This window comes from Ranitomeya variabilis, chromosome 6 (genome assembly GCF_051348905.1).
Source record: "Ranitomeya variabilis isolate aRanVar5 chromosome 6, aRanVar5.hap1, whole genome shotgun sequence".
Lineage (NCBI taxonomy): Eukaryota > Metazoa > Chordata > Amphibia > Anura > Dendrobatidae > Ranitomeya > Ranitomeya variabilis.
This window is the reverse complement of record NC_135237.1, coordinates 73,973,393-74,095,288: the sequence shown is the minus strand read 5'-3', so window position 1 is coordinate 74,095,288 and position 121,896 is coordinate 73,973,393. Positions and strand designations below refer to the sequence as shown.

The 121,896-nt window shown below is 44.5% G+C and overlaps 1 protein-coding gene across 3 annotated transcripts; it reads right to left on the bottom strand.

The window, feature by feature from the left end:
• Nucleotides 1–914: 914 nt before the first annotated feature.
• On the bottom strand, nucleotides 915–111,150 carry WDR86 (WD repeat domain 86). Of its 3 annotated transcripts, none has more exons than XM_077268667.1 (7): nucleotides 111,115–111,150; nucleotides 42,968–43,285; nucleotides 35,374–35,515; nucleotides 30,325–30,745; nucleotides 6,775–6,910; nucleotides 4,370–4,473; nucleotides 915–4,195 (listed from the first exon to the last, which is right to left on the bottom strand). In XM_077268667.1, the coding sequence occupies exons 2-7, from the start codon at nucleotides 43,194–43,196 to the stop codon at nucleotides 3,986–3,988; spliced, it is 1,242 nt and encodes a 413-aa protein (XP_077124782.1). In that variant the 5' UTR covers nucleotides 43,197–43,285; nucleotides 111,115–111,150; the 3' UTR covers nucleotides 915–3,985. The 3 variants fall into 3 exon arrangements, with proteins under 3 accessions (XP_077124782.1, XP_077124780.1, XP_077124781.1); XM_077268665.1 differs by lacking the exon at nucleotides 111,115–111,150 and adding an exon at nucleotides 47,034–47,310; XM_077268666.1 differs by lacking the exon at nucleotides 111,115–111,150 and adding an exon at nucleotides 45,637–45,726.
• Nucleotides 111,151–121,896: the final 10,746 nt, after the last annotated feature.

Here is a 121,896-nt window from a genome sequence, read left to right as displayed (position 1 = left end):
AGGACTGTAGGCAGAGTCTGATCGTCCTGCTCTAAGCCAGAGAAACCAAGGAAAGACCTATCCACAGGCCGCCCCGAAGGACAAGCATGTTGGTCAGCATAGAGAGAAACAGACTGTGCTTCAGGGCGGCCTGTGGACAGGTCTTTCTTTGGTTTTCCTAGTTTAGAGCAGGAAGATCATGTCTACAGTCCGGCCCCGAAGCACGAGCATCTCATTAACTGAAAATTTCTAACACAGATTACACAAGAACCACTAGATGGATTTTTTCACCCCAGGTATCATTTTAATCAGTTTAATACTGCCAACCTGGTAATGCCTATAGATGACTTAGCAAAATCCTGTTGACAGGTTCACTTTAAGAACTTCCTAGTTATAATATTGTGCGGTATGAAAAGTACGGTGGCTTAGAGGTTAGCACTGCAGCCTTGCAGCGCTGGGGTCCTGCTTTCAAATCCCACCAAGGACCCAGTTACTCCGGTTTCCTCCCACATTCCAAAAAAAAACAAAACATACTGATAGGGAATTTAGATTGTGAGCCCCATTGGGGACAGCGATGATAATGTGTGCAAACTGTAAAGCGCTGCGGAATATGTTAGCTCTGTTTAAAAATAAAGATTATTATTATTATTACATCTGATCTGTAGTCAATTTCTTGCACATTTGGTTAATATTTTCCAGAAATTCAATCCCCTTTAAATAACATACAGTGATAGGTTTAAGGGCCATTATTTTGTGAGTAAGAGCAATTTATTGACTAGTAAATTATTATCAGCAGTCCTATATATTAAACAACCAAAGTATGTAAATTTTTGCTAAGTTATGAGATTCATTTTTATCCGTATTTCAAGTAGAAGTCTGTTCTGATTAGTGATGGTTCCCATATTACTGTACAACTCAAATAGATTTTTTGGGGGGGCTGTAAAATAAATGTCTCCCCTGAAGACGATCTCTCAGTCAGGTTGATGGAATACTTGAAGAGTTGATATGAATTACAGCTGCGGAAAATCCAGGAAAATCAAGCCACACATATGTCGCTATTGTGTCTGGTGTAAAAAAAAAAAACAAAAAAAACACAGCTCCAGTGAAGAAGATCCACTTAATGGCAACACGATGTTAAGGCACTTACTGATATTATTAAGCACTGACCGTTAATATACCATATTATGTCATGGCATTGCTAAGCAGCGTGGTTATATGGCACCTGCCAAGCCTTACTAAGGGTTTTATAAAAAATAAGTGAATTTTTCTGCCTTCTATTACATCTGAAGTTCCAGGTATTGGATGTTAAGATTTGTTCATACAGAACTCTGTGGCTGCAGATAAATTTATTAAGCCACATTCACATGTTCAGTATTTGGTCAGTATTTTACATCAGTATTTGTAACCCAAAACCAGGAGTGGGTGATAAATACAGAAGTGGTGCATATGTTTCTATTTGGCTTTTCCTCTGATTGTTCCACTCCTGGTTTTAACTTACAAATACTGATGTAAAATACTGACCAAATACTGAATGTGTGAATGTGGCCTTAAAGCAAGTCTGTCAGCACAAAATGACTGTTCATACCAAGCACAGGCGCTCTGTGTGCACTAGGCATGGCCAAACAGTTTAATGTCACCTACTTACTTTGCACCTATCTCCATACCCTCTTCTTTGATTGACAGTTTTGCAATTACACGAGGAGAGTGGAGATAGATGGAAAACAAGTAGCTGGGAAGGTGCAGGTGCACTGAACTGCCCGGCCGTACCTAAGGTGTGCCGAGCGCCTACGCTTGGTTTGAACAGTTACAGTGGATACGGAAAGTATTCAGACCCCTTTACATTTTTCACTTTGTTTCATTGTAGCCATTTGGTAAATTCAAAAAAGTTATTTTTTCTCATTAATGTACACTCTGCACCCTATCTTGACTGAAAAAACAAATGTAGACATTTACGCAAATGTAATAAAAAAGAAAAACTGATATATCACATGGTCATAAGTATTCAGACCCTTTGCTCAGACACTCATATTTAAGTCACATGCTGTCCATTTCCTTGTGATCCTCCTTGAGACGATTCTACTCCTTCATTGGAGTCCAGCTGTGTTTAATTAAACTGATAGGACTTGATTTGGAAATGCACACACCTGTCTATATAAGACCTCACAACTCACAGTGCATGTCAGACCAAATGAGAATCATGAGGTCAAAGGAACTGGCCAAGGAGCTCAGAGACAGAATTGTGCCAAGGCACAGATCTGGCCAAGGCTATAACAGAATTTTTGCAGTACTCAAGGTTCCTAAGAGCACAGTGGCCTCCATAATCCTTAAATAAGAGTTTGGGACCACCAGAAATCTTCCTAGATCTGGCCGTCCAACCAAACTGAGCAATCGTGGGAGAAGAGCCTTGGTGAGAGGTAAGGAAGAACCCCAAGATCACTGTGGCTGACACCTATTCATTCTCTTCTCCTGCTGATGTAATTGAAATCCGGCGGAAGCGAGAGCTGCGGCTGCTCCTCACCTCCTCAGTCTTGATATGTCCAAAGGAGCTGAGAGTGAAGCAGCCCCTGATTGGCTGCAGTGATCACGTGACATAATGTTACACGAGCCCCGGGAGAGCAGCGCTGACAGCTCTGGAACAGCGCTGGCACCGGAGGTCAATATGGCGGTTATTATTTTACTGGGGGGGGGGGGCATGGGGATTCAGCAGGGGTTGTTCCGAGTAGCGGTTAACCCGTTAATGGAATAAATTATTTTTTTAAACACTGATAAAACAATCTGCGGTCACACAGGTGCATGTGTGTCTTTTTATACAGTGTATGTAAACTTCTGGTTTGAACTGTACATAGCTGCGATCGCACAGCCAGTGGCTCATACATGTTGCCCACGGTTTGGTCCCCGTTGTCACCGTTTTCTGACAGAGAATGGAATGATTCTTCATTTATTCTTCCGGATAATGGAAACTAACTAATAATTAAAAACTTTTATGGACTGCCATCATTTTGCCTTTGCACATGTCTCTGTTATGGCTCCGATTTGTACAAAACCCTGATAGCGATTCATGACTGCACCTCTGTAAATAAATGGGGGCTTGTAAATAAATGGGGGCGTTTTCTTTCGGATTACTTATTCCATATGGGTCTGCCTCTGTTCAGAGTCCTGCATGAGGCTCTGCTGTATTTACAGGGGATTGCATAGAGTGGATAGATCTGCAGCAAATGTGAAAAATGTAGAAGGAATGTGTCAGAAGATTTTCCTATTTAATCTGAGAGCATCATAATATAGGGGCAGAGACAGTGATTCCTCTTACTAGGCTGCTTGTTATTGATTTAATTATAATCAGTGTTTTGTAAGCAGGAGATTATTACTAAGGGGGCTAATTGTCTCATGTAATGTGGTCCTCTTGCTCTGTTTAACCCCTCCACTGATTGGAGCTTTCTGCCTATGCACAGTGTACACCGAATCGGTGGTGTGGGTGGTGTTATTCAGAGCTCAGCATTCAGAGAACTAGTATGTCTACAGCAGAGAAAACAGTCATTTCATCAAAACTGCAGCAAGCAGCCCGGTAAGTGATATATCTCTGGATCAGTGCCTCTGCCCCTACATCATGCTGCTCTCAGATATGGAAGCAGAGACCTGCTGACAGATTCCCTTTAAGTCCATGCAGGATATACACCTCACTGTGTGAACCAGAATGCTGCCATTCACTGACAGCAATGAAATATCCTGAAACATAAAATATATTACAGAATGGCAGAACTTGTCATTTTACAACAATTAAAGGGGTTGTGCAACCAGGGCATAGACTTAAGTCCCCTGTATGGATCAGAGCAATCTCCACATCTGCCAAGTAACGCTACCTTGTGGCAATCACCAAATACCCTACAATTAGATGCTTTGACTACGATTATGTTTACAACTGTAAAACCAATGTCAGAGCATACTGTACTTTTGCATAGTTTGTTGAATACTAAATATATAAAATACTAAATTTCCAGTTTTCTAAACTTCACATGAGTTCTACGGGATCACAGTCTTCAGTGGCGTCTAGTGTGCAGCCAACTTTGTTGTGAAAGATATGCGGCATGCTCCCCTTCTGAGAGTGCCTGCTTCTAGCCGACGACTTCTTCTGGTGTTTAGTCTGTGAACAGATCCCTTTAATGTCCCAGACTCTGAGAGATCCATCGTGAGAAGCTGTATAGAAAACATCTTTATATATCTGCAAATGACAATCAAACAGAAGTTAGAAATGGGCATAAATGATCATCCACATCGGTGTTATTACTGGAAGAAATTCTAAGTCTTGACACTGATTGAGTAGCGGCCTCCTGGGCCGGGGAATGCAAAGCATGCATGCCATAAAAGGTACACATAGGGGGACTTAATAACACACCTGAATACAGTTAATGATAAAAGTATGTCCTTGGAAGACTTGCTGTAAGGTTCCTGACTTTGTATTAAAGGCCCTGGCACAAGCATCACCGCTTCCTGTAAACACTGAAAGAGAGAACAGAGAAAATACCATGTTCGCCAATTTTTTGGGCCTACAGATCAACAGTATTTCTGAAAGAGTTACACTCTGAAAAGACCACCCTGCCTACAATGAAGCATGGCGGTGGCTCAGTGATGTTCTTTAGCTGCTTCGCTTCCTCTGGCACTTGAAACCTGCAGAGTGTGACGAGCAAAATATATTTAATTAGGAAATCCTATTGTGAGGAATTCCTTCTGTGGAGAAGCTGAAGGTTGGGTGTAATTGGTCCTTTAAACAACTCAATAAACCCAAGCATACCCCAAATCCCTCCAAGAATTGGTTTCAGAAGTCCTGGAACATTCTCGACTGGACATCATAGTCGCCTGTCTTGAACCGCATAGAAAAAGTTTGGTGGGCTTTCAAGAAAGCAATTTCGTCAGGCAAACCCAAGAATGTTAGTGAACCAGGAATGATTCGTCATGTGGAATAGGCTATGATTCCTCAGGAACACTGCCAGAAGATGGTGTTTGGCTATGCATCACATTTGCAGCAGGTCATAACAGCCAGAGAGCGTGTTACTAAGTATAAAAGGTGCTTGTCATGAAGGGATTGAACAGTTGAATAATTCTGAGATTGCATTAGTCAGTGGCATTTTGGGTTGAATTTGGAGAACCACCTGTTGTATACCAGACTCCTCTGCAAATTGCTGATGTATTTGGCTTCATGTGCAACTTTGTGCTCCAGTCCCTACAGCAAATTTTGCAAACTAGTATGCCCAACCCGATAAAAAAACCTCATGGCATGTCCTATTCTGGTCTGTTTCTGCAGATCATAGTCCGCCATTCAACTCTACAGAAACGTAAAAAACAAAACGATTGAAAACATAAGCCACCCATGGCCCATCCGTCATTTACAGATCTGTTTCTTGCATATCCAAAATCGGACACGATCATGTGCCCGTATTATGCTCACGCCAATATGACAGACACCTGAGCCGGCTATTTACAGACAGATTCACCAAGATGAAATTCAACTTCATCTCAAAATATAAACTTCAACTTCTCCAATCTTTGTATGTTTTGCGCCAATTAGACATACAAGCAGTTAGTTTTGGCGCTATCAAAAACGATGGACTGGACAAATGCGAGTGCCAAGAAGGCCGAGCGCTAATATGAAGTCCGTGCTGCCATAGAAAGACCCTTTCTGAAGACCCCATAATACAAAGTCACCATATAAATCAGGATGATGGCTAGCGGGTTGGTTGCCAAAGCAAAACCAGCTCACTGATCAGTGAATCCCAGTCATTTTATAAGATTCATTAACTGCCGTGTAGTTTGGTTATTCATCCATGTACATGACCGCGGCATAGCAACTATGTCACCCACAGGAGGAAGAATTGTGCAGTGATATCAGATGCAGTAACTGGAATTAATGATGGTATGCTCATAATAATATTGGAATAAAAGGTAAATATGATAAGGCTGCACACTAATTATGCAACTGCACCGATTACAATGGCATGATAAAACGTATACCACTATATATATACTTGGCTGAATTTATTAATGCAAATGTATATAAGAAAACTTTGCTTGGAAAATATCCCTGTGGCTTACACTTGGTAAACTATGTCTCTGGGACGTTATCACATATGTTAAGAACATAAATGGAGCCTTAGGTTGTGTACTGAAAATCCACAAGTGTCAATAAATGCTGTGAATTTCATTGCAGAAATTCCACAGATTGCAATGTGAAGGGTGAAATCCCGGCAACATTTGCAGCATCAGTCGGCATGTCTTAAATCAGAAGTGTCTGCAGATTCAGTATGTGAATGAGACTTTGTGAAATGACTGTGCACAATAATGCGCAGCAAATTTTCTGTCCACAAAATCGAGACTGAAAATCCCCTGTGTATGTGTCCTGGTTGCACCGCCACAGTCACTGTTACATAATTGCACTAATATCACTGGTGCTCCTGCAGCCAGACACCACCTCTACAGGAGTGCACCCGGGCGGTCCTATACCATCTCTAGAAGTGCAGTCTCGCACTACTGACAATTGTTGTGGACGACAGGGAAGTGTTTAGGGGTCCAGCCTCCCACTTCAGCTATCGTCACATTACCATCTTCTGATAGTGGAACTACATGTCCCAGCTGCATCACCTGATGCCTCAGCCATCGCTCTCTACAGGAAGGTGCACTTAAACATTTGGCCACACCATGATGCACCGAGCGCCTGCACTTGGTTTGAACAGTCATTTTGTGCTGACAGAGCCCCTTTAAACAATAGAATAGGGCGAACAGAATGCAAACGTGAAGCAGACTTACATATTCCATTATGGTATTTCAAAGTGCTAACGCTGTGTTTATGAGATTTGTATGTTCGGGCGCATTCACCAGTGTCGGACAACCAGCATTTTGCAGTCCGGTCAGCGCTGCCAGAATATAAATGTCGCCCGGCCATCTGTAAGAAGAAGAACACTGTTATGCTATAATGCTAGGGAACTACTACTGACGGCTGGAGGTCAGTGCAACAAAACAAGTGTAGGTCTTTTGCAGAGTAAGAGGTTATCACATATGATTCATGAACTATAATATTCCTAACCAGCGTAGCACTATCCAAAATTACCACTGCACGAATGATCCAATATCGAGCATGTGTGGCCAAAAAACAAATCAACAGGAAAATACTCACACATTGGAGGAAGGATCAAGCCTCACTGAAGATGGAAATAACGGGCCCAAGAGACCCACTATGTGGACTTTGATGTGACCACCCACTAGCGAGGTCAAGGTACATGATAACTAAGTATCTTCGGAACATTTGGTTTAGTTTCACAACATTTTAGACCACTGTGTAGATCAAAACTTAGATAGAAATATGGATATGATTTGTAAAGTTGATATTTCCCCAGGTCATTGCTGTAGTAACATTACCGGAATTGTATTTTTGTGGTTTTGCACGTATCACTCCAACACTTACTTTTGGTATATCTAGGATTTCTACATTTTTCCAACATACAGTGCTATGCAAAAGTTTTAGATATGGATGGAAAAAATGCTGCAAAGAAAGCTTTAAAAAATACAAATATTAATAGTTTGGTTTTATTAATTAAAATGCAAAGTGAATGAATAAAAACAAAATCTAAATCTCATCAATATTTGGTGTAACCAACCTTTGCCTTCAAAATATCAAGTCTTCAAGGCACACTGGCCACAGTTACTGGAGGAAATTAGTAGGAAGCTTGTTCCAAACATCTTGGAGAAATAACCACAGATCTTCCGTAAATGTCACTTGCACAAATATTTATGTCTCTCGTATAATTATAGATAGACTTGATGTTGAGATAAGCGCTCTGTCTGGGCCACATCATCACTTTCAGGACTCCTTGTTCTTCTCTACACCAAGGATAGTTCTTGGTTGTAAGTTTGGGCTCGTTTTTTTGCTGCAAAATACATTTGGAGTCCGATGCCTACCTGATAGTATTGCATGTTCAATAAGTATCTACCTGTATTTCTCAGCATTCAGGACACCAACAAATGGCAACGTTGGGGATCGTAGATGCAGTGGTCGGCCAAGGAAACTTAGTGCATCATGCTTATCTCCGTTCAAGATCAGATGTCAACAGTGCCATCAGCCCAGAACTGACAGTAACCAGTGGGACCCAGCTCCAGGCATCTACTGTGCAGAGAAATCTGGCCAGATGTAGTCTTCATGGATTTTGCAGCCAAAAAACATACCTTTAACATGGAAACAAGGCCAAGCGACTCTACTATGCATTTGTCTGTAATAGAAGGTAATTTATTGTCTGTAGGGATGGAGAGCGGTGCAATAATGAGTTCTACAGGCAGCAATGAAGCATGGTGGAGGGTCCTTGTACGTTTGGGGCTGCATATTAGCAATTGTAGTTGAGGATTTGGTCAAGATTAACGGTGTCCCCAATGTTGAGATATACCGGCAGATACTTATCCATCATGCAGTACCTTCAGGGAGGCGTCTGATTGGTCCAAATTTACTCTACAGCAGGAAAACAACCCCAAAAAATACAGATAACATCATTAAGAATGATCTTCAACGTAAAAAGGAACATGGAGTCCTGGAAGTGAAGATATGGCCCCCCTAGAGCCCTGATCTCAACATCGAGTCTGGGATCACATGAGGAGACAGGACAACTGGCACAAGCCTACATCCACAGGAGATCTGTGGTTAAAGGGAACCTGTCAGCAGGATTGTGCACAGTAACCTACAGACAGTGTCAACCCGGCGCAATTATACTGATTACAATGATACCTTGGTTGATGAAATCTGTCTTGTGGTTGTTGTTTAGCCTTAATTTTCAGTTAATGATATGCCCGTGTCCCTGGGTGGTCTGTGGGGGTCTTCATGTGGTGCTCTGATTAGGTATTCATAATGAAGACTGCAGACAGGTCACTGATCCCTCACTGACCTGCCCCCTAGTTTACATAAAATCCCCTTCTGCAAGCAGGTGTCGGCGGTGGCGCCTGCGCTGCAGCATGATTGCATATATAATGTGTATGTAATCTTTCATGTTATCCATAAATTCCTAAAAAAAAAAAATCAGTTTGAAAATGGCGCCTGTGCAGTAGCAGCTATCGGCAATCCAATAGCTGCCGCTGCGCTGGTGGCGCCATCTTGCTAGAGAAAAAAACATATTGCCTCCTCCAAGATAGTGAGGCCGGTGCCATTTTCAAACTGATTTTTATATAGATACTAAATAAATAAACTAAATAGACTACTAGATAAATCTAATATTACTGATAATAAAGCAATGGCCGCAGTCCTGGAGCTGGCAGAGCTTTCGCAAAGAGGCAGCCGGGGATTTGGTCAGGTCCTCTTATCCCAGAAAAAAAATCCAAGTGAAGAGACTACTAGTGCCGAAAATAAGAGTTTCTTCTCCTGAAGGTGAGGGTCTTGCAGTTTCCCCCACAGTATTGAAGCTTGTGGAAACACTGATTTGGCAATGTCGTCTGAGATGTTGGTGGGAGAAGGGCGGAGGACGGTGTAATCACCGGGAAGGAGGCCCAGCGGGTGAGTCACAGACATTACCAGCCACTAGGTAGAGATCTAGTCCGAGATGTTTGGGAAGGGGAACGGGGTTAGATGGGTCATACTCATAGGAAGATATTAAAATATAGCTGGAATGAACAAGTATTAGTGAATATAACCACAAAACACATTTCACAAGACTTTGCCAAGTGATGAATAGGCCGAGGCGAGGAAGATCTGGTGAAAATAAGGAGATGACACTGATGTAAGCAATGTCCTTCTGGTGCCCTCAATAATGAGCTTTGTTTTGTAGAACGGTAAATTGTAGAAAATTTGAGCATGTCGATGATATAATCCAGCAAACTGGACCAAGAAAAATATGTTCTCATTTCTTCTTTCAACCTTTTGTCAGATTAAGTAGAGTTCAGGTCAGCGTGTGTCAATACTCCAGCCATGGATCTGTCAATATTATCCCGCGTTACATGCTGTCACACACATCACTTGTTTTATTTTCCTTTCCAAGACAAAGATTCTCTCATCCAATAACATCTGAGCTGAAGTGCAAGTGATTTTAGGAGACCGACACGAGAAAACGGCCTCGATGTTCAAAGTGGCGGAATATCCACGGGATGATTGTTTTTATTTTCCTTTTTATTGTTTACAGTAATCTGGTGATAGAATTACAAGTGGTGACGTGCCTAAAGGTGATGCGAGAGGCAATCCCATCCACGTGTTTTCTTTGGCTGCTTATAGTATTGCACATATCAAAGGAAGTTCAACTTCAAACTAAGGTTTCACCATAGTAAAAGTACCTTCACACGAAGCGACGCTGCAGCGATAGCGACAACGGTGCCGATCGCTGCAGCGTCGCTGTTTGATCGCTGGGGAGCTGTCACACAGACCGCTCTCCAGCGACCAACGATGCCGAGGTCCCCGGGTAACCAGGGTAAACATCGGGTTGCTAAGCGCAGGGCCGCGCTTAGTAACCCGATGTTTACCCTGGTTACCAGCGTAAAAGTAAAAAAAACAAACACTACATACTCACCTGCGCGTCCCCCAGCGTCTGCTTCCTGACACTGACTGAGCTCCGGCCCTAACAGCACAGCGGTGACGTCACCGCTGTGCTTTCACTTTAGGGCCGGCGCTCAGTCAGAGCAGGAAGCGGACGCTGGGGGACGCGCAGGTGAGTATGTACTGTTTGTTTTTTTTACTTTTACGCTGGTAACCAGGGTAAACATCGGGTTACTAAGCGCGGCCCTGCGCTTGGTAACCCGATGTTTACCTTGGTTACCAGTGTAAAACATCGCTGGTATCGTTGCTGTTGCTTTCAAACACAACGATACACGGCGATCGGACGACCAAATAAAGTTCTGGACTTTATTCAGCGACCAGCGACATCACAGCAGGATCCTGATCGCTGCTGCGTGTCAAACTAAACGATATCGCTAGCGAGGACGCTGCAACGTCACGGATCGCTAGCGATATCGTTACAAAGTCGTTTCGTGTGAAGGTACCTTAAGACCCAGGACCCCTGACCTGCATCCCTCATGGGGGATTTTTATCATTCACAATGGCTTCACAAACACATTTTAAACAAATTTTAAATTACTAAAATGGAAACCCCCTGCATCAATAATCTGGAAAAGAAAGACCCCGATTCCCCAAATCTTTTATGCCAGCATTCTGGTGCAAAAAACTTTGAAAAGTCCCATAATTTTGGCACAACTCGAGGCAGTGTTAAAATTTGCAACTTTTGGCGTTCACAAGCTATTTTTATTCAACTCTGACATAGTGTGTTACACTGGGGCAAGGACGCTTGTGAAATTCATGACAAGCGCTGGCATTCACTACACCACAACTCTTACTCCAGCAGGGGCTGGAGTAGGATTTGTCACAAGACAAGGTATACATCACTCATCTGATGTCCCTACGGGCATAAATCAGGAGCGTCTGACTCTACTTTGTAAAGAGTGCTGCAACTTGTAGTGATTAAAAATAATGAGTCCCAATAATAAATATATCATGTACCCAAAAATAATTGATTAGTTACAGTGGAACTGGTATATTTCTATGTAATACTTAAAACAAGAAAGAGACACTGACTGAGAGCCAGCTATGCAGTGCAATATATCACTGAGCCGGCTGTCAGTCAGTGTCGCGGTGTGTTTACAGCTGCCGCCCACCATGTACTGAGCAGTGACTGAAGCCGTGCCGGCTGCACCTCAATGACTGAAAGCACAACACTGCTGGGACAAATAAAGTTCATTTCATCCCCGCAGCTGTACTTTCAGTGCTCTGCTTCCTGTCACTTTAATACAATCATTATTTGTTTTCTGCTGTAGATCTAGCAGTGTTCAGAATGCTGAGCCCTGTATAACCCCGCCACACCACTGATTGGCAGCTTTCTGTGTACACTGTGCATAGGGAGAAAGCTGCTAATCAGTGGTGGGGAGGACTTACACATTGCAATCGTTTAGTAAGCATGTGACACCTAGCCCTCTAGTGATAATCTCCTGTTGATAAAACACTGATTTTATTGAAACAGCAACACACAGTCTAATAAGTGTAGCATCCCTGGAATCAGTGTCTCTGCCCCTACATCATGCTGCTCACAGATTGTTTACCAAAAACCTGCTGACAGATTCCCTTTAAGTAAAACGATGAAATTGTAGATCCTCACTCCAGGGTTTGATCACCATGCCCACTAGTTACACACTTCCACGTACAGCAGACCCATCCTTCCTTAACGCTTTACAACTACACAGACTAAACTGTATGCATTCTAGATTTCCCCCTCTTAAAGGGATTGTCCACTATTCGGACCACCCCTTCTCAATCCCTATGTTTCCCCCCAGTAAAATAATAACATCTATATTCACCTTTGGTGCTGGCACCGATCCATCAGTGTTGGAACTGGCTCTCCCGGGGATCACATGACATTGTTATGTCATGCAATCCCTGCAGCCAATCAGCGGTGGCATCACTCTCCCCATCTTCAGACAAATTGCATACATCGGTGGAAAACATCGGTGGAAATGAGAGTTATCATTTTACTGGAGGCAAACATAGGTATTGAGAAGGAGTGGTCCGGGTAGTGGCCAACGCTTTAAACTCATGCTCCACTATGCTTAGAGCTTTCAGGTAACTTGTGTGTAAACTTGATTACACTATAATAAAAAAGATGAAAACAATTGTTTTGAAAATAAAATGTTAGGTTGTGAAAATATTTGATTACAGATTTAAGGTCCTGGTTATCAGAAGATGCCACATGATGGGAAACTGCAGTAAAGCGCTTTATAAATGTAGTCGAAAATGGTTATACCGACATTTCATAGAATGTCATGTTTAGCAAACTGCACCGCAAAACTTCTGCTCTGTGTGCAAAAATGGCTTTATGCACAGACAAAACAGTGCTCTTGTTTCTAGACAATGTTTATTTCTACTACTGGTCTTGTTGACCACTGCTGAAAAGATGTCATTCATTAACCCCCAGGCAAATTTTTCAATGAGTCATAATAGAGCCTAGTATTGTACCCTAGAAGCATTGAATGGGCAGATGTGGTTGGAGATCGCAAGTTGGCAAACGATAAAACCATATTATTTTATTCACGATCACTGTTACACTTCACATTCACAGCTGTTAATCAGCTGCTAAATGGCTACACGTAAGTAGATCGGTGATCACTTTGTAGGGTGTATGGTAAAATATGTTATTGCCTATCTCTCTCGTCCCGATGCCGTATGGTTTTAGTGTTTGTGTATAGGTTAACATATAATGGTATTGCTACACGGTTAAGTGTATTACCACCTCTTATATAACGGTAGTGCTACAAGAACAAGTGCATTACCATGTCTTGTTCACGATATATATATATATATATATATATATATATATATATATATATATATATAATGTTATATTGTTAATCTGCTAAATATATATATTGCTATTTGGTGTGTCTGTTATATAGGGACAGCGTAGTACTGAAGTTTGACCACTAGATAGGGACGTTTTGGTACACCTAGGTTAGCATGGTTGTGGATCTGTGTACATATTACTAGTTAATGTAGGAGGGGTCAGCTGCAGTTAGAGAAGGAGCATTTTCGGAATCAAGGGAGAAGGGCCTGAGCGCCCCGGCAGTCCACACGGGCTTAAGTGCCCAGAACAATAGCAGCTACTATATAACGTTGTTTGACCAAGAGGATAGAGCCCAGCCATCCACAGCATCAGGCCAGAAAAGCGGAGGCCAGCACAACAGTATCAAAGGAGGAAAGAAGACAGTACGCGGGCACAGGTAACTCTAGAATGTGACAGCTTATAGCTTGGTCAGAGGTCCCCAGTACTGGGGCGAAGCGGTGGCTGGGGCAGATCCCAGAAGCAATGAACTTGGAGCAGGACAGTGCTGGGACATCACACAGCACAATACTGAAGGGCAGGTCACTCGCCAGGTGTCAACTAGCTTTGTAAATGGAAACTCTCTTGTCTGAGGCGAAACAGACTAAGGAAGGCTGAGCTGAATTGGGAGGTCACTGAGGACCCGTGCGGCATGGTCCGACCCTGGTATGCGTTATGTAAAAGGAAGGAAGGTGCAGGGAGAGAAGAGGAAATGTGTAACGCTGATCCTGTTGAAATTGCTGTGAAGAGTCTGGATGTGCTGCGTAAAGCTTGAAGTAAAGTTGTTGATTTGAAAGTTGAAAAGGACTGTGTCTCAATCTCTATTACACTAACTGATGGGAACCCGCAGCAAAACAGAGGTCACTCTGATGGCGCAGAGAATGGAGCCACAGGTACACAAAGTAATGGATAATGTTTTCATGTATTGGGAGACCAGGGCACTGATGTACCAGAGTGTTCTGCCATGACTACAGCCGTGGGCCAGACCATTACAACTTAATAGCCTGTTTAAGACAGGTGGACCGCACTGTCATGGGTACTGAACGATTGTTAAGCCTAAGTTCACACTTGCGTTTGGCTGGTCTGTGTATGGCTGCGTACTTCCTCCCTTAAGCTCCAACTATGCTCCACCTACTTCTGCATGTGTCCTGGGTACCATGCAACCACACAGGAACACAACATGTTGCTTTCCCGTGCATTCGGCAGCACGTCAAAACGCCGCATGCGGACGCATCCGCATACAACGCGTGTCCCTGCGTACCCAATGTTAAAGATAGGTATGCAGGACGCATACGGAAGTAAGTGGAGCGTAGGTGGAGCTTAAGGGAGGAAGTACGCGGCCATATGCAGACTAGCCAAGCGCAAGTGTGAACCCAGCCTAACACAATCATTCTGTGCTGTTTTCAGCAGCACATGATCTGTTTACTTAGTATTATGTGCTGCCGAGAATGATGATTTTTAAGCAAGCATAAAAATCCTTTCACCCGACGCACAAGTGTTTTGCTTGGTTGTCGGTGATGACACTTATTCCTGATAATTGTCTGGAGTAAATATACGCTAAGTCACGTAGATGTGATGCCGCTATAGCCATATCGACGTACAGCCATGCAATGCTCAAGTGAATCTTACTATACATAAAGTGATATTGGCCCAGATAAATAGCGCCCTGCTTATTCTACATCACTGCAAGGTATTGTCATCCAACTCCCCAATGGTGTCCAGATAAAAATGCACACATTGTATAAAAAGCGGAATAATGCCCATATACAGTACAGCTCATACCTATACTGGATCATGTAAGGCTACGTTCACATTTGCGTTGTTGGGCGTTGCGTCGGTGACGCAACGCACAACGCATGCAAAAACGCATTGTTTTGTGACGCATGCGTCCATTTTTGTCTTGATTTTGGACGCAAAAAAAATGCAACATGCTGCGTCCTCTGCGCCCTGACGCTTGCGCCAAAAATGACGCATGCGTCACAAAACGCAAGACAACGCATGTCCATGCACCCCCATGGTTAAATATAGGGGCGCATGACGCATGCGTCGCCGAACCTGCGCCCGACGCAACGCAAATGTGAACGTAGCGTAAGCAGCCTGATAATGCAGCACAGTGCTCAGATAAATAACGGTCCAATTACTGTGATCAGACTTTGAGGGTTTTTTTCGGATGTGGAGAGAAAAAAAAAGTTTCTCCACCATCTCCATTATGTTAGTCCGTGAAAATCGAACCGCACTGGGATGCCGTCTGATTTTTTTCACAGACTCGTAGACTTAGATTGTTATTTTTGATCCGACACGACAAAAATTGGACATGTGCACAGCCCCATAGAATATCTTGGGTACGAGTGCTACCCGTGAGCATAAAGTGATCCGGCTAGAGGAGTGACGTCAGCCAGAAGAGGAGCAGAACGGCGCTGGGTACCAGAGAAGGTGGCGGTAGTGGAGTATATTAATACACTCACTCGCTTTATACAAGATGGAACGACCTTCACATTGCAGAAAGTCACATTCAATATTCGCTTGTACATTGGAATCGCATTTTCTTTTAGTCCTGGAAAAGTAAGCACCTTTCTTCTCTGCTTGTTCCCCTGCACATATCAGATTGTATATTGGCTGCAGTACTCTCCGACGATCTGTCAGCATATCCATTTATTTCACTAAGAAGGTAAAACAAACATAGCCGTCTCGATTCTCTCCTCACATAAACTTAGGGCTCATATGATCAGAGTGTGCAGAGACTGTCAATTAATCTCCATCCAAATACACATGTATGTTCACACACCGAAAAAGCAAATCCCTTACAGTAAGTTGTTTGTACAGCTATATATGGGAATTCTGGAAGAGTTGGACGACCCCATATTAAAAACATTGTTGTAATTTACAGGAGCGCTTGGAAGCGTCCATGGATTGTGAGTTCACCTTCCAGTATAGTAGGGAAATGAACAAATAGTGATGTCCTCACTTAACCCCTTACAGACCATAGACGAATCTATTTTAAGGTGGTCACAAAGGTGCCTTCACACAATATGGGGGCCATGTATTATTGCTTTTTCTCCGTTTATTTAGTGAAAAATATGATAATTTGCTGTAGTTTTTGTTAGTGTGTGCCACAATTATTAGAGTTGTGCACCAAATTTCCATGTTTTTCTCCAGTTTCGACAGTTGGGTTTATTTTAGATAAAGTGGGCATGTTTTAGCGCTGTAGATGTATCTAGATAGATTTATGACTTGCGAATGTGCGCAAAACTCATCATCAACTACAAAAACATCTGACTGCTGTGCTTGCCAACAAGGGTTTTGCCACCAAGTATTAAGTCTTGTTTGCCAGAGGAATCAAATACTTATTTTGCACTGCAAAATGCAAATAAATTTATATAATTTATACAATGTGATTATCTGGATTTTATTTTTGATATTCTATCTCTCAATGTTAAAATTAACCTACCCTTAAAATTATAGACTGTTCATGTCTTTGTCAGTGGGCAAACTTACAATATCAGCAAGGGTTCAAATTCTTATTTCCTCCATTGTATATATATATATATATATATATATATATATATATATATATATATATATATATATATACCAACCCATCCAATCCATACAGAGAAATCCAATTTTAGATGTCCATAAATTAAGTTATGTATAATAGTGAAAAATGAAGCGGGGAAAAAGTATTGAACACATGAAGAAAGTGGTGCAAAAAGCTATTGAAATTCATGATGCCAGCTGAAATCTATCGGTAATTAGAAAGCAATCCTGCCACTTAGTGAAAAATAATCAGCTGGTTCAGCAGATGGCCAATGAAAAGGTGTCTCATTACCAAGGTGCCACACAAGAAAAATTTCATAGTGGGTAAAACCAGTGAGCTGTCTCAAGACCTTTGCAACCTTATTGTTGCAGAACATACTGATAAAAAATTGAGACATTTCCAGAGCATAATTATCCAAACAAGGTTACAGATCCATGGAAATCATTGACATCTCACATTGTCTTCCATGAGAAGTCTATGTTAGTACATAATTTACATTGCAATGGGTAGGAGATGATTTTCAATTTACGGTATTTATCTTTTCATATGAGAAACTTACGATGAAAAACTAACATAAATAAATTGACCAAACAATGATGAAACACAGCCTACAATGTCTTCTTTCAGACAGATTCTGCCTGGAAACCACTTGAAAAAACTCTGATAAAAAGGAACAGCAAAGTTAAAGCGACACATGACCAGTTACTCATTTTAACTAATTAATTTTTCGGAAACTGTGAAGAGGTTAAAATAAGTAGAACCTTCATTTTTTGGGACTTTGTTCAGTAGTAATATGGGGATAATATTTGTAATTCAGTAACTATTTGACTGTATTATTTAGATGCATTACTCAGTAAATTTTCTTATTGCATTTTTTGTCACATTTATAAATAGTATTTGTATTTTTTTAGGGGGGAACCAGGTCCAAACAGTGGTCTGGGGCTCATAGGACTCTAGTTACACCACAGGTGAACGCTTTAAAATAGAATAGAAAAACTAGAAAACGTAACCAAAAACTGTTGTTCAACTCGCACCACAGACAAAAACAACTCAGCGCTACGATACACGTCCTGGAAAGCAGAAACGGAAACACATGATTTTAGAGAGTAATAAAGAGTAGGTTACAAAATCTAAAGGATTCTCTCATCTGCTCAAATGTCCCCAATACCGTAAAGTAAGGTTGGTATTTTCTGCACGAGAATCCCGAGACCTCTTTTTGCATTGACTGGTGGCAGAGAACAGGTGGAGCAAGCTTTGTATGGAGAAGATGCAATATGACACCTCATTGCTTATGAATGTTTATACACTGTAATGTGTAATGTAATGTTTGGATACTGTATCTGTCATGTACTGTTATAGGCTTAGGGATAGAATAGGATCTTAGGTAGTATAGGACCATAGTGGGGTAGAATAGAGGGAGGCATTATAGAGTTAAGGACTAGAGATAGAGAGTATTATAGAATCGGTTAGGAGCTAGGCAGCACAGGGGTTAACTAGATGGGAGGGGCAGCACAGAGCAGAGGAGTTTAGTCAGGATACTTTCTGGTTGTGTCAGACACCCAGCAGCTTTCCCAAGGCAGGACGTGTGAGCAAGTAGAGAGAGGGGGGACTATAGGCCATGGGGATAAAGCTGCTGTAGCAGAAAGGGGCCCCAGGCTGAGAATAGTGTCGACGGACACCAGTGGGACAAGATCATCCCTGAGCAATAACCGGGGTCTAAGACCAGGGCGGGAGTAGCTGAGATGGCGTTCCCGGCACCTTTCCCAGATGGAACCAGACAAACGGCTGACAAGGAACTGGTGACAGGAAAGAACAGGAAGGACACGTACTGTCCAAAAGATTCAGCAAGGATTGTCAGGCAGTGGGAGCTGCTAGAAGGAACAGGGTCTGTCCAGATGACAGGGAAAGCGCAGGATGAGAGACTGTGAAATTTGCTGCCTATGAGATGAAGATCCTGTTGCCCAGTAAAGTTATGTTGTTTGAAAAGACTTATGATTCTGGGAGATTTTGTGAAGCTTGAGTAGTGGAACCTGAGAAGAGCCTGGCAGTGACTGTAAGTGTTTTGTCACACACAGCAGTAAGGACTTGTTTCATCTGTAAGGTGCCAGGGTGAGGGAACAGTACAGCCAGTTGCCACGACTACCACCCTGGCTGCCTTACATACACTAGTGTGATCGAGCAATGTATGCCAAGCTCTGTACCAGGAGAGACATAACAAATCCAAGGTGTAGTAACCAGAGGTCAGGAAAGGTGTATGGTCAGTAAATGGGATCAGAACTAGGAAAGACATAGTGGATACCAGATGTTGCACCATGCCTACCAGTCAGGTGCCAGAGATTCTGACTGGTCAGAAAAACATTGCAAGGCTTCCGTCTGGCAGCCACTGATGTGTCTGCTTGATAAAGGTCCTAACAGTCAACTTGCTAATCACTAGTAAGAGCCATATACCACAGAGTGCACCAGAGATCACTAATATCTGACTGTACCTTAAACTCAGGCCGGTTTCACACGACCATTTATTTCCGGTACCGGAGATATCCGTGTCCGTGTGTGTAATACTTGCGGAACACGTGTGGCAACCGTGTGCCGCATAAGTACCACATGGACGGCCAGTAGGGAGGAAGCGCTACAGTAAGCGCTGTTCCCTGGCACCAGGTGCTGAAGACGGCTCTCCTCATTCTCCCCTGATCTGCCGGCGATTGGCACAAGCAGAGGAGAATGATGAGATATTAAATTCAGAACAATGACAGCAGGTGGGGGCTTTTGGGACTATTACTCCCATCAACCTACACCTGCTGCCACTAATAACAGTGACTGCAGGAGCGGATGTTGGGGGTATTCCTCACCCGCCGCCTGCGCTATAACTAAATAAATTAATGAAAAGCCCGGCGTGGGTTCCCCCGTATTTTCTATAAAAAGCCAGGCAAAACTCACAGCTGGGGGCTTCAACCCTCAGCTGTCAGCTTCAGCAAGGCTGGATATCAAGAATAGAGGGGTCCTCACGCTGTTCTTATAAATTATTTAAATAAATTTTAAAATATGGTGTGGGGTCCCCCCATTTTAGACAACCAGCCTTGCTTACGCTGACAGCTGGGGGCTGGTATTCTCAGGCTGGTAAGGGGCCATTGATATAGACCTTAATGTGGAGACAACATTGTTTGCAGCAATCTGAAAATCAGAGATGCTTCTAGGGGCCAATGAACACCTGGATGATTCTGTGAGTGATTGGAAGAACATGCTTTGGCCAGATGAGACAAAAATTGAGGTCTTTGGCATTAACTCAACTCGCCATGTTTGGAGGAAGAGAACTGCTGCCTATGACTCAAAGAACACCGTCCCAATTGTCAGGAATGAAGGTGGAAACATTTTGTTTTGGGGGCGTTTCTCTGCTAAGGGCACAGGACTACTTAACTGCATCAATGGGAGAATGGATGGAGCCACGTACTGTAAAATCCTGAGTGACAACCTCCTTCTCTCCGCCAGGACATTAAAAATGGGTCATGGCTGGGTCTTCCAGCAAGACAATAACCCAAAACATACAGCCATGGCAACAAAGGAGTGACTCAAAAAGAAGCATATTAAGGTCATGGAGTGGCCTAGCCAGTCTCCAGACCTTAATCCCATAGAAAACATGGAGGGAGTTGAAGCTCCGAGTTGCTAAGCGAAAGCCTCAAAATCCTAATGATTTAGAAATGATCTGCAAAGAGAAGTGGACAAAAATTCCTCCTGACATGCAAAAACCTCATCATCAACTACAAAAAATGCTTGACGGCTGTGCTTGCCAACAAGGGTTTTGCCACCAAGTATTAAATCTTGTTTGCCAGAAGAATCAAATACTTATTTCTCACTGCAAAATGCAAATAAATTTATATAATTTATACAATGTGATTTTCTGGATCTCTCAATGTTAAAATTAAACTACTCTTAAAATTATAGACTGTTCATGTCTTTGTCAGTGGGCAAACTTACAAAATCAGCGAGGGATCAAATACTTATTTCCCCCACTGTATAAAGAGGTGGTCTAAAACTAATATCGATTTTCATCCTAAATGTTATCTCTATTTATTTTACAAATATATAACAGTTTTTCAAATATGATTTAATTAAAAAGTCCCTACCATTCCCTCTCTAATCTAATTGCTTTATTCTATTTTTTTCCTATTTCCTATCTGACAGCGATTTGTTTCAGAATCCCCAGGGCATGCTGGGATACTCAAATGGGACGCCATCAGGAGACAGAGGCTATGGTCACTGTTATAGCCTCTGTTTCCATCCTCAAATGAAGCGTCATCAGTGACATCCGTTTCAGGGGCTGGGCTAGTCGTTAGTCCTTGATCTACTTAGCATATGTCAGTTGTCTATTCCATCTTAGCAGAAGAAACACCGTGAAATGTGAAGACTGCAGCCAATCAGCAGCTGATGATTGACTGCAGCAGTCATGTGACACCAGCATGGGAAGAAGGGATAAAAGCTCAGCAGTGATACCGGTCTGGAAGGTAATTATAGATTTTCTTAAAGTTATGTAGCACCATGGAGCCATTAATAATGAACAACCCCTTTAAGTCCCTAAAATTCCTCTTAGGGACTACATTTTTGAATGAAAGAGAATCTATTATCCAGGAAGCACAAATAAAATGTTAAGTTCAACCAACTTTATTTGACATAAACAGAAATAACTAAACAATGTAACATAAGTTTTATATCACTATAATGAAAGCATATTTCAGGAAGAGAAACGTTCAAGATTAAAGCCTTATTTTTTCCTACATGATTTAGCGCTAGAATGCAGACACATTCCCTTTAAGTATCTGAATTAAAATAGCCTCCCCAGAGTACATTGGCCTCACGAGATACAAGGGGAGGTCAAAGTACAGTAAGATGAGAAATGCCACATGGCCGATTTAACCTCTCACATAAAGGCAACTAAACTTCATCCTGTTAGAAAACTGTGCGAAAATAATTATTTCAATATTTTCTGGATGTAAAGATAGCAAATGAAACAAAGCACGCTCTCCCCAAATATATTATAGGACGGAGACATGGTTAGAATTATTGGTCAATGCCAAAGCTCTTTAACTATGCCATTTTAAAACTTTGAAAAAAATCGGAAAATATTCAGTAGCCTATAATATACCATGCAAGGGGTCTGTAAAAATATATTGTGTCTAGTTAGCAAATTTTAAAATGTTTGTAAAGTGTAACTCCATGATTAAAGGGGTATTCTCAAGTTGTCCCTTGAGAAAAGTTCTGTGGGAGGACCGAAACTTTGCCACATTGGCTAATAAAGGCCACCCTTTTTGTTTATTAATGGAGTGCTGCCTCTATATTATATATATATATATATATATATATATATATATATATACAGTATATATATATATACAGTTGTGCTCATTGGTCATCATGAGCCAGTTGAATTGCCACCAAGGTCTCCCGATCTGACCCCCTTAGACTTTTATCTTTGGGGTCATTTGAAGGCAATTGTCTATGCTGTGAAGATATGAGATGTGCAGCATCTGAAATAACAGATACTGGAAGTCTGTGCTAGCATTTCTTCTGCAGTGTTGCTATCAGTGTGTCAAGATGGGAAAAGAGGGTTGCATTGACAATCCAACACAATGGGCAGCGCATATTTTATAAGTGGTCATAAACTTGTAAATAACTCATGAAAGAATAAAGTTACATTAAAACCAAGCACACCATTGTTTTTCTTGGGAAATTCTCAAAAGGTTTGATGTGTCACATGACCCTTTTCCCATTGAAAAAATAAAGTTGGATCCAAAATGGCTGACTTCAAAATGGCCGCCATGGTCACCACTCATCTAGAAAAGTTTTCCCCCTCCCATGTACTAATGTGCCACAAACAGGAAGTTGATATCGCCAACCATTCCCATTTTATTTAGCTATATACACACATATATATACAGTGATGGCCAAAAGTATTCACACCCCTACAATTTTGTCAGATAATTCTCAGTTTCTTCCTGAAAATGATTGCAAACACAAATTCTTTGGAATTATTATCTTCATTTAATTTGTCTTAAATGAAAAAAACACAAAAAGAATTGTCCTAAAGCCAAATTGGATATAATTCCACACCAAACATAAAAAAGAGGGTGGACAAAAGTATTGGCACTGTTCGAAAAATCATGTGATGCTTCTCTAATTTGTGTAATTAACAGCACCTGTAACTTACCTGTGGCACCTAACAGGTGTTGGCAATAACTAAATCACACTTGCAGCCAGTTGACATGGATTAAAGTTGACTCAACCTCTGTCCTGTGTCCTTGTGTGTACCACATTGAGCATGGAGAAAAGAAAGAAGACCAAAGAACTGTCTGAGGACTTGAGAAACCAAATTGTGAGGAAGCAAGAGCAATCTCAAGGCTACAAGTCCATCTCCAAAGACCTGAATGTTCCTGTGTCTACAATGCACAGTGTCATCAAGAAGTGTAAAGCCCATGGCACTGTGGCTAACCTCCCTAGATGTGGACGGAAAAGAAAAATTGACAAGAGATTTCAACGCAAGAATGTGCGGATGTTGGATAAAGAACCTCGACTAGCATCCAAACAAGTTCAAGCTGCCCTGTAGTCCGAGGGTACAACAGTGTCAACCCGTACTATCCGTCGGCGTCTGAATGAAAAGGGACTGTATGGTAGGAGACCCAGGAAGACCCCACTTCTTACCCCGAGACATAAAAAAGCCAGGCTGGAGTTTGCCAAAACTTACCTGAAAAAGCCTAAAATGTTTTGGAAGAATGTTCTCTGGTCAGATGAGACAAAAGTAGAGCTTTTTGGGCAAAGGCATCAACATTGAGTTTACAGGAGAAAAAAAGAGGCATTCAAAGAAAAGAACACGGTCCCTACAGTCAAACATGGCGGAGGTTCCCTGATGTTTTGGGGTTGCTTTGCTGCCTCTGGCACTGGACTGCTTGACCGTGTGCATGGCATTATGAAGTCTGAAGACTACCAAAAATTTTGCAGCATAATGTAGGGCCCAGTGTGAGAAAGTTGTTTCTCCCTCAGAGGTCATGGGTTTTCCAGCAGGACAATGACCCAAAATATGGCAAAGTTTTTGTTCACAGAATCTTCCTCAAGTGTCTGCAGTATGAAAATGATAGAGTTCGGTCCCTGTGCCCCGACAAGCAGGTTTCGCACAACTTCATGCCCCCTGAAGAAGCTGTGCGAAACGTGAGTCTCGGGGCAGAAGGACTGAACTCCAAACACATGTATAAAATACTTATTCATGGACTCAGCATGGTGGCCACATAGAAGCCTTACTCCATACAATGCTTAAGGGGAGTAGTCACATTTATAGATACTGTTATTATTATTATTACTATTATTATAGTTTTGATCTATTTATGTTTTGATCTAAAACACTTTTTGACACCTGATCAATGTGAAATCTAGGATGAATGCATAAAAAAACTTTCTTGCACTAAAGCACTTTATTTACAGTGATTTTGTATTATCCTTTTTTGCACTTTTATTAACTGTTTACATATAATAAAGTTTGCACTGGTAGGCTAACAATATTTAGGAGTTTCAACCACTTATTTCTTATTCTGCACTTTTTTCTGATTTTTTTAATTCTAGTTTTTATTGTTTTTTGAAATCATTAAAAATTTAATTTTTATACTGATACATTAGCATTTCAGTCATTACTAAAGGGTAATTGTGTTAAATATTCTGATATGATTGCTGTGCCTTCTACAGATTTAATAATCAAGGAAAGGACTACGTTTTTGGTAGAATGGTTAATACCTTGTATCACCCCCTTTTACAAGTATCACCCCCTTTTACAAGTATCACAGCTTGTAAACGTATTTGTATCCAAGCAAGAGTTTTTCAATTCTTGTTTGATGGATTTTCATCCATTCTTCCTTGGGAAAATTCTTCCAGTTCTGTGAGATTCCTGGGTCGTCTTGCATGCACTGCTATTTTGAGGTTTAGCTACAGATTTTCACTGATGTTCAGATCAGGTGTCCCATGCATTGTGTGCGGCGGCTCCTGAGGATGGAGGCCTGGTGGCAGCAGAAGCCTGCGGCCTACAAGCAAGTGTGACGCACCCCACACCCTACAGCACACTGAGACTGGGAAACTCCTTGTCTGTAAATTGCCAGAGCGAATCCAGACAGCAGCTCCGTCGCGACTACCGCGCTCGGCCACTTTACACAGGTCAAAGTTTATTTTGCATCGTAAATCAAAATTAATAAAATTAATTATATTTGCTAAAAAGAAACAGGAGGACCTTTCACCAGCCATGGTAGTTGCTTCCATACCTCTTATGAATATAAGGACAGGTACAGTAGCAGGAAACAATTTTCTAAAACTTTTTCTACCACGCAACACGGATAAGTGGGCAAACACATTTAAGATCTGTACAAAAAAGTGCAGCTGATTTTGACCCACCACTACTAGATGTCTAACATAATCTATTTATATACAGTTAGGTCCATATATATTTGGACAGAGACAACATTTTTCTCATTTTGGTTATAGACATTACCACAATGAATTTTAAACAAAACAATTCAGATGCAGTTGAAGTTCAGACTTTCAGCTTTCATTTGAGGGTATCCACATTAAAATTGGATGAAGGGTTTAGCAGTTTCAGCTCCTTAACATGTGCCACCCTGTGTTTAAAGGGACCAAAAGTAATTGGACAGATTCAATAATTTTAAATAAAATGTTCATTTCTAGTACTTGGTTGAAAATCCTTTGTTGGCAATGACTGCCTGAAGTCTTGAACTCATGGACATCACCAGACACTGTGTTTCCTCCTTTTTGATGCTCTGCCAGGCCTTCACTGCGGTGGTTTTCAGTTGCTGTTTGTTTGTGGCCTTTCTGTCTGAAGTTTAGTCTTTAACAAGTGAAATGCATGCTCAATTGGGTTGAGATCAGGTGACTGACTTGGCCATTCAAGAATATTCCACTTCTTTGCTTTAATTAACTCCTGGGTTGCTTTGGCTTCATGTTTTGGGTCATTGTCCATCTGTAGTATGAAACGACGACCAAACAGTTTTGCTGCATTTGGCTGGATCTGAGCACACAGTATGGCTCTGAATACCTCAGAATTCATTCGGCTGCTTCTGTCCTGTGTCACATCATCAATAAACACTAGTGACCCAGTGCCACTGGCAGCCATGCATGCCCAAGCCATCACACTGCCTCCGCTGTGTTTTACAGATGATGTGGTATGCTTTGGATCATGAGCTGTACCAAGCCTTCGCCATACTTTTCTCTTTCCATCATTCTGGTAGAGGTTGATCTTGGTTTCATCTGTCCAAAGAATGTTCTTCCTGAACTGTGCTGGCTTTTTTAGATGTTTTTTAGCAAAGTCCAGTCTAGCCTTTTTATTCTTGACACTTATGAGTGGCTTGCACCGTGCAGTGAACCCTCTGTATTTACTTTCATGCAGTCTTCTCTTTATGATAGATTTGGATATTGATACGCCTACCTCCGGGAGAGTGTTGGTCACTTGGTTGGCTGTTGTGAAGGGGTTTCTCGTCACCATGGAGATTATTCTGCGATCACCCACCACTGTTGTCTTCCGTGGGCGCCCAGGTCTTTTTGCATTGATGAGTTCACCAGTACTTTCTTTCCTTCTCAGGATGTACCAAACTGTACATTTTGCCACTCCTAATATTGTAGCAATTTCTCGGATGGGTTTTTTCTGTTTTCACAGCTTAAGAATGGCTTGTTTCACCTTCATGGAGAGCACTTTTGACCGCATGTTTACTTCATAGGAAAACCTTCCAAATGCAAGCACCACACCTCAAATCAACTCCAGGCCTTTTATCTGCTTAGTTGAGAATGACATAATGAAGGGATTGCCCACACCTGTCCATGAAATAGCCTTGGAGTCAATTGTCCAATTACTTTTGGTCCCTTTAAAAAACAGGGTGGCACAGGTTAAGGAGCTGAAACTCCTAAACTCTTCATCCAATTTTAATATGGATACCCTCAAATGAAAGCTAAAAGTCTGAACTTCAACTGCATCTGAATTGTTTTGTTTAAAATTAAATTGTGGTAATGTCTATAACCAAAATGAGAAAAATGTTGTCTCTGTCCAAATATATATGGACCTAACTGTAATTACCTTAAATTGTCTGTCTTCCACTTCAGTTTGGGTGTCCTCGAATCCCACAATCCACTGCGCCGCACAGGAAGTACGCCGACCGCCATTCTGGAATACCCAAGTGATGGGTATTCTAATATGGCACCCGCTGGTGGTACCAGGCCCTTGCGGAATACCACAAGCGGGTCATTGTCGGCCGCCCCGCTGCTGGGATTCCCCCGCCGCAAGAACCCCACGCCGCAAGGACTCCTCCCCACCGCTGGGATCTAGGACGCCGCTGGAATCCCGACCACCAGGGCACCCTCCCCGCCGGGCAGCCGTAGGAAAATGATTCACTGCGCAGCTGTGACCTTGGAGACAGAAATGCTTCCAGGGGTGAACCCCATGATGTTCCTATGTCTCAATATGTAAAGTGATGGGTGTCTCAATCACTTGAGACGATTGGCACGATAGAGTGCAACCTTTTTTGTATATTTGTGTATGGAGGTAGCTGCTCCTGGTATGCACTTATTCACACTAGTTTGGATGTGCCAGTCGTTTTTCTGTCATTTCTATGTTAGCTGACTGACTGAGCACTCCTCCCGTCACCATGTGGTTTTTAATTACACCTATCACACTTGGTTCCGGCCAACCCATATGTAGGCTTTACTGACAGAGGTGTCCACATTCACCCAGGCATACAGACATTGGCCTTCGGTAAGTGTTCACATTTGGACAGGGAGGTCAGGGACCCATCAGTTTAATGAGACCACCTAGACGATGGTTGATGGGCTCACACTATTTGATTAAATCAAATTCTGTGCAAAGCATCTTTCAAATATTTTCCTAATGTTCAAAAGCCATTTTGCTATTCATATTTCATGTATTTCATATTAGACATGCTTTGGCACGATAGAGTGCAACCTTTTTTGTATATCAATATGGAAACTGCTTCTGGTACCAACCTATTGCACGGTACCACCAGTGGAACACCATCGCACCACACACACACACTGTATATGCCGTACGCACCACACTCGCATTCACACTCTCACACATTCACACACACTCACTCACATACACACTCACACGCACGCTCACATTCACACATTCACGCTCACATTCATACTCACACACTCACATTCACACTCACATTCACTCACGCTCACATTCACATGCATGCTCATATTCACATTCACACTCATACACTCACACATTCACGCTCACATTCACACTCACACACTGAGGCAGCCTCTTGCGCGGTACCACCAGCAGAACAATGTTGCGAACATGCCGCCGCCGGGATCAGCCGAATGATTTACTGATTGCCGCCATCTTTGTACAGGAGAAGTGCATGCGCAGTTTTAATGTGACCGCCACTACCTGTCTGCACTAAGATGGCGGCCTTCTAATTTACTGCACCTGCGCAAATTATGCAAATCATTGGGCTGACCCCGGCGGCAGATGCGCGATGTGTCTACAGGCAGAGGAGGCCAGTCACATTACAGTAAAGAGGTTTTCCCACAACGAAAGTTAATTTTAAAAACTGTCTGTGTCTGACTGTGTACGGAGCATACCACATCTCCTGGGCAGGGGAGGAAGCAAAAGACAATACTGATTTTACAGCAGGGTATCACAGTGGATTCATTTTGTGAGGTAAAATATTTCACTGACTGTTTTTAAAAAATATTTTACCTCACAAAATGTATCCTCTGCGATCTCCTGCTGTAATGTCAGTATTGTCTTTTGCTTCCTCCCCTGCCCAGGAGCTGTGGTATGTTCTGTACATGGTCAGACACAGGGGTGAGTGTGTCTGACCGTGTACGGAGCATACCACATCTCCTGGGCAGGGGAGGAAGCAAAAGACAATACTGATTTTACAGAAGGGTATCACAGTGGATTCATTTTGTGAGGTAAAATATTTCACTGACTGTTTTTAAAAAATATTTTACCTCACAAAATGTATCCTCTGCGATCTCCTGCTGTAATGTCAGTATTGGCTTTTGCTTCCTCCCCTGCCCAGGAGATGTGGTATGCTCCGTACATGGACAGACATAGACAATTTTTAAAATTAACTTTTGTTTGTGGGAAAACCCCTTTAAAAAGCAAATATCGACGCCAACATGGCTCTTCTTAAAAAATACGCCAATGACAATGAAAGGAAAGCAGCAAAGGCACAAATTCGAAGACAACAAATTAGACTCTTGAAGAGCAACAGCATCACTGGGACAAAAACAATGCATAAGTGTAGGCGTCAAGCACCTGAGTCCCCTGATGCAAAAGTCATTAGATTATCACAGAATGCCATTAGGTAACAATAACGCCGCATTCCTGCCCCCATCGTGACATTACCGCCCTCCCGATGCGATAGCATCGGGCCTCCATTTAGTAAATAATAAATGTGGAACAAGTCTCCATTTTTTACCTCTCTACATATTCAACCAAATACTAGCTGAAGTTCTGCAGTATGAATAATACAAATACCAATATAGATTAAAAAAACATGTTGGAATTACGTAGAGATGACAATGCATTATTTTATGGTTTAGCGAGCATTTGTGATATCCTGAGTACTCTGTTATATATTAGTAATCGTACACCAAGCTTTGCAATTACCCAGCCCCCAACACTCACCAGATGTTTTCTAACCTTTTGGGATGACAACCCCTCCATGTTTCCTTTGTGTTTCCTGACTCACAACGCTAATTGGGTTTGATAAAATGTTGTCTCAGACTGACCCTTTATCGAAGCCCTGTGTGATTATTTCCGCTGTCCATCAGGAGTGTATAACAAATATAGGACAGGCCAAAAACAGATAATATTCAATGTATACTGCAAGCATAGACGTTTTTCATCTGTATCATACACCTATTAAATATTTCACTTTCACAAAAACACTTGAAATCCCACTATGGAGACCATTCAATACACAAAGTCACCTCTATTACCAAGAATAGGAGTTACAGAGAAGCAAATTGATTTACAGGACCCAGGTGAGTATTCACATAACCGTACTTAAAAATGATGTTTTACTCCCGAAAGAGTCACTTTCTTTCTGTCTATCTTTGCTTTGAGGGATGGGGCGTTCTAGCACCTATAGTGCTGGCAGTTGAAATGTAGCCACCTGCTGAAAAGAGTAATTGGCAAATCGCAAACCATGCAAAAACGGAACAGTGTCTGGACATATGTGACTAGTATGTCCACAAACAGCAGATTCACCTTTTTCTGGAGATGAGGGCAGATAGACAACACATTTCTACAGAGCTGGTGTGAATGGACAAGTAGACTTTAAGCAACATCTAATTCTACCTACCTGTGTAGGTAAGTTCACCTTTAAAGAATTAACTTTAGTATGAAATCATTGACTCACTTACCTCTAGACATATAACAGATCCTTGATGATCTCTGAATACTTTCAGCTGGTCACCAGTAACCATGTTCCACCTCCGGATGGTGTAGTCCGTACTGCCTGAAAACAGCTCGCTGTTGGGGGTGTCTAGCACTATACACAGTATGGCACCTAAATGTCCCCTCAATGTCTGGTAGCAGCACCCGCTAAACGCTTCCCAGATTTTCACTGTGCAGTCTGTGCTTCCAGTCACCAGGAATTCTTTCACTTCTTTGCCTTCAATGTCCGATTCCTCTAGGATGTCACTGGATGAAAAATGGGTTAAGACCAAGATGCAGTTTCTGTGACCCAGAAACTCCTGAAGAGGTCTCCCAGTGTCAGTGTCCCAACAGCGAGCAGTTCTGTCATAAGATCCACTGAAGAGCAAGTTCCTGACCACAAGAATCCTGTGGGAGATTTACATGAAAAATTCATAAACATTTAACTAATTTTTGAGAGAAACAACAGTACAAATTCTAAATACATATATATAACTGTGGTCATACCTACTTAACAGGTTAGGCTGGTTTCACACTTGCGTTTTGATCTGCAGCGTTTGTAAAAAAAAAACCGCATGTGGTGAAAAAACGCATGTAAACGCGTGCAAACGCTGCGTTTTTTAGACGCATGCGTTTTTGCATGCAGAAAAAAAACCGTGGCGTTTTGACGCGTTTACATGCGTTTTTTCCTGCGTTTGCGTTTTTGAAACGCATGCTGAGAAGTGTGTGACAGCTGCCAATCATCAAAATCAACTAGAAAACCCACTATTAATAGAATTAGCTAGGGTTAGGGTTAGGGTTAGGATCCCTAGGGTTATGTTTAGGGGTAGGGTTAGTGTTAGGGGTAGGGTTTGGATCCCTAGGGTTAGGGTTAGGGGTAGCTTTTTATTAGAAGAATGTCCTGGTCATCAGGTCACTGATAAGCCACCCCCAACCATCAAGGTGATAAAGGGATCCAAAGCCTAACCCTACCCCTAACCCTAGGGATCCAAACCCTAACCCTAACCCTTGGGATCCAAACCCTAACCCTAACCCTAGGGATCCAAACCCTAACCCTACCCCTAACCCTAAACCTAACCCTAACCCTAGGGATCCTAGGGATCCATAGGGATTGGCTATTATGTTGACCTGGAGACCAGGACATTCTTCTAATAAAAAGCTTTGTTCAATGTGGACACCCCAAGATATACGGTATTGCTATAGAGTACTAAAAATATAAACTCGGAGAGTATTCACTGTCATATTGTTAGGGTTAGGGGTAGGGTTAAGGTTAGGGTTAGGGTTTGGATCCCTAGGGTTAGGGTTAGGGTTAGGATCCCTTTATCACCCTGATGGTGGGGGGTGGCTTATCAGGGTGTATTCTTGTTTTTTTCTATAAAAACGCATGCGTTTAAAACGCAAGCAAACGCATGTATGCAAAAACGCATGCGTTTCCATAGACATCAATGTATTTTTAGCCGCAAATCAAACGCAAATGAACACATGCGGTTTTTTGCGGCAAAAAAAGCCTCTGAAAATTACTACATGTTGCATTTCTGCAAAAGAACGCATGCAGCAAAAAACGCATGCGTCGTTAAACGCAGCAAAACGCGTACAAAAAACGCATGCGTTTTTAATGTTAAACATAGGGAAAAAAACGCATGCGTTTTTTTCGGTAAAAACGCTGCAGATCAAAAGGCAAGTGTGAAACCAGCCTAAGTCCTAAGACAGTAAGTCATCACCTGTCAACAGGACAGGGAATATCTTGCTGATCACTATGTGTCCAACTGCTGAGACCCCCAGTGATACCGAGAAAAGGGACCTAGAATCATTTTCCGCAGAACACCTTCTGGAATGTAGCAGTGGTGAGCATGCTCGATCTCGGCTCTATTCTATGTCTATGGGACTATGGGAAATGGCTTACTCCAACAATCCCATAGACAATGAATAGAATGAAGGTCACACCAGCACACCATTCAAGAAAAGGACTCTGCAGAACATGATCCTAGTTGTTAGTATCGTTGGAGGTCCCAGTGGTCAAATCCCCAGTAATCAGTAAGTTATCACCAATTCAATTAACTTAATCCCCATCTTGAGAATAAACCCGTAATATACAGGATCATTTTTGGGACTAGATCTACAAGGAGGAAATAATGAAGTAGTTTTCACAGGACAAACACAAGGAGATCGGTCAGGGTTTTCTGTCATACATACACACTGAGAAACCTGTTCAAAGCTACGCGGGGCGTGTTCTTCTTTCTCCCCAGAGTGGCAGCCTGCTTATGATTGGTCAACGTTATACAGGAGTAATTGTCAGTGAAAACTGTCTGATAACACCCACTTGGACTTAACGAACGTTAACTCATTAGGCACCAAATTCTTTGATTGCTAATGCTAATATCTCCGCAATGGAGAGGTGAAATTTAAAAAAAAAAACTTTATTCATCTCTGCAGCCACTATTACATCATGTGTCCAGTTAAACATGAAAAATTTGGTGATGGGTCTTTTTACGCAAATAAGGCTGAGATGCAAAGTCCTTGCAGAGCTATCAATTTCTGGACATCTGACCACTGGAACCCCCCATTGATCCTAGGATCTGGAGGTACCAAAGTCCCCTGTGATGACCGCTTCTGTGAATTCTCCACCATTACGCCCTTCTATAAAACCCAGTGGACCCCTAGAAATGATACATTTATCACCTATCCTATGGATAAGTGAGAAATGTATTTAGTGAGTGAACCTCTTAAACTGGATATTTCCATGTTGGAATACCTCTTAAACTGGATATTTCCATGTTGGAATTGTACAGTCGGGAAACTGTCAATTCCCAAGTGACTGCAAGATCAGTAGCTACTGTATTGTATATAGACTGTTGATCTATTTCAGTATTGCTACTGCCGTTAAAGGGGCATTCCCATCTCATACACTTACGGCATATCCACAGGACATGCCATAAATGTATAGGATATGTACTATAGATCCCACCAATGGGACCCACATCTATCTTGAGATCAAGGACCTGTTGCGTGCTGCTTCCATTGCAGAGGTGGTTGGAATTCTCATACAAATTAAGAGTATCTCCGCCCACCTGATCAATGACACAGGGGTACGTCCGCGTCTCGTTCTTGACATAGATGCAGGTCCCATTGATGGGATCCACATCTACTAAACATTTATCGTATTTATACTTTATGTGAGAGAAAGTGTTTGCCCCTTCCTGATTTCCTATTTTTTTGCATGTTTGTCACACTTAAATGTTTCAGATCATCAAAAAAAGTAAATATTAGACAAAGATAACACAAGTAAAAACAAAAAGTAGCTTTTAAATTAAGGTCTTTATTATTAAGGGAAAAAGAAATCTTATCCTACAGGGCCTTGTGTGAAAAAGTGATTGCCCACCTTTCCCCCATAAACATAAATTTACTGTGGTTTATCACATCTTTCGGAAACTGAGTTCAAATTCCCTAGCCACATTCAGGCCTTTTTTAACACCACATCTGTTTTCAATCAAGAAATCACTTAAATAGGTCCTGCCTGACAAAGTGAAGTAGACCAAAAGATTCTCATAAGCTAGACATCATGCTGTGATCCAAATAAATTCTGGAGCAAATGAGAAACAAAGTAATTGAGATCCATTAATGTGGAAAAGGTTATAAATAGTGATGCGCGAGTGTGCTCGTTACTAGAGATTTCCAAGCATGCTCGGGTGTTCTCCGAGTATCAGGGGCATGCTCGTGTTTTAGGTTTGTGTTCCCGCAGCTGCATGATTTGCGGCTGCTAGACAGCCTGAATACATGTGGGGATTGCCTGTTTGTTAGGGAATCCCCACATGTAAACAGGCAATCCCCACATATATTCAGGTTGTCTAATAGCCGCAAATCATGCAGCTGCAGGAACACAAACATAAAAGATGAGCATGCTCCAGATACTCGGAGAACACCATAGCATGCTCGGAAATCTCTACTAACGAGCACACTTGCTCATCACTAGTTATAAAGCCAAGATGAAAGCCACTGCTGAGCATTAAGAACATAAAGGCTCATCTCAGTTTTGCCAGAAAATATCTTGATGACCCCAAGACCTTTGGGAGAATACTCTGTGGACTGACGAGACAAAAGTTGAACTTTTTGGAAGGTGTAAGTCCCATTACATCTGGCGTAGAGGTAACAGCATTCCAGTAAAAGAACATCATACCAACAGTAAAATATGGTGGTAGTGTGATGGTCTGGGGCTGTTTTGCTGCTTAAGGACCTGGAAGACTTGCTGTGGTAAATAGAACCATGAATTCTGCTGTCTGCCAAAAATCCTGAAGGAGAATGTCCAGCCATCTGTTGGTGACCTCAAGCTGAAGCACACTTGGGTTATGCAGCACGACAATGATCCAAAATGCACCAGCAAGTCCATCTCTGAATGGCTTAAGAAAAACAAAATTAAGACTTTGGTGTGACCTAGTCAAAGTCCTGACCTTAATCCAATTGTTATGCTTTGGTATGACCTTAAAAAGGCGGTTCATGCTCAGAAACCCTCCAATGAGGCTGAATTACAACAATTCTGCAAAAATGAGTGGGCCAAATTTGCTCCAGAGCATTGTAAAAGACTCAGTGCCAGTTATCGTAAACGCTTGATTGCAGTTGTTGCTGCTAAGGGTGGCCCAACCAGTTATTAGGTTTAGGAAGCAATCACTTTTTCACACAGGGACCTGTAGGTTTGGATTTCTTTTTCCCTTAATAATAAAGACCTTAATTTAAAAACTGCATTTTGTGTTTACTTGTTTTGTCTAATATTTAAATTTGTTTGATCATCTGAAACATTTACGTGTGACAAACATGCAAAAGAATAAGATATCTGGAAGGGGCAAACACTTTTTCACACAATTGTACAATTATTTAATATTTCACGCACAGAATATAAAATTTTCATGGTCTTCTTGGACAAAGTTGATGAGATCTGTCATGAATAAATGTGTGAGAGCAGAACGACGCACATGGAGAATGACAATCAAAACTTCGTCCACAGTATTCATTACAGGAAATTTTCTGAGAAAGTCATTACCCACCTGTTCACAATTGATGTATGTCCAGTGTACACAGTGTGACACTGTCCTGTCGACACCTCCCATTTCCTCACAGTGTGATCGGCGCTGCACGTGAAAGCTGCTTCATTCTCCAGGTGACAAAATGTAATGTAGCTGCTATGTCCTGTGGCCATGGCAAAAGAACAGAAACAAGAGACTCTCAACTCACCATGTACAGTGGTATCTACATAGTATAAGTAGCCAACCTACCGTAAGTAGCCGAAGATTAATAAAGGCACACAGCGGTAAGTGATACCACTTTGAAAAGTAGGCACTTTATCTGAACAGATTTTCTACACAGAAAAAAAAATTAAGCAGAAAAAAAATCACGGTAGAATGACTTCAATCTCATGGATTAAATTTAAGCCTCCAACACCCATAAGGCTACGTTCCCACAATGGGTATTTGGTGAGTTTTTGATGTTGCAGACTTCCTTCACCACTTTTGCACCTATTTCATTATTGCGCTTTTTTTTAATTGCGTTTTTTAGTGCGTTTTATTTACATGCACTTTTATCACGTTTTTGACACCTCAGTTTTTGCTTCTCTTTAGTATATCATGTTTTAAATAAAGCTGTTTTGCTTTCCATGCTTCCTGGTGTTTGGCTTTGACAAAACCTTACGGCTACAGTCAAATGTAAATCACATGAACTTGTAGTGAATTTCTGCAGCAGAACGCAGATGCGTTTTTTAATCTGTGGATTCTCTTCATCTAATGCAATTCTATTGCTGTTAAACAACAGCTTTGTCAGGAGCTTTGCAATCTTAGTGTGATAAAACAGTGGGCATGAGATTTCTATAAATCTCATCTACTTTGCTAGAACAGTAAGGGTATGTGTCCACGTTCAGGTTTGCTTCAGGCTTTGGTCAGGATTTTATGCAGGTAAAATCCTGACCAAAAATGCACCTGAGGTCACTGGCAGGTCACCTGCGGTGTTCCTGCGTGTTTTGCATATTGTAGCAACATGCTGCGTTCCGAAAAAACGCACCGCATGTGCGTTTTTGCGGGAAAAACGCATGTGTTTTTTAATGCACAGTGGAGACGGGGTTTCATGAAATCCCCTCCACTATGCTGTAACATCTGGACGCTGCGTTTTTGACGCTGCGGCTCAACGCTGCGTCAAAAACGCAGCGTTTCCTGAACGTGGACACATACCCTAAGACGCTGCATTTTTAGTGCAGAAAAGCTATTCAAAAACTCATTGAGGGAACTTACCGTAATCTTAATCATGTTTGGTCAACTCTAGACAAACTTCCGCTACAGCAAGCTGCCTATCGTTATCTTAGGCTTCAGCCTTTTCCAAAACCTACTGTGCAAATGGACTCATTTTTGTAGAGGGAAACATGTCCCCTCCTGAAGTATAAAGTCCCATAAAATCCTTGTTTTACTCTCAATCCAAAAAAAGGAGACAAAAATCAGGTTGTATTTTAGGGCACTAATTGCTTCATAATCAGAAGCATCCTATCTTGTTCATTAGAAATGTTACAACAAGATCAGAAAAATGATTAGTAATTTGAATTTGCTGTAAATTAGGCATTAAAGTGTACCTTGTTTCAGGTAACCTTTAAAAGTAAGCTGTCCTATGTGATCATGAGTAATAACACTATTTCTAGCCATATTATACGACTACTATCTTGCGCTTTCACTAGTCCTCTCCTCTGAAGGCTCTTTCTTTATGTTTCAGTTGTCTCACAGCTAGTGGGTGGAGATCAACTGCTATTATAAATCCTATACACAGTTCAAAGAACTAAGGGATTCCTGCTCTTCTTTATCTGTTTAATGTATGTTTAGAAGCAGCTAAGGCATGCAGAACACTAGCATCACCTAGCAGTGTAGCTATGAATCCAGCTCTGTAATGAGGCAAAGCAGTTATTTGAAACTGCAGCGCCATCAATCTGCGTTTGCCTTTTTCTCACTGTGCTGAGTGCTCCTCACTCCTCCCCACTATAGAAAAAATACGAGCTGTAACCTGATACCTCACTGTGCTGACAGTCTGCTTTGCTTCAACCAAGACTGTTTTGAGCTGTTATTTTTCATATTGGATGAAAAGTTCAAGAAGCAGTGGTATAGGAAGAAGAGGCTCATAATTGTAGAAAGAAGCAGATTTCTCTGATAAGACATATCAGGTTTCAGCAGAACATTATACAGCATCACCTAGCTGTGTAGCTATGAATCCAGCTCTGTAATGAGGTAAAACAGTCATTTAAAGCTGCAGCGCCATCTGCTCTGTGTTTCACTGTCCTGAGTACTCCTCATTACTCCCCACTCAATAGAGAAAATAACAGCTGTAACCTGATACCTCACTGTGCAGGCAGTCTGCTTTGCTTTAACAAAGACTGAAATGACAGTGTGTAAATGCATTTTTTATGATAGGGCAGAGTATCTTTGCATTACCCACTTATAGTGTAGCTCTTTTTTGATGTAGCTGGACTTTGGGGGTTTTGGAAATAAAGGTTCCTCACCATCTTTTGCTACACAACTGGTTAATATTCTCAGACAAAGCAGCAATTTATAAATCAGTTTTCTCCTATACGGCAGATATGTATAAGTAAGCTTTGTGCCCTGGATGTAACCTGAAATATAAGTCTCTTTATTCCTTACCGACTATTGCTTCAAGCATCGTTCTGATTCTCAAGAATAGCAGATTACCGTACTTAAGTTATGCTTCTCTTACTGTATAAAAAAACTGTTCCCTCTTCACTGCTGCCAAGTTACATGTTGGCATTTGCCAGCCCCTGCCTGCTCCTTTTTTGAGCCGCTGATCCCTTTACGTCCTCGGATGATTCAAATATCAGAGAAATTACATTGGAGCATAAGCTCATTCATCAATCTGGGCTCTGGAGTCAGTGCTGGAAAACAAAGAGAGTGAGATTTGGCAACAGAACGGGGTGAAACCTTTTTCTTCTATAAAATCTTGTATTTAATGTGCAGTTCGTGGAAGCATTATCAAGAAATTTAATTTCAGGACTAATCCCTTGAGGAAACTGAGACTGTCTGGTGCCCAACATAATGAGAAATCCACAGTGTCCTCTCCTCATACTTCACAATATTACCTATTGTTATATTAGGAATTAGACCACCAGGGCTTCACTGGCACACATGAAGGCTGCCGATATATATACCGTATTTATATTAGGCCAATCAAATCCCACCACTTCTCAATCAGTTCTATAGTTCCTGAAAAATTTCCCACAAGTTTTGTAATGAATTTTTGCTGCTATTGTTTGTGCCATGCACAGTTCTTTTTTAGATGGCTTTACAACTGAAAAAAATGTATGCGATAATCTTACCCCTAGAAGTAATGTAGAAATCCTGTGGTAAATGCCTTCATTTATCATTTTTAGCTCATTTCCAGGATTTAATCAATGTTTTTAAGGAATTATGCACACAGTAAAGTCAGATAGAGCTGCTATGGCCCTATATAGTGGATTTGTAGGCACATCGTGTTGTTCACAATGAATTGATTTAGAATGGAAATTAAGATCTTCAAAATCTACACCAAAAATTCTCAGAATTAACCTACCCTTAGCCCACGTGCACACCTTGGGTATTTGGTGATTTTTTTACCTCAGTGTTTGTAAGACAAAACCAGGAGTGGGTGAAACAAGCAGAAGTGGTGACGTGTTTCTACTCCTGATTTTGAGGTAAAAAATACTGACCAAATACTCAATGTGTGCACATGGCATTAAAATGGATATCCAGAAATGTTTTATACTTTTTCATATGGGCCTAAAAAATAGTGGACAGATAGTTGCTTACTACCCGCCTGTTCTGCCGGGCGCCATCTCAAAGTGATCACAGACCGCTCCTACCGGTATTCATTTGTTCCACATCAACTGAGCAGCTCTTCCTTTTGTAGACTGCTTTGTCCATGGAGTGTTACTTCCAACGTCATGCTGATTGACAGACGGCTCTCCGTAGAGCATCAACAGAGTAGAAGAGAAGCTGCGGCTCTGTCGAAATAACGTCAGCAGAAGCCGCTGAATGGCTGGCAGGACCAGCAAGATCTGTGCAAGGCACAACAGGTAGATAGGTAGCCAAAAAAAATTGTAACACAAAAAAAACTAGTGCTGGGCAACCTCTTTAAATGTGTTTAATTTAATAAGTTATAGAACTTATTAAAATGTACCCATCTGAAATGTGTCCTCTTCCGGTTTGTGCCTTAGGCAGGACAACATTTCCCAAGTCTGTATGTGGCCAAAGTTGTATAAAACTGCCCAGTCCACTAGCTATGCCAGTTCGCTTATCAGATAGACAAGAGGGCTGGCTTAGTTATTAAACATGAGCATTCATCCAGCCTTTATTAAACACAGCTCCACTCATGTGCTGAGATGGGAGACTGGAAGAAACCACGGAGTGAAGACACAATCAGGTACCTAATGAGGGAGTTGGATCAACTCCAAAATCATTGTTTCAATAAGACCTTCCTTCCAACCTGTCTCCGGACACCTCATATCTACTGGCAGTGACTGGATTATTTCTGTGGTTTTTCTTCAGTTCCGGCACTTACGAGTCCAGAAACCAGTGCTCGGAACTGTAGCCGCCGACTGTGGATCCATCTACACCTTTCGGTGTTGTGCCTGCGCTGCATAACTTAACCAGGTGTGCAGTCCACGTTCACTTATTGAACACCCAGATCTATTGATCCACACAACAAGCGCTTTTCTTTTCTCTTTTTCTTACTGTGCTTGGAAGACAACTTGAGGAGCCCGGTACCAGAAAATCTAGCTGCAGATCAGGGCACCTTATAAATGGGAACTATAATATTGCATAACTTACAAAGTTGAGCACATTTAGCAATTTTTTAAGCTGGACAACCTTTTTTATTTGGGTATTAACATCTCATCAAAACACATCAAAAAGATGTAAATTTGTTAAATAAAAGATACAAAATATTTTTGGGTTATATCATCCAGTTAATTAAAAAGGGGAAGTGACAATTGGCAAATGACTGGACAGAAATTATCCCCAAAATAACGAAAAAAGAATGGAGAAGATCCAAAAGAATCGACAGGTGAATTCATACACACAATCTCAACGCCAACATGACAGTTGTATTTTTGTGTAAAATTTTTGCATCTATTGTATGTTCCCACGGCGCTCGCGCTGATGTCAGTTAGGTGAAGTGAGTTCATTGGCTGTGAATTCCCAGGACCTTTCTGAAGGCACCACGAGCGTGAGAACTTTCTCACACTCGCGGTGATGTGAGACAGGTTATTGGAGTTCACTGCGAGACACTGAGCAGTGGTAGCAGACACTGCTCAGTATCTCTGCTGGATGACAGGCTGCATGGTTGCATCATGCAACCATTCAGCCTGCCATCTAGATGTAGCAGAGCTATACCCGTCATGGGACAAATGGATTATCATCTTCTCAGCGGACAGGTGGGGAATATTGTTTAATTGGTTTAATTAAGATTTATTAAAGGAGTTTGTGTCATTCTTTCAATTAAAGGACTTTATTCTGTGTGTGTGTTTTTATACTATATGACTATGGGGTTAGTAATAGGAGCGTCTTATTGACGCCTCTCCATTACTAACCTCTCAGCTTGATGTCACCTGACAATACAAAGCTGACATCAACCCCCTCAACTATTAGCCAACTTGCCACCACATCAGGGAAAGTGGGAAGAGCGAGGCTAAGTGCCAGAATTGGCACATGTTATAGATGCGCCTTTTCTGGGGAGGCTGAGAGCTGATGTTTTTAGCCTGGGGTGGCCAATATCCATGGCCCCTTCCTAGGCTATTAATATCAGCCCACAGCTGTCTGCCTAGCTTTTGCTGGTTATTATTTATAGGGGGACCCTACGTCATTTTGGGGGGATCCCCCATTTTAATAGCCAGTAAAGGCTAAGTATACAGCTGTGTACTGATATTAATAGCCTGGGAAGCTACATGGGCATTACCCCCTTCCCATCCTATAAACATCTGCCCCCAGACGTCGACTTTCCCTCTGCTGGTCAAGAAAATTATGTGGGAGCCCATAACATTTTTTTTCAGAAAAAAAATCTTTTAATAAATAAATACATGTACACTGAGCTGCAAACACACTGTACTAATTGTATATGTCACAGACATCTATATATCTATCTATTCTATGTGTATGCACTGTATGTAATCTATCTATTCTTTCCTGTTGGGTCCCGATGTGATTTTACTGTAAGCAACAGATGAAATGCTTTTCAAAGCTGATCAGTGTGTAAGGGCTCTTTTCCATTAGTGAGAAACACGTCCATGTCTCGCATGTGAAAACCAAGCTCTGGCGCCGGCACTTTGGAGCGGAGTGTGCAGCTCCATGTGTTGTTATGCGGCCGCGCGCTCTGCTCCCAAGTGCCGGCGCCAGAGCTTGGGTTTCACATGCGAGACACGGACGTGATTCTCACAAATAGAAAAGAGCCCTAAAACTCAGATAGCACACGCATGGTCTGAGGGTTGTGCGAGTCTCGTCCGAGATACGCGGCAAATCACAGCATGCTGCTATTTTTTTCTTAGTACGATTTCAGCTGAGAAAAAAAAAATGGCAGATGACATGTAACCCATTGAATAACATTGGTCAGAGTGCACTCCGATTTGTTATCGGACTGCACTTATACGTTTTTCTCGCAAATGAGTATGAGCCCTAACCTATAGATACTGTGTGTGGAGAACTCCCAGATTCCAGACTTCACAAGGAAACACCTTCCTCATAACATGTAAAGGCCACATCTATAAGGCAGATCACAGTAAAGGAATTTTATTTTTTTTCCAAAAGACAATTGTTACTACCTCTTGCCACATAAGATCATGAAGGAATATAAAATCGCATGTGGGGACAATTTTTTACTTAAAGGGGTTGTCTGGCCTTATGGTACAAGTCCACAGTCACTCTATGCGACTGCAGACTTGTGAATCATCACAACGTGCGCATTGACAGATGATGTTGAGGGAGTGAAAAATTGGCAAGCTTGACTTCCAACCCCCAGTAATGTCAGTGCTGAGTCAAGCATTCCTGTCTATGTTGGAGATGGGAGAGAGAACTGTCTAATGTGTATGGGGGCCTTTCTGACTGTTGTTCTCATGGACGTTCTCAAAAACTGGTGTGGTAAACACTATTGCACACCGAGTGGCACAGGTAACATGGCACCTGTGCCACACCTGGACAGTACCATGCACAAGATCAGATAATTGGCCCCAGTGTGCCAGAGCATCCCACCGCGCTACGATACATGGTCAAATCGCCAAGGAAAATAAAAGTATATGTAAGGTTCAAAAGGATCATAGTGCAAAACACAGGACAAGTCCCTCATCAACATATACCTGTGGGCTACTTTATGAGTTTCTTTATAATTCGTTAATCCATTTTTGCTTTTAACTAGAAAGGAGAAGTGACAGGTAACATGAGTCATGGACCTATGAGGATACATTTTTACCACTTTTGTGTAGAAGTTAGAAGGAGAACAGCCTGGTGGCCTACGATGAGCTCTACAGACCCATTTTCTATAATATAATATTAGGCTCCAACGATGTAACTATGTTAGACGTTTGTACAAATAAATAGTTTTCAACTTAACAAATTGTTTTGTGAATAGTACGCTCACCTTGCAGCAACTTGCAGCACTGGTGGTCAGACGTCCTCCATAGGCGAGCAGTGCAATCTTCACTGGCGGTCAACAGGTGGCATCCATCTGGGCTCACACTAAGCCAATTGATTCCTCCTTTGTGATCTGTGCAGATTTTAATCAAAGGATTGGTTGTGCCGCAATTGGAGCTTCCGCTCCCCATTCTCTGGAGCCCAGCATGGGCACTGGCAAAGGGAGGAGGACTCATGGGTTTCACCACTCGGGTGCACAGGTCAACGACAATTTATACACTTGTGTCTTCTACATTGTGAGCGATTCACGGAAGGTACCTAAAGACTGTTCAATAAGACAAAATCAGTGGGAGTGCTTTAAAAAAACACAGCACCATTCTGTTAGGCCAACGAAAATGTTCCTCTTGGTGTTTATTGTTACAAATACACACAGTATATTATTATATCAACCCATCGCAAAGTCACATTCCCTTCTTCATTACTAACCCAACGAGCCCGATCATATAACTCGAGGTTTACATGACACTTGGCATAACATAAACATAACGGAGGACTGATTGCTCGGATATTTGAGAACACGCCTGTAGGAAAAGTATTCTAGTTCTGCTTCACTAACCCACAAGTAGAAGCCATTTGTCCATCGAAGGATGGTGGAAGATGCATCCGTCCAGTACAATACTATTAGAATTTTCGTACTCTAAGTTTGTAAACGTGTTACAGAGTTTTTATTTCTCCTATTCTTGTGTGCACTCATGCAGAATAGGTTGTTCGATACCTATATCTCCTCCTGTAGTGTTTACACGCTGCTCTGATTGTGGGGTCACTGCTTCATTTAGGCAAAAAGTGATTTATTAGATGTCATAACTTTGTAGTAATCCGAAACACTGATGCTTACCGGCTGTCCTTTGGGGCCACGCACCCAATATTATAGCTCCAATTTCTACAGGGTTCCAATATAGGACACACAGAAAAACAATGTTTCATAGAGAAACTATGGAGAAACTGCAGTCTCTGATATAAGCATTATTAAGAATATAGGGCAGCTCAGTAGTCAGCACTATAGCATTGGGGTCCTGGGTTCAAACCCCACCAAGGACAACATCTGCAAGGAGTTTGTCTGTTCTCCCCGTGTTTGCGTGGGTTTCCTCCGGGTTCTCTGGTTTCCTCCCACACTCCAAAGACATACTGATAGGGAATTTAGATTGTGAGCCCCAATGGGGACAGTGATGATAATGTCTGTAAAGTTCTGTGGAATTAATCATCAGTGGGTTGTTTCAGATTTGCATCCATTAATAGTCCATGTGTCTGTTGTTACCATCAGTTTGGAATCAATTATTCAAGAAAGGAAAAGCAAAAATAAAGTCCAAAATTCTTCTACCCATTAAATAGTAAATAATGGACCAGATAGCACTTGGAGGACGCTGATGACGACATTCATGTTCTGTCTGTTTTTTTATGGATGAATTTGAATGCGAGAGTTTGATCCGTGATTTAGATAAAAAACAGGCAAGTCTCTGGTTTTGGGGGCTTTTGTTTGCAGATGCTAACAAAAAACATAGACACGCGAATAGCACCATAGACTATAATGAGTACATGCTCTGTCAATGGAAAACACAGAACAAGTATAGAGAAAAGGAGTGTCGCTTCCGTTCTATTACTGGATATTATTAATTACAAGAATAAGCAATAAAAAATTTATATCATACAGTGATGTTTCCTTCAGTCTCGGGCAAATAGAGAAGTGTAGCTGCCGATTTGGACTCGTGTAAACTACCTTGTTTTCGGTGCAAGTGTGATTCGACAAAACATCAGATTGCACTCGGCCATGCAAGTCAATGGGTCTGACAAAAATATCAGACTGCAGTCGGATGACATCTGAGTGCGGGCCGATATTCATGGACTGACAGAATGGAGGAGATGGGACATTGTTTTCTCATCTGAGAAAACCGGATCACACTATGATGAAACTCAAAGGGTATGTGCACACATTACGGATTCCATTGCGGATTTTTCCGCACGGATTTTGAAAAATCCGCAGGTAAAATGCCCTGCGATTTACCGCGGATTTTGTGCAGATTTCACCTACGTTTTTACACCTGCGGATTCCTATAAAGGAATAGGTGTAAAACTCTGCGGAATCCGTACAAAGAATTGACATGCTGCGGAAAATAAACCGCAGCGGTTCTGCAGCATGTGAACTGCGTATTTGGTTTTCCATAGGTTTACATGGTACTGTACACCACATGGAAAACTGCTGCGAATCCGCAGATCAAATCTGCTGCGAATCCGCAGCATCAAATCCGCTGCGGATCCGCAGCCAAATCTGCAACGTGTGCACATACCCTAATAATTAGCAAAATCAGTCCGATTCTCTCGGATGACAAGACATACGGTCGTGTGGTCCGAGCCCAAGACAATGTACTCAGGACTCGATGAAGGAGCGCCCAGGAGACACTTCAGGAGACATCTGTATAAGAGGCCAGAGTGGAGAACAGTTGATTTTCTAAGGTACACGTTATCAGCGGTGGAAATTATCGGCATGTTCACACGCCTTTCTCTCTTTTAGCTGGAATTGTGGTTTAAAGGGGGGAAAAAATCAATGACAGATTCTAGTGATATTTGTAAGAATTTATAATCACGCTACATTCTATGGTAAAGTCTATTAAAGTGACATACCGCAATGTCAGTCTTTAAGAAGTCCTGATCTGAGAGCCGCAGCGAGCAGGCAGGAGTTTATACAAAGTCCATGGTTATGCTGCAGTCCTGCCCCAGGGAGAGTTTCCAGAACAATGCTATCTATGCAGGGGGCTGGAGGCCAGGACTGCAGCGTCAGCATAGCTCCAATCTCAGCTCTCCAAGAATCATACACCGGAGCCGGCCTGTAGCCACACACAACTAGAATCTATGGATTCTAATATTTTCTCTGCTCCACAGACAGGCAACCCCTGCCAATTCAGTTTACGTCGTATTTTTCTTTATGCTGGGACTTGTGCTTCCACCAGGACAAAAAGGCAGAATTTAATCTGCTCATATAAACAGATGTAGTCATAAGAGTCCGGGTATGGACAGATAATACATAGCAAATCGATCGGTTCTCGTTTACTAACGTTTCCTTGTTGCAATTATTATTGGAGGCCCGTAGAAATGATCCTGTGTGCGATCCGTCATTTTACAGTTTACATCATTGTCAGCAGAACGCGCCGTTCACATGATGGGATGTGCTGCCGAGAAGTGAAGATTTTTATGTCTCCATAAAAAGTGTAATTTTATCATTTATCGACTTATTGTTGGCCAGGTCTAGGGTCGGTCAGATGACCGTATTTTCAATCTGAGTGTGATCCGACAAAACATCAAATCACACTTGGACCAATATTATTTTATGTGGCCGTACATATTTCCAATTTTTGTCCCTGGATCGAGTTTGTTCAAGGAAAAAAAAAAATCACAGCATTGCCCAATTTGCATCCAGAAATGAGATGGTATTTGGCCAGGCAAGTGAATGGGTCCATCAAAAAAATCCAGCCGCACTTGGATGACATCTGAGTGCAGTCTGATTTTTATGTATTGCCAGAATGGAGACGATGGAGACATTTTTTTTTCCATCTCCTCATTAGAAAAAATCAGATCCTGATAGCATAAATGGACCAATTTTCTCAGATGAGAGAAAATACACTGGTGTGACCCGAGCCTTACACTGAGCAATGATCATTAATGAATGTTAATAAGAATGATCCTTCAAGGCAATTACTGCCCAGTTTATAAGATGCCTAAGACAGGTTTGATCAGATAGTCCAATTATCAATAGACCCCAACTTTTCCGACCACTGATCTAGACCCAGAAAATGCAAATAAAAATGTGTGATCAGAACATGCCCCTATCTGACCCTTGCAGTCACTAACACTGACAAAGCCGCATTAGGGCCTATCCTGGAGATCTATGAGCCCAGTAATATACAAACATAGTAATAAATAAGAAGAATAACAGAAAGTGCAACATCCACTCATCAGCGCCATACATTAGCCACAGGGGAATGACATTAACACACATCTGCTAATAGGACCTCACTATTTACCTCCAGATCTCCCAGCAGGACAAGTAGGATGAGCTTTCCCAGTTAGGACTCCTCCTGTCCCATTGCAGGAGCCCCTCTGCCATGTAATGTCTGCCCAGGCTCCCAGCAGTGGCTCCGATGCTGCACCCACAGTGTGATGGGTCACACATGTACAGTACAGGGGGGATACCTCCTTTCAGAATCTGTATCCAATAATCAGCTGCTGAGATGCTTCTCCCTGAGTCTGGAAGCTGTGAGCAGGATGTGTCCCCTCCAGAGTGCGAGCCTGTGCCGGAGCCCTGACACTCACTGACTGCTGTGTGTGAGGAGAGGGGGCTGCACCGCGATCATCCTGGGGGGCGGTGCTGGCACAAGGGACCTAACACCCTCCCCTGGAGATGCCCCTCACATAGCACTGCCACAGCAGCCGGTCACTGCCATCGTTATCCACATGTGCTCGGAATTATTGGTGAATGGTTTTAATCAGAAAATTGAATTTAATGCTATTTCATCTAAATCGTTAAATATATTCACCGTATGTCATATAGGTGAGCTGTGTAACAGTGAGGTATGATACTGGTCCGAAAATTACATTTACTGTATGTAGTCTGTGCTCTATCTACCTATCTATCCCATAGCTATCTATTATCTATCTATCATCTATCTATTATCTGTCATCTATCTATTATCTATCATCTATCTATTATCTATCTATTATCTATCTATCATCTATCTATTATCTGTCATCTATCTATTATCTATCATCTATCTATTATCTATCTATTATCTATCATCTATCTATTATCTGTCATCTATCTATTATCTATCTATTATCTGTCATCTATCTATTATCTATCTATTATCTATCTATCTATCTATTTATTATCTGTCATCTATCTATTATCTATCTATCTATTTATTATCTGTCATCTATCTATTATCTATCATCTATCTATTATCTATCTATCCTCATATCTATCTATGTATCTATCAATCTATTATCTATCTATCTATCTATCTATCCCATATCTATCTATTATCTATCTATTTATTATCTGTCATCTATCTATTATCTATCTATTATCTGTCATCTATCTATTATCTATCTATTATCTGTCATCTATCTATTATCTATCTATCTATCTATCTATCTATTTATTATCTGTCATCTATCTATTATCTATCTATCTATTTATTATCTGTCATCTATCTATTATCTATCATCTATCTATTATCTATCTATCCTCATATCTATCTATGTATCTATCAATCTATTATCTATCTATCTATCTATCCCATATCTATCTATTATCTATCTATTTATTATCTGTCATCTATCTATTATCTATCTATTATCTGTCATCTATCTATTATCTATCTATTATCTGTCATCTATCTATTATCTATCTATTATCTATCTATCTATCTATCTATCTATCTATCTATCTATCTATCTATTTATTATCTGTCATCTATCTATTATCTATCTATCTATTTATTATCTGTCATCTATCTATTATCTATCATCTATCTATTATCTATCTATCTATCCTCATATCTATCTATGTATCTATCAATCTATTATCTATCTATCTATCTATCTATCTATCTATCTATCTATCTATCCCATATCTATCTATTATCTATCTATTTATTATCTGTCATCTATCTATTATCTATCTATTATCTATCATCTATCTATTATCTATCTATCTATCTTTCCCATATCTATCTATTATCTATCTATCTATCTATCTATCTATCTATCTATCCATCTATCTATCTATCTATCCCATATCTATCTATTATCTATCTATTATCTATCTATCTATCCTTCAGCCCAGCGCATGTTTCCAGTGGCGTCGGAAGAAGCGACAGTGAAACGTGCATTGGGGTGAGGGGGAAGTGCCATCCATCTACCTACCTGTGCTCCTGTTTCTGCTAAGATCCGATAGATGTTACTGTGCAGGCTCCGGCGGCGCCATCTTGGAGAAGGCTTTTTTTTCTTTACCATGATGGCACTGCCGTCACCTGCACAGTAGCAGCTATCAGATACCATCAAAAAGAATAATTAAATGCACAATATGGATGCACTCATGGTGCAGCGCAGGTGTCGGCGCCTGCCTGCAGAAGGTGATTTATTTTTTTAAAATAAACTTCTCAAAAAATAAAGGGAACACTTAAACAACAGAATCTAAATCCAAGTAAAGTAAAGTAGCCTTAGGGTACTTTCACATTTGCGGTTAAGTCCGCAGCGTATTGTCCGCAACCGCAAACGCATGCAAAAACGCATGCAAATGTCTGATAACGCAGCGTTTTTTATCCGCATCAGCTTACACATGATGGTAAAAAAACCGCAGCGTTTGCATGGGATTTTACATATGTTTGCGCTTTTTATGCGCGTGCGTTTGATATTTCCAGGAGGGTGTGTCTTTAATGGGCATGTCTAAATCAGTTCCTGGACATGCGCAGTCCGAAGTACGCAAGCGCATCAAACGCATGCGTACGCAAAGACATGTGTACGCATGCGTTCCCATAGACTGTAATGCGTTTTTTTGCCGCATTCCTAGCGCTAACAATCGCATACGTTTCTAGGCGGCAAATTGATGCCTCTAAAATTGCTACATGTAGCGTTTACCGCGCCAAGCCGCAGACGATGAAACGACGCATGCGTCGTCAAACGCTGCAAAACGCAACCAATCGCAGACACATGCGTCCTTAATGTTAAAGATAGGAAAACACAACGCATGCGGAAAATTGCAGCACAAACACTGCGGACACAACCGCAAATGTGAAACCGGCCTAAATCAAACTTCTGTGAAATCAAACTGTCCACTTAGGAAGCACACAAGTGGCTCAGGTAGTGCAGCTCATCCAGGATGGCACATCAATGCGAGCTGTGGCAAGAAGGTTTGCTGTGTCTGTCAGCGTAGTGTCCAGAGGCTGGAGGCGCTACTAGGAGACAGGCCAGTACACCAGGAGACGTGGAGGGGGCCATAGGAGGGCAACAACCCAGCAGCAAGACCGCTACCTCAGCCATTGTGCAAGGAGGAACAGAAGGAGCACTGCCAGAGCCCTGCAAAATGACCTCCAGCAGGCCACAAATGTGCATGTGTCTGCACAGACGGTTAGAAACCAACTCCAGGAGGATGGTTTGAGTGCCCGACGTCAACAGATGGGGGTTGTGCTCACAGCCCAACACCATGCAGGACGCTTGGCATTTGCCACAGAACACCAGGATTGGCAAATTCGCCACTGGCACACTGTGCTCTTCACATATGAAAGCAGGTTCACACTGAGCTCATGTGACAGACGTGACAGAGTCTGGAGACGCCGTGGAGAGCGATCTGCTGCCTGCAACATCCTTCATCATGACCGGTTTGGCAGTGAGTCATTAATGGTGTGGGGTGGCATTTCTTTGGAGGGCCGCACAGCCCTCCATGTGCTCGCCAGAGGTAGCCTGACTGCCATTAGGTACCGAGATGAGATCCTCAAACCCCTTGTGAGACCATATGCTGGTGCGGTTGGCCCTGGGTTCCTTCTAAAGCAGGACAATGCCAGACCTCATGTGGCTGGAGTGTGTCAGCAGTTCCTGCAAGATGAAGGCATTGAAGCTATGGACTGGCCCACCCGTTCCCCAGACCTGAATCTGATTGCACCACAGACTGTCCAGGAGTTGGCGGATGCTTTAGTCCAGGTCTGGGAGGAGATCCCTCAGGAGACCATCCGAACGCCTCATAAGGAGCATGCCCAGGCATTGTGGAGAGGTCATACAGGCACGTGGAGGCCACACACACTACTGGGCATCATTTCCTTGTCTTGAGGCATTTCCACTGAAGTTGGATCAGCCTGTAACTTCATTTTCCACTTTGATTTTAAGCATCATTCCAACTCCAGACCTCCGTGGGATATTAGTTGTGATTTACGTTGATAATTTTTAGGTTTTATTGATCTCAACACATTCCACTATGTAGTGAATACTACATATAATATATAGGATGTGGGATTTTAGTGTTCCCTTTATTTTTTTGAGCAGCGTATATAGAATATTCATTATGTAAAATAGGGGGAAGGTCACTGAGGGATCAGAGACCTGTCAGAAGCCATCAGGCCATGCATACCAGGCTAGATATGAAGGGGTCATTCATACCAGGATAGGCATGAGGGTTGTCACGACCGCGCATACTTACCTGCCTTCTCCCATCCCTCGGCGCGCCCCCGACTCTGTCCCTCGCCGCTCCTTCTCTGTCTTTGCTTGTTCCCGACGGTCGTTCCTTCGCACATGTGCAGTCGCGCCTCCTGCACCGCAGGGCTCTCTGGGAGATCGCGACCTCAATTGTTCCGCCCCAACATGGCGGCGCCCATCGGGTATTTTTTCCCGGCGTCTTCCCAGGTAAAACGCCTGAGCTTCTTAGGTTTTCACTGTACCTTGTTGTCAGCGTTCCTTTTTCCTTTCAGGCTCCTCTGTGTCTCCACAATACCTGCCCTGTGCCTGTACTCCGTGTCTCCGCCTTACCTGCCCTGTGCCTGTGCTCCGTGTCTCCACCATACCTCCCTGTGCCTGTATTCCCTGTCTCTGACTTACCTGCCCTGTGCCTGTGCTCCGTGTATCCGCCATACCTGCTGTAATAATTATAGGGGATAACTCAGGAGACTCTTTGCGTGGAACAAGACAACTACAGGACACAGTTTTATAAGTGGTAAAGTCTATATTATCACACGGTGATTCAAACAGGTGCAGAGAGAAACTCAAGTCCACAACACTTGGTGTAAATATTAAACGCAGCTTAGCAGTCTATAGGAAACTTCAGAGGAAAATGCAATCAAGCAGAAAGTCTATGAAGCACAGTTATTCTTGAGGATACTTGACACGAATAAATCCTTGTCTTAGTCCAAACACAGATAGATACGTTTATAAGGCAGTTCAAATCATATCTTAGCTCAACCAGGGAGGCCTGGTTAATGGTCTCAGGTTTTTGCAGAGCAGAAACAGCTTACATGTCCAGCAAATGAGATGGAAGTAAACACGAGCAGCAGATGAAGGAGGATTACTGGAAACAGGTGTATGCAGCAGGAACTCAGAGCAGAGTAGCAGGATCACCACACAGGTTCACAGGAGCAGGTATATAGCCAGGGAGTCACCAGAGGTCAGGAGCTGGATGCAAGGCAGAATACTCTAGCACAGACTGAAGGCTGGGGTGGAGTTTTATAGCAGGAAGACACAGTGCACATGAGACCAAAGATGCCATCTTGGAAAAGGGCAGTAATGCACAAAAGGTAAAAAAATGTTCAGAGTCCTGACATTACTCCCTCCTTAGAAGTGGCCTCAGGATGATCCTGGACCTGGTTTCTCAGGGAATCTCTGATGAAAACGAGAAATCTTCTGTTGGGCATTGATGTTTTCCACAGGTTCCCAAGAGTCTTCCTCAGGGGGATATCCCTGCCATCTTATCAGAAATTGGAGCCGATTCCTGCGAATCAAAGAATCAATAATTTCCTCCACCAAAAATTATTCTTGCCCATCAATCACCACAGGCTGCGGAGGTGGCACAACACGTCCCTGGAAGGTATTAGGAGATACAGGCTTCAGTAAAGATGCATGAAAAACTGGGTGTACCTTCATAGTCCTAGCCAGCTTCAGCCGGCAGGCCACAGAGCTCACAATACCGTTGATCTTGAAAGGGCCAATGAATTTCTGTCCAAGTTTTTGTGAAGGAACGTTTAACTTCAGATTCTAACAACACCGAATCTCCTACCTTGAACATGGGTGCAGGTTTACGGAATCTATCAGCCGATCTCTTATAACGTTCTTGAGCTGTGGTCAGGGATTCCTTCAGAACCTCCAGATTTTGTCTCATCGCTGTCAGCCTTTCCTCCACTGCCGGAACCGGAGAATTAATTGGAGACCTAGGTAAAATACACGGATGATAACCCAGATTGGCAAAGAAAGGTGTAAATTTAATGGAGGCGCTCTGAGAATTATTATATGAAAATTCGGCTAATGGCAGCAACTCCAACCAATCATCCTGGAGATGGCTGACATAGCATCTTAGATATTGTTCCAGCATCTGGTTGGTATGCTCAGTCTGACCATTTGTCTGGGGATGGTAAGCAGAAGAGAGACAGACATTAATATTGAGTGCAGAGCAAAACCCCTTCCAGAATCTTGAAGTGAACTGTACTCCACGGTCAGAGATGATCTCATCCGGAACCCCATGCAACCGAAAGACATTCTGTATAATCAAGTTCACTGTATCTTTAGCTGAGGGGAGGCCGGTGCATGGAACAAAATGAGCAGCTTTAGTCAGGCAATCAACTACCACCATGATTGTATTCATGCCCCCTGATGTAGGCAGCTCCACAATAAAGTCCATTGATATAGACCCCCAAGGGCGGGACGGAACAGGTAATGGTTTTAGAAGACCCGTAGGTGCCACATGAGTTTTGTAACGGGCCCATACCTCGCAAGAGAGAACATAGTCCTTGGTATCCTTCAGGCAAGTTGGCCACCAGAAGAAACGGCTCAGGAACTCTTGTGTCTTCTGTACCCCCCTGTGACCAGCCAACTTGGAGTCATGTACCAACTTGAGGATCTGCAGACGGACGACCTCAGGGACGTAGATACGTCGATCTCTGAACCACATGCCACCCTTAAAGACAAGATTAATATCCACAGGTGGGTTGGCCAGAAATACATCACCATCATAGGCCTCCCTGCACTCCTTCCACAAGTCCTGATCGTGGATAACTCCGATGAAATTGGCATCAGATAGAATGGTCTTGGACGGGGCTCCAGGTACGGAATCCGCAGCATGGATTCGGGATAAAGCATCAGCCTTCCCATTACGAGAACCTGGACGGTACGAGATAACAAAGTTAAATTGATTTAAAAATAAGTTCCAACGAGCCTAACGAGGAGAAAGACATCTAGCGGATCTAAGGAACTCTAAATTGCGATGGTCAGTTAGCACTATGATCTGTTGTGCAGCTCCTTGCAGATGATGCATCCATTCTTTGAAAGCCGCAATAATAGCCAGCAATTCCTTGTCTCCCACGTCATAATTCTTCTCTGCTGAGGTTAGTCTACGGGAAAAGAAAGCACAAGGATGTAGCAGACCCTTCTCTCCAGTTCTTTGGGAGAAAATAGCCCCCAAAGCATTATCAGAAGCGTCCACCTCCACAATGAATGAAAGTGTTGGATCTGGGTGTATCAACAGCGGTGCTGATGTGAAACAGATATTAAGCTGATCAAAAGCTTCTTGAGCCTGTGATGACCACTTAAAGGGCTTTTCCTTCTTTGTCAAGGAAGTAATGGGACGGACAATATCAGAAAAATTTTGAATGAAGCGTCTGTAGAAATTTGCAAAACCAATAAAACGTTGGATCTCCTTAACGTTCTTGGGTACCGGCCAGTCAAGGATAGCCTGAATCTTACCAGATTCCATGTTCAGCCCCTGGGGAGAGATGATATAACCTAAGAACTGTATCTCAGAACGATGGAACTCGCATTTCTCCGGCTTGATATACAGATGGTTCTCTTTCAGACGTCTTAAAACAGCTTTGACATGTTCTTCATGTTCCTGTAGAGAGTCAGAAAAGATTAGACTATCGTCCAAATAGATCACCACAAACTGGTCCAACAAATCTCTGAAAATGTCATTAGCAAGGTGTTGAAACATTGCAGGGGCATTACAAAGCCCGAAGGGCATCCCGAGATATTCAAAGTGTCCATACCGGCATTGAAATGCTGTCTTCCACTCATCCCCTGGACGAATACGCACCAAATTATAAGCCCCACGAAGATCCAGTTTAGAGAACACCTTAGCATGGCGGACTCTTTCCAGTAATTCGGGAATCAGAGGCAAAGGGTAACGGTTTCGTACGGCTACCTTATTGAGTTCCCGATAGTCAACACAGGGTCTCAGGGTCCCATCCTTCTTTTTTACAAAAAATATAGGTGCCCCTGCTGGTGAGGAAGAAGGACGTATGAAGCCTTTGGCCAGATTTTCATCAATATACTCCTTTAAGGCTTGAAGCTCAGGTGCCGCCAAAGGGTATACGTTACCAAAAGGAATAGCTGCCCCAGGAAGCAGCTCAATGGGACAGTCATAATGCCTGTGTGGATGAAGCTGATCTGCATTCTTCTTGTCACAGATGTCAGAGAACTCTTTATATGCTGGAGGTAAAGAAAATACCTGTACATGTGGTTTCGTAGCCGTGGACTCAGGGACAGCTTCTGTTAACGCTGAGTTGCTCCTTGTTGGAAAGATAATCTCCTTGGTCTCCCAGTTGATAATTGGGTTCTGAGAACGCAACCAAGGAATGCCTAAAATCACAGGAAAATGAGGAGAAGAAATTAGCAAGAAAGAAAGTTGCTCCTGATGATTAGGCTCCAACAAAATTTCAAGGGGTCTCCTGATCCACAGGCCCAGAGATTAAAGGTGACCCATCCACTGTTTCCATGGTAATTGGAGAGGCTCTTTGCTGAATTTCAATACCATGTTCCTTGGCAAATGTGATATCCATGAAATTGCCACCTGCACCTGAGTCAATCATAGCTGCACTGGAAATCCACTGTCCTGAACACAGGATCTTAATAGGGAGAGAACAGTGAGAGTTCTTCTCTTTCAGCTCCTTGAAGGGTGAAGTCATAGAAAGTGAATGGAATACAGCGTTTAAAGGCAGGCTACATTCAGAGATGTCAGATTCATCATCACAGTTGTCATACTCCCCTACTGCTGCTAGCACCTTGTTAGGCCGTCTAGGACACTTAGGACAATTGATCAAGAAGTGGTCAGACTGGCCGCAGTAGAAACATAGACTTTCACGAAGGCGATGCTCCCGGCGCTCATTGATCTCGCGCCTCTGAACGGAATCAATTTGCATGGGCACCTCCTCCACCTCCCGAGAGGTTTTACCTGCAGGCTCTTTGGAAGGAAGGGAAAAGTTAGAAATACGGTTATATGCAGCAAATTTCTCCTGCCTACGCTCAGTAAGGCGAATGTCTATGCGCACACAATGCTGTATAAATGTCTCTAGCTCTTGTGGTGACTCAGAGCGAGCTAGTTCATCTTTTATAATACTAGACAGACCCCTTTTAAAAATAGGCAATTGTGCATAACTGTCCCAATTGGTATCTACCGCCAATCTCCTGAATTCAGTGGCATACTCAATAACAGAACGTTTAGCCTGGCGTAAAGACAACAAAGCAGATTCAGCGGTTGCACGGCGATTAGGGTCATCAAACATTAATGCCATAGCGGCCAAGAAATCATCCAAGTTATTTAACCGTGGGTCACGAGACTCAATCATCGGATTCGCCCAGGCGAGCGCTCGTGAGGTCAGTAGCATTATTACACACAATACTTTGGATCTATCAGTAGGAAAACGGTCAGCATGCACATCAAAATATAGCATACATTGATTCACAAAGCCACGAAATTTGTCGCGATCACCATTAAATCTGAATGGGGGCAACTTAGGTGGGATAGCTGGTGGCGGTTGCCCAGAGGGTAAAGTCACTTGTGCAGCTATTTGCGTGCTTATGTCCTGAAAAGCCCGTCCATACTGGGACTCTATGCCAGCAAGTTTGTTTTCCTGGGCTGCCATGCGGTTGCTTAGGTCCTGCAAAGTTTGTCCAAACACTTGTTGATTGTATTCAAAGCTTCCAAACTTCTTTTGCAGACCTTCCACATCTTTCTGCAGTGATCTAATTATGGAAAACACATGCTCTAATCTGCTCTCTGCAGTCATTGTTCCAGCAGTCTCCTTTTTATTTTATGGCTAGAGTATACTGTAATAATTATAGGGGATAACTCAGGAGACTCTTTGCGTGGAACAAGACAACTACAGGACACAGTTTTATAAGTGGTAAAGTCTATATTATCACACGGTGATTCAAACAGGTGCAGAGAGAAACTCAAGTCCACAACACTTGGTGTAAATATTAAACGCAGCTTAGCAGTCTATAGGAAACTTCAGAGGAAAATGCAATCAAGCAGAAAGTCTATGAAGCACAGTTATTCTTGAGGATACTTGACACGAATAAATCCTTGTCTTAGTCCAAACACAGATAGATAAGCTTATAAGGCAGTTCAAATCATATCTTATAAAACCAATGCCACACCTGCGCTGATAGGAAGGGGATACTGCATGCACTAAGGCGCTGCCTGCTGTGAGGGCAAAGACGGAGCTAATCCCGCTCTGCTTAATGGAAAAGGTCCGGTGTGCATACACTTTACATTCGTACACACGCACTTACTAGAAGTTGTGGAGGTCAGTGGATATCCAAGGTTCCTCTGTCGGTGAGCCGGGCTGGACCGCACACCTTTAGGGAGATCCGGAGCCGATTATGCCCAGATGGAAGATTGAATGCTGGGCGTCTAGCAAGGGTGAGAACCGCTTACTCCTAGCGTGCCCCGGCCGGAAGCAACGCCGGAGCAGATGCGGTGTGAAGGGGGAGGGCGTGGCTAAGGTGGTGACGTCACAAGTGGGGCGGGTGCTTGTCAGGGCAACCAACCAACGCGTTTCGAAGGAGGGACTCCTTCTTCGTCAGGGCTGAAGTTCCCTGAAGGACCCGTCCTTATATAGCCTACGCCCCCTAAGATAGATCTGCCCATATAACTTGGTGTGTCTGGTCATGGGCTCCCATAGGGTGGAATTTGTACCGCTCTCTATACCGCTCACCGACAGAGGAACCTTGGATATCCACTGACCTCCACAACTTCTAGGAGGTGCGTGTGTACGAATGTAAAGTGTATGCACACCGGACCTTTTCCATTAAGCAGAGCGGGATTAGCTCCGTCTTTGCCCTCACAGCAGGCAGCGCCTTAGTGCATGCAGTATCCCCTTCCTATCAGCGCAGGTGTGGCATTGGTTTTATTGGATTATTTATTTATTTTAGACAGGGTTCAGCACAGTCCCTGTCACCTCACCAGCAGCTTCATTTCCCTCTCCCCATACTGACCAGTTAGTGCAGCGCCAGTGTTTACCCCCCTTTTTTAACATCAAATCATATCTTAGCTCAACCAGGGAGGCCTGGTTAATGGTCTCAGGTTTTTGCAGAGCAGAAACAGCTTACATGTCCAGCAAATGAGATGGAAGTAAACACGAGCAGCAGATGAAGGAGGATTACTGGAAACAGGTGTATGCAGCAGGAACTCAGAGCAGAGTAGCAGGATCACCACACGGGTTCACAGGAGCAGGTATATAGCCAGGGAGTAATCAGAGGTCAGGAGCTGGATGCAAGGCAGAATACTCTAGCACAGACTGAAGGCTGGGGTGGAGTTTTATAGCAGGAAGACACAGTGCACATGAGACCAAAGACGCCATCTTGGAAAAGGGCAGTAATGCACAAAAGGTAAAAAATGTTCAGGGTCCTGACACCTGCCCTGTGCCTGTACTCCGTGTCTCCACCATACCTGCCCTGTGCCTGTACTCCGTGTCTCCGCCTTACCTGCCCTGTGCCTGTACTCCGTGTCTCCGCCATACCTGCCCTGTGCCTGTACCCCGTGTCTCCGCCGTATCAGCCCTGTGTCTCCGTCATACCTGCCCTATGCCAGTGCCCCGTGTCTCCGCCGTACCTGCCCTGTGTCCCAATCATACCTGCCCCGTGTCTCCGCCATATTTGTCCCTGAGTCTCTGTCTTTCTTGTTATTTGTCATTACATATACTTGTCCTGCATCTAGTCTTGTCTTCCTGGCTTTATTACTTTTTGTCTCCTTTTTTGCAGCATCGTTTTTGTCCATGTCCGGCTCCTGAAGTTCCATCACACCCAGCTTTCCCAGTTCCAGTCTTTTCCGTTCTGTCTTCAGTCTCCTTTTCTCTAACTTAGTTGCCCCTTTGTCTCTAGCAGTTGTGTCTACATCCCTCTTGGGCCTGCTCCTAACGCTCCCTTTATAGGGGGTTGGTTCCATCTGGTCTGCTCATCCTCGGGGGCTCTAGAGCCACGACCCAGAGGGTCCACTCTCGGGTTCTATTCAGAATCCTCACAGTAACCTCAGGCCATGGATCCCGCTGGAGCTTGTGCCGCACAAAAAGAGCTGGTCTTCTTACGGGAGAATCAGACCCGTATTATGGCCTTCATGAAGACTATGGATACCCGTCTTTCCTCGCTTCAGTCTTTGGATCCCGGGAATGCTTCTCAGTTAGCTGGCCTACAGCAGGAGTTGGTTCAGCAGTGAGACACCCAGGCTCATATTCTTAGCTATATGGCATCGGTGGACAACCGGTTGCTTTCTTTACAATCGGCCGCTCCCACCTCTGCCTCTGACTCTGCTCCCCACCCTCCTCCCCGCTTGGCAAAACCTCCGCGGTACAATGGTGATCCCAAATTATGTCGAGGTTTTTTAAATCAATGACGCCATCCAGTTTCGCACCCTATCTTCCGTTTTAGGCTGGAATAATGAGGCTTTGGTGGGTGCCTTCTGGCGGGGCCTCTCCGGGAGTATAAAGCATGAACTTGCCAGTCAGGACACTCCAACGGTTTTGGAGGATTTGATTTCCCTGGCTACCCGTATTGATCTTCGTTTCCAGGAGCGTGCCCGTGAGAGGAGACTTCTTCGGCCTTCCCCTGCTTCTCGTAGACCATTTAGTCCTCGATCTGGAACATCTTCCATGGCGTCCGCTCCTGAACCGATGCAAGTCAATCGTCTCAGGATGTCTGAACAACGACGTAAGGAGAGACATACTCAAGGGCTATGCTTCTATAGCGCCTCTCATCTGTTGCGGACTTCTCCTGAACGTCCGGAAAACTTCTCCGCCTAGGTCAGGTAAGAGAGGCCTCCCTAGGTGTATGTGATACCTCTCTGCCCCTCACTTTGTCTGTTTTATTGTACATTTGTGGTAAGGGTTTCTCTTTAGACGCTTATGTGGATTCAGGCACTGCTGGGAATTTTATTAGGCTCGAGGAGGTCATTAAATTTTCTGTCCCTGTCGGGACTTTGGAGAACACTCTGATCCTTGCATCCATAGATGGTAAACCTTTACAGGAGACCATTACGCAAGTTACACATGAGGTGGAGCTTCAATTAGGGGCTTTGCATAGGGAGAAAATTGCATTTTATGTTTCTTGGTTGCGGAACCACAAGCCCTCTTTAGATTGGCATAACGGTAATGTTTTGCGCTGGGGAGAGTTCTGTCGGGATCGTTGTCTGCTGCCGGTGCGCCCTGTGGGTTCTTCTTCTTCTCCCTGTGTCTACAGTTCTTTCTCGGATGTTTTTGACAAAAGGGAGGCTGAAAGTCTTCCTCCGCACCGACTCTACGATTGTCCTATTGATCTTGTTCCTGGTGCTACCCCTCCTAGAGATAGGATCTATCCCTTCTCGCCTATAGAGACACAAGCCATGTCGGAATACATTCAAGAGAACCTTGCTAGGGGTTTTATTCGGAAGTCCTCTTCTCCTGCTGGAGCAGGCTTCTTCTTCGTGAAGAAGAAGGATGGCTCTCTTCATCCTTGATTTGATTATAGAGGTCTAAACAACATTACGGTGAAGAACAAATACCCGCTGCCACTTATTCCTGAACTCTTCGATCGCCTTAAAGGAGCGCAGATTTTTACCAAACTTGATCTGCGTGGAGCGTACAATCTGATTCGAATTCGTGCTGGGGATGAGTGGAAGACCGCATTCAACACTCGCGACGGTCACTATAAACACTGTGGTGAAACGCTACCTGAGTGGGTTGGGGAACACTCGCTTAGCACAGGATTTAAGCACTCAGGCACGGTTTCTCCACGTAAACAGTCTCATCTGGTTTATTAAACATCATAAACCACATGACATACAGTATTTCATTACATAGATCAACGGAACACATTTACCATTGACAGTCTGTTCCAATGGCAGATCTGTGTCTGCCTGTAACCCCTTGTTACCTGGAGTTACCTTTCAGGAGCTCCAGCTCCACACACTGACTCCTGCCAGTACTGGTTCACAGGGGAAAGCTGCCTCACTGGGATCACCGTCCTTGTGACCAGGGCACCTCGGATAGTCCAGACCCACAGTAGGACCTGTAGCTTCCCCAACACAGAAGCCGTCACAGGCTCTGTAGATGCAGCCTCTCCATGCGCTTCCAGGAAGTCCAATCACAGGCACTTCCAACACACAGGCCATCAGTCCATGGTCTTACCAGGTGCTTACAGGACTCCAGTCCATCCCTGGACAATCCAACACCCTGAGCGTTCAGGACTCACACTCTCACCAGGTGCAGCAGGACTCCAGTCCATCTCAGGACAATCCAACACCCTGAGCGTTCAGGACCACAGTCTCTCTAGGTGCTTCCAGGACATCTCCACTCACAGGAGACTCCAACACCGACCATCCAGGTCCACGGTCTCTCAGGTGCTTCCAGGTAGACTCCACTCACAGGAGCTTCCAACACCGACCATCCAGGACCTTGCATATGGACCAAACAGATCCATACACTCTGACCCATTTGACCAGACCTCAGTCACATTATATGGTTGTAACCACTCCCATAGGTGGGAGTTGTGTGTGTGTGGCTAGTATGACCTGCCCATTTCTCATAACTAGCTCTATAAGCCCGCCCTTATAAGTAAACACAGCAAACTCTTGTGGAACTATAAGTCCCAGCATAACCATATAATTTTGGGCTTACAGCGCAGAGCACCCCTGCGACACATACCGGCCATTTACAATCCTACCAGACTTTGTCTCATCACCATAATTATGCCTCCAAGCGCATGCTGAAGCACACACACAGCGCCCCCTGGCTGTAACATGGGTCACCGCACCACAATACCTAGTTATGCTGTTTGGCCTCTGCAATGCTCCAGCGGTATTCCAAGAGTTTGTAAACGATGTATTCCGGGATCTCCTCTACTCCAGTGTCGTGGTATATCTTGACGACATTCTCATCTTCTCTCCAAATCTTTCCACCCATAAACTAGACGTTCGTCAGGTTTTGCAACGACTAAGGGAGAAACATCTTTTTGCGAAGATTGAGAAGTGCGTCTTTGAGCAGTCCTCTCTACCCTTTCTTGGTTACATCGTCTCGAAGTCCGGTCTGGAGATGGATCCTGAGAAGGTATCTGCTGTTCTTAATTGGCCTCGTCCTCTTGGAACAAAATCAATCCAACGTTTTCTTGGCTTTGCCAATTACTATAGACAGTTCATCCCTCATTTCTCTTCGATTGTCAAACCTATTTCTGCTCTTGTTCGCAAAGGAGTCAACTCCAGTCTTTGGACCTCTGAAGCTGAAGATGCATTCCAGTCTCTGAAGCAAAAATTCGCTGCGGCTCCTGTGCTTCATTGCCCTGATACAAATAGACCATTTATCATCGAGGTCGACTCATCTTCCGTCAGAGCTGGTGCAGTCCTCTTGCAAAGATCCTCCTCTGGCCACTTAGTTACTTGTGGCTTCTTCTCCAAAGGCTTCTCTTCCCCTGAATGGAATTATTCCATAGGAGATAAGGAACTACTGGCTATTAAGTTAGCTTTAGAGGAGTGGCATTATCTTCTTGAAGGGGCCGTGCTTCCTTTCATCATATACACAGACCACAAGAATTTAGCCTATGTTCAGTCTGCTCAGAGGCTCAATCCACGGCAAGCTAGGTGGTCCTTATTCTTCGGACGGTTTGATTTTGAACTTCATTTCCGACCCGGTAATAAGAACGTCAAGGCGGATGCTCATTCTAGATCCTTTCAGCCAATGGACATAGAGGAATGTCCGGCACATATTATCAATCCTGCGAGAATCATCACTCTAGCCCCTCTGAGGGTGGTCTCTCCACCACCTGGCAAGACGATGGTGTTGGACCATGACAAGGAGAGAGTTTTGCATTGGGGACATTCCTCCAAGTTTGCAGGACATATTGGAGTCAAGAAGACACTTGCTCTTATCTCTCACCACTATTGGTGGTCGTCCCTTCGCCAAGACGTCTCGAAGTTTATTGCTTCTTGTCCTTCCTGTGCCAGAAACAAGGTTCCCAGACAACTTCCGTCCGGACTCCTGCATCCTCTGCCAGTGCCTTCTGTCCCTTGGAGCCATATCGCTATGGACTTCGTTACTGATTTGCCTCGTTCTTCAAATTGTACTGTCATCTTGGTAATTGTAAATCGGTTTTCCAAGATGGCCCACTTTGTTGCTTTGCCAGGTCTGCCTTCCGCCCCTGAGTTGGCAAAAATCTTTTTACATCAAGTCTTCTGTCTTCATGGCTTCCTATAGCATATTGTTTCTGACCGAGGGGTCCAATTTACCTCTCGTTTTTGGTGAGCTCTTTGCGGATTAATGAAGATCAACCTGGATTTCTCTTCCGCTTACCATCCACAATCCAACGGCGAAGTGGAGCAAGTTAATCAAGTTCTAACTACCTACCTTCGGCATTTCTCCAATGCTCACCAGGATGATTGGGTTTCTGTTCTCCCTTGGGCTGAGTTCGCTTATAACAATCTTCCCAGTGAATCTTCTTCCAAGTCTCCTTTCTTTGTAGTTTTCGGTCTACATCCTGGCGTTCCTCTTCCTGTTTCTCTCACCTCAGGTGTACCGGTGGCAGATTTCTTGTCCTTGGAATTCTCTAAAGTCTGGAGGGAGACCAAAGATGCTCTCGAAAGATCTAGTTGCAGAATGAAGAGGTATGTCGATAAGAAGCGTCTGGACGCTTCCCCATATATTCCCGGTGATAAGGTTTGGCTCTCTTCACGTTATATTAAACTTAAGATTCCTTCTCACAAACTAGGTCCCCTTTACATTGGTCCCTTTCCGATCTTAAGTTGCATCAATGACATAGCTTACAAATTGAGACTACCTGCTTCGTTACGAATTCCCAATGCCTTCCATGTGTCTCTTCTCAAACCTGCAGTCTTTAATTGTTTTCATTCTTCTCTCTCTCTCACTCTCCTCAACCCAGCACTTCTGATGATGTCTTTTATGTAAAATATATCCTTGCCAAAAAGATTATTAGGGGGAAAACTTATTTTTTGATTGATTGGGAGGGATTTGGTCCTGAGGAGAGATCGTGGGAGCCCGGAGAAAACATCAATGCTCCTCTTATCATGAAGAGGTTTCTCTCTAGCACTAAAAAGAGGGGGAGTAAGAGGGGGGTACTGTCACAACCGCGCATACTTACCTGCCTTCTCCCATCCCTCTGTGCACCCCCGACTCTGTCCCTCGCTGCTCCTCCTCTGTCTTTGCTGGTTCCCGGCACGTTGTTTCTTTGCGCATGCGCAGTAGCGCCTCCTGCGCCGCAGGGCTCCCTGGGAGGTCACAACCCAATGGCTCTGCCCCAACATCGCGGCGCCCATCGGGTATTTCTTCCCTGCGTCTTCTCAGGTAAGACGCCTGAGCTTCTGAGGTTTTTGCTGTACCTTATTGTCAGCGTTCCTTTTTCCTTTCAGGCTCCTCTGTGTCTCCGCCATACTTGCCCTGTGCCTGTACTCCGTGTCTCCGCCTTACCTGCCCTGTGCCTGTGCTCCGTGTCTTCACCATACCTGCCCTGTGCCTGTACTCCGTGACTCCGACTTACCTGCCCTGTGCTCCGTATCTCCGCCATACCTGCCCTATGCCTGTACTCCGTGTCTCCGCCATACCTGCCCTGTGCCTGTGCTCCGTATCTCCGCCATACCTGCCCTATGCCTGTACTCCGTGTCTCCGCCATACCTGCCCTGTGCCTGTACTGCGTGTCTCCGCCTTACCTGCCCTGTGCCTGTGCTCCATGTCTCCCCCATACCTGCCCTGTGCCTGTACTCCATGTCTCCGCCATACCTGCCCTGTGCCTGTACCCCGTGTCTCCACCATATCGGCCCTGTGTCTCCGTCATACCTGCCCTGTGCCAGTGCCCCGTGTCTCCGCTGTACCTGCCCTGTGTCCCAATCATACCTGCCCCGTGTCTCCACCATATTTGTCGCTGAGTCTCTGTCTTTCTTGCCCTTTGTCATTACATATACTTGTCCTGCATTTAGTCTTGTCTTCCTGGCTTTATTACTTTTTGTCTCCTTTTTGCAGCATCGTTTTTTGTCCATGTCCGGCTCCTGAAGTTCCATCACACCCAGCTTTCCCAGTTCCAGTCTTTTCCGTTCTGTCTTCAGTCTCCTTTTCTCTAACTTAGTCACCCCTTTTGCTCTAGCAGTTGTGTCTACATCCCCCTTGGGCCTGCTCCTAACGCTCCCTGTATGAACCCTGGTGGTTCCATCTGGTCCGCTCATCCTCGGGGGCTCTAGAGCCACGACCCAGAGGGTCCACTCTCGGGTTCTATTCAGAATCCTCACAAGGGGGTCATGCATACCAGGTGGGGATGGGGGCCATGCATACCAGGATAGGGATGAGGCAACCATTCATACTAGGATAGGCATGAGGGGGTTATGCATACCAGGATGGGGATGGGGGCCACTCATACCAGGATAAGAATTAGGGGGTCATGCTTACCAGGATAGGGATGAGGAAGGCGAGGGGGCCATGCATGCCAGGATAGGGATGAGGGGGTCATGCATACCTGGATTGGGGACATATATATACCAGTATGGGGGATATTAGTACAGAATTGATCACATTTTTTGCTTCAATGTTTTTTCTATTTTCCTCCTCTAAAACCTAGGGACATAACTACAATATGGGGACCTGAATATGGGGACATGACTACAATATGGGGACCTGGATATGGGGACATGACTACAATATGAGAACCTGGATGGGGATATAACTGCAATATGGGGACATAACTATAATATGGGGACCTGGATGGGGACATAACTACAATATGGGGAAGTGGATATGGGGACATGACTGCAATATGAGAACCTGGATGGGGATATAACTACAATATGGGACATAACTATAATATGGGGATATGGATGGGGATATATCTACAATATGGGTACCTGGATGGGGATATAACTACAATATGGGGACATAACTATAATATGGAGACCTGGATGGGGATATATCTACAATATTGGTACCTAGATGGGGATATAACTTCAATATGGGGACCTGGATATGGGGACATAACTACAATATGGGAACATAACTACAATATGGGGACCTAGATATGGGGACATAATTACAATATGGGGACATAACTACAATGAGTGCACATTTGTTATTACCACATCCATAACAACCCAAGCTCTAAAAATATGTATGCGGGTAGCAGCCCGCTCTGGAGCAACACAAGTTCTGTCTTTTCTCCTCAGGACACAAAACACCTGGAGATCCTCTCTCCAGTTTTGCTAAACAAAGACTGCCTCTGGAGCCCAGCTATTTAAGCCCTAGACTTTATCAAGCACTTGATAAAGGTCTGTTGACCGAAACGTCGCTACAGGAGGCAGAATAAATGTAAGCTCCTATTTTTTCACCATTCATTGTAGCGCTGTCTTTTTGTTCTTTGTGGTCATTAAACGTAGTGACACATGTCTCCACTCCAGTACTTTATCAGTGACTTTGTCACAGTGTATAGAAAAAATATGGTATCACTAAAAATGTCACTTTGTCCTTCAAAGAATGCGGCCCCCCAAATTCAATTTTTTACTGTATGCGGCCCATATACCCAGCCAAATTTGAGACCCCTGCAGAAGACTGTAGGTTTAATGTTTTTCAGTTTCGCTTAGCTACAGAAAAAGTAAAAGGTATAGTCAGCATCATGAGTCTTCCCTTATACGAGAATGCAACTTGCAGGCTCATTTACAATGAGAAGACACATGGAGGTTTGTATTCAAGCATGCCTGACTTCATTGTTTAAGACTTACCACTTACAGTACATAAAATAGATGTGTCGTCATAAGTGAGCACCAGCAACCTTGAGTTTATTTGAGTGGTAGAGTCACATCAGCTGAATGGGAACCTGTCATCTGATTCATGCCGCCCAAATCGCAGGAATCTTTATCTTTCTTTCTTTTTTTTTTATATAGCGTTAACATATTCCGCAGCGCTTTACAGTTTTGCACACATTATCATCGCTGTCCCCATTGGGGCTCACAATCTAAATTCCCTATCAGTATGTGTTTGTGGATCGCCCCCACGTGTAGGGCAATGGGGTACTCGGTACCGGGTCTATCTTCCTCTCGGTTCTGGGGATGTCACGGTGGCCCGACCCGGTCCGTGGCCCTTCTGAGGGGTGTCCAATTAAAGGTGTAGTTTGTCTGGTGTTTGTGACGCCACCTGTGGTATTCGGTCAGGGTGACTGACGCTGCTAGGGGTCTGCTGGGGTGATGGAATGGCAGCTAGATGGTATACCTTCCCACAGGTGAAGTATGTCCCCAGGGCGTGGTAAATAACGAGGACACAAAGGTTGCAGTCTCTTTACCTTTTACTGAAGACTTCAGCGTCCACAGTCCAGAGTACCGTTCACAGGGCAGGCAGAATCCGACCGGTCCGAAGGTACATCCAAAGTTCCCTTATCCAGGAGGAAATCAGTAGCCTTCCTACTAGGGCCTGTGTGTTGTAGTACCACCCTGCTGAGCACCACGGGATAATCCTCACAACTTTCGTGGATGCTTCTGATCTTCTATCTCTCTGTCCCCCAGATGGTATGGATAGGACAACCCGTATGACGGGGTAGGCCTGGAGCTTATTTATAGGGACCCTAGTGACGCCCCTCTCCCACAATTTGCCTCCGTGTCTTCTTAGGTATTAAGGTCGGGCAACCAACTTGGAATTGACTGTCCTGCCGGTCTCTGAAGTAATACGTAGAGTCAATTACTCCCTCGGTGTTCCGGCCACCGGCTACGCGCCTCAGAAGGAGGCTGCTGATCTTGGGGCAGAACTCCTGCCGGTATTATCTCCTTGTGCTATGACTTCGTTTCTCACTCTCCACAATACACTTCTCTTCGTGTCCTTTCTTAGGATGCTGCAGCAATGGGTGCAGGCACAGCTCTGTAACGTTCTATCTCGTGCTTGGCCTCTGTCAGGATCCCACCCATGACAGGGACCCTCTGTCTGCAGCTCAGATGTTCCTCCTTTCCCCTCTCTGCCTGACAGGTCCTCTCTGGGTCAAACCCAGGTAGCTTCTGCCTGACTTCCTATCCAACCCACCAGTTTTACCCGTGTGTGAGGAGTGCTCTAATAGATAGAAGTAAGGCTCCCCCTGGTGGACTGGAGTGTGAAGTGTAGTGTGTGACTTGTGATACCTGGAAAGATGAACTCCTTTAGTACCATCAGACATTATATCACTCTCCCTGGTGGAAGAGCGACATTACTGCAACGACCAGGACTCTGGGGCGCTGCATTTGGAATGTGGGAGAAAACCGGAGAACCCGGAGAGAACCCACGCAAACAAGGGAAGAACATACAAACTCCTTGCAGATGTTGTCCTTGGTGGGATTTGAACCCAGGACTCCAGCGCTGAAAGGCTGCAGTGCTAACCACTGAGCCACCGTGGAAAGAAAAAATATTTTAATGATTCAGTCAGGCACCAAAAGCCTGAGATGAGACTAGTTCAGTGCCACTCTGGCCGACTCGTCCCAGGGCCGCTCTAGGTGATTTACAGGTCACTCCCTATGTACATGTATGATGGAGCGACATAAGAGACAAGAATCCCCAGCACTGTGTGACATTTGTGAAAGAAGATTGCAATCTACTGTCCAAATGAGACACTGTGGAACCAACCAGAAAAAAGAGAGTTTCAGGAAGGAAGAGTTTGCATGGAACTTGGGTCAGGTGACCTTAATTACGCAGTTCCCCAATATAAAAGACCAGTGTGCCAAACAGTAGGAGATTTGGTGCCAAGTGAAGGTACGGACAGAACGTGTATTAAGGAGAACACTGAGGCCGCGGCAGAAGGTCCACGTTAGTGGACTGTGGCGTGTCTGGAAACAGAACCCGCGTGACGCCAGGCGAGTTCCAGAAAGCAGACGACGTCGGTCAATGCCCAAAAACCCAACCTGTGCTGGTCAAGACCTGGAGTCCAAACTACATCAGTCAAGAGCTGAGGCCCAGCCCTCATCCTACTGAGTACCAGAGACCCATAATATGAATGGCCAGACATGTTCCTTTTATGAGAATCTTATAGACAATGTTCTCTGTATGGAGAGGCTATCCTTAAAAGCATAGAATAGTGCAGTATTTTACATGATGGTAGTATTGTTAGAACAGAATATAAATTTCCAGATTTTGAGCTGCATCTCTCATCAACGGCCACAACCAGTGTGTAGCTGTTCTGCATGGGTGTAACTACAACAGGTGGAGGGGTTGCAATCGCACCCGGGCCCTGGAGCCTAGGGGACCCTAAAAGTCCCTTTGGCCTATAGAAAAAGACTATTGCTATTAAAGATTTAAAATATTTGGGGGCCCCGTTGGAGCTTTTGCATCGGGGCCCATGAGTTTCAAGTTACGCCACTGCTGTTCTGCATCATATAATGCACTGTTTATATCCTGCTGCTGCGGAAAACAGCTGGGGGTGTCGGGCGTCAAGATCCCACTGATCTAATATTGATGACATATCATAAGAATAAGTGACCATTATCGCATTACTGTACAAACCATTAATACATTTTTGGCTTCTTTAACCTACCATGAAAGGATTAATCCCATGTTATTATGTAGGAAAAATAGCAAAATGTTTCTAAAAACAAGAAACTGCAATTTATTTATAATTAAGACCCTTCTCCATCAGCAAGAAAGGAATTTTATTGTTTATGGCTCATTGTCTCTAGAGGATTGCAATTTCTGCAGCTAGCAGTGGTGAGCAAACATATGCTGTGCTTACAAGCTTTTTTCTTTTCAGATTATAAGCACTGCACTGAAGCTGAGCATTTCCCATACTGTAGAGGCAAAGCTGCCTCATGTAGCACAATTGGAGCATGCACATGGAGCGGCCCCCAGACGCAGGGCAGCGGGGTACTCGGATCCGGGTCTCTCGGTTCTGAGGATGTCATGGTGGCCCGACCCGGTCCGTGGTCCTGCTAAGGGGCGCCCAATAAAAGGTGTAGGTGGTGGTGTAGGCTGCAGTAAATAACGAGGACACAGGGTTGCAGTCTCTTTACCTCTTTACTGAAGGCTTCGGCATCCGCAATCCAGAGCACTGCTAACAGGGCTGGCTGAGACCGGCCGGTCCGAAGGCACATCCAGAGTTCCCTTTGCAGGTGAAAATCAGTGCCTACCTACTAGCGCCTGGGTGTTGTAGTACTTCCCTGCTGAGCACCACGGGTTAGTCCTCACAACTGTCGTGTATGTTTCTGTTCTTTCTCTCCGTCCCCCAGATGATATGGATAGGACGCACCCGTATGACGGGGTAGGCCTGGAGTTATTTTATAGGGACCCTAGAGACGCCCCTCTCCCACAATTGCCTCCGTTGTCTTCATTAGGTGATTAAGGTGAGGCAGCCAACCTAAAATTAACTGCCCTGCCGTTGGTTTGAAGTAATGCGTAGAGCCCAATACTTCCTCGTCGTTCCGGCCACCGGCTACGCGCCTCAGTAGGATATTGCCGATCTCGGGGCATGACTCCTACTGGTTCTGTCGCCTTTGTGCTGTGATCTCGTTTCTCACTTCTCCACAATATACTTCACTTCGTGTCCTTTCTTAAGATGTCGCCGCAATGAGGTGCAGGCACGGCTCCGTAACAATCTGTCCTTTCGCTAGGCCTCTGTCAGGATCCCACCCCTGACAGGGACCCCCCTGGATCCTCCCAAGCAACGCTCTTCTCTCACTAGATGTTACCTGGGCAGAACCCAGTCAGCTTCTTCCTAACTTCCTATCCAACCCCCAGTTTTACCAGAGTGTGAGGAGTGGCCTAATACATAGAACCCTTTGCTCCCCCTGGTGGCCAGAGTGTGAAGTGTAATGTGTGACTGTGATACCTGGTCAGGTGAACTCCTTTAGTGCCATCAGACGTAACATCACTCCCCTTAGTGGCGGAGCGACAGTACTGTAACGACCAGGACTCTGGGGCACTGCACTCCCCCCCGGTTAAATCCAGTACTCCCGGACTGGGAAAGAAGAACAACAATACATGTTAGCAAAAGACATACAAAATTTTGAAATGCAATAAACAAGTAAATTTAACAGTGCTTCCCTTTATGGGAGGTAAGGACACTTGAACGTTACAAACAAAAACATATTTACATAGTGCTTAAGATTTTAAATAACACTCATTAAATAACTGACTATAAATAACGGTCATTACCCAGCCGGACATACTATCCACTATCTACTTAAGTGCAAACTTTTCTCGAACAATAATTTAACTTTTCCTTTAAGGGCGTAAGGCAGGTACCCACTAAAGGCATACTACAAGACTAAAAGTGCAAATCAACATTTTCCTGAGCTCTCTTTCTCGTATGCAGGACTCTCTTGTCTACCCCCACGGGCCTACTGCATCTTTCCTTGGCTCTCTATCATTAGTTCCGATAATCATTTTAACTTCAATTTTATTCACATATCATTATCAGCGTTTCGATTCCTTATCACTATCTTTCTATCTACATACTACTATGTAAAATATTATTACTATCCAACTTTCTTAAGGCAACATTGTATCTCGGCTAATTGCAACAATGAACATTCCCTTTAAGAGGGACATCTCAAGTCTCTTTGAGGTAGTGCAACTCTCAAGCTGCAAGTCTGCGGTAAACAAGAACTTTTGCGCTGTATCCAGAAACAGTCTCTTCAAAAAGCTCTTTCCTTTGTAAAACCAGTAGGGGGCACCTTTAAGAAGGTGCAAACTATATACAGCAACAGTTTGTGAATCATTCACCGTCCATGATTCGGCAGTCTTTTAAAACAGTGATAAACTTGGTGCAAAACATAAAACAATAGGGATCCCGGGTAAACAAAGGGATCCCTTTAAGAACTAACCCTGGTCGGGTTTTAGCAGCAAAAACAGGAAAAACAGTTAACTATTTACAGTGGTTCCGGTTTTGAGGTTTATTCTTGTGGCTGCAGCGGTTTTACCCTGCACACCCTCCCCTTCGGCCGGGAAAGGGTGGGACCCAGGGTCACATCCTCGGTCCGTGCCGTTTGCTCCCAGGTAGCGGGAGCCTCCATCTCCGTTCCTGCAACGGACTCAACTCCCGGGTCCTCCGGCGCCGCCAGGAGAGCTGCACATCGCCGGACGTCCCGTTCCCACCAGCCTTTTCCTCTCTGCCACCGGGTATAGGTGACGGCATCCCCAGGTTGCAGGTCGCGATCAACATCGACCTCCCCATGGCAGGGCTCCACCTCGTCCCGAGCAACACGCACCGTCACCGGCGACCCGATCTCCTGGATCATCCCCGTCCTTCCTGGGGTTGAAAGGCCATGACGACGCCCCATTTCGGTGGAGAGTCGTCCCGCAGGTTGATCGAAATCCCGCGTCCAGCCTCCTTTTGCTCCATCCTCCGGTGCCGCCGATACTCCGTCCACGGAAGAACCCTGAGGTCCGTTTCCCGCGACCCATGGCCGGGCAACGCAGCAGCCGGGCCCTCCGCCGCAGATGATGGGGCAGACGCGGGGGTCAGCCGGATCTCCGCGGCATGACCAGGTCCAGGAGCCAGCTGAGGCAAGGGTCATGACAGTGCCACTGGTCCAAACTGTCGAATAAACAGAAGTGTACCACCCCTCAGCAAGCAGGAAGCCAGGAGGCTGGGGAGCGGTGCGCTCCTGAGTTGACAGGATGTAGCTAACCCTTTAGTAGGTGCTATGAGCATGCTACACAAAGTTTTATGAACTACTATCAACTATAATCAGAATGCTATAAACTTGTATGCTCCCTCTAGCAAACAAAGCAGCTGCAAAGATTTGAGCCCGCAGTATAGGACTCATCATTTATTACATTTATTGGTTACCAACATTGATAACTGCTGAGGTTGTGAATAAATTAGCACCGCACAGGTCAGTGAGATTGGAGCCCTACACACTCTGACACTGTCCGATTAGTGCTAACAATGCTAGACTGCAAATGAACATGCCACTTTGACAAGCAGTATGGTGACACCCAATTGTCAATGTTAATTTCCAGAAGGAATAACAGAGGAACAATGAAATGCACAGCTTTAACAAAAGATACTCTGGATTGGTTATTTAATGGGAAATGCAGGTATTTTCTAAGCCAGAAATGTCATTAGTGGTGACAAATCTTCTTTAAAAGGAGCCTGTCATATCCTGAAAATGCTATTTACCTGTAGATATATGGTAAATCTACAGGTACATAGCGTTAAAATTATGCCTGCCTTACTGGAGAGGCAGCTGCTTGAAGAATATGCAGTCACATTCTCCCTTCCAGTCATTGGGGCGGTGCAGGGTGCAGTCACTGTGAGTACGGCTATAGTCATTCCTTGACACATTGATTGACTACCTGCTCTCTACACACACGCTGCACAAAAACATTGCACACACATGCTGCACACACATGCTGCACACACATGCTGCACACACATGCTGCACACACATGCTGCACACACATGCTGCATGCATGCTTGCCAACCACACTGTTAGGCACCCTTTACACATCCTGGTGATTCCGGTACTGGAAAACCAGTACTGGTGAGATCCGTGTGTACATATGTGACATCCGTGTGGTATCCATGTGTCCGTGTACTATCCATATCCGTGTGTCAATGTGCAGCGTATATATGGAATAAAATGCAGCATAGAAATTAAAGAGTGTTAAGTATTAAAGATGTTCAAAGATAGAGATAGTAACGAGGAACATGATAAACAAGATAGATAGATAGATAGATAGATAGATAGATAGATAGATAGATAGAAATATGTCAGTGTGATATATAATCAGTGCTTTGCGTACTTATTTTTCTTTACTTGTATTTATTGATTAAATAAATTTAAAAAAGGCTGTGAGGTCCCCCTCAATTTTCCTGAACAGCTGAGGGATAGCCGGCATCTGGGGGCTGGTGTTAATAATATTAATATTCTGGGAAGGGGCCAATAGATATAAAGGTTCCCAGCCTATTAATAACAGCTCACAGCTGTTTGCTTAGCCTTTACTGGTTAGTAAAAGGGTGACTCCCCCCAAAAATGATATGGGGACCCCTCCCCTCAGACAATATCTATGGCCACTTCCCAGCCTATTATTATCAGCCCGAGCAGTCTGCTTAGCCTTTGCTGGTTAGCAAATATAGGGGATTCCTCATATTATTTTTTTCTTGGGTCCCCTTTTTTACTCACCAGTAAAGGCTACACAGACAGCTGTGAGCTGTTATTTATAGGCTGGGAACCATTAGAACTATTGGGCCCTTCCCACTTTATTAACACCAACCCCAAGCTGTCAGATTTCCCTCAGCTGGTTAGGAAAATTAAGGGTGACGCCACACTGCTTTTTTAAAAAAATGTATTTACTTAATATGCACGATACCCAGTGGATGCTGGCTACAAGTCTCACCTGACCTGATCTCGCTGATCACAGAGAGACCAGGTGAAAATGATGCAAGTTAGATTCAGCACCCGTCCCCTGGAAACAGCGATAACTGTCAAGCTTTTCCCCGATGCCGGTATATGTCACACTGATAACACGTAGATATTGTCCACGTGTCATCAATGTGCAAGTATGCGGCAGGCATGTCCTACGTGCTGCCGGAAAAAAAAGGATATGTCTGCAGGTCCTGACGTGTGCGCGTGTGCGCACCACCATTGAATAAATTGGGTGTGCGTGTTCTTAAAAACTGGACCGCATATGGACATAAAAAACGGACATGTGAAGAAGGCTTTGATTAAAGCATCAGGAAGTGATTACAGTCACTCTCACTTTGTAGTGGATGTGACTACAACTGCTCCCTTTACTGCACCGATGACTGGAAGCGGGCAGCTGCAGGGAGAATTTTCAAGATGATTTTCTCCCTGTAGCCACTGCACCAGTAAGGTAGGCAAGATTTGAATGCTATTTATCTGCAGATTAACCACATAGGTGCTGGTTAATAGCGCTTCTGGACATTTCAAGTTTTCTTTAAATTGGTTATAATGAATAATCACAATTTTCGCTGGATAAGTAAGATAATAGTTAGTAGATAGTTGGGGGTCTGTCCACTGGGTTCCCAGCTGATCTCCAGAATGGGAGTATCTGATGTAAATGAAGCAATGGCCGGGCATGCATGCTGACCTTTCAATTCTACTGTCTTGTGAGGCAACTAAATTATTTAAAAACCTGACTTTCGTCATAGCAAGTCATCAATTACAGTTTTTCTAAGGAATCAACTAGAATACATCTTTCTAATGAACCAAGCGTAATCTAATCTCTGAATACTGAAGATCCACATACATCGCCGAGCAGATTAATACCAGATGCTGCAGTGAGTGCAGCCTAGCAGTCCTGTATGTATTTACCAGAAGCCTCTTGCATTAAAGTGATTTAGTCACGTCACACACAGCTCCCAGCCACTAACTGGACACAGACAACATTGTTACAGGAAAACGGAGAGGAATAAACTGCTGAGCTATTTATTTTAATGGTACGAATGTTACTAATAAAGCATACTTCTATTACTTCACAGTAACAATACCCTAGTCTACAAAGGTGCGGTATCTTTCAGATAAAAGACAACCCACCCTCGAACAGCAATAATAAACTTAGCAATGTTGTCCACCATCATCGAGAATCTGTCACCAAACACGTCTCATAATATTAGTGCATCCATCTAACTTTCTAAGAAGAGTAGTTAATGGATACAGCTACTTTATGGACTCCCAAAACTCCAGATGGGTGAAGAGAGGGGCTTCAGGAGTGCATCCTCGTTATGTTAGATAGTGCGTTCCTCCTGCTAAATCTGATGGATGAGCTGATCAGAAGACCCCTTTATGGCTAATGAGCTGACAGAGGCAATTTAGTGCATTGTTCAGGTGTCATATTGGCATGATCACACATAAAGGAAGCAATTCTGAAAACATTATTGTATTAGGTGAGCAAATTTGTGACTGATGCCGCTATGTCCACCTGATCTCCCTACAGATCTCAAGGATTTTCTGTCCTGGAGGATCACTGTAGTGTCAGGCACTATGCCACTCTCGTCCAGACGACTGTGTCCGGTACTGCAGCTCGGTTCCAAATACTAGGGACATTTAGTACCTCTTCTAGTAATTTACCTTCAAACTTTGACGTTATTGTTATATCAGTTAAACTGACACTGACAGATGTAATTTTCAAATTTTCCAGTCATAATATTAGCATTCATGATTAGATATGTAAAAAGGAATCTAGCACATATTAGACTCCTCACATATTCGATATAAGATACTTTATTAAAGTATTTCTCTTACTTTATCTCATAGCTTTGCTTGCTTCCTGTAGGAGCAGTCTTACAATATACCTTCACTCTTTATTCGATCCTGAATATAGAAGCCATGGTAAGCTTTTTGTCAAAAAGCCATCAATATCTATGCAATCTGCCAGTCATTGCACTAATTACCCATCCAACATCAATATCTATACAATGTGCCAGTCATTGCACTAGTTACCCATCCGACATCAATATCTATACAATGTGCCAGTCATTGCACTAGTTACCCAAATGTTATATAAATATGATTTAAACGTATCACTCTCACCCACAAAGAGGTCAATAGTGCTGCACCTGTTTATATCTCATCCCTTATGTCTATCTACCACCCTCCTATCCACTGCCTATGTTCTGCCAATGAGCCAAGTATTATATCGTCTATAGTCCAAACTTCCCACTCCCATGTCAGAGACTTTTTTTGTGCTGCACCTGTTCTCTGGAATGCACTTTCCCAGACAAGCTACTTCTCAACATTCACAGTTTTAGGTGTGCACTGGACACATATCTTTTTCAGCAGTCCAATAAATTCCTTAGTCTAAGTCTTCTATGTTCACCATCCATATTCTAACTTCTTTTCTCTTGTCCCCTCTTTTTACAAACCTATTTCCAAAAAGGTAGGGAGGCTATGTAAAATGTAACAAAAACAAGAATGCAATGATCTGGAAATCTTGTTAAGCCATGTTTTATTCACAAGAGAACATGTAACAAAAATCAGAAGTTAAAAAGTTAGACATTTTTCCATTTTGTTTTAAAAAAAATTAACTCACTTAGAAATTGATAGAAGCAACACGTCCGAAAACATTTGGCACAAGGTGAACAAAAGTCTGGAAAAGTAAGTGGTACAAATGGAAAACAGATGAAGGGTAAATTTGCAACTCAGTCACATGACTGTGTATAAAAAAAGCATGTTAGAGAGGCAGAGTCTCCCAGAAGCAAAGATGAACAGAGGTTCACCAATCTGTGAACAAACAACTGCATATAAAAAATTGTGGAACAATTTCAGAAAATGTTCCTCAACATAAAATTGTAAAGACTTTGAATATCCAACATCTACAGCACATAATATCAATATCATCAATCTCATCCCTTAATCTAACAGTAGCCCGATACTCCATGCTCTCAGATGCATTTCAGGTCAGTACATACACAGTTACTGCTTATGTCTATTACCCTACTTTTATAAAAGATGTCTGAACCATTCTATAAAATCAGCTCTTTTAAGCTTTATGTCACCCCTATGTCACAAATTGTAAGTTCTTGCAAACGGGGCCCTACTTTTGTTTCAATTGTTGATTACTTTTCTGTTTTGTAATATCTGATATTGTTTGTACATGTGTCCTCTGAAATGTAAAGTGTTGCAGGAAAAAGTTATTTTTGTGCATACAGTCATGTGAAAAAGTGTTTGCCCCTTCCTAATTTCCTATTCTTTTGCATGTTTGTCACACTTAAATGTTTCAGATCACCAAACAAATTTACGTATTAGACAAAGATAACACAAGTAAAACAAAATGAAGTTTTTAAATGAAGGTCTTTATTATTAATGGAAAAATAAATCCAAACCTACAGGGCCCAGTGTGAAAAAGTGATTGACGATTGACCCCCCCCCCCCCTCCCCTTAAAACATAAATTAAGTGTGAGTTATCACATCTTTGGGAAGTTGAGTTCAAATTCCCTGGCCACATCCAGGCCTGACCACTGTGACACCTGTTCTCAATCAAGAAATCACTTAAATTGAACCTGCCTTACGAAGTGAAGTAGGCCCAAAGATCATCAAAAGATAGACATCATGCCGTGATCCAAAGAAATTCTGGAACAAATGAGAAACAAAGTAACTGAGATCTATCAGTCTGAAAAAGATTATAAAGCCATTTCTAAAGCTTTGGGACTCCAGAGAACCACAGTCAGAGCCATTATCCACAAATGGCAAAAACATGGAGCAGTGGTGAACCTTCCCAGTAGTGGCTGGCCGACCAAAATTACCCCAAGATGCAGCGATCCAAGAGGTCACAAAAGACCACACAACAACATCCAAAGAACTGCAGGCCTCACTTCCCTCAGTTAAGGTTAGTGTGCATGACTCCACCATAAGAAAGAGACTAGGCAAAAATGGCCTGCATGGCAGAGTTCCAAGACGAAAAACCACTGCTGAGCAATAAGGACATAAAGGATCATCTCCGTTTTTTTTCCAGAAAACATCTTGATGATCCCCAAGCCTTTTGGGAGAATACTCTGTGGATTGACGAGACAAAAGTTGAACTTTTTGGAAGATGTATGTCCCATTACATTTGGCATAGAAGTAACACAGCATTTCAGGAAAGGAACATCATACCAATAGGAAAATATGGTGGTGGTAGTGTGATGGTCTGGGGCTGTCTTGTTGCTTCAGGACCTGGAAGACTTGCTGTGGTAAATGAAATTATGAATTCTGCTGTCTCCCTACAAATCCTGAAGGAGAATGTCCTGCCATCTGTTCATGACCTCAAGCTGAAGCGCACTTGCGTTATCCAGCAGGACAAGTATCCAAAACACACCAAGTCCACCTCTGAATGGCTTAAGAAAAGCAACATTAAGACTTTGTAGTGGCCTAGTCAAGTCTTGACCTTAATCTGATTGAAATTATGTGGCATGAGCTTAAAAAGATGGTTCATGCTCGGAAACCCTCCAATGTGACTGAATTACAGCAATTCTGCAAAGATTAGTGGGCCAATATTTCACCAGAGCGTTGTAAAAGACTCATTGCCAGTTATCGCAAACGCTTGATTGCAGTTGTTGTTGCTAAGGATAGACCAACTAGTTATTAGGTTTAGGGGCAATCACTTTTTCACACAGGGCCCTGTAGGTTTGGATTTCTTTTTTCCTTAATAATAAAGCCATTTTGTGTTTACTTTTCTAATATGTAAATTAGTTTGGTGATCTGAAACATGTAAATGTGACAAATATGCAAAAGAATAGGAAATCAGGAGGGGGGCAAACACTTTTCACGCAGCTGTATATTTATTCAAGGATATGTAAGATACTGGCCGGTGAATGATTGAAATTTAGTGGGAAAATGAAGCGTTTTGCTGTTGGAACAGTATTCATGATGAACTAATCTAAAGTAGATTGAAAAGCTGTATGGTCATGGAGAACAATTTGTGATTCAGGCCCATGGCCAGATCATCCTCTACCATGGTTGGAAAAGAAGAAGGAATAATAAACATATATTCAGAGTTGGCCATGAATAGGGTCATATGGAAACGTTTCTTGTTTGTTTATACATAATTGAAACATGTTGTAAAAGCTGACACTTCACGATCTGGACAGGAAAACATCAGAGGCTTTTGGAAAACAACGACTGAGGGAATAAACCATTGCAAAACAAACAATTTAAAATCCAGATGTAGAGAAATTCAACTACACAGTCATTAGCCACTTAATTGAATTCAATATTTAGAGTTAGCACAATTAATTAGTTAATTGGATGTTATGGTGAAGTGCGTTGGATGAATCTTTGATTTTTCTATTGTGCGGCATAAAAAAAGACAGAATAATTTTAGTCTTCAAATACTATTGTATTTAATATATCATTAAAGTCCAAATTCCTGAGGTCTGATAAACTGGTGCCATCAAGGTAAAGCACCATAAATTCAATTTTTCGCCTGCAACCATAACTCCGTCACACAACATTACATGTACATGACTGTGAGGTTGATAGTGTGCGGACAGGACTTGGGAGCTGAGTTTTTTCTACACGCAACACATTGCGGCTATAATAAATATCCAGCATTTGTCTCTAACAGATGTGGTGGGAAATGATCTCGGGCATCAGGCTGTTAACGATTTAAACGCCACTGTCAATAGATAAAATGCTAAGCTGTCAATCCGCGGTGGGGGGCTGGACTACCTGGAAGCAGATTTATTAGTCCGTTAGTGATAATCTCTTTATAAAACAGTGATAAAACTACAGCAAGCAGCTCATTACGTGATACATGGAATCAGGAGCTCTTTGCCTACATTATCCTGCTCTCAGAATAGGGAGGAAAAGCCTGGTGACAGATTCAATGTAAACCCATTGGAAACTACAAATAAGAAAATCAGTATTCAAAGCTTCACTCAAATTATTCCTGTACCACTGTGCCAGGACAGATACTGGAATTATAAGGCCCAGATACAGTAAAAATAATGGGAGGAAAAGCTAAAGCCAAACTGAATTTTTAAATTTACTTGAGTTTCTTTAAAGAATATAAAGATATATTGCATAAATGTATAGCAATCCTCTAATAGAATGTTATTATTGGAATAAGCTATAGGAGCTTTCTCGGAATAACTTGTGACTTTGGGAATTTCAAATTTCACATACTATTTTTTGCGGTTAGATTGTAATGTTCACTTCCAGTCACAAGAAGTTAGATCATGACACAGTTAGTAAGCCTAGATATTCCAGAATCTGGTAGGTTGTACACAGTTAATGGCTTACTACTGAGATTAACTTTTATTTTAAAGAGAAGCTGTTCTTAACCAATCAGAATTGCTGGAAACACTTCTTGTATATCTGATTGGTTTAATGCAGCTGACAAATACCAGTTTACAATACTTAATAATAAATAAATAATAATAATTTTATTTATATATAGCGCCAGCATATTCCGCAGCGCTTTACAAATTAGGCTACGTTCACATTTGCGTTGTTGTGTGCTGCGTCGCCGACGCAACGCACAACGCACACAAAAACGCAGCAAAACGCAGCGTTTTGTGACGCATGCGATCATTTTTTTAGTGCAGAAAAAATGCACCATGCTGCGTCCTCTGCGCCCTGACGCTTGCACCAAAAAAACGCATGCGTCACAAAACGCAACACAACGCATGTCCATGCGCCCCCCATGTTAAATATAGGGGCGCATGGCGCATGCGTCGCCGCGGCTGCGCCCGACGCAACGCAAATGTGAACGTAGCCTTATAGAGGGGACTTGTACAGACAATAGACATTACAGCATAACAGAAATCACAGTTCAATACAGATACCAGGAGGAATGAGGGCCCTGCTCGCAAGCTTACAAACTATGAGGAAAAGGGGAGACACGAGAGGTGGATGCAGGTACGGACTGGGGCTGAAAATCAGTGCTGGCATTTTAAATCACACAGGCCCATGTTGTCCCTGTCCCCATGAACCAGATGTATCACTAATATTAGTGGATGGAGGAAAGGAAGATTTTCTACAAGACCAATATTTCTAATGATACCCGTGGCCTGCTGGGGTAAGTGACAGAGTCAGCAGCTTTGTGCTCCATCACAACTCTTAACAGTATGGGTATCTTGAGAACACCGATTCTGTTAACAACGTAGCAGACAAGGCAGCCCACGACCAGACAGGCCCTTCTGGCATTTGCCAGAATTGCCAGATGGCCAGTCCGGCCCTGGGTGGATGGTAACAATTGCTTTAGTTATTTGGACCAGCCATAGTGTAAGGCTCGGGTGTTCATGTAAAGCTGCATGAACCAGTTAACTGCCTAAGTATGTAGCAGTACAGACACAGAGTGCTATTAACTGCATGAAGTGTATGAGAACATGATGTGAGGATCCTGATTATGTGTTTTGGTTTTTTTTTTTATGATAGGCCACACAGGGATCGTTAGGTTAATGCATTGAGGCGATAGGCCAATCTGAACAAATGCGTTTTTAGGGCACGCTTAAAACTGTGGGGATTTGGGATTAATCGTATTAACCTAGGTAGTGCATTCCAAAGAATCAGCGCAGCATGTGTAAAGTCTTGGAGACGGGAGTGGGAGGTTCTGATTATTGAGGATGCTAACCTGAGGTCATTTAAGGAGCGGAGGGCACGGGTAGGTTGGTAGACTGAGACCAGTGAGGAGATGTAGGGTGGTGCTGAGCCATGGAGTGCTTTGTGGATGAGGGTAGTAGTTTTGTACTGGATTCTGGAGTGGATGGGTAGCCAGTGTAATGACTGGCACAAGGTAGAGGCATCGGTGTAACGGTTGGTGAGGAATATGATCCTGGCTGCAGCATTCAGGACAGATTGGAGCGGGGAGAGTTTGGTAAGAGGGAGGCCGATTAGTAGAGAGTTACAATAGTCCAGACGAGAATTAATAAGTGAAACAGTAAGAGTTTTTGCAGAGTCAAAAATAAGAAAAGGGCGAGTTCTAGAAATGTTTTTGAGATGCAGATAGGAAGAGCGAGCCAGTGATCAGATGTGGGGGGTGAATGAAAGCTCCGAATCAAGTATGACCCCAAGGCAGCGGGCATGTTGCTTTGGAGTAATGGTGGAACCGCACACAGAGATGGCAATGTCAGGCAAAGGTAGGTTAGTAGAGGGAGAGAACACGAGGAGTTCAGTTTTTGACAGGTTCAGTTTCAGATAGAGGAAGGACATGATGTTAGAAACAGCGGTAAGACAATCACTGGTGTTTTCTAAAAAGGTCGGCGTGATAACAGGAGAAGAAGTGTATAATTGGGTGTCATCAGCATAGAGATGGTACTGGAAACCAAATCTACTAATTGTTTGTCCAATAGGGGCAGTATACAAAGAGAAGAGGAGGGGGCCTAGGACTGATCCTTGAGGAACCCCAACAGTAAGGGGAAGGTGAGAGGAGGAGGAACCAGCAAAACATACAGTGAAGGATCGGTCAGAGAGATAGGAGGAGAACCAGGAGAGAACGGTGTACTTCACCAAAATGTCCTCTTCAGTTGCATTCCAAGCAAGGAATATACCTGTTAGTCGACTTTTCACATTTTTTTTCTTTTAAATTGAAAGTAGCTTTAAAGAGTAACCGTTATTTTAATTTACATTTTATAAATCAATAGTACACATGAAAATAAGCAAATTTTGTAATCTAATCAGAAAAATCTGCTTCTTTCTCCACCAGGACTGATCGTTCATACTCAAAATCCTCAGTTCACAAATAAAATTTGTATTTAGTGAAAACAGACTTTTACATTATTGAAAGAGGAAATAACAGTTGATACTGGTAAGATTCTACATAGAGGGGAGCTTCTCCCTTCCCCACCCCCTCCTACCAATGGATCTGTCATCTCCTTTTTCAATAATGTAAAAGTCTGTCTTCACTGTATATAGATTTTTCACTAGAATTGAGAATTTTGAGAATGAATGATCAATCTAGGAAGAAAAAGAAGCAGATTTCTCTAATAAAATATATTACAAAGTTTTTCATTTTCATGTGAATTATCAAATTATTAAGTAAAAATTAAAATGACAATTACTCTTTCAATGTAAATACAATACTCAAAAAAATAAAGGAAACACTAAAATACCACATCCTAGATATCACTGAATGAAATATTCCAGCTGCAAATCTTTATTCATTACACAGTGAAATGCGTTGAGAAAAATAAAACATAAAAATGATCAATGTAAATCAAAATCAATATCCATGGAGGTCTGGATTTGGAATGATACTCAAAATCAAAGTGGAAAATCAAATTACAGGCTGATCCAACTTCAGTGGAAATGCCTCAAGACAAGAAAATGATGCTCAGTAGTGTGTGTGGCCTCCACGTGCCTGTATGATCTCCCTACAACGCCTGGGTATGCTCCTGATGAGGAGGCAGATGTTCTCCTGAGGGATCTCCTCCCAGACCAGGATTAAAGCATCAGTAAACTCCGGGAAAGTCTGTGGTGCAACGTGGCATGGAGCGAGACATGATGTCGCAGATGTGCTCTATTGGATTCATGTCTGGGGAATGAGCAGGTCAGTTCATGGCATCAATGTTTTCATCATGCAGGAACTGCTATCACACTTCAGCTACATGAGACCTAGCATTGTCATGCATCAGAAGGAACCCAGGGTCCAGTACACCTGCATATAGTCTCACAATGTGTCTGAGGATCTCATCCCGGAACATAATGGCAGTCAGGGTACCTCTGTGTGGCCCTCCAAAGAAATGTCTCCCCACACCATTACTGACCCAATGCCAAACTGGTCATGCTGGAGGATGTTGCAGGTAGCAGAATGTTCTCCATGGAATCTCCAAACTCTGTCATGTCTAACACATGTGCTCAGTGTGAACCTGGTCTAATCCATGAAGAGCACAGGGCGCCAATGTCAAATCTGCCAATCTTGGTGTTTTCTGACAACTGCCAGTTGCCCTGCATGTTGTTGGGCTGTTAGCACAACACCAACTTGTGGACGTCGAGCCCTCATACCACCATTATGGAGTCTGCTTCTAACAGTTTGAGCAGACACATGCATGTTAGTGACCTGCTGGAGGTCAATTTGCAGGGCTCTCGCACTGCTCCTCCTGTTCCTCCTTGCACAAAGGGGAGGTACTGGTCCTGCTGGGTTGTGGCCATCACACAGCCCTCTCCACATCTCCTGGTGTACTGGACTGTCTCCTGGAACTGTATCTCCTCCATGCTCTAGACACTGTGCTGACAGACACAGCTATCCTTCTTGACACAGCTAGCATTAATGTGACATCTTGGATGAGCTGCACTACCTGAGCAACTTCTGTGGGTTATAAACACTGCCTCATGCTATAGTACACCTAGGGGTGAGAGCAATGACAAAATGCAAAAGTGACCAAAACAACAGCCAAAAAGGATGAGAACAGAGAAATGGTCTGTGGTCACCCCCTGCAGAACCACTCCTTTATAGGGGTTGTCTTGCTAATTTCCTATTTCTACCTGTTGTCTGTTCCTTTTGCACAACAGCAGGATAAATTGATTCACAATCATTGTTGCTTCATAACGGGACAGGTTGATTTCACAGAAGTGTGGTTGACTTGGAGTTACATTGTGTTATTTAAGTGTTCCCTTTATTTTTTTGAGCAGTGTATTTACACCTTTCTTTATAGTTGTGACACAGAGATACTTCTTTTGAAGATATGGCATGTTCCTGGCATTAGTATCGATGGGCAACTAGATCATGGACTGACCTATACCTTTTTTTTTTTATATATAAAGAATTCTTTCCATTGAATACTGTTTAATTCCAGGCTGTTCTAGACTTTTCATAGTAAATATGTTTTGTGGTCATTGGCTTTGCAGGGTTCCAGATGCAGTTTTTGGATCATGAAGTCCATTTCTGGTAGTGAAATAAAAATGGATGAGTGCCTCATAAGGAACATTTACTTACTGCCATAGAAGAGCTGATGTATCATTCAAAGGATTTCTCAAGTACCATACTTCTGAATCAACAAAGCTTGTGGTCAGTGACCAGATGTTGAGTAAGTGAAAATATCAATTTACATTTCATTGGTAGGATGCAAAAACAAACAGGGAAATGAAGAAAAACATTCTCAGTTTAGCTGGTGTGGCATTTTACTCTGGAAAAAAGCAATATACTAAACAGACCTTCTTCAAACTTGACTTCTGAAATTCTACAATCCAAGAAAGCCACCTGCATGCCTATCTATATTACAGAGTCAAAAATGTTGGATTTTTGAACTTTAACTATGCCTCATGAATCTAAACTGGATCAGACAGTAGACATATTTATGGAAACGCAAATGTGTTTTAGGAAACCTTTGAACATGCCCTTTAGATATTTTCAACATTTTAAGCATAAATGCCCAGTACAAAGTGTCCTTAATACTTAGTAATGGGCCAAACCATTTTTGGCAGTTAGCGAAGATGCATGTCACCCAAAAATCCATGGATTTTTAGAGTACCGATAACTAACAATGCAACCTTCTGACAGTTTGAAATAATGGCACTAACCAGAGTAGAGGTTTTGTTAAGTTTGATCCCATCATGGCCACTCTCTGTGCCCTATAAATGTACTGGATTTGTACAAAATTTGCTTTGATACTTTATGCTGTCATTTTTTATTAGTTACATGTTGCTGTGAACTTTATGAACTTTATGGAGATGACATTAACTGTTAATATGAAAACATGCACTGGAAATTTGAGACAAGAGTAACACGCGAACCTTGTCCTTGTCCACCTACATGTGAATATAAGGGCTGTTGTCAGGTTGATTTTTTAAATGACTTTGGTTACTTTGAGGGCACAATTTCAACCTGACTTGGAATTTATTGAAAAAGACATAAATGTCATATTACGCGGCAACAAGGGTAAAGATCATGCATTGTGGATGGAAAAAATGAAGGAACACTTTTTCTGCACATTCAAAGTTACATGGAATAAAGTAAAGGATTTCTGTATTAACTCCTAGTGGTAAGCCGAATTAGTAACTGGAATGGTTGAAGTTCTCATGCCTTGAAATTCCAAATGCAAAAGTGAAACACAATACAGTCAGGATATGTTCCTACAATGAGCTTTGGACGTTGCGTGTTTTTGCTGCGTCAAAATGCAGCATCTTACAGTTCTAGCAAAGTAGATGGAATTTATAGAAATCTCCTGCCCACTGTGCTTCTTTTTAACACTGCATAAACTCACCTACGGTGTGTTTTTCAAATCCGCAGTATATTGATTTTCCCCATAGAATTACATGAAAAATCCACAGCAAAAAAGCACACATGGGTTTTTAGTGCTTATCCGCCCTGGAAACACATCAAAAACGCATATAAACTGCACATAAGTATAGCAATAAAGTTTTGTAAAAGCAAAAAAACCCAGTATCAAAAACAAAGAAGGTTTATTTAAAGCATGACACACAAACAAGGGACAAAAAAAAGTAGAGTCAAAAACGCAATAACGCATGTATAAAAAAACACACACAATGAAAAAACACAAGTAACCTAATTGAAATAATAGGTGCAGAAATGGTACCGAAATTCTGCAACATCAAGCGTAGCCTGAGTCACAATGATTCAATTTTGGAGATGTATTTTTAAGCTTTTTTCTAGTAGACCTTAATAACTGCTATTTCCAAACATTTTTCCAATAAGCCAAAATGTACTATATATTGTACGTCAAATGAGTGGGGATGGCATAGGCATAAATTGGGCATGGGACATAAGACAATGGGCACTTTGAAAATCTTGCATTTGCTTTAGAAGATTGGTAGGTCCTCTCATTCCATTTTGGCTCAAGAATGGAACAATATGCAATTTTTTTTTCTTTTTTAATCTGTTGATTTGATCTCAAGGCTTATATTCACTATTTAGTTTGCGATTTTCTAAATATACCTCTGTGTTTATTCTTCTTTCGTTTTGGCTGAGTAGATTACATTTCTTAACTATGGAAAAGCTGAAATAATCACCTTATCGCACTCGACTGTAGCATGAAACACATTCTTTTTGGTCAAGTTCAACAAGTACTGAATGAAGCCCCAGACAGGCATTGTGCAGCAGACTAGCTGAAGTGGGTCGGAATACGGCTAGGAAGTCAGTCTGTGAAATCCAGACCACAGAGTTTAAGGCTTCCCACAAACAATTTAAAACATGTGTTATTGAAATAGGAACAGTCAACTAATAGAATTCTAGTGTGCAGATACTTGCGTCCAAACAATTAAAAATTAAGGGAATATGTCAATGCTCCCAAAAAATAAATCTGAATGTATTTTAGTTTCAAGATTTATAGACTACAGAAGTTATAAATTATCCACAATTTACTTGAAGAGAATGTATTTTTACATAAAGGGAATGTAGTATTTAATCATAGTATCATTTATTGGATAGAAGCCTGTAGAAGAAAAATATTGGGGCAGATTTATTAATCCTGATTTAAACTGTGTTTATTGTTTCAGGTAACGGTGTTGAAGCTGTTATGTGTGCACACAAGGTATAGCACTTTTCATGACCATTAAATAACGTGTAACCTACATTTTCACAGGGGTTTCCCACTCTGCAGGCTCTATCTCTAATTTTCAGTTGTCTCTGAGCTAGTGGGTGGAGCTATGATGTCTTCACAGGACACAGTGAGGGATAGATTCCTGCTCTTCTATCTCTGTAGCACACAGTCAGTATAAGTAGCAGTAGCATGGAAGACATCATACATAAGTACCGAGCTGTATAGATGTGAATCCAGCACTTAGGTGAAATAAATTTACTGGACACGGCACAGCAATCTGCTTATGTCTGCTCAGTCCCTCACTGTGCTGAGTGCTTCTCATTCCTTAGCCACCCTCCCGTTCTCTATATTAGGCTGTGTAACCTGATACCTCAATGTGCTGACAGTCTGTCTCGCTTTGACTAAGATGTATTTGAGCTGTTTTTCAATGTGGATGGTAAGTTCAGGAGGCAAAGGACACGTGACGAAATGGTTAATAAGTGGAGAAAGGAGCAGATATTTGAAACTGCAAAGTATCTCATATGGTTTGTTGAAATGACAGTGACCACTTAAATTTCGAAAGCTTAGAATTATACCAATTGCACCACATTCATCACAAAGGCTCATGCTAGATGATTAACTTTGCATACCTTTATACAACCTTGTCAAACTTTATACCGCCTTTTGGTTTTCTTAACTTTAGACCAATGCTTTGCACCAAAACTATGGCGTGACTTTTCACTAGAGACTTTTTAGACTATTTTATCTCTGAAACGCAGTAACTTTTTTGAGAAAGACATACTTGGTTGCTATCTCTCCCAAAAGGAGAGACCTTTTGGTCTGCTCATGGTTTGGGAAAACATGAATCTAGTAAACGGTTTCCTTTAGGCTATGCCCTTTCCATTAAGTCACTGCACTTTTTTGTCTTAGGCCCCTTTCACACATCAGGTTTTTGTCGTCAGGCACAATCCGGCAAATTTTGAAAAAAACGGATCTGGCAAAAGTTGCTGCCGGATCCGTTTTTTTTCTCATAGACTTGTATTAGCGCCAAATAGTGCCGGATGGCCTCACGTTTCATCCGTTTTTTGCCGGATCTGTTGAAAATTAATTTTTCCGGCGGCTGGAGAAAATGTACAGAGGAACGTTTTTTCTGTCCGGCGAAAAAACGCCCAGCTACGGATTCGGTGAAAAATGGATGAACCGTGAGGTGAAATGATGGAATCCGGTGACCGATTCTGTTTGTCTTAAAGTAATCATGCATTTTCCATTCTGGTCTCTCTCTCTTCCTTCCCTGGAACAGGAAGTCCAAACTCTATCCCCGGGTTAAAAAAAAAAAAAAAAAGATGTCGGATCCAGTGGAAAAACAGATCCGTCGCATCAGTTTTTCACAATTTGCAACAGATCCGTTTTTTCCAAAATTAGCCGGATTGTGCCTGACGGCTAAAAACTGATGTGTGAAAGAGGCCTTAGCCAAGCTTTTTGTCTACTGAAGAGCAAAAAGCACAACATGTGGCACAACATTTATTAGGTGTTTTAGACTCTTTGTTTCTCAAAAGACAAGAGGGCATGACATAAAGGAGAAGCTGTATTTTTAAAATTCTGGCACATTTTGACAAAATTTTGGTGCAAACAAAATTGTTTAAAAGCCAACCAATGTTCTTGCTTGGTGTATGGCTCATTGATGGTATTCGATATATTTTTGTGATGTACAGTTATATGAAAAAGTTTGGGCACCCCTATTAATCTTAAGCTTAATGTTTTATAAAAATTGTTTTTTTTGCAACAGCTATTTCAGTTTCATATATCTAATAACTGTTGGACACAGTAATGTTTCTGCCTTGAAATGAGGTTTATTATACTAACAGAAAATGTGCAATCTGCATTCAAACAAAATTTGACAGGTGCATAAGTATGGGCACCTCACCAGAAAAGTGACATTAATATTTAGTAGATCCTCCTTTTGCAAAAATAATAGCCTCTAGTCGCTTCCTGTAGCTTTTAATGAGTTCCTGGATCCTGGATGAAGGTATTTTTGACCATTCCTCTTTACAAAACAATTCCAGTTCAGTTAAGTTTGATGGTCGCCGAGCATGGACAGCCCTCTTCAAATGATCCCACAGATGTTCAATGATATTCAGGTCTGGTGACTGGGATGGCCATTCCAGAACAGTGTAATTGTTCCTCTGCATGAATGCCTGAGTAGATTTGGAGCGGTGTTTTGGATCATTGTCTTACTGAAAGATCCATCCCCTGCGTAACTTCAACTTTGTCACTGATTCATGAACATTATTGTCAAGAATCTGCTGATACTGAGAGGAATCCATGCGTCTCTCAACTGTAACAAGATTCCCGGTGCCGGCATTGGCCACACAGCCGCAAAGCATGATGGAACTTCCACCAAATTTTACTGTGGGTAGCAAGTGTTTTTCTTGGAATGCTGTGTTTTTTTTGCCACCATGCATAATGTCTTTTTGTATGACCAAACAACTCAATCTTGGTTTCATCAGTCCACAGGACCTTCTTCCAAAAAGAAATTGGCTTCTCCAAATGTGCTTTTGCATACCTCAGCCGACTCTGTTTGTGGCGTGCTTGCAGAAACGGCTTCTTTCGCATCACTCGCCCATACAGCTTCTCCTTGTGCAAAGTGCGTTGTATAGTTGACCGATGCACAGTGACACCATCTGCAGCAAGTTGATGCTGCAGCTCTCTGGAGGTGGTCTGAGGATTGTCCTTGACAGATCTCACCATTCTTCTTCTCTGCCTTTCTGATGTTTTTCTTGGCCTGCCACTTCTGGCCTTAACAAGAACTGTACCTGTGTTCTTCCATTTCCTTACTATGTTCCTCACAGTGGAAATTGACAGGTTAAATCTCTTAGACAGCTTTTTGTATCCTTCCCCTGAACAACTATGTTGAATAATCTTTGTTTTCAGATCATTTGATCATTTGACAGTTGTTTTGAGGAGCCCATGATGCCACTCTTCAGAGAAGATTCAAACAGGAGAACAACTTGCAAGTGGCCACTTTAAATAGCTTTTCTCATGATTGCATACCCCTGGCTATGAAGTTCAAAGCTCAATGAGGTTACAAAACCAAAAAAAGTGCTTTAGTAAGTCAGTAAAAAGTAGGTAGGAGTATTTAAAACAAGAAAATGATAAGGGTGCCCATACTTATGCACCTGTCAAATTTTGTTTGAATGCAAATTGCACATTTTCTGTTAGTACAATAAACCTCATTTCAAGGCAGAAACATTACTGTGTTCAACAGTTATTAGATATATGAAACTGAAATAGCTGTTGCAAAAAACACAATTTTTATAAAACATTAAGCTTAAGAGTAATAGGGGTGCCCAAACTTTTTCATATAACTGTATAACACTAACATTTTGTGATTGTGCTAAACTTTGGAGATATACACTGGGAGAATGGAATAAGTGAAAGATATGCATGGATGGTACCTGGCTCTAGACACTATTCCAGTGATGGCGAACCTATGACACGCGTGTCAGTGCTGACACGCGTAGTCATTTTCAGTGACACGCCGGCCGCCGGCCGCGGCCCCATAGAAATTGCTTCTTTCCCAGGGTCTGAAGGAGAGGAAACTCTCCTTCAGGCCCTGGGAACCATATTAATGTGTAAAATAAAGAATTAAAATAAAAAATATTGCTATGCTCACCTCTCCGACGCAGCCTGGACCTCACCGAGGGAACCGGCAGCGTTGTTTGCTTAAAATTCGCGCTTTTCCTTCCTTACGTGAAGTCCCGGCTTGTGATTGGTCGCGTGCCGCCCATGTGGCCGCGACGCGACCAATCACAGCAAGCCGTGACGTAATTTTAGGTCCTTCAGGATTTTAAAATTACGTTCTGGCTTGTGATTGGTCGCGTCGCGGTCACATGGGCGACGCGACCAATCACAAGCCAGAACGTAATTTTAAAATCCTGAAGGACCTAAAATTACGTCACGGCTTGCTGTGATTGGTCGCGTCGCGGCCACATGGGCGGCACGCGACCAATCACAAGCCGGGACTTCACGTAAGGAAGGAAAAGCGCAAATTTTAAGCAAACAACGCTGCCGGTTCCCTCGGTGAGGTCCAGGCTGCGTCGGAGAGGTGAGTATAGCAATATTTTTTATTTTAATTCTTTATTTTACACATTAATGTTGTTTCGATACCGATACCCGATACCACAAAAGTATCGGATCTCGGTATCGGAATTCCGATACAGCAAATATCGGCCGATACCCGATACTTGCGGTATCGGAATGCTCAACAATGGCATCCGATCCGATTTTTTACCGGATCGGATGCCATGCAGGAGGTCTGTGGGTCCAAACAACAGAGCTCCGGTGCAGAGCGTCTAGGCCTGGGACTTCCGGTAGGCCAGGCGCAGCTCCCGGAAGTCCCAGGCCTCTGCGTCGGATCTGTGTTGTTTGGGCGACATTGCGCTGCTCCCTGCTGCGCCGACCAGAAGTCCCAGGCTGCACTTCTGAGGCCTGAGGAGATAGCTGTCCGGAGGCCCTGTGATTGCTGTCTGCAGGCAGCAACCATCATCCAGTGAACTGTGGGGTGTCATTGGCCAATTACTAAGATAAGTGAGGGGGAGGCTGGAAGAGGCCTGTGCTATGGGTGCCGTTTCCCGCCATTAGGAACGCCATCTTGCAGTACAGACTCCATTTCACCACCATTACTGTTTGTGGTGCATCCTTATTAACCCCTATTTCTGCTAATTGCAGGGCTAACTATAAATATTCTCTCATGGAGAAGCCACAAAATAAGAAACCAAAGTTGAGCAAAGGGAGTGGTAGTAGCAGTAGCCGACCCTTTCAAGAGTCATGGACTGAGATGTACGGCATTATAGAAAAAAATGGCAGATCATTTTGCGTTCTATGTAGTGAAACGGTAGTAAGCAGAACGTGGAATGTAAATAGACATTTTGAAACTAATCATTCCCAGCTCTTGAAAAAAAGTGAGGATGAAAGGAAGGAATACATTTCCAGGCAGCTACACCTTCATAAGAGCCAATCTAATTCCATCCTTAAATTTGTAAAAAGCTCTACAAATTTAACATCTGCAAGTCTGAGCATTGCTCACTCCATAGCTCAGCATGGAAAAGCACTCAGTGAGGGAGAATTTATTAAAGATACTCTCTTAAGATGTGCACCAGTTCTGTTTCATGATATGCAGAATAAAGATGCAATTATTAAGAGAATATCTGAGTTACCACTGAGTAGAAATATCATAAAAGACCGAATAATGAGACTGAACACAAACGTACAACATCAATTAAAGAGAGACATAAGTAATTGTAAATATTTTTCGATCTCTCTTGACGAAACTACTGATGTCACATCACATGCTCAGTTGGCCATTATTGGTCGATATTCTGATGGTCTCACAATGAGAGAAGAGTTGATACAGTTAGTATCAGTGCCAACAAGTACATCAGGAAGTGAAATATGTAAGGTTGTTATGCAAACATTCTGTGACCTAAGCATTGATATCTCTAAAGTTGTGTCAGTAACGACAGATGGGGCACCAAACATGGTGGGGAAAAAAGTCGGATTTGTTAAATTGTTTACGGAAGGTATTGGACATCCGATTATGCCTTTTCATTGTATTATCCATCAGGAGGCTTTATGTGCCAAAGCAGGATTCACTGACTTAAACGACTTAATGTCAGTTGTTACAAAAATAGTTAATTTAATAGCTGCTCGCCCCCTTCGCAAGCGAGAATTTTCTGCACTTTTACTGGAGGTTGATTCCACCTACAGTGGACTGCTGATGTACAATAATGTAAGATGGCTGAGCCGAGGCAAAGTTCTTGAGCGCTTTGTGGAGTGTTTTAAAGAAATTAAGGTATTTCTTGAGGATAAGGATCTGGGAAACTTTCCTCAGCTCTATGATTCTACGTGGGTCAACAACCTGATGTTTTTTACAGATCTCTCTGTTCATATTAATGAACTGAACTTAAAGCTACAAGGTTTTGGCAAAAGTATTGACGTTATGTTTGGATACATAAAAGCTTTTGAAAGTAAACTTAAAATTTTCAAGCGAGATGTAGAAACTAAAACTTATAAGTATTTTCCTCGAGTAACAAAGTATTTTGAGAAGGCCAGTGCAGCTGTACAAAATGAAATGGAACCCTTGCATATACAGTACCAGCATGTTTTAGACTCGTTACTTGACCAGTTCAGTGATAGATTTCATCAATTTAGAAGCCTAGAACAGACCATGAAAATAATTAAGTATCCTGATGTAGTAGTCTACAGTAGTTTGGAATTAAATGGTTTCCAGTGGATACAAATTGATGATTTGGAGATGCAACTTGCAGAATTTCAGGACAGCATCTGGGCTCAGGTGTTTGTTGACTTGAGGTCAAAGCTTGAGAATCTAGAAAGGTGCCGCTTGGAGAATCAAGAGGAGTGCCACTATGAACAGGAAATTTGGAGTGCCTGGAATAGGTTACCAGACACTTTTAGCACCCTGAAAAATATAGCAATGGCTTTACTCACTATTTTTCCCTCTACCTACTTTTGTGAGACCTTATTCTCAGCATTAAATAATATCAAAACCAACAAAAGAAACAGATTGACAGATGAACTTAGTAGCGCTTGCTTGGGCTTGAAGTGTACAAAATACCAACCTTCAATTGAACATTTAGCTAGTGAAATTCAGCAACAAAAAAGTCACTAAATTTAGTGATGGCGAACCTGTGGCAGTCCACCTGTTGCAAAACTACAATTCCCATCATGCCTGGCCATTCCAAGCAAAAGCTTTGGCTGTGAAGACATGATGGGAATTGTAGTTTTGCAACAGCTGGAATGCCACAGGTTCGCCATCGCAAGAATTCCCCCTCCCCCTCACTTATCTTAGTTCATGGCACCCCACACAAGTTAAATAATAGCAAGAGCAAGACCAACAAAAGAAAACAACTGACAGATGAACAAAGAAGTCACTAAGCAGGTAAGTTAAATAATTATAATTATACATATTTGTTATTTAAACTATACATGTCGCAAAATTATGTTTTTTTATCAAGGTGACACACCACCCAAGTTATGCTCGGTTTTTTGGCGAATTTTGACACACCAAGCTCAAAAGGTTGCCCATCACTGCACTATTCCTATATTATTATTCATTTTTATAGCGCCATTTATTCCATGGTGATTTACATGTGAAAAAAGCGGCATACATAGACAAGTACAATCAACATGAGCAATGCAAGGCACACACAAATACAGAAGGAGAGAGGGCTCACAGTCTACAGGGGATGGGTGAGGATACACTAGGAGAGGGTAGAGCTAGTTGTGCGGCGGTTCAGTAGACTGTTGGTGTGTTGGTGATCCAAAGATGACGCAATTAGTAGACATGGGAGTTGGGGTACAAGATGGCCGAGTGGCAAAAAGATACATTGCGTTGGTTGTAACTAGGTAGGCACATGACTGATTTGTGTGGGGTGTGAGATTGGGGAAGAGTCAGAACACTAGTCTAGGGTCAGTTGTAGAAGGTTTGAGCAGCAGGTGGGTGAAGGCAACTTCAGGTAGGCCACGATGGGCAGGTGGGGGACAGGCATGTTGCTGATGGCTTGTTTCCATGTCTGTCCTGGTCATGAAAGAGTGAGAGTGTAGCCACCATTGAGAGTGACAGGGAGCGGTGCAGAAAAGATCAAGGTGGAGAATTTATGGAAGAGTTCTAATAAAATTTTGTTAAAATGTTTCCTTTCAGGACTCTGCTGAGCTACCCGATCCTGACCACAGAGTATATAACAACATCCATCGATCCACATGTAGCAAATACACTATTTTATTTTTCTTCATGGGTCTACACAGCTAATTACTTTTCTGAAGAGCATTTCCACTAAAGTGCTGAGTCAGTATTCACTAGAATACAGTCATCTTTTCCTCTTCCGCTCTATACAGTGAGAATAATATTTGGCAAAGCAATCTATGATTTATTTCTCCTATCATGATGTGTGACATTCCATTAAAGCGCCAGAAATCCAGGACAGTCTAAAAAGAATCATGGACATATGGTTGTCATGAGGAAGAAACGTCAAGAGCTGCTTTAAAGAAGCCCATATGTGGCTTCCTGCCACCATGCCTCTACTGATCCTGATAATTGCATGACTGATAATCTGATCACCACAAAATCAGCGGCAAAAAAAAAAATTAGTTAAATGCAAAGCAATTAAGATAATTTTTCTTGGTCATCAAAGCTATGAATAGACTGGTCCTTAAAAGTTTTAAAAGATTCCAAAGTGAATCTTTATGTTAAAGAAACCCTCCTGTGTATATTTTTTTAATTAAATGTGTCTGTAATGTAGTGTAAGTCTATTAATATACTATCCTACCACTGTGCTCCGATATCCAGTGCCATTTTGCTCATCTTCTGAGTAACACAGAACGCGGTGTGATCTGGAGACTCCGCAGAGCGGTGACGTCACTGAGAGGTGAAGAACGACGCCGGATCCCAAAGAGAATGGTGGTAGGTGAATATATTAATACACTCACACTACATTAATGCATGTATACACAGTTTATTATAAAAAAAATACATGGGAGAGCTAAGAACTTGTTAATTTACATATTAGGCAGCGTTCACACTTAGCTTAAACGTTGCAATTAATCAGCAATATTTTCTGCTTTATTTGATGCCAATTTTTAGCAGTTTTTTTTTGTACAGAAAAGCTTTGATTCTACCCTTAAAAATACAACAGCATTTTTTTATATATGTTTTTTTTTTTTTTTTCAAACTTCCTTCTAAAGAAAATATGCACAATTCAGCAGCATCTTTGAATACATAGTGGGTATAATTTTCTGAAATCACATGCACTTAACAGTTAAATGCAGTAGATTTGTGTAAAAATCCAATATTTACACCACATGGGAACATGGCCTTGTAGCCAGACTACATTCCTGTGTGGACAGTGGTTTAATGGGCCATTTCTAATAACTGATCTTCACTGTCCTATTAAAGGAATAGAAGAATCCAGGATATCTATAAACAGAAAGATAGTGAGGAAACACTTAGCTAACATAAATTAATTCAAGTCACCAGGTCCAGATGAATTACACCCCAGAGTACTAAAGGAGATAGCAGAAGAAATTTTTGAACCACTCTCCATAATCTTTGAAAATTCTTGGAGAACAGGAGAAGTCCCAGAAGACTGGAGAAGAGAAAATGTTGTTCCTATCTTCAAAAAGGGGAAGAAGGTGGACCCAGGGAACTATAGGCCGGTGAGTCTTACTTCCATACCAGGAAAGATATTTGAACAAATTATTAAACAACATGTAGGTAAGTACCTGGATAAGAATGAAGTGACTAACCAGAGTCAGCATGGGTTTGTTACTAATAAGTAATGTCAAACTAACTTAATTTCCTTCTATGACAGAATCACTGACTGGGTGGATCAGGGAAATGCTGTAGATATAGTACTGTATATCTTGACTTCAGCAAAACATTTGACAAAGTATCTCACACCATCCTTATTGAAAAAATGACTAAGTATGGAATGGACAAGGAAACTGTTAGGTGGATTCATAACTGGCTTAGTGATCGGACCCAAAGAGTGGTCGTAAATGGCTGCACATCCAGTTGGAAGAATGTCTCAAGTGGGATACCACAGGGTTCTGTCCTGGGCTCTGTATTGTTCAACATCTTTATCAATGATTTAGATGAAGGAATTGAGGGTACACTAATTATATTTGCTGATGACACAAAGCTAGGAGGGATAGCTAATACTAGAGAAGAGAGAGAGGATTCAAAAAGATATAAATAAACTGAAGCAGTGGGCAACAACTAACAGAATGGTTTTTAACAGAGAAAAATGCAAAGTACTACATCTGGGCAATAAAAATGAAAAAAGCATATACAGAATGGGAGGAATAAGGCTAAGCAACAGCACATGTGAAAAAGATTTGGGTATACTAACAGATCATAAACTGAACATGAGTCAACAGTGTGATGCAGCAGCAAAAAAGGCAAATGCAATTCTGGGATGTATTAACAGAAGCATACAGTCTAGATCACGCAAAGTCATTATTGCCCTCTACTCCTCTTTGGTCAGACCTCATCTGGAATACTGTGTCCAGTTTTGGGCACCACATTTAAAAAAAAGACATCAACAAACTGGAGCAAGTTCAGAGAAGAGCAACCAGAATGGTGACCGGTCTGCAAACCCTGTCCTATGAGGAATGTTTACAGGGTTTGGGAATGTTTAGCTTGCAAAAAAGAAGACTGAGAGGAGACTTAATAGCTGTCTACAAATATCTCAAGGGCTGTCACATTGTAGAAGGATCATCTTTATTCTTATTTGCACAAGGAAAGACTAGAAGCAATGGGATGAAACTGAATGGGAGGAGACACAGATTAGATATTAGAAAACACTTTTTGACAGTTAGGGTGATCAATGAGTGGAACAGGCGGCCACGAGAGGTGATGAGTTCTCCTTCCATGGAAATTTGCACACAGAGGCTGTACAGTGGACAGACATCTGTCTGGGGTGATTTAGTGAATACTGCTTTGAGCAGGGGGTTGGACCAGATGACCCAGGAGGTCCCTTCCAACTCTTCCATTCTATGATTCTACTATTGTGTTCTTACATGGAGGCTTTTGAGCTCCCTCAGATATATAGGACTGGATGTACAACAGCTACCTCAGTGCCCCATATAGCTGTGCCTCTGCACATTTTGTTTATTTCCCCAGAATCCTCATATGGAGCAGAGACCTCTTGGACTCCCTCATGCCCTGAGATTTAGGTTAGGGTCACACAACCATATTTTCTCTCATCCAAGAAAATTGGTCTGATTATGCAAATCACACACTGATCGGAGTTTGATCAGAGTGTGATCACAATGTGGTCTGATTTTCTCGGATGTGGATGGTAAGGCTGTGTTCACACGTTCAGTACGTGTGTAAGGAGGAACACCGGACTGCGGGTACATGTGCCAGACCAGGTCCGGAACTGCTGAGGCTGCATCCCATGTTGTCCAGGGGAAGGCAAAAAGGCCTGGACAGGTTCCCTGACCTGGAAGCTAGGGGGCACAGTTATAAGTAAAAGCGCGCGCAGCGTCAGGCAGTTTCCCGCCGGCTGTGACAGAGGCAAGGTGCGTGCGCAGCGAGCTCCGAGGGGTGCGCAGCCAGGCCGCATGACACACGGCCAATCTGATGCCATGACGCTGCCGGAGCCCACTAATAAGGAAAGAGCCCAGTAATAAGGAAAGAGCCGGGAGCCATGTTCAGCTAATCGCCGCACGCCAGCCTAAGAGCCAGGGCAGCGTTCAGGACTGTTCGCTGCTGCCCTCGTCTTCTGACCATGGTCTGCAGGACCTCGTTGGAGAAATATCACACCAGCTGTTGTCGGCGCTTCAGCCTTGGTGGGAACAGGCAGGTTGCAGCATACAGAGAGAAGTGCAGTGCGCCTCGTAGCTGACAAAGTGTGAGGTGCCGTCTGCTTCATGAATGTGAGTACAGCGCACGTGCCAAAAAAAAAGAGAGAACCAGGTACTGGACAGACGTTTGCAGCCCACCTTACCAGCATATACCTTCCCGCCCATGGGGGACCCTTATCGTGCTGTGGCCTTGCTTGCTCCGGCCACATATGTACATGCTCTAGGGGCTCAGCGGAAGGTACCGACCGCTGCCGCCAGAAGATGGACCACCGTTACCAGCTGAACCTTCTTGTACCAGCATCGATCCAGCCGTTGTTGGCGCTATTGCGCAGCATTCACAAGAGCCGTTATCTGATTCATTGTTCCTTAACTCTGCATATCCTTTACAATTGGACTGTTATTCTCCCCATTTAACCCTGCACCTCCCTGCGACGAGTTAACAGCCTGTTAAATTAAAATTGTTATATTTGTTAACCATTTCTCTGCCTTCTGTCTGTCACTGCATCCCGCAACCTGCTTACACGTGGTCACTATTTCACATCAGTATTTGTAAGCCAAAATCAGAAGTCGAACAATCAGATGAAAAGTATAATGGGAACATTTTTCAACCTCTCCTGATTTTGGCTTACAAATTCTGATGTGAAATACTGACCAAATACTGAATGTGTGAACGTGGCCTATAAAAAAAACTTTCTCCATCTTCTACAATCTTTTAGTCTATCAAAATTGGACTGCATGAGAATGTCATCTGACTGCGGTCCAATGTTTTCCACAAACCCATATAGACATGAATGGCCGAGTGTGATCCGATCGGATGCAACTCATGCATGCTGCGATTTAGTTCTTCGGACCGACTTGGTCCGAGTAAGGCTACTTTCACACTAGCGTCGTACTCGGCCCGTCGCAGTGCGTCGGGCCGACGTACCGACGCTAGCAGTGAATGCGCCGCACAACGGGGGCAGCGGATGCTGTTTTTCCACGCATCCGCTGCCCCATTGTGAGGTGCGGGGAGGTGCGGGGAGGTGGGGGCGGAGTTCTGGCCGCGCATGCGCTGTCGGAAATGGCGGTCCGTCGGCAGCAAAAAACGTTACATGTAACGTTTTTTGCAGCCGACGGTCCGCCACAACATGGCGCAACCGTCGCACGACGGTTGCGACGTGTGGCAAAGCGTCGCAATGCGACGCTAATGCAAATCAATGGTGAAAAAACGCATCCTGCAAGCACTTTTGCAGGATGCGTTTTTTCAACCAAACGACGCATAGCAACGTGCAGTGCACGACGCTAGTGTGAAAGAGGCCTAATCCAACATGTGCACGGCCCCAAAGAATAACATTGTTCTATTGTCAAAACAACAGGTAGCATTCCTCTAATTTCTATGGTCGTGTGCATGAGCACTTCAAATGGCGTATATTGTCTGTTTCCAAGCCTTTATGTCTTTTTCTGCCCTTGGATACCACCGATGACCTACCCTAATAACAGCCTGGGAAAATCCTTTATGCATAACCAGCAGAAACCTCAGACTTAACCCTTTCTACCCATAGTTCAGTTTTTGATTGTGCCAAAACTGAAACTGGATTAAAAAAAAAAAAAAGTCTTTCCTTTACACTTCTCTACTGTTTAGGATTCACCCTCAGGTTAAACCTGCACCTTAGCGACACTGTATGCAAGGCTTTCTGCTGTGGTGAAGTGCGGATGTTTTTTTTCTGTAATACCCCCGCTCACTAAGAAATGTGAGGGTTGCACTGCAGTCAGAATGAGAGAGATCTGGCTTTATTTACAGAGTTCTTAGCCAAACCACTGGGAAAAATGTACACTAAAGGATGCAAGGGGTCAAAGCGAGATCCATCTGGCTTAAATCTTCCTGACTCATCATTGAGGTTTCAAGCCAAGCCGCTTGTAAACCGATCATCTTTTTTCTGCATTGTTATAGATGTATTACTTTCATTTATTGTTCTCAGAAGTTGCTCAAGTAGCAAAGTGGTTAAATGCATTTCTCGATATGGGATCATCCATCATTTCAGTATGCCCTCTACTAAAGTTATGATTTTTTGGGAGCCGCCATTTTCATTTTTTGAGTAAACATATTAGTCCATAAATAACCTATACTGCAAGGTTACACTCCGTATCACAATGTATTAACCAGAACCCGAGGAAACAAGGAGCATGGAGTGTGTACAACAATAAGATTTCTATTATTAAACATCAATTAAAAGACAACTAGTAAAAAAGATGCCTCATGTCAGACTAAGGCACAACAACAAAACAGACAGCCCTTCTGAGGTTGCATAGAATATTTCCTTTAAGCTGTGTGGCCCTTTAAATATACAGTGGGTACGAAAAGTATTCAGACCCCTTTAAATCTTTCACTCTTTGTTTCATTGCAGCCATTTGGTAAAAAAAAGTTCATTTTTTCTTATTAGTGTACACTCTGCACCCCATCATGACTGAAAAAACTGAAATGTAGTAATTTTTGCAAATTTATTAAAAAATAAAAACTGAAATATCACATGGTCATAAGTATTCAGACCCTTTGCTCAGTATTGCGTAGAAGCCCCTTTTGAGCTAGTACAGCCATGAGTTTTCTTGGGAATGATGCAAATTTTTCACACCTGGATTTGGGGATCCTCTGCCATTCTTTCTTGCAGATCCTCTCCAGTTCCGTCAGGGTGGATGGTGAACATTGGTGGACAGCCATTTTCAGGTCTCTCCAGAAATGCTCAATTCGGTTTAGGTCAAGGCTCTGGCTGGGCCAGTCAAGAATGGTCACAGAGTTGTTCTGAAGCCACTCCTTTGTTATTTTAGCTGTGTGCTTAGGGTCATTGTCTTGTTGGACGGTGAACCTTCAGCCAAGTCTGAAGTCCAGAGCACTCTGGAAGAGGTTTTCATCCAGGATATCTCTGTACTTGGCAGCATTCATGTTTCCTTCAATGACAACCAGACATCCTGTCCCTGCAGCTGAAAAACTCCCCCATAGCATGATGCTGCCACCACCATGTTTCACTGTTGGGATTGTATTGGGCAGGTGATGAGCAGTGCCTGGTTTTCTCCACACATACCTCTTAGAATTATCACCCAAAAGGTCTATCTTCGTCTCATCAGACCAGAGAATCCTATTTCTCATAGTCTGGCTTTCATATGTCTTGCACTAAGGAGAGGCTTCCGTACAGCCACTCTGCCATAAAGGCCCGACTGTTTGTGGGCTGCAGTGATAGTTGACTTTGTGGAACTTTCTCCCATCTCCCTGCTATTGAGCTCAGTCACAGTGATCTTGGGGTTCTTATTTACCTCTCTCACTAAGGCTCTTCTTCCACGATTGCTCAGTTTGGCTGGACGGCCAGGTCTAGGAAGACTTCTGGTGGTCCCAAACTTTTTTCATTTAAGTATTATGGAGGCTACTGTGTTCTTAGGAACATTGAGTACTGCAGAAATTGTGTTGTATCCTCAGCCAGATCTGTGCCCTGCCACAATTCTGTCTCTGAGCTCCTTGGCCAGTTCCTTTGACCTCATGATTCACATTTGGTCTGACGTGCACTGTGAGCTATGAGGTCTTATACAGACAGGTGTGTGCCTATACAAATCAAGTCCTATCGGTTTAATTAAACACAGCTGGACTCCAATGAAGGAGTAGAACCATCTCAAGGAGGATCACAAGGAAATGGACAGCATGTGACTTAAATATGAGTGTCTGAACAAAGGGTCTGAATACTTATGACCATGTGATATTTCAGTTTTTCTTTTTTACTAAATTTGCAAAAATGTCTACATTTCTGTTTTTTTCAGTCAAGATGGGGTGCAGAGTGTACATTAATGTGGAAAAAAAATGAACTTTTTTTAATTTACCAAATGGCTGTAATGAAACAAAGAGTGAAAAATTTAAAGGGGTCTGAAAACTTTCCGTACCCACTGTAGCTTGCTATACAGTTCAATCACCAATGCAAATTATTCAACAGAGACCTATGTATTATGCTGTATGACAATACGTTCATATACAAGCAAAGATACTAAAGTGTAAACATTTCCACTGGCAAGTGTATTGTAGCATAACAGTAGTACCACATTACATTGATGCTTAGGGCAGTGAATTATACATGTGGAGCGCCCCCAGACGCAGGGCCGTGGGGTACTTGGTACCGGGCCTCTCTGTCTCGGTCCTGGGGTTGTCACGGTGGCTAGACCCGGTCCGTGACCCTGCTAAGGGGCATCCAATGAAAGGTGTGATGATGGTGCGTGGTGCGTGGTGCAAGGTGCGATGAATAACGAGGACACAGGGTTGCAGTCTCTTTACCTCTTTACTGAAGGCTTCAGGATCCTCAATCCAGAGTACTGCTAACAGGGCTGGCTGAAACCGGCCGGTCCGATGGCACCTCCAGAGTTCCCTTTGCAGGTGGAAATCAGTGCCTACCTTCTAGCGCCTGTGTGTTGTAGTACCTCCCTGCTGAGCACCACGGGATAGTCCTCACAACTTTTGTGTCTGTTTCTGATGTTCTTTCTCACAACTCTCGTTTCTGTTCTGATGTTCTTCTCCGTCCCCTAGATGATTTGGCTAGGACACACCCGTATGACGGGTAGGCCTGGAGTTATTGTGGGACCCTAGAGACGCCCCTCTCCCACAATTGCCTCCTATGTCTGCTTAGGTGATTTAGGTGAGACAGCCAGTGATGCTGCTACCATGAGGCGAGTTGAGCTCTTTGGCTCAGGCGGCAGAAGAGAGGGGGCGGCAGATTCTGTAGTAACTGGATTTGCGCTGCTAGGTTTTTGTTTTTTTTTTTTAATAAAACTCCGGGGTCAAGTGCCCGCCCCCCCTCCTCCCTCCCTCCTTCCCGCCCCCCTCCCTGAAGACGTAATACTCACCTTCCTCCAGCGGTGGCTGCAACTGCGTCTCAGTGCCGGCAGCGCATCCTGTCTTCAGCGGTCACATGGTACCGCTCATTAATGAGCGCTATCATGTGACAGCTGAAGACAGGAAGGAAGACGCTGCAGAGATGCCAGGAAGTTCTGTGCGCGCGGTGAGAGGTGAGTATGACAGGGAAAAAGGATGAGGAGCCATGCACGCAGGGTGGAAGGATAGGGGAGGCATGCACGCAGGGGAGAAGGATGGGGGAGCCATGAACGCAGGGGAGAAGGATGGGGGAGCCAAGCACGCAGGGGAGAAGGATGGGGGAGCCAAGCACGCAGGTGAGAAGGATGGGGGAGCCGTGAACGCAGGGGAGAAGGATGGTGGAACCGTGGACGCAGGGGAGAAGGATGGGGGAGCCGTGAACACAGGGGAGAAGGATGGGGGAGCCAAGCACGCAGGGAAGAAGGATGGGGGAGCCAAGCACGCAGGGGATAAGGATGGGGGAGCCAAGCACGCAGGGGAGAAGGATGGGGGAGCCAAGCACGCAGGGGAGAAGGATGGGGGAGCCAAGCACGCAGGGGAGAAGGATGGGGGAGCCAAGCACGCAGGGGAGAAGGATGGGGGAGCCAAGCATGCAGGGGAGAAGGATGGGGGAGCCATGAACGCAGGGGAGAAGGATGGGGGAGCCATGAACGCAGGGGAGAAGGATGGGGGAGCCATGAACGCAGGGGAGAAGGATGGGGGAGCCAAGCACGCAGGGGAGAAGGATGGGGGAGCCAAGCATGCAGGTGAGAAGGATGGGGGAGCCGTGAATGCAGGGGAGAAGGATGGTGGAACCGTGAACGCAGGGGAGAAGGATGGGGGAGCCGTGAACACAGGGGAGAAGGATGGGGGAGCCAAGCACGCAGGGGAGAAGGATGGGGGAGCCAAGCACGCAGGGGAGAAGGATGGGGGAGCCAAGCACGCAGGGGAGAAGGATGGGGAGCCAAGCACGCAGGGGAGAAGGATGGGGGAGCCAAGCACGCAGGGGAGAAGGATGGGGGAGCCATGAACGCAGGGGAGAAGGATGGGGGAGCCATGAACGCAGGGGAGAAGGATGGGGGAGCCATGAACGCAGGGGAGAAGGATGGAGGAGCCATGCACGCAGGGGAGAAGGGTGGAGGAGCCAAGCACGCAGGGGAGAAGGATGGGGGAGCAAAGCACGCAGGGGAGAAGGATGGGGGAGCCATGAACGCAGGGGAGAAGGATGGGGGAGCCATGAACGCAGGGGAGAAGGATTGGGGAGCCATGAATGCAGGGGAGAAGGATGGGGGAGCCATGAACGCAGGGGAGAAGGATGGGGGAGCCATGAACGCAGGGGAGAAGGATGGGGGAGCCATGAACGCAGGGGAGAAGGATGGGGGAGCCATGAACGCAGGGGAGAAGGATGGGGGAGCCATGAACGCAGGGGAGAAGGATGGGGGAGCCATGCACACAGGGTGGGAGGATGGAGTATAAATATGGAGTATAAATACTAGGCCCTATAGGGGGGACACAGTGTGAGAGGACAGTGTGAAGAGGGGGCCAGTATAGAAAGGAGAGGTCAGTGTGAAGAGCATGTACCATAAGAGGGACAGTGTGGGGGTCATATTTTGTGCAGACAATATAGTGAGGGCAATTTTTTATTCAGGAGCATTATAATGACACTTGTATCTTTAAGGGCGTCTTGTGGAGACTTTCTGCAAAAGAGCGGAGAAGATGGAAGTCTGCAGAGATGGCTGTGGCTGAGAAAACTCATCATGGGGTCTGGACAAGATGAAGAAAAGAACAACGGCTCCAGAGTCAACGCCATCTATAAGGTACCTGGATGTAAATGTTATTTGTGATGCTAACTCTCATGTTTTTATTTATGTTAGGAGCATTAAAGGGGATGTCCAGGTTTGTGATGAGTCTGCAGTCATTTTTTGTGACTGCAGACTTCTGACTTCTCACAGTGCGCACTGCACGCTGTCAGGATTCTCTCATGCTGGGGATTTACATTAATGCGGTCACATGCTGACTAGACATGTGTGGCCCCACTCTATGAAAATGAACTGAGCGAGGCCGGGCACATCTAGTTGGAATGTGGTCAGAAGTATACAAATCGCATGCTTGTGCTGACATGACCGTCCACCGGCAAGGGAGAATCCTAAAAGTGTGCAGTGCATTCGTTGTGAGAATTCAGACATTTTTCCGTTCGCCTCAGGCAGCAGAGAGGCTAGGTTCACCCCTGGAGACAGCCAACCTATAATTAACTGTCCTGCCGCTGTTTGAAGTAATGCTTGGAGCCCAATACTTCCTCGGCGTTCCGGCCACCGGCTACGCGCCTCAGTAGGATGTTGCCACGATCTTAAGGCACGACTCCTACTGGTTCTATCCTCGTTTGTGCTGTGATCTCGTTTCTCACTTCTCCACAATAAACCTCGCTTCGTGTCCTCTCTTAGGATGCCACCGCAACGGGTGCAGGCACGGCTCCGTAACGTTCTGTCCTTTTTGCTAGGCCACTGTCAGGATCCCACCCCTGACAGAGACCCCCCTGAATCTTCCCCGCAACACCCTCTGCCACAGGATGTTGCCTGGGCAAAACCCAGTCAGCTTCTGCCTCACTTCCTATCCAACCCCCAGTTTTACCAGATTGTGAGGAGTGGCCTAATACATAGAACCCTTTGCTCCCACTGGAGGCCAGAGTGTGAAGTGTAATGTGTGACTGTGATACCTGGTCAGGTGAACTCCTTAAGTGCCATCAGACGTACCATCACTCCCCTTAGTGGTGGAGCGTCAGTACTGCAATGACCAGGACTCTGGGGCGCTGCACTCCCCCTGGTTAAATCCAGTACTCCCGGACTGGGAAGAAGAACAACAATACATGTTAGCAAAAGACATACAAAATTTTGAAATGCAATGAACAAGTAATTTTAACAGTGCTTCCCTTTATGGGAGGTGAGGACACTTGAACGTTACAAACAGAAACATATTTAAAGTTTTTAAATAACACTTATTAAATGACTGACTATAAATAACCATCTTTACCCAGCCGGGTATTCTATCTACTAAGTGCAAATTCTGGAACAATAATTTAACTTTTCCTTTAAGGGCGTATAGGCTGAACCCACTAAAGGCTTACTATAAAACTCAAAAATATAAATTAACTTTGTCTTTTTCTTTTCTAAATGCAATATTTTCTCTTTACTCTCTGATTTTGGAACATGCAGGACCGCCTGGCTACTCGTCCGGGCCTACTGCCTCTTTTCTTTTTGCAAGCTTAATCTTTATTCACAGTATAAGATCAATCAACCATCTCTCTATGGTTTCCAGGAGGACTCACTAACCCCTACGGGTTCACTTTCCTTGAAACTCGGCTTTCAACCCTTTCCTGTCCTCAATCTCTAGTAACATCATTAAACATTTTCTATTTTAAATAACTACACACTATCTATTATCATTCAACAGTCTCAAAGTAACATTATACTTAAGTGCAACATAGGAACATTCCCTTTAAGAGGGACTCAAATCTCTTTGAGGTGGTGCAGACTCTCTATCTGCAAGTCCGTTTAAAGGCAAGAACTTCTGCGCTGTATTCAAGAACAGTCTCTTCAAAAAGCTCTCCTTTTTGTAAAACCAGTAGGGGGCACCTTTAAGAAGGTGCGAACTATTTACAACACAGTTTGTGAACCATTCACCGTCCATGATTCGGCAGTCTTTGTAAACAATGACCAACAAAAACAAAAACAAAAAGCAAAACAATAGGGATGCCGGGTAAACAAAGGGATCCCTTTAAGAATAACCCTGGTCGGGTTTAAAGCAGCAAAACATCAGGAAGACAAACAGTTAACTATTTACATCCTCATAGCTCCGAGGTCTATTCTTACAGTAGGTTACACCGCAGCAGCTGGTGGCGAACACCTCCTGACTGGTAGGGCTGCGGTTCTTTGTTCTCGGCTGATGCGGGGTCGGTGTCATTGGTTGGTCTCCCAGGTGCGGTCAGGTCACCTGGCGTCTGGATTCGAATGTCGGCTTTGGTTGCAAGTTCAGTAGCGGTGATAATGCACACCGTAGTGATAGTGGTAGAGTTGGTCAAATCAGGGTTAGTCGTAGTCGGGACAGCAGGTGGCGCTACTGCAGGCTCGCATCGCTGCACATCTCGAGCGCACCACCCCTGCGCACTCCGATGGCGAGTGTAGGTCACCTGGTCCCCTTTGCTTAGTAGCTGATTGTCACATCTATTGCGGAACGGGGTCTTCACATTGTAACTGGTAAAGAAGATTTCAGTCGGCAGTCCTGGGTCTTGTATAGAGCCCCAACCCCGTTTCGGGTGAAAGGCTAGTACAGTCCCCCGTTTTACCAAGTCCTTCTTACCGCGTACAGTCTTTGGGTTTTGTACTTTCGGTGGGTCACTTTGTTCAGTCTCTTTTCGGTTCTTCCAGTGCAGAATTAAGCACTGTTTATACTGTTCCCAGGTGAGCACAGCAATGCTGAAGCCCTCCTGCCTGGCCCCGTCTGGCCCAATCCTCGGGGTATCCCATTGGAAGATCACCCCCTCCGAGCTCACAGCTAGCGGTTCTCCCATAGTTGTCGGTAACGGAGGCACCAGCTTCTCCATAGTATCGGGGGTTATCACTACCAGCTCGGGGGAGAAGAATCGGTCAGTGTCAGGACGGGGAGCAGTCATGGGAGCAGGATCGGTCGGGAGAGCAGGGGCGCTTTCCATACCTGCGTCTGATGTGGTTCCACCGATGCCGATCTGTTCCACTGACGAGGACACTGGAGTCGGCTGCGGCTTGGACCGCGGCTCTTCCAAGGCGTCCTTCTGGCACAACTCCAACTTCCATTGCTTCGCATCGGCTGGCTCCATGCCCGGGATAGGTTGACTCAGCTCCCCCTCCTGCGGCTCCGAGAAGTTCAGGTCCTTCAGCTGTGGTGAGTTCGGACCCGCTTCTGGCCGGTGAGGATAATCCGGGATCACTCCGTCGTCGTTCAGTTACTCGCTGGTCACCTTCGCGGTCTCGGGGTCGGTAGCTGCACATGCACCTGGCTCCACCATTTCTCCGAGGCTCCTTCTTGCCTTGGTTCCCGCCGTTGCAATCTGGGGGGGCGGTTCTCCTCTGCTTTGTGGCAGGTCATCATCTTGCAGCAGTAGTCGTAGGGGGCGGTCGCCACTTTTGGCGCCGCTTGGATAGTGTCCTCCCATGGTACGCCCTTCTTCTTCCTCTGCGCTCCTCGTGGCGCTGCAATGGCGGCGGTCTTTGTGGGAATGTTTGGCGGCAATAGCAACACACAGTCTTTGCAACAAATCACGGTTCAAGCACAATTCAGACACAGTTCCAAGGCACACATGACCTGATTCTTCAGGCTTAAGTAGATCCTGTTCGTGACGCCAAGTTGGAGCACCCCCAGACGCAGGGCCGCGGGGTACTCGGTACTGGGCCTCTCTGTCTCGGTCCTGGGGTTGTCACGGTGGCTAGACCCGGTCCGTGACCCTGCTAAGGGGGCGTCCAATGAAAGGTGTGATGATGGTGCGTGGTGCAAGGTGCGATGAATAACGAGGACACAGGGTTGCAGTCTCTTTACCTCTTTACTGAAGGCTTCAGGATGCGCAATCCAGAGCACTGCTAACAGGGCTGGCTGAGACCGGCCGGTCCGAAGGCACATCCAGAGTTCCCTTTGCAGGTGGAAATCAGTGCCTACCTTCTAGCGCCTGTGTGTTGTAGTACCTCCCTGCTGAGCACCACGGGATAGTCCTCACAACTGTTGTGTCTGTTTCTGATGTTCTTTCTCACAACTCTCGTTTCTATTCTGATGTTCTTCTCCGTCCCCCAGATGATTTGGCTAGGACGCACCCGTATGACGGGTAGGCCTGGAGTTATTCTGGGACCCTAGAGACGCCCCTCTCCCACAATTGCCTCCTATGTCTGCTTAGGTGATTTAGGTGAGACAGCCAACCTATAATTAACTGTCCTGCCGCTATTTGAAGTAATGCTTGGAGCCCAATACTTCCTCGGCGTTCCGGCCACCGGCTACGCGCCTCAGTAGGATGTTGCCACGATCTTAAGGCACGACTCCTACTGGTTCTATACTCCTTTGTGCTGTGATCTCGTTTCTCACTTCTCCACAATAAACCTCGCTTCGTGTCCTCTCTTAGGATGCCACCGCAACGGGTGCAGGCGCGGCTCCGTAACGTTCTGTCCTTTTCGCTAGGCCACTGTCAGGATCCCACCCCTGACAGAGACCCCCCTGAATCTTCCCCACAACACCCTCTGCCACAGGATGTTGCCTGGGCAAAACCCAGTCAGCTTCTGCCTTACTTCCTATCCAACCCCCAGTTTTACCAGATTGTGAGGAGTGCACTAATACATAGAACCCTTTGCTCCCACTGGAGGCCAGAGTGTGAAGTGTAATGTGTGACTGTGATACCTGGTCAGGTGAACTCCTTAAGTGCCATCAGACGTACCATCACTCCCCTTAGTGGCGGAGCGTCAGTACTGCAACGACCAGGACTCTGGGGCGCTGCACATGCATATGTAGATTGCAGTTGCCATTATAAACACTTCCACTGGCAAAGTATTGCAGCATATAAATTAGTACCACATTAAAGTAATGCTAAATGCAGTGGACTGTACATAAGCTGTGAGTCTGAGGGTGCTGTGTCACCTACCCCAACGCGCGTTTTGCCGATTCTTCTTTCGGGGGCATAGACTACAATATGCTTGCCAGTGGAAATGTTTACAGCAGTATTTGCGATTTACACATGCACTTAGATGCAGGAGGCATCTTTTTTACTATTTGTCTTTTAATTGATGTTTAATAATAAAAATCTTGTTATTGTTATATACACTCCATGCTCCTTGTTTCCTCGGGTTCTGGTTCATACATTTTTATTTTTTCTATAATATAAAATATTTGTATAAAAAAATAATTAAAGGGCATTGGTAAGTAGGATCAACCCTCCTAGGCCGTCTAGACAGGCATGTAGGTCATAGGAAGCTGAATAAAATGATACTAAATAGCAAAGCCACTAAAGACTCAAGGTCTCCAAAAATGTTATTTACAACAGCAAAAAAATAGGCAGCAACACTTACCTGCCCAGATCTTGGAACAAATGCACTGCAAGGTGCAGCCAGCCCATGAAGCATGATGTTAGCAACACAGGTGCAAAATACCAAATCAACAGCCACTCTCCACCTACCCACTCCTGGAGGGGGTGACTGCCCAGTATACAATTGCACAATGAAGGCCTACATAGGGCGTTGTTCACACAATGGTACTGCATAGTGTCTGGTTCACAGCCTATTAGTCACGCCCCTACTTTTCTATTAGGCGGGCTGGCCAGCACACTCTCAATGCATCCCAGTGCGAACACCCCTCATGCGAGACCAGACACTATGCAGTACCATTGTGTGAACAACGCCCTATGTAGGCCATCATTGTGCAATTGTATACTTGGCAGTCACCCCCTCCAGGAGTGGGTAGGTGGAGAGTGGCTGTTGATCTGGTATTTTGCCCCTGTGTTGCTAACATCTTGCTTCATGGGCTGGCTGCACCCTGCAGTGCATTTGTTCCAAGATCTGGGCAGGTAAGTGTTGCTGCCTTTTTTGTGCTGTTGTAAATTAATTTTTTGGAGACCTTGAGTCTTTAGTGGCTTTGCTATTTAGTTTAGTGTAGGATTCGTAAGTGTGGGGACCCTTGGCGTTGGTTACGAGCTTTACATATTTTGGCCAAAATATCAACCAATACCTCATTATTTTTGTATACATTTTTTGCACTATATTTTTCGGGGTGCAGCCAAGCCCAAACATGTCTGGTCTCGCATGAGGGGTGTTCGCACAGGGATGCATTGAGAGTGTGCTGGCCAGCCCGCCTAATTGAAAAGTAGGGGCGTGACTAGTGTTGAGCAATACTTTCCGATATCGGAAAGTATCGGTATCGGAAAGTATCGGCCGATACCGTCAAAATATCGGATCTAATCCGATACCGATACCCGATCCCAATGCAAGTCAATGGGACGAAAATATCGGAATTAAAATAAACCCTTTATAAACTTGTAGGTTCATTCTACATGAAGGAAAACAACTAAGAATAATGTAGGATGTATTGGGGGACGTGGCGGAGACATTAAAGGCACAGAGGTTTAGCCCAATGTAATAGAATAGCAGGATTTTGGTTTTTTTTATGACGTTCGGCGGTAGAAAGATTTTGACTATGTTAATTTTTTTTTTTTTTGTCAGATATTGATGTTTCACTACTTCCACGCCCTTCACCTTCTTTTTTACTTCTCCCACACTTTCTTCTTCATTATCCTCATCATCAGCTTCTTTGACATCAACTTCTTCACCTTATTCATCTTCTTCTTCATCTTCTACCTATTATTTTTTTGGTTACATTGTTCATATTCTTTTTATTTTACTATTATCTTCTTCATATTCTACTTCTTCATCATATTCTTATTTGTGACAGGCATTGCCGTAGTTGTTATCTATAAAAGTTTGAAGATTACACCTTCCGTTCTGCCTGTCACAAAACAGTTACATTTGTCCGCATTCAGTTTGGCCTGCAGCATCAGGCTTTATCCAGGGGCACCACGAGGAGGAACGGACTCACCCCCATACACTGCTTAGTCTTCTTCTGCTTATAATTTAGATAATATTTTTTGCTCTGATATTTAGTGTTATGCTTAATGTTCTTCTGCTCTTTGTTCTGCAGCCTCTTGTTCTTCTGCTTCTCGGTCTTCCAGGTCGTCGTCGTCTCCAGGGTCGTCGTCTCCGGGGTCGTCGTAATCGGGGTGGTCTTCAGGGTCGTCGTCTCCGGGGTCGTCGTCATCGGGGTGGTCTTCAGGGTCATCGTCTCCAGGGTCGTCGTCATCACGGTGGTTGTCGTCTCTGGTGTCGTCGTCATCTTAGGGGTGGTCTTCCGGGTCATCGTGTTTAGTCTCTTGAACTTGGAAATGTAGCAGAAGGTACAAGAAGGCTGAGAAAATGCCGAGAACCAGCTGATGGAACTGGAACTCGGATGGCTACCCGAAGGTCCAAGAGCCAATGGAACTACCGAGGACCAGCTGACGTTACTGGAACCCGGTTACTAAGCAGGAGGTACCCGTGCCTGAAAGCACTACCAAGGACCACCTGACGTTGGTGGAACTCGGATACCCAGAGGGAGGCACCTAAGCCAAAGGCTCTGCCCGGAACCAGCTGACGGTACTGGAACCAGGATGGGGAGCAGAAGGTACAAGAGCAAAAGACACTGCCGAGAACCAGCTGACGGTGCTGGAACCCGGATGGGTAGCCGAAGGTCCAAGAGCCAATGGAACTACCGAAGACCAGCTGACGTTACTGGAACCCGGTTACTAAGCAGGAGGTACCCGTGCCTGAAAGCACTACCAAGGACCACCTGACGTTGGTGGAACTCGGATACCCAGAGGGAGGCACCTAAGCCAAAGGCTCTGCCCGGAACCAGCTGACGGTACTGGAACCAGGATGGGGAGCAGAAGGTACAAGAGCAAGTGTCTGCGTGGCTTTTGCAGGACACGATGCCGGCTGCACAGCAGGGGAACAGCTGGCGGTGCTGAACCCCACTGACACATTGGCTGGTGTTTTTCTCTGTGCAGCTAGCAGTACCGGGCCCCAACTGGCGGTGTTAAAGCCCGGGGTCAGCAGGAGGAGGAGATGGAGCAGAGTGTAGGCCGAAGCCTGCACTGGCGGCAGCTTTGGGTCTGTTGTGCCTGCGTGGCTGTTGCAGGACACGTTGCCGGCTGCACAGCAGGGGAACAGCTGGCGGTGCTGAACCCCACTGACACATTGGCTGGTGTTTGGCTCTGTGCAGCTAGCAGTACCGGGCCCCAACTGGCGGTGTTGGAGCCCAGGCTCTGCAGGGGGAGCAGAGTGTAGGCCGAAGCCTACTTGAACCAATTTCAAAGGTAACCTTTAACCCCCCCTCAGGGGTTACAAAGTAGAAGAGCCACAGCTTATGCAGCAGTAGTGCTGCACAAGTCAAAGGTTGCTCTTTTAATTTTGCTCCTTGCACACGCTGAATGAAACACGTATAACATTTAGCCCTTTATACAGTCAAACTGTGTTGGAGGCGCGAGTTCCCTTTGTAATGAGACGCAGCACAGATGTCAAGAATCCCACCTTGGTGCTGGGTGCAGCCTCCTGAGCGTTGTTATTTGCTGTACAGGAGTCTGCGCTGTCGTGTTATCCCCTGGCCTAGCGCTGTTAGCGCTGCCCATCTTCTGACCTCATTTAATGTCGGCCGCTGCGGTTCGCGATGACCATGAATCCCAGCCCCGCGGTGTCTTAACATTGTTAAAACACTGCGGGGCTGTGATTCATGGCCTGGCGCAGCACATATGTTCGCCTCTCGCACTCGGGTCCTTACACCCGCTGCAGACTGTGCGGCGTCAGCTGATCCCTTATCACATGCCACGGCCATGAAGCCGCACAGTCTGAAGAAGGCGGAAGGAGATGAGGGACAGGCGAACTGATGCACTGCTCATGCCCATCAATCACACCCTCGCAGTCCCAAGAAATAAGACACCGAGGGGCGTTGTGTGGGTCAGGGCGGCCGCAGAGGCGCAGGCAGCCAAACAATGATGCCAGAAGACGGGCAGCGCTACCAAGGGGGTTGCAGCGTGTCATTACAAAGGAAAGTCACACCCCCGGGACGGTTAAATGGTCACACAGAAGACACATTTCAGACGTGTTTTCAGTTCCACATGTGCGAGGAGAATACGTTTATGAGCCACCTTGCACACATGCAGCATTACCGCTGTACAAGGTGGCCTTAAAAACGTACAAACGCCTGGGGGAGGGGGGACAGGTTCCCTTCAATTGCAGTTCTTGTGTCTGCGTGGCTTTTGCAGGACACGATGCCGGCTGCACAGCAGGGGAACAGCTGGCGGTGCTGAACCCCACTGACACATTGGCTGGTGTTTTTCTCTGTGCAGCTAGCAGTACCGGGCCCCAACAGGCGGTGTTAGAGCCCGGGGTCAGCAGGAGGAGGAGATGGAGCAGAGTGTAGGCCGAAGCCTGCACTGGCGGCAGCTTTGGGTCTGTTGTGCCTGCGTGGCTGTTGCACGACACGTTGCCGGCTGCACAGCAGGGGAACAGCTGGCGGTGCTGAACCCCACTGACACATTGGCTGGTGTTTGGCTCTGTGCAGCTAGCAGTACCGGGCCCCAACTGGCGGTGTTGGAGCCCGGGCTCTGCAGGGGGAGCAGAGTGTAGGCCGAAGCCTACTTGAACCAATTTCAAAGGTAACCTTTAACCCCCCCTCAGGGGTTACAAAGTAGAAGAGCCACAGCTTATGCAGCAGTAGTGCTGCACAAGTCAAAGGTTGCTCTTTTAATTTTGCTCCTTGCACACGCTGAAAGGAACACGTATAACATTTAGGCCCTTACACAGTCAAACTGATTTTGAGGCGTGAGTTCCCTTCATAAAGAGACGCAGTACAGCTGGCAAAAATGCCACCTTGGTGCTTTGCGCGGCCTCCTGAGCATCGTTATTTGTTGCACAGGAGTCTGCGCTTTTGTGTTATCCCTTGGCCTTGGGCTGTTAGCGCTGACCATCCTCTGACATCATGTTATGTCGGCTGTTGCGGTTTGCGATGACCATGCATCCCAGCCCCCCAGTGTGTTAACATTGTTAAACACTGCGGGGCTGGGATTCATGGCCTGGCGCAGTACATATGTTCGCCTCACACACTCGGGTCCTTACACCCGCTTCAGACTGTGCGGCGTCAGCTGATCCCTTATCGCATGCCGCGGCCATGAAGCCGCACAGTCTGAGGAAGGCGGAAGGAGATGAGGGACAGGCGAAGAAATGCACCGTTCATGCCCATCAATCACACCCTCGCAGTCCAAATAAATAAGACACCGAGGGGCGTTGTGTGGGGCAAGGCGGCCGCAGAGGCGCAGCCAGCCAAACAATGATGCCAGAAGACGGGCAGCGCTACCAAGGAGCTTGTTGCGTGTCAATACAAAGGAAAATCACACCTGAGGGACGTTTTAATGGTCGCAGAGGACTCATTTTTAGACGTGTTCACTTCAACATGGGCAAGGAGATTAAGTTTCTGAGCCACCTTGCACACATGCAGCATTACTGTCGTACAAGGTGGCTGTAAAACGTAAAAACGCCTAGGGGAGGGGGGACAGGTTTCCTTCAATTTCAGTTCTTGTGTCTGCGTGGCTGTTGCAGGACACGTTGCCGGCTACACAGCAGGGGAACAGCTGGCGGTGCTGAACCCCACTGACACATTGGCTGGTGTTTGGCTCTGTGCAGCTAGCACATCTGGGCCCCAACTGGCGGTGTTAAAGCCCAGGGTCAGCAGGAGGAGGAGAGGGAGCAGAGTGTAGGCCGAAGCCTGCACTGGAGCAAGTTGAAAGGGAAACTTTAACCCCCCCCCCAGGCGTTTGTAGCTGAAAGAGCCATCGTGTACAGCACTAATGCTGGAAAAGGTAAACTTAGCTCTTTTAATTATGGTCCTTGCACATGCTGAACCTAACACTTGTAAAAAGTGTCCCCTCCTACTGTGATACCGTCCGGTAGGTGGAACTTTCCTTTGTGATGTGACGCAGCACAGCCGTCATTCTTACCCCCTTGGCGCCGTGCGCCGCCTCCTCAGCGTTGTTTGAATCAGTCCCGGAGCCTGCGCTGTTAGGTTAGCCCTTGGCCATGCACACATTTTGCGCTGCCCGTCTTCTGACATCATTTGGTGTCAGGCTGGCTGCGCCTGTGCGGCCGCGCTGGCCGAGAGCCCGCCTCGTACTGTCTTCTGATTTAATCCCACTGGGGGCCTGAGATCCATGGACATGCGCAGTGCATATCTGAACCTCCACCTCTCACTCATCTCCCTACGGCTTCTTCTGACTGTGCGGTGTCACGGCCGTGGCATGCTATTAGGGACCAGCTGACACCGCACAGTTTGAATAAGCCGTAGGGAGATGAGTGAGAGGTGGAGGTTCAGATATGCACTGCGCATGTCCATGGATCTCTGGCCCCCAGTGGGATTAAATCAGAAGACAGTACGAGGCGGGCTCTCGGCCAGCGCGGCCGCACAGGCGCAGCCAGCCTGACACCAAATGATGTCAGAAGACGGGCAGCGCAAAATGTGTGCATGGCCAAGGGCTAACCTAACAGCGCAGGCTCCGGGACTGATTCAAACAACGCTGAGGAGGCGGCGCACGGCGCCAAGGGGGTAAGAATGACGGCTGTGCTGCGTCACATCACAAAGGAAAGTTCCACCAACCGGACGGTATCACGGTAGGAGGGGACACTTTTCATAAGTGTTAGGATCAGCATGTGCAAGGAGCACCACGAAAAGAGGCACTTTTTACCTTTGCATCATTACTGCTGCACAAGGTGGCTCCTTCAGTAACAAACGCCTGGGGGGGGGGGACAGGTTCCCTTAAATTTAACTTGTTGTGCCTGCGTGGCGGTCGCAGTACACGTTGCCGGCTGCACAGCAGGGGAACAGCTGGCGGTGCTGAACCCCACTAACACATTGGCGAGGTGTTTGGCTCTGTGCGGACAGCACTTCTGGACGGCAACTGGCGGTGTTGGAGCCCAGGGACAGGTGGAGGAGGAGGAGGTAGGAGGAGGTAGGAGGGATTGCCACACACACAGCAGGGGAACAGCTGACGTTACTGAACCCCAATAACAGAGGAGGGACTGTTGACTGTGCGTACAGCACTTCTGGACGGCAACTGGCGGTGTTGGAGCCCAGGGACAGGTGGAGGAGGAGGAGGTGGAGGAGGTAGGAGAGATTGCCACACACACAGCAGGGGAACAGCTGACGTTACTGAACCCCAATAACAGAGGAGGGACTGTTGACTGTGCGTACAGCACTTCTGGACGGCAACTGGCGGTGTTGGAGCCCAGGGACAGGTGGAGGAGGAGGAGGTAGGAGGAGGTAGGAGGGATTGCCACACACAATGCAGGGGAACAGCTGACGTTACTGAACCCCAATAACAGAGGAGGGACTGTTGACTGTGCGTACAGCACTTCTGGACGGCAACTGGCGGTGTTGGAGCCCAGGGACAGGTGGAGGAGGAGGAGGTAGGAGGAGGTAGGAGGGATTGCCACACACACAGCAGGGGAACAGCTGACGTTACTGAACCCCAATAACAGAGGAGGGACTGTTGACTGTGCGTACAGCACTTCTGGACGGCAACTGGCGGTGTTGGAGCCCAGGGACAGGTGGAGGAGGAGGAGGTAGGAGGAGGTAGGAGGGATTGCCACACACACAGCAGGGGAACAGCTGACGTTACTGAACCCCAATAACAGAGGAGGGACTGTTGACTGTGCGTACAGCACTTCTGGACGGCAACTGGCGGTGTTGGAGCCCAGGGACAGGTGGAGGAGGAGGAGGTGGAGGAGGTAGGAGGGATTGCCACACACACAGCAGGGGAACAGCTGACGTTACTGAACCCCAATAACAGAGGAGGGACTGTTGACTGTGCGTACAGCACTTCTGGACGGCAACTGGCGGTGTTGGAGCCCAGGGACAGGTGGAGGAGGAGGAGGTAGGAGGAGGTAGGAGGGATTGCCACACACACAGCAGGGGAACAGCTGACGTTACTAAACCCCAATAACAGAGGAGGGACTGTTGACTGTGCGTACAGCACTTCTGGACGGCAACTGGCGGTGTTGGAGCCCAGGGACAGGTGGAGGAGGAGGAGGTAGGAGGAGGTAGGAGGGATTGCCACACACACAGCAGGGGAACAGCTGACGTTACTGAACCCCAATAACAGAGGAGGGACTGTTGACTGTGCGTACAGCACTTCTGGACGGCAACTGGCGGTGTTGGAGCCCAGGGACAGGTGGAGGAGGAGGAGGTGGAGGAGGTAGGAGGGATTGCCACACACACAGCAGGGGAACAGCTGACGTTACTGAACCCCAATAACAGAGGAGGGACTGTTGACTGTGCGTACAGCACTTCTGGACGGCAACTGGCGGTGTTGGAGCCCAGGGACAGGTGGAGGAGGAGGAGGTAGGAGGAGGTAGGAGGGATTGCCACACACACAGCAGGGGAACAGCTGACGTTACTGAACCCCAATAACAGAGGAGGGACTGTTGACTGTGCGTACAGCACTTCTGGACGGCAACTGGCGGTGTTGGAGCCCAGGGACAGGTGGAGGAGGAGGAGGTAGGAGGAGGTAGGAGGGATTGCCACACACACAGCAGGGGAACAGCTGACGTTACTGAACCCCAATAACAGAGGAGGGACTGTTGACTGTGCGTACAGCACTTCTGGACGGCAACTGGCGGTGTTGGAGCCCAGGGACAGGTGGAGGAGGAGGAGGTGGAGGAGGTAGGAGGGATTGCCACACACACAGCAGGGGAACAGCTGACGTTACTGAACCCCAATAACAGAGGAGGGACTGTTGACTGTGCGTACAGCACTTCTGGACGGCAACTGGCGGTGTTGGAGCCCAGGGACAGGTGGAGGAGGAGGAGGTAGGAGGAGGTAGGAGGGATTGCCACACACACAGCAGGGGAACAGCTGACGTTACTGAACCCCAATAACAGAGGAGGGACTGTTGACTGTGCGTACAGCACTTCTGGACGGCAACTGGCGGTGTTGGAGCCCAGGGACAGGTGGAGGAGGAGGAGGTAGGAGGAGGTAGGAGGGATTGCCACACACACAGCAGGGGAACAGCTGACGTTACTGAACCCCAATAACAGAGGAGCGACTGTTGGGACTGTGCGGACAGCACTTCTGGACGGCAACTAGCGGTATTGGAGCCCAGGGACAGGTGGAAAAGCAGAGGAACACAATGTAGGCCGAAGCCTGAGAAAGTCGAAAGGGAACCTTTAACCCCCCCCCCCCAAGGCGTTTGTAGCTGAAAGAGCCAGCTTGTGCAGCACAAAAGATGCAAAAGGAAAAGGTGGCTCTTTTCATCACGCTCCTTGCAAACACAGAACTAAACACTTATAAAATGTGTCCCCTGAAACCGTGAAACCGTCCCGGAGGTGGGACTTTCCTTCGTAATATGACGCAGCACAGCCGTCATTCCTACCCCCCCGGCGCCGCGCCCCGGCTCCTCAGCGTTGTTTGATTCCGTCCCGGAGCCTGCGCTGTTATGTTATCCCTTGGCCAGGCACACTTAGCGCTGCCCATCTTCTGACATCATTTGGTGTCAGGCTGGCTGCGCCTGGGCGGCCGCGCTGGCCGAGAGCCCGCCTCGCAGTGTCTTCTGATTTTATCCCACTGGGGGCCTGGGATCCATGGCCATGCGCAGTGCATATCCTCGCCTCTCACTCCCCTCCCTATGGCTTCTTAAGACTGTGCGGTGTCACGGCCGTGGCATGCTATTAGGGACCAGCTGACACCGAACAGTCTGAAGAAGCCATAGGGAGATGAGTGAGAGGTGGAGGTTCAGATATGCACTGCACATGTCCATGGATCCCAGGCCCCCAGTGGGATTAAATCAGAAGACACTGCGAGGCGGGCTCTCGGCCAGTGCGGCCGCACAGGCGCAGCCATCCTGACACCAAATGATGCCAGAAGACGGGCAGCGCTAAGTGTGCCTGGCCACGGGATAACATAACAGTGCAGGCTCCGGGACGGAATCAAACAACGCTGAGGAGCCGGGGCGCGGCGCCGGGGGGGTAGGAATGACGGCTGTGCTGCATCATATTACGAAGGAAAGTCCCACCTCCGGGACGGTTTTACGGTATCAGTGGACACATTTTATAAGTGTTAAGTTCTGCGTGTGCAAGGAGCTAAAACAAAATAGCTACCTTTTCCTTGTGCAGCATTACTGCTGCACAAGGTGGCTCTTTCAGTAACAAACGCCTTGGGGGGGGGGACAGATTCCCTTACATTTCAGTTGTTGTGTCAGCGTGGCGGTCGCATGACACATTGCCGGCTACACAGCTGGGGATCAGCTGACGTTACTGAAACCCAATAACACTGGGTCGTATGTTTTGACTGTGCAGACGGCACTTCTGAGCCTCAACTGGCGGTGTTGGAGCCCAGGAATTTAAGTTCAGGTGGTAGAAAGATGAACACAACAGGAGACCTGGATAACGTATACAGTGACCTAATTATTTAATCAGGAGGAGGAGTGGCAAATTCCTGCGAGATCCAGGCCTTGTTCATTTTCAGGAAAGTAAGCCGGTCAACGTTATCGGAGGATAGTCGCATGCGACGGTCAGTTAGTACACCACCTGCAGCACTAAAGACACGTTCCGATAATACACTGGCCGCAGGGCAAGACAGCACCTCCAATGCATACTGGCTTAGCTCTGGCCATGTATCCAGCTTTGAGACCCAAAACTTGAAAGGGGAAGAGCTGTCTGGGAGTACAGCAAGAGGGCAAGACATGTAGTCTGTCACCATCTGACGGAACCGTTGCCTCCTGCTGACTGGAGCCGTCTGTGATGGTGTAGACTTTTGTGGGGGGCACAGAAAACTGTGCCACAGTTGGGCCATACTGGTCTTGCCTTGGGCAGAGGCACTGCTTCTGCTCCCTCTTTGTGCAGAGCCTCCACCACTGCCTGGACGCACTGAGCTGCTTTGGAATGCACTAGCAGCACTTCTCTCAGTTGGAATGGAGAAGATGATGGAATTGACCAGTGTGTCTTGGTACTCCCGCATTTTTCGCTCCCGGTTCAACGGTGTGATGAGGCTTTCTACGTTGTCCCGGTAGCGAGGATCGAGGAGGGTGAACACCCAATAATCAGACATGTTGAGAATGTGGGCGATGCGGCGGTCGTTTCTCAGGCACTGCAGCATGTAATCCACCATGTGCTGCAGACTGCCAACTGCCCAAGAAACGCTGTCCCCTGCTGGAGGCGTGATCTCTGCCTGCTCGTCATCACCCCACCCTCGCTGTACACACTGAGTACTGGACAATTCGGTAA

Bases quoted from the DNA above. Each gene is read 5' to 3' on its own strand.
- WDR86 (XM_077268667.1), bottom strand. From the start codon at position 43,196: ATGAGTCCTCCTCCCTTTGCCAGTGCCCATGCTGGGCTCCAGAGAATG. The intron at 30,746-35,373 runs GTGGGTAATGAC...AATCTCCCACAG, and splicing joins CATACATCAATTGTGAACAG to GATTCTTGTGGTCAGGAACT. The intron at 6,911-30,324 runs GTAAGTGAGTCA...TTCTTCTTACAG, and splicing joins GATCTGTTATATGTCTAGAG to ATGGCCGGGCGACATTTATA.